Below are 127,163 nucleotides of genomic sequence, written 5' to 3' on the forward strand. Positions count from 1 at the left end.
CGTGGACATAGTAACAAAAGTCCAGTGAAAATGAGTCATCAGTACAGCCCAGGGAAGGATGAAGACCTCTTTGACCTGGGTCTCCTCCTTCAATGAAAAGTTCTGGGAGGAACCAACCAACCAGTACACTTCTTAAACTCAACCTGTCCAAAACAATACTTAGTACTTTCCCCCACAAAACATCCCCATCTCCTAATTTCCCTATTACTGTAGAGGGCAATACCATCCTCCAAATTCTTCAGGCTTGAGAGAAATGATTATTAATAAAAAACGATCTGGCAAGGTCCAGAGTTGCCCCCTTACTCTAAAGTTCTCATTTCAAAGTTCAGTCTCTTGAAGGACTTATGGATAATGAGATTGGTTTAACTTTCTTAACAATTTTGTTAAGACCCCACCCAGGTGGGGAAGCCATGGTGCTCTACTCAGGTTTGGGTGGGGATAAATTGTTTTAATAGAATGCCCAAGGCTGAAGGTAACTTTGAAGTAAAAGACATAATCACAGCTGATTAGAATAGGTCCAGTACCTTATTATAATATTCATTCTCTAATTAATTCTTAACTAATCAGAGTTGACGGCCACCCTCAGCTACAAACCACCACCATGAGGGGCCTTTGGCATTTGAGAGTGGCACTAATCTTTTTTGATTAAAATGCTAGCATTATTAATAAAATGACATTACCAAGAAATTCTCTCTTGAATTTTTAAAATTCAGGCTCAAAACTTAGGATTCATCCTGGAATCCTTACTATTTATTAGTAAATTTACTTTTACCAAAAAAGTAAACAACTTCTATTTTATAAAAAAAGTTCAGAAATTTTTTTTTTAAAAGATAACTTTTTTCAAGTTATACACATTTTATTTTCTTAAAAAAGTAATGCATCCAACATCACACTTTATTATGACTGCGAAGATATTTAATGTAGTATGGCAGTTCTGAAAACTAGACTTTTTCTTTTATGTACTTTCATGAAGGAAGCCATTAATACATGTATGAATTGTTCTCATAAATATTTGCCAGAGACAGAAAAGTAATAAGCACAGGGCTACAGTGTGTTGTACTGTTCTAGTTCAGCTTTTCTTTCCTTCCATAAAATTTCATAGTGGACAGATTTTGCAGAGTTGGCTTTGAAGGACCCATACTCTCCCTCCTTAGGGAAAACGAGTTGTCTTAAATCTTTATTGGTAAACAAGTAGAAAGATGTAGTCTGTAGCATAACGAAGTAGTGAATAAGAACGAGGTATTTCCGTATTGAGCTTGACAAAATTTTGTCCAATACATTACAGTTATGGAGCAAATGGGTTGGCATGAATGGTAATATCCTTAATGTGTACATCATTAAGAGGTCGAAAAGTCTTTTCATTTACTGGCAGCTTCTCTAGTTCATCCAAAGTCTCTAGGCCATCTATTACCCTAAAAGAAAATAGAACATTGATGAAAATTCTTTTGGGATGATAAATTCGTGGTTTTTTAATTCATTTAGCAATTATAATTCCTGGCAATTAGTCAAATCATGTCTTGCAAGAGCTCATCTACTACTGTAATAAACTGCTACTGAGTTTTTTTTTTAAAAAACTGACTTCAGTTTGTTACTAATTTATTATGTGTGTATAGCTTCTTTCCTCTGTACTTCAGGGTCCTTGAGTGTAAAGTTCACACCTTATATTTTTGTATATGACTCACCTTACATGCAAACATAGGAAAAAAAATCTGTTGGTTTAATTCTAGCCTCCAAACTTTTACATTCTTGGTCAACTATAAGCAATAGGAAAATGAAATTAATGAGAAATGATGACATGACTTGCACTTGACTTTGTTTGGAGTGAGGGAGGGCTGTGCAGGTCACCAGCCTCACTTCTCCTCCAGATCCATCTAAATCCAGTGACCAGATAGTCATCAAGATGACTGGAGATGACCCAGGATGAGGCAATTGGGGTTAAGTGACTTGCCCAAGGTCACATAACTAGTGACTGTCAAGTGTCTGAGGTGAGATTTGAACTCAGGTCCTCCTGACTCCTGCACTGGTGCTCTATCCACTGCACCACCTAGCTTCCCCCACGGATCCTTAGCAATCTAGTGAAGCCTATGGATACCTTACCAAAATATTTTTAAATGTATAAAATAAAATCCATAGGATTACAAAGGAAACTAATTATGCTGACATATAGTTATCAAAATTTTATTTTTTAAAAATATATTTATTATTTTATTTTCCCCCAGTTATATGTAAAAACAATTTTTAACATTCATTTTTAAAACTTTGAATTCCAAATTCTCTTCCTTCCTCTCCTCCTACCCCCTTACTGAGAAGTCAAGCAATTCAATATAGGCTATACATATGTGGTCATGCAAAATACTTCCATATTAGTCGTGTTTGGAAAGAAAACAGATTTAAAAAATCCTCAAGAAAAATAAATAAAGTTTAAGAAGTATGCTTCAATCTGTATTCGGATACTATCAGTACTTTCTCTGGGGATGGACTGCATTTTTCATCATAAGTCTTTCAGAGTTGTCTTGCTGAGAACAGTTATAATATTGCTGTTACTTTGTACACGGTACATTTCACTTTGCATCAGCTCATGTAAGTCTCTCCAGATTTTTCTGACAGAATCCTCTACATCATTTCTTAGAGCACAATAGTATTTATTCTATAATCACATACCACAGTTTGTTCAACCATTCCCCAATTAATGGGCATCCCCACAATTTCCAATTCTTTGCCACCAGAAAAGAGCTGCTATAAATATTTTTGTACATATAGGTCCTTTTCCTTTTTGTTTTTTATCTTGTTTGGAATACTTACCTCATAATGGTATGACAAGGTCAAAGAGTTTTTATTCTCCTTTGGGCATAGTTCCAAATTGCTCCACAGAATGGTTGAATCAGTTCACAACTCTGCCAATGGGGCATTAATGTCTCATTTTTCCCACATCCCATCACCATCTGTCAATTTTCCTTTTCTATCCTATCAGCCAATCTAATAGATATCAGGTAGTACCTCTGAATTGCTTTAATTTGCATTTTTCCAGTGCACAGCAAGTTAGAGCATTTTTCCCATATAGCTACAGATAGCTTTACTTCCTCTGAAAAGTGTTTGTGTCTTTGGATCAATTGGGGAATGGCACTTATTTTTATAAATTTGATTCAGTTCTCTATATATTTGAGAAATTAGGCCTTTATCAGAGAAATCTGCTTCAAAATTTTTTAACAGTTACTATTGCTAACTGTATTTCCCTCCATTCTATTCCTCCTCCCTCCACCCCATTACTTCTATTCTCTCTCTCCTTTCACCCTGTCCCTCCTATAAGTGTTTTGCTTCTGACAACCCTCTCCCTCAAGCTGTCCTCTCTTTTATCACCTGCCCCGCTTTCTCTTATTCCCTTCTCCTCCTACTTTCCTGTAGGGTAAGACAGATTTCTATACCCAAATGAATATGTATGTTATTCCTTCACTGAGCCAGTTTTGATGAGAGTTAAGGTTCACTCACTTCCCTTCAGATCCCCCCTCTTTCCCTCCACTATAAAAGTTTTTTCTTGCCTTTTTTTACATGAGATAATTTACTCCATTCTATCTCTCCCTTTCTCTTAGTACATTTCTCTCTCACCCCTTAATTTTATTTTTTTACGTATCATCCCTTCATATTCAATTCACACCTGTGCCCTTTGTCTATATATACTATACTCCAACTGCCCTAATAATGAGAAAGTTTTTATGAGTTACAAATATTATCTTCCCTTGTAGGAATGTAAACAATTTAACCTTATTAAGTCCCTTTATGATCTCCCTTTCCTGTTTGCTTTTTCATGCTTCTCTTGAATCCTGTATTTGAAAATCAAGTTTTCTATTCATCTCTGGTCTTTTCATCAAGAATACTTAGAAGTTCTCTATTTCATTGAATTTCCATTTTCTCCCCTGAAGGATTGATTACACTCATATTTGCTGAGCAGGTGATTCTTGGTTGTAATCCTAGTTCCTTTGCCCTCCAGAATTTCATATTTCGACCCCTCTGATTCTTTAATGTGAAAGCTACTATAACTTGTGTTATCTTGACTGTGCTTCCACAATATCTGAAGTTTCTTTCTGGCTGCTTACAATATTTTGTCCTTGACCTGTGAGCTCTGGAATTTGGTTATAATAATATTCCTGGGAGTTTTCATTTTGGGATCTCTTTCAGGAGCTGATCAGTGGATTCCTTCAATTTCTATTTTACTCTCCAGTTCTAGAATATCAGGGCAGTTTTCCCTGATAATTTCTTGAAAGATGATGTTGAGGCTCTTTTTTTTGATCATGGTTTTCAGATAATCCAGTGATTTTTGATTCATCTCTCCAGGATCTATTTTCCACGTCAGTTGTTTCACCAATGAGATATTTCACATTGTCTGCTATTTTTTCATTCTTTTGGTTTTATTGTTTCTTGCTTTCTCATAAGGTCATTAGCTTCCATTTGCTCCATTCTAATTTTTAAGGAATTATTTTCTTCAGTGAGCATTTTTAACTCTTTTTTCATTTAGCTAATTCTGCTTTTTTAAAGCACTCTTCTCTTCATTGGCTTTTTGGATCTCTTGTACCAGAAATCCCAGTCTATTTTTTTTAAGACGTTGTTTTCTTCACTATTTTTTGGTGTCTCCTTTATCGTTAACTCATTTTTCAGGATTATTTTGTATGACATTTCTCTTCCTAATTTTTCCTCAATTTCTCTTACTTGAGTTTCAAAATCCTTTTTGAGATCTTCCATGACGTGAGACCAATTCATATTTTTCTTGAAGATTTCAGATACAGGAGCTCTGATTTTGTTATCTTTGTGTATGTTTTGATCTTCCTTGTCACCAAAGTAACTTTCTATGATCAGAATTTTTTTCTGTTTGCTCATTTCCTCAGCCTATTTCTTGACTTCTAATTCTTTGTTAAAGTGGGGTTCAGCTTCCAGGGTGGAAGACATACTGTGCTAAGTTTCAGGGATTTTGTGTAGCTATTTTCAGAGATACTTCTAGGAACCTGTAAGTTTTCAGTCTTTCCAAGGTTGCATGATCAAAGGAGAGGTGTTTAGTCCTCTCCTGGTCTATGCTCTGGTCTGTGAGCAACCACAAGTATTGTTTTTTGCCTTGAAACTATGACAAGGATCCCCACTACACCACGGCTGCAAGCACTGGTGTGCGAGTACACTTCCTCACCCTGGGACTGCCATCTAGGATTGTGACCTGGATCTGCAGCAGAGTCCTGTGTTAGCGTTAGCAAAGAAACCCCTGTAATGTCCTTCTGACTAGTTATTTGACCCCCCCCCTTACTGTCTGTTGGCTGAGAGAGCTCTAGAAGCAGCTGCTGCCACTGCTGATTCAGTGGCTCCCAAGGCCTGCTCCCATTTTGATAGGGCTGGGTATGTGCTGGCATCACCTGCATTGGACTGTGCTCCACTCTCACCCAAGTGTGACAGACCTTTCCTGCTGACCTTCTAAGTTGTCTTTGACTGGAAAATTATTTTACCCTGTCCTTTTGTGGATTCTGCTGCTCCAGAAATTGTTTTACAGCATTATTTAAAGGTGTTTGGAGAGGTTTTGGAAGAGCTTAGGTGAGTCACTGCCTTTTCTCTGCCGTCTTGGCTTCTCCTATCAAAATATTTTTTTTAAAAATCCCTTCCCCCCAAGAAATTCCCTGGGGGGAGGGAGGAAGAGAAAATTTGGAACTTACAGAAATGTCTGTAGAAAACTGAAAACAAATAATTTGGGGAAAAAAAATTCCTTGGATCTCAGGTTAAGAATCCCTGAACTGAAGTTGTGTTAGCATTACAGCATTATCCAAGATTGCAGAGAGTAATATAACTTTTCTTACTTAGATAAGTTAGGAAACCCATGAAATTTTTCAAATTCCTGAGAGGTGGATATTATAATTTAAATTTTAATTCTGAAGAGACCATAAAAATCCTAAAATTTTATCTCATTTTAGAATCTGTCTCTATCACACACACACACACACACACACACACACACACACACACACACACACAAATGCACACAAACACACTCTCTTTTTCTGTCTGCTATCCCTCTCTTTCTCTCTGCACTGCTAAAAAGATCAAGGTAGAAAAAAATGTTATGAAAGAGATTGCATTAACAGCAAAATCTTTTATTAGATTGTAAACATAAAACAATTATAACTTCTCACCTTTTAAAAATTTAAGTTTAAAAACCACTTATTTCTTTCTAGAAGTAACTGGACAAAGGATAAGGTGGGTTACAGATGAAAGAGAAAGTAGAATTAAGACTAAATCATTCTACTCATTCAGAAGAGATTACTCTTTCAGGTCTAGAATACTGGGGACTATAAATAACTGGAATCTGGGGATAGAAGGTGAGGAAAGGAAGCCAGGGAAGGAAGCCACAAACAATGAGACTACTGATTCTGCTATATTTCATGCATTAACTGCTTACTAACATCCCTTAAAATGAAGACACATATACATGTATGGAAGAGGGAAAAAATATTTCACAATAAATGCCTACATATTTGGCTTTCCATTGGTTTGTAAATAACAAGAGGCTCTTTGAAAATAGTAGTACTGGTTTGTGCTGTATTTTAAGTACTCAGGTGTACCCCTACTCAAAAGAAACTCAAAAAACTGTATCCAGAATACTCACTTTCCAAACACTGTGTATTTCATGTCCAAATGAGGCTGCTTGCCATAAGTAATAAAGAACTGTGATCCATTGGTGTTTGGGCCATTATTAGCCATGGACACAACTCCTCGAACACTGTGCTAAGAGACCATAAAAAAACATCAATTTAGTCGTATTTATTAAGAAGTACTCTGAATTTAGGCCTGAGATAAACATGTTTTGCCACTAACTAGCCATAAAAACAGGGGCAACTCCCCTCACCATCTCAAGCTTCAGTTACTTTACCTTTATCTTTCCCAAAATGAGGGGACTGAACTATATGAACTCTTCTTTAGGCAGTAGGAATTGGACTAAAAAATTCTAGAATTCTATAATATGTACTCAAAGGACCACAAAAGTACAAAAGTTTCTACCCATGAGAAACTTATTTTCTCCTGGGAGGGGGTGGAATATAACATGTTCACAAAAAAGTAAATACAGGACGCATACAGAATAAATACACATTGGGTGGCCAAGGAACAAGAGTCACAGGAGTGAGGGTTACTAACAAGCAACGTAATTAAGAAAGGCCTTTTGAAGGAGGTGGCACTTCATTTGAGCTTTGGAGGTTGATGGAGATTTCAAGAGGTGAGAAAGAGCATTTCAGGCATAGAGGATAACCAGTGAAAAGGCTTAGAGGTCAGAGACAGGCCACAACTGGGACAGTTTAGCTGAAGTATAGCATGGCTAAAGGAGAATAATGGGTAATAAGCTTGGAAAAATAGATTGGAGCTAGAATGTGGTAGATTTAAATGCTTTAAATGCCAAATGGGTATTTGTATTTTATCCTTTAAATCTGGTGAACCTGCAGAAGAATCCTTTGCCTGGAATGCTTTCGCTCATCTCTGCCTTCTGGCTTCCTTCAAATCTGAACTAAAATCTCACCTTCTACAGGAAGTCCTTCCTAGTCCCTCTTATTTCTAGCACCTTCGTTCATTAATTATTTTCCTGTGTCTTCCCCCTGTAAGTTTGGTTGTTTGTACATATTTGTTTGCTTGTAGACTGTGAGTTCCCTGAGGACAGGGATTATTTTTTTGCCTTTGTATCTCTAGCACTTAGCACAACTCCAGGCACATATTATTAGGTGCTTAATGACTGCTTAGTGACTGACAGACCTTAAATGCCAAACAAGCATTTGTTTTCTAACCTATTGGCAATCTGGAGCCAATGCAGCTTCTAGAGCAGTGAAGTCCCATGGTCATGACGGAGTGCTTGGGTACCTGTGCTTGGACCTCAATTCTAAAATCACACTTCTCTCTCAAAATCACACTTCTCCCTAACCTCAAAACACTATCCCAGGCAGTTTTCCCCAGCCCAAGGACAACCTGCCCTAGCAAAACCTCTATCTCTCTTTTTGATACAATAGCCAGCTGGACCTATAGAATTTACTAGTTTGAACCCACTGTGTAATAGGTCACAACAACATTTATTACTCACTGACCAATCATATGCATCCTAGACTTAGACATACGTATACTCCCCTCCTTTATCTTGTCTAACAAGACACTGACAGGAACAGTCTGGGTATTTCTCAGTCAGTCCTGACCATTAGTTTGCCTTAGTGATGTTTCAGGCCTAGAACTACACCTCCATGTAGCCCCTCCTTGGGAGTATTTCCTGATGAACTCTGGGTAAAATACCTCCTCAGTAAATACTAAAAGTGCATATTCCTTTAAGAACTAAAAACTCCTTGACCATTCCCTAATGCTGCCCTGAATCACTTAGGTAGCATGTTTGGTACATGTCTTACTACAGAATATCCTATATAGACGGTGACTGTACCCCTCTAAGATTGTAAGTTCCCTAAGACCTCTTGCCTGCTGAAATGCGTAATAAATCTACCACCTTGACCTCAAGAATGCTTGAGACCGCAAATTTCCTTCCAGACAGCCCATGCAGGGAACTCCAGTCTTGGGGTTCCTCTATCTTTCCAGCTCTTATCAGTCAGATGTGTGTTTTGGGAATATCAATTTGGCACCTATGTGGAAGGCAGATTAGAGAGGGGAGAGACTAGGGGTAGGGTGACCAATTAGGAGCTACTATAAAAGTTCAGGTGAGATGAAGACCCCAAAGAGGATGGTTGTGATGTGAGCAGAAAGAAGGAAAGTGGATTTAGGAGGGAAGAAAATAAGCTGTTTCGGATATACTGAGTTTGAAATGCCTATGGGATACCTGGGTGGAGACGCCAAGCAGGTATTTAGAGATGTAAGCCTGGAGGTGAGTGGAGATAAGGGCTGGATATACAGATATGGGAATCATATAAATAGAGATAACAGCTGAATCCATGGGAGCTAATGAGATCTCAAAGAGAGTGAATAAAGAAAAAAAGATGAGAAGGCCCAGAGACCTGGGCTTCATATAAATAAAGGATGGAACATGAGGAACCTTAAAAGAAGACCCTTTGGTCTTCCAGGGAGAAAAAGAATCAAAACAGAGCAAAGTCACAAAGACTCAGGAAGGAGAAAGGACAGAATGAAGGAGGGGTTGGTCAGCAGTATCAAAAGCTGTAGCAAGGTCAAGAAAGTGGAGGAAAAGGCATTGGATTTAGCAATAAAGATACTGTCAGCAATTTTGGAGACCAAAATTTCAGTTGAATTGTGGGGCAGACACCAAATGAAAGGAGTCATTAAGTGAGTGGGAAGACAGAAAGTAGAGTTAATGAGCAGAAGACTCTTTTTCTTGAAATTTGGCTATGAAAGGAAAGAGAGACATGGACAACTGCTGGAGGTGATACCAGGACCAAGTGAAGGTCTTTTCTAAGAAAGGGGAAGATCTGGGCATGTTTGTAGGTAGTCTAGATAGAGTCAATAAACAAGAAAAGATCTACAATTAGGTAGAGAGGATGATCAAAAGGGCAACCTTCCAGAGGGGATGGGAGCTAAAGGAGTCAATGGCAAGTAAAGAGTATAATAAAAAGTTGTTTAATGGTATGAAACTACAGAAGAATGTTAACATGAAGTTTCAATGTATTAATAAGAGCTCACATTTATAGACTGCCTTTGTTTAAAAAAATCAGACCCGTGATTTCACAGTACAGGCAGCTCATGATAAATAACTCCCTCTACTACTAATCAGCTAATAATCTCTGCAACTAGTCTATAGGAGAAATGATTATTAATAACCAATGCTTTGGAGAGATCGTGAGTTTCCCTGTTTTCTATAGTCCTCAATTCAAAGTTCAATCTCTTGAAGGACTTAATAATGAGATTATATTTACTTAACAATCTGATAACAAGTAGGGAAGCCATTGTGCTCTACTCAAGTTTGGGGAAATAAATTCTTTGAATAGAATGCCCAAAGCTTGGGGTAACATAGGAGTAAATGACATAATCAAAGTTCATTAATGTAGGTTCAGCCCCTCAGTGTAATACTCATTCTCTCATTAACTGCTAACCAATCAGAGCTGATTGCCACCCTCAGGAACACCCATTTTCCAAGGGCACATAAACTGTGAGCCTGCAGCCATGAATGTCTTTGGCATTCCAGAGTGCCACTGACCTTTTATTAAAATTGCTATCATTATGAATAAAAATACCCAGAAATCATGTCTCTCAAACTTTTTAAACATCATATCTGAGAGTTGTCTGGGGCAGATAAGATTAATTGACTTACCCAGGGGCACAAAGACAGAAAGAAATGGAGACAAGAGGAGCTATTAGTTGCCAATAACAAGAGGATGCCTCTCAAGGAGCTGTTAACTCCCAGTAATGACTATTTCTAGCAGAACCCACTAACTATAAGAGGCTCATGAAGAACTGGTTCTGTCAGTTTAATAACTGATCCAATGCTAAGAATAGGATGTAGAATAATGCAAAAAGATTTGTTGATAAACTCTAGTATCAGACCACAGTACTTAATGTAGAGTTAAATAATTCAATATCCTGTTTATAGAACTCGCATGGCGCAGGCAATCACATGGTGGTCAGAAGAAATGATACAAGGATACTCTCAAGGTCTCTCTCAAGAACTCTGGATTTGACTGTGCAACATAGTAAACACTGGCACAGGACTGCTCAGCATGGTATGCCCACATCGGAAAGGGTGCTGTGCTCTTTGAGCAAAGCAGAACTGAGACAGCACAAAGTAAACACAGGATGCAAAAATTTGGGATATCTGCCCCAAATATTCACATGGACTATCTGTACTCAACCTGTGGTAGAATATTCCGAGTTTGTATTGGTCTGATCAGCCACAGTCAGACACACTGAAATTTTACTTTATCATGGTAATGTCATTTTGGTCCTTTTCGAAGACAAAGGATAACAACCACATCCTGTTTATACTTACTCTAGTAGGTAGAGTTTAATGATTTTTATAGTCTAATTTAAAGGTAGAAATTTTTCAAGTCATCTAGGCAAAATATTTATATTTTCTTTTAAATTTGAACTTAAAATATCAAAAAAGAGCATTTCCATACGTGCATCAGAATACATTTACTTTTTTTTTTTGTAATAAGATACCAACTAGCAGCAACTGAAACACCCTGAAACTCACCATGCCTTCAGTCTTAGCATGGAATGGTATATTAAGTATATCTGCAAAGCTTAAATGGGTGCCAATCTAATACAATTGTTGATGTATAAGCAAAAAGTAAAATAAATGTTTTTGTTGTTTTTCAATCCCATTCAACTTTTTGTGAATCCATTTGGGGTTTTCTTGGCAAAGATAGTAGGGTGGTGTGCATTTCCTTCTTTAGCTCATTTTATAGACAAGGAAACAAAGGCAAACAGAGGTTAAGTGTCTTGCCCAGGGTCAAACTGCTAGTTAGTGTCTGAGGTCAGATTTGAACTCAAGAGGATGAATATTCCTGACTACAGGCCCAACATTCTATCCACTACAACACCTAGGTGCCCAATATAATAATAAAAGATTGCAGGGTTAAATTATAGGATGAGGTCAAGTACTAATCTACGTAAGTGTAATCATAGCCATTAGGTCATGGAATATGCAAAAGCAGCTATCCAAAAATCATACTTGCAAAATCATGCTAACTTGTGTCTAATGAGTTAAATTCAGTTTCAAAGTCTCCAACTTTTAACTAGTAAGAAACCTAAGGTACCAGAATAATACTGAGGAATAGAAAGATACCTTAAGGTATTCACTGTATTCATCTTCAAATTTCCTGCCCCAGATACTGTTGCCTCCTTTCCCAGAACCTGGAGAACAACAAAATTAATTCTATTTGGCTTAAGTTTTTAAAAAAAAAAGGGGGGAGGGAAAGTTATTTTTAGAAGAAAGAAAATGAGGTACTAAGACCCAAAAGCTTTTAAAATGATCCATTTTAACAGACTGCAAACTAACATGTCCAGATAGTTTATCTCACCTTCCAGAATTGTGTTACACAGACTAATCAATGAAAATGAAACATCACTCAAATAACAAAAAGGAAATGATTCACTTTAAAGAATATAGAAAATAAAGAAGACAGTAGCTACTGGACTCAGACACTTTTTGATAACGTACTTACAGACATAACACAAAAAATCCCAGCTTCTACACTTAGGATAACTTTTCTTTTACACCTTCATCCCAGTGTCCCTGGGAGGAAAGCTATGAATGAATCACAGCACTCACCTGTTGGATCTCCTGTTTGTACCATGAAACCCTTGATATTTCTGTGAAATATACACCCATTGTAGTAATTACTAGCACAGAGAGCCAAAAAATTCTAGAGAATATGAAAATAAAAGTTAGAAAATTCTATAGTAATCACATTTTAAAAATCAAATAAAAACACGATTCTTCCAACACTATGACTGATGGATTTAAAACATACATTTCAGACATTAATCTAGATAGTAACTGCACTTTATAAATTCTTAATTCTTGTCAATAAGCAAATGAAATAATTGCAAAATAGTTTTCATCCAACATTACAATCACGATTGTCTATTTTCTACAGAATATAAATCAGAAGCCAAGATTTCAGGTTCCTGTTCTATATAAGAGGGCTGAACCAGACCTATGGTTCAGATACCACTAGGGACCCATTTGTCTTTTCAGGAGGTTCTCAATATTAAAACTACTTTTGTGATAATACTAAGACATTTTACTTTCCAATCCATTGAATATTGATAGCCATAATGCACAGAAACAGAAACCCTTTGGCAAGATGGATCCTTGATAATTTCAAAGAGTATAAAGGGGTCTCTGAAAGTTTGAGATTTGCTGAATGAGACACGAATATCCCTGCGACTCTTAAATTCTATGATGCAAGTCATTTCCACAGTTGAAGAGTTGGTCTCATCTTTGTTCTACCTTTGACATCTGAAAAGGCAAAATCCTAATTAGTTTCCTTTGACAGCAACAAGTAGGAATAATACTTCTCAGAGTGTGTCACAGTGAAAATGCCTTTTGTGTATGGGTTGTACTAGATGCCCAAGAAGGTCCCTTTCAATTCTAGAATTTCATGATTCTTATTCAAAGCCTCAGTACTAGAAGCAAGCAGTGTCCATTCATGTGCCAAATGTGCCACTCTCCTTCACTCACTGATAATTTGGAGAAGTTCAGGGGACTTCTCTTAATCCTTCCAAGTGGTAGATAAGCTACTACATACCTACTGGTTAGGATAGCAAGCAGAAATCTCTATAACATCATTTTATCATAAAAAGGCATTTATAAAGTCCTCAGTTATGCACATATGGTGTTAAATGGTAACATCAGACCTATTCTCTCAAATACAAACACACAAAGTAAGATTTTAAAGAAGCCAAAAGAACCATTGCAAAATCATTAATCTAGTGTTCTGGTCACTTGTATATTTTCTACATGAAAACTAAGCCCCTTGATTCACGACGAATTCTACACCTTCAAGTTGGTTCACAGATTTAGTGTTGTAAGGGATGCTAGACATTGTCTAGTCCAGAAGTGTCAAACTTGGAGTGCAGAATCAGATTAATATGTAACTGGGAAATTTTTAACAAAATAAATACAAATACAATAACACGTTAATTTGTGATTTTCTATATTAATATGCAGTTCAGGATCTATTTCTAATTTGACTCTGACACTACTAATCTAGGCCATCTCCATCCTTTCACAGAGGAGGAAATGGAGCCCCAAAAAAGTCAAACGACTTTTTGTCACCCAAGTAGTGAGGAGCAGTGACAGGATTTAACCCATGTTCTCCAATTCCAAATCCAGAACTCTTTCCATTACATCACTAAAGTGTTCAGAGTCAAGTTATTATTTATTTCAATACATACTTCACATGACCTGGGTGTCCGCTCACAGAAGACTTCTATTTTAATGTCACCTACATCGGTGTGTAATGTCACAGACTAAAAAAGGGAAAGAGAATGTAAGAATAAATCAGTTTTCTCCAACTGAGTTTATGCACTGTATTACTTAACTCAAAAACTCAGATAAGAATCCAAATAGGAACAGAATTACATAATAATGCTTCAGAAATGGCCAACCCCCCCAAAAAAAGGTTTAGGAAAGCTGTGTGAAGCTTTTTTTTTAAAGCTGACAAGAAAATTAATGTAAATGACAACATCATTCATATAAAAGGCCTCATTAAACTCTCTGGAAATTACATTAATGAGGACAGAAGCCCAGTATGTAACTCACAAAGGCCCCTTCATGCTCCAAAAATGTAGGATTGGTAGTATGCAAACATAGCCCTACCAAATTCTAGGCAATAACCCCCCATTTACAATATAGGTTGGAGCAATTAAATCTCCCTCTTCTCCCAAGAGAGCATGAGAGGATCATGCTCTATGAGTGAATGTAATAATTCTTTCAAAGGGTCCTGCTGGACTGTTCCTTCTCAATCTCCTCTGCTGGGTATTCACCTAGGTCACATCCACTAATTTGGAGTGTTCCCCAAAGCTCCGTCCTGTACTCTCCTCTTTGTCCCTCTGCACTATTTGGCCTGGTAATCTCATCGGCTCCCATGGATTCAATTATTATCTATGCTGATGATTCTTATATATTCTTATCAACCCCAAACTCTCTCCTAACATCTGCACTATTATCTTTAACTGCCAGTTGGACCTCTCCAACTGGCTGTCTCCTAGACACCTTAAATACATGTCCAAAACTGAACTTTTATCTTCTCCCCTCAAACCTTCTTCCCAACTTTCCTGTTACTATGGCAACACCACCATTCTCCCATTCACCCAGGCTTGCAAGTTAGGCGTCTTTCTGGACTCCTCACTCTCCCTCATTCTCTCTATACAATCTGTTGCCGGCTGATTCTACCTCCCTGACATCTTTGTATATGCCCCCTTCTCTCCTCTGACAGTGGCCCTCCTTACCTCATACCTGGACCATTGCAATAGCTACTAAATAGTCTCCCTGCCTCAGGTCCCTCCCCACTCCATTCCATCCTCCACGTCAGCTATCAAACTGATCTTCTTAAAGTACTGGTCTGACTACATTATTTCTCTATTTAATAAATTCCAGTGGCTTCCTATCACCTCCAGGATCAAATAAAATTGCTCAGTTTAAAGTTCAAACTCTTTCATAACATGGCCCTTTCTTACTTTTCCAGTTGTCTTACACTCTGCTCCTCCACCTGATGACACTGGCCTCGCCAATGCTTCTCAGAGACACGTCCTCCTCCTGGCCCTGGGCATTTTCACTAACCCTCACTCCTAGAATTCTCTCCCTCCCCATCTGTGCTTCCTGGCTTCCTTCAAGTACCAGCTAAAACCCCACTTTCTACAAAAAGCCTTTCCCAATCATCCTTAATGCTAATGCCTTCCTCCTGCTGAATATCTCTGATTTATCCTGTATATCTCTTTCCCCATCAGACTATGAGCTTCTTCAGAGCAGGACTGTTTTTAGCTTTTCACTTAACAAAGTGCCTGACATACAATAGGTGCTTAATAAATGTTTCCTGACCAATTTGTTTTACTTGGGGAATACACAGTCACCTTCCTACTTTCCCTTCTCCCCCATGATGTTTTTTGATCCTCTTTTCCCCAAAGCCTGAAGGAGCAGACAGGAGGAAGAAGGGCCCCATGTATACAGGTACCATTCTTCCGCCCCCTTCAGGGCCCACTTTGGAATTATCTGAGCCAAAACAAAAACTCCACAATTAAAATTGTTATAACTTACTATTATATTTTCTTCCCCTCCAATTCCCTCTTTCTATCCCAACCTGCTACAAATATAAATAAATATTTTGTAGCTTTTTAATTCTGGAAAGGAAAAAAATTAAGGAAAAATTGAAATAGTTATAGAAAGTTTAAATACTGCTACTGCCTAAAAGCACTCTATTCTTGCCCCATTCACATTCTTTCATTTTTCTTCTCTTTAATGATCTACTTTTCATGAAAATATATAACTAGAGTTGCCAGTTTTATCCCTATAAAAACAATCAGCAATACATAAACCATTATGCCATTCCATTGAACATGGTAGGCTGAAAATATCTGGATATTCAAAACTCTATCCACAAGAGTGGACCAGTGACCATGTTAAAGTTCTGTAGAGTCACAAAATCAAATCAAAAGGATGAAAGTGTTAAGTTTTGAGCTAGAAATGACAAAAAGGGCCCCTAGCTAAACAAAGCTTCCACAATCATTCAAGTAAGTCCTAAATAAGAGAACAGCCAAATCCTAAAAATGGCCAAAATGAATGTTGCTTAAAGAATAGGGGAAAATAGAAGGGAACTCTCATGCTCTGAAATAACCAGAGGATCAAAAACTGTGACCACTCTGTGCTAGAAGGTTAAAAATAACACACAGAATTTAACTTTGCACAAAATGCCTACATGCCTCGGAGAATGGAATTTTCTAATAAAAATATGCACATTTACAGCAAACAACATTAAAAAGTATTCCTCGTGTGTCAAGCCTAGTCAGATGCCCATTTTGTCTGTTTCTATCCTAGCTCTGTTAAAAAGCATGAAGTCTTTCTCCAAAGCCCAATTCAATTATATACCAAAGGCAGTTATCAAAAAAACAAAATAGAGTTTAAATAAACTAAGACCAGTAAGATTAAGCCAGCTGAATTAAATAACCTCTGAGGTTCCATTTAGGCTCCTTAGGCTCTAAAACGACTATAATTCTACTAGTTTCAAGGTTCTAGTTTTAGAAGAAATATTTTAATGCGTCTGAACTTTTTAAGTTAAAAGTTATAAAGAAAGAAAAACTTTCTTAAGGAATCTATGAAACTCACCATCCTGCTACTTGAGGATTTCAGGCAGTCCGAAAGAAAGCTGAAAAGGGGAAAGAGTTTACAAACTTTTCATTCCTTATTTTATTCAAATATATCTATTTAATCTAAACAGTACATTTACAACAATTCTAGTGGGTCATGGTTAGAGGGAGAGAGCAGCAGATGCAAACAAAAGACCACAGGCAAGAAAGGGAGCTTGCTTTGAAAGCTATCCTCCAAAGCCAATGCCACTACACCTTTCCTTTATTTGCTTTATTATGTGAGCCAGTTGTGTTTGTGTTTATGCATATACATGTGCATGTGTCCCCAAAGAAAGCCACTGTTAATAAAGATTCCCTTTAAAGGAAATAATTTTGCTTTATCTCTTTTCCTTTCCTTTCCTATCAATTTTCTTTTGTTCCAGGTCTGTGATCTCTTGGTGTAAGTAGCTTCCAAGTGAGGAAATTCCCTCTATTCTATCCATAATTGTTCTCCAATTTATTAATCACAAAGCATTTATTAAGCACCTACTATGTGTTAGGCACTGTGCTAGGTTCAGGGGATATAATTCTTGCCCTTAAGTTTATATTCTATTGGGTAAGATAGCATATGCACATATAAGTGTAGGAACAGGGAAAGGGACTTGCCCGGTTATTTCACTGCTCTAGGGAATTGCTGGGTGAGGAAAAGCTCTATTCACACAGGTTAGCACTTTCTCTGTTTCCAGCACAGGGAAGCGAAATCTCTAACCACCAAGTTATCTGATGTCTGGTATAAACATATATACATATGGGGATCAGGAAAGGCCTCAGGCAGGAGGTACTGTTGAATTTTTAAGGAAACCAAGAAAACCATGTATGAGAGTTTCCAGGTACACCAAGGAGCTAAATGACTTGCCCAAGGTTACACAGCCAATATGGCAGCAGCAGGATTTGAACCCAGGTCTTTCAGAGGCTGACTTTCAATACACTATACCAGAGGATTTCAAATGTGGTCCTGTGGACCCTGGGGTTCCTTATGACATTTCAAAAGATTTTGCAGTATCAAACTATTTTCATAGTAACACAAAGATGTTATTTGCCTTTTTCCCTCTCATTCACTCATGAGAATACAGTGGTATTTTCCAAAGGCCACATGACCTGTCAATTAAAGTTTAGCTGCAAATGCAAAAACTGTTAATATCTTGTCTGGAAATTTGTACTTACACCTGCCACCGTGAGCTTGACAAATTTCCAATTCTTAACTCCAGTGACATTAATGATTTAAGCTTGTTACATAGTATGATGAACTAGGTCAGCATGGAGAAGATCTGCATACCTTACTGAACCAATACTTTCCAAATGACCAATTTATGTGTTACAAAATCTTGGGTAAAAGATCCATTTAAAGTATAAGATTCAACCAATGGATTTTAACGGAGCACTGTTCCAAAAGGTCACATATGTGGTTTTAGATTCCTCATTGCCACTAACCTTTAAGAAACTACCACGTGACCACTTTTGGTACAGCATCAAAGACATCTGGAAAGGCCATTTAAAAAAACTCCCTTTTCCAACTACATATTTGCATGAGACTGGGTTTTCTTCACATACTTCAACTGAAAAAGACATATTACAAAAAATTGAATGCAGAAACAGACAGAAGGATCCAGCTGCCTTCCATTAAGCCAGAAACTAAAGGGATATGCAAAAATGTAAAACATGGTCATGCTTCTCACTAATACTTTCTTGTTCTGGAAAAGTTATTTTTTAAGGTTAATTATATTCACATCTAATAATTTTACTATTACTTTAAAAACAAGAAATATTTTAAACATTTTCTCAGTTTTAATTTCTAATGCTGTATATCAGCAATAGCTATAACCCACCTAAAGGCAGTTTGGGGTCCAGAGACCAAAACATGGGAGAACCACTGCTCCTCAGATACACCAAAACCTCTCTAAATACGAGTTTGACTTTAAAGGAGTAGAGAAAAACCAGCCCTTCATCCAGACTGGATCCCCACTACAGCTCACTCCTAAACACGTGATTGTTTACAATGAAGGAACGCCCCCGCCGGTTCTTTCCCTTTCCACTCCCAAACTGTCCTTTTGGGATAAGCCACTGTTTACTTGTTTGATGATTCCGGGATATCTGGTACTCCAGGGGGTCAGGGTTCCACCAGCGGAGGTCGGTGTAAAACACAGGCAGGAAAGGGATGCGTTTCTACTCCTTCCGGCGCCCAGGACGGAGTAAGCTTGGGACAGCGGCCTGGCTAAATCCTCGCTGCCCCGGCCCACGCCCTCAGGACTCATCTCGGTCCTCAAATGCCAGCCGAAAGGCGGGCAGTGCTGACGGCCGCGATACGGGCATGGAGGCGGGAGAATCAGAGTGACAGGACGCTGAGACTACGGCGCCACCATCAAGTGCTCCGCTACAGTAGTGGTAGTTACTACTTACTAGTAAGTGCTTCCAACCGCAGGAGGAGTCGTCGCTCTCCTAGGGCCCTCCTCCCCGAGGTGGCCCACCCATCCCCACTCAGGAAAGCCGGGCTCTCGGAACCTCCCTCCGGCCTCCTCAGGCTACGGAACAAACGCTAAGACTTCGCGCTTAAAACGCGGGAACTAGAGGCCAAGTCTCGAGCGGAAGGAAGGGGCACGAAAACGAAGTTCCTCCTCCCCTCGCTGTGCCTCTGCGCAGGCCTCTCGGCCTCCCGCTCTCTTCTCCCCGCTCCGTCCCTAACCCGCAGCCTTCCTCCCTAGGTTCACCTCACGGCTGCAGCACTTCCAAACACGAACGGCGATTCTAGACCCCAAACGAGCGGACCGGAAGAGAGTAAGGCCGACGCACAAAAGGAAACGGGCCACTTCCGCTCTGACCCCAAGGCAGCGGAAGCCCGTGAGTAGGAAGCGGAAGCGACTCCCAGGTGGGCGGGCGTAGTGAGAGCGAGGCTCAGGTCTGGTGTTCCTGTCCTGTCGCGTTCTGTCTGCGGCCTTGGCGACGGGTCCTGTAGGAGTTTGGGTGCAGCCTAGGCTTCCATTCCTAGTCTCCTGAGGCTAAACTGCAAAACTTTCAGGAGACCTTCGAGGCGAAGCTTCTCTTCGTAGAAAAGGCTAAACTGAGGCCAGGAGCTGCCCTAGGTTACGGGGGGAGGGGCAGGGGCTTCTCGGCCCGGACCTGATTAAGAAAGGACGCCGGGAAGGCAAAAGGCTGGGACGACTGCCCAGGGGACCGCGGCCGCCGCTGCCGCCCCTGACGAAGAGACCGCTTCAGAGGGTTCGAAAGTGCCTTTTGGTTTGTTAAGATATGCGTAGATGTATATATTCAATATAAGTTGTTGACGTTGCGCAGTGATGCCGGTTTGGTTCTTTTTCCCCTATTGGTTTTATGTGGGCTTTGGGATGATCCGAGTTCAAGCCTTGCCTTTAACACCTAACTTGTTTTATGAGGCAGAACTGAGTTCAGATCACGTCCTCATCCCAGGGTTGTTGTGTGGATAAAACGAGTAAGATTTGTGAAGTGAGTGCATGCTGGCTTGAGCTCGTGTGCCTCGCATAAAGTTAGGCGCTTACTGCTACGATGATTGAATTTAACAGCCGCTTTATCTCGGCGTCCCAGGCCACACAAGACTATATATATATACTATAAAAAAGTTGCAGATCAGCAGCAGTGGAGGGAGTTCCCAACATCAGTTTACCCATACTCTTGAGATCATGTTCCTAAAGGAGAAAAAGGAATAGCTGGGGGGGTTTTTAGTCCCTGGAAATCAAGCACTTAACAAATAGCTCAAGAGGGGAAAGGTTCTTTATGGCTGATTCTTAGAATCTTTACCCTCTTGTCAGGAATTGGATATGAAATTAATTAATTACAACTGAGGAAACAAGGTAATTTATCAGAGGGTATTTCACCAATATGCAGTTCTTTTATTGTGTTCAGGGACATATCGCTAAGCTTTTCTCTCAGGAGAAAAGTAACTTCCTGAAAGACACTTTTTGATGCTTTCTATATTCTTCCACTCGATGCTTTTTATATTTCACTGCTTTCACATTCTACTTTGTCTTATATTTGAACATCTAAATGTCTTATTCCCTCCTTCTCCAGTGCACATTAGATTATTGTAATTATTGTAATAATGTGATCATAATATTGTAATAATTGTGATCATCAATATCTTACTCATTTTTATATCTTGTCCTATCACTGCTCTCCTTCCTCAATTAGCATTGTCCCTTATTCATAATAAAAATTTAATAAATACTTCCTGAATGAATGAATTAAATTAAATTAACTGCCTCTCTAACTAGAGTGCTTGAATGTTGTCTCCAACTACTATTTACGTTTCCTCTTTTTTTTCAACTCTTTTCAGTCTGGCTTCTAACTTCAATATTCAGCTGAAGCTAGTTAACAATCATCTCATAATACTAAAACCTTATGCCTTTCTCAGTCCTCATCCTTCCACCCTCTGCGGCATTCTCTCCCTGTTGATCATGTTTTTCTCCTATATATTCATTCATTTGTATTTTCATGACATTGATCTTGCTAAGATGGGCTCTGTCCTGAACCCTTTTCAAGTACAGATACATTGTATCTCAATCAATCAGTAAACACTTATTAAGTACTTACTTCGTGCCAGGCATTGTACTAAACACTGAGGATACAAAAAGAAGCAAAATACAGTCCCTGTCCTCAAGGACCTCACAGTCTAAAGAGGGAAAAGCATGCAAACAAATACAAAGCTAGCTGTAGATGGAATAAATAGGAAGTGATTAACAGAGGGAAGGCATTAGAATTAAGATGAGTTCGAGGTTTCCTATAGATGGTGGGATTTTAGTTGGGATTTAAAGGAAGCCCTGGAAATCAGTAGTTAAGAGTGGAGGAGGGAAAGCATTCCATGCATGGGGGACAACCAGAGAAACTTTACAGGAAGTTTCCAGATGAAGGGTCTTATTCATGCAACAGTCAGTAGGCCAGTGTCACTGGATGGAAAAGCATATGTTAGGGAGTAAGGTGTAAGAAGACTGGAAAGGTAGGAGGGGACCAGATTATGGAGGAATTTGAATGCCAAACAGAACATTCTGTATTTGGTCCTGTAGGCAATAGGAAGCCATTAGAGTGGTCAGACCTGCACTTTAGGAAAATCACTTTAATGGCTGAAGAGGATAGACTGGAATGAGGAGAAACTTGAAGCTGGCAGACCCACCATCATGCAGTAGTCCACATCTGGGGCAATAAAAATGTACCAAATTATTAGTAATGTCAGAGGAGAGAAGGGGGTTGTATTCAACAGATGTTGCAAAGGTGAAATAGATGACCCTTAGCAAGAGAATTGATGTGTTTGTAAGGGGGGGAGGTGGTGGCAGAGGTGGCAGCGAGGAAAGATAGTGAGGAGTCTAGGATGACTCTTAGGTTTTCAACTGATCTCCATCAGCAACCAAAAGTTTAATTACCCTCTGTGCCAGTGACTCTAAGATGTACATACACAGCCATGAGTCTCTCTCCTGAGCTTCAGCACTTGGAACTAGATGTACCATAGATGCCAGCTCAGATGAAACATGTCTAAAACAAGCATTTATTAAGTCTTTATGATGTGTCAATACTGTGCTGTGATATACTGGGAATACAAAGAAAATCCAAAATAGTCCCCCTGCCTTTAACAAACTTATGTTCTAAAGGAGACATGTTAAAAGAAAAAAAGGCTATTTTCAAGATACTTAAAGAATAGATAGGTGACCTTAGAAGGGAATGTTTTAGCATTTGGGGAGACTAGAAAAAGACTCCCACAAAAAGTAGCATTTGAGTATTTTGAAGGAAACCAAGGAATTTAAGAGAGAAAAACATTCCATCTATGGGACAGAGCCAGTGCAAAGGCATGGAGATGGGAGATTGGGTATCCTTTGCAAGGGACAGCAAGTGGAATATTGCAGCTGGATTGTAGAGTTCATGGATGGGAGTCAAGTCTAAGAAGACTGTAAAAGTAAGAAGAGCTTTATATTTTATCCTGAAGGTCAGAGGGAGCTACTGGACTTCACTGAGTGAGAGGTATAGGTAGGAGGATAAAAAAGTCAGACGTAGTCTTTAGGAAAATCACTGGCAGTGGAATAGAGGATGAGTTGCAATGGGAAGCTGAAGGAGGAAAATCATCTTGAAGATTGCTGCAATAAGTCCAGGCAAGAAATGATTAAGGCCGGAACCAGGAAAGTGGCTCTATGATTCAAAACAAGGGGACATATATTGGAGAAATTGGGAAGGTAGAACTGACAAGATGTGAAGACAGATTGGGTTTGAGAATTGAGGATGACACCAAGAATGAAAGCTGAGTGGCTAAAAGATGGTAGAACACTCGATAGTAATAGAGAGGTGAGTTTTTTTGCAAAGAATTTGGATGTTAAGTTTGAGATGCCTACCTTGGGAGAGACTAGAACTGAATATGCAGCTCTGAGACTCATCTGTATGGAAATGACAAAGAACGGAGTGGAAGTTGATGAGATCACCAAGTGAAATAAGATTGAGGCAGTGGAGAAGAGAACAAAGCTTTGGGCAAAACCCTGTCTAGTGGTTTGGCATGGATCAAGATCTAAGAAGCAATAGTCAGGCAGGAGCACCAAGAGAACTCTTTCTTCTCAAACTGACTTCTCTTCCTGTATTCCTTGTTTCTTTCAAGAGCGTTATCCTACAGTCATTTAGGTTTTCAAAGTAGGTGTCATCTTTGACTCCACACTCCCTTCCCTCCACATTTCCAATCAGTTGCTAAATCCTTCCTTAATCTCTCTTTCATCTGTTCATTTTCACAGCTACATCTTAGTTAATTTCTCCTTGCCTCAGGCCTCTCTCCCACTTTGGTTCAGCCTCTTCACAGCAGCCAAAGCGTCTGACCACATCACTCCCCTATGTTGCGGCTCCCTGGCATCTGTAGGATCAAATATAAACTGGCATGTAAACCCTTAACAACTTGGCCCCATCCTACCTTTCTGGCCTCATTACATGTCACTCCCCATCATTCACACTGTGGTTCATCCAGACTGGCTTTGGCGGTAGACTGCACTCTCTCCTCACCTCTGCCTTTTAGGATTTCTAGCTTCTTTCACAGCTCAGCTCAAGTGCCACCTCTTACATGGAGTCTTTCCTGATCTTCCCAGCTGCCTGCGCTTTCACCTAAATCATCTATCCATCTTGTACAAACCTCTCTATGGACATGTTTTTTCCCCTCTCAACTGTAATCTCATGGGCTGGAACATAGTGCTTAATAGAACATAAACATTTATTAAGCATTTGCCATATGCCTGGCACAGTGCTAAGTGCTAGGGATACAAAAACATAGTTCCTGCCCTCAAGGGAAAGAAAATGTCAAAGGAAGCTGAAAAGGAGGGTAGAATAAGGAGGTACCTGAGAGAGGGGTTAAGGGGTGGATATTATAATGATAGAAATGTACCTAGGAGTGGAGAGCCAGGTAGAAAACTAATTACCTATTGATAAGCAAAAGGAACTTATAAAACCCAGAGTTTTAGTCTGGAATACTGATTATAATTTCCAGTTTGGATATGGGCCAGTAGAAGTATCCAAAGGTTAAAGCAGTGTCTATAGATACTTGTGGTCAGTACCATCCTTACAGATATTCACTGCATACTTATGTTTTCAGTCATCATTATGTCTTGGGGAGGGGCACAAAAGAGTTTATCCTCAAGAAGTTTACAGCCTAATTGGGAAGACAAACATATCCATAACAAGATAATAGTAATAATATCTGGTAAAACATACTCAATAATAGTTGACATTTCCATTGGATTTTAAAATTTACAATGTGCTTTAAGTTCATTATTTCATTTGAGCTTCAACTACCCTGTGAGATGAGTTTAACTACTAAACTAGCTTCCTTTCTGAATACTAAAGCACTAATGATAATTAGAGGTGCAGTAGTACAAAAGAGGGAGTGGTTACTGGATTAGGGTCATGGGTCAGAGCTTTAAGAAGGCAATGGGACTTGAATTGGACCTTGAAGAGATGGGGGTAGATAGATGGTCAAGCTAAATAGACATAAAATGTGGTTTGCATTTCCATTTCCTATTTTTGTGATTTCAGATCCTGAGTCTCACCTATTTTCTGCATGTTGTTATCCTGTGTGCGCTTGGTTTCCCAGAAATTCCAAGCTCCCCAGCCACTCATCAGCAGAAAGTTCCAGGCTCTCCAGTTCTTGGTCAGCAGTCCTTCACGTCCTTTCATGGATCTGAAAACTCTTGTTTCATCATTGAATGACTTTGCCTCACTCTCACTGGCTGAAAACTGGGACAATGTTGGGCTGTTGGTGGAACCAAGCCCACCCCATACTGTGAAGACACTTTTCCTGACAAATGACTTGACCGAGGAAGTGATGGAGGAGGCACTCCAAAGGAAAGCAGATCTCATTCTCTCCTATCATCCACCTATTTTCCGACCACTCAAGCGTATAACTTGTAAAACGTGGAAGGAGCGTCTGGTGATCCGGGCTTTGGAGAATAGAGTTGGTATCTACTCTCCACATACTGCCTATGATGCTTCACCCCAGGGAGTCAACAACTGGTTAGCAAAAGGGCTTGGTAAGAATTTTCTCATTTCTTGAAATTTTAAATTTCCCTTCACAAACCTGAAAATTGTAACTTTTCTAATTTGCCTTACAACCTGACTGCTTTTGACAGTTTCAGGAGAAAGACAGACATTTTGATCATTTTTTAAAAAAATGAAATATACTAGTTGAATTGCACTTAAAAATGAAAAAAAAATATCCCTAATAAAGCAAAGATGAATAAAAACAACCTACATAAATCATTTAACAAGTATTTATTGAGTGCTTTGCTAGACATTGTGGGAAAATGCAACAATTTCAACCATACCCTGAAGAGGTAAAGAAGATAGAATCTCTACTTTTAAATTGACTCCTTTATTTAATGTTTGATTTTTCCAGTAGCTGAAGGTAGTCACTCTGAGAGTATGGTCTGCATTAGGACAACCAGACTTCCCACAAATACTTAGAATGTTAAATCCTTGTATACCAGGGAATACTTGTAATGAATGACCTAACAAATAGAATATTTCACAGATTAATTCAAAGCCTTGTTTAAATTAGATTTTTAGAAAAATCTTCCTTTTTTGTTTCCACATATGATTTTCAATGAATATGATTTTCAATATCTCTCTGAATCCCAAGCTTAATGGAAACTTTGTATATTATTTCTAGTGTTATATTAAAATTTATTAATTGCCCCCATATTCTTTGCCTCTCTTGGTTCATACTCAGTACAAAGCATTTAAGGGCTTCATGATTTTACTGATATGGTTACTACTTCAATAGACTAAGACCACAACCACTCTAAACTTTGTAGGTAATTTTCAGGAGTTGCTGTGGCTGCAGAATTCATTTTCCTACAGCCAACCCGGTAATGAGATTCTCTCAACTTAGCTAGATAGATCCTTAGACATACAGGGCAATAGTCCATCCAAACCAAGAGGAGCCATTGCAGGAAGACATTAGTGGAAGGTCTTTATTTTTAATGTAATAAGAATCTCCCTATGTTCTGCACTTTTTTTAGGAGGTTGTACCTCTCTTCCAATACATCCATCAAAAGCTCCCAGCTGTCCAACAATAGGAACCCATCGAGTGGAGTTTAATATAAATGACACCTCAAGCATGGACAAATTCATGTCTGCAGTGAAAGAGATACCAGAAGTTTCAATAACTACCTTCTCTGCTAGGTATTTTGTTTATTTATTATTTGTTTTTTCAGGATATTTGTGGCACTCATTAATTTACAGTTTTAAAATAAATCATTTCCTCTTGGAAAGGATAATTATACATGTATCTAACTTTGCTGAGATCTAAGAGGAACAGGCCTATAGAAAGACTCCAAATTATAGACCTTGAAATATAAAAAGATCACCATGTTTTCTGCTTTCAGTTCCCAAGGATTTAAAACATTTAAATACTGTCACATGCTAGGGCCCCGGAATTCTTTTTGATTCTTTATTGTACACTTTCAAAATGTTTCCTTCCACAACCAGATTTCCTACTGAGTACTTCAGAATGCAAAGCCCAACTTAGTATCTTGAAATCATCATAAAAAGTAACAAGATATGCCAAGCCATGTGTCATAGATGCCTGTGTACTATGAGAAATGTTAAGACTCACATGGCTTCTTAAAAAGACTGAAGCTCATAACATGTTATCACTAAAAAGTGGCCTTTGGGATAGTAGCTTTTAAGTATTAAAGGTCCTTATTATACTCATTTGAACATTAAATCCTCAGGGAGGGAAGGAAGAGGGGATTTATTGTTGTCCAAGGATAACTTGTAACAATTTCAACTCTTTGAATGCCTGCTCTTTATGGGACTTTGGATAGGGAAGCCTAACTATCTAATCCCTACAGTCACTTCAGGGAATTTCTTCTGACACCGAAAATACTATGTGGTAAATGAAAATTTGCATGATACTCAAAGTGACAATCAGATACATTTCAGAGAAGTGGTTTTTCAATTTTTCATTAATGTAAACTCCTGGACAGCTTTTTCTCGAAGTCACTAGTTCCAGTTGGCCTATTTTTTTTCTGTCTTTCTTTTGTTATTATTATTAATTTATTTGTTTTCAGTTTTCAACAATCACTTCCGTAAGTTTTAAATTTTTTCCCTACCCAAGACAGCATGCAATCTTAAGATTCTATACATACATTCTTAAACATTTTCACATTCGTCATGTTGCACAGAAAAATTAAAACAAAAGGGAGAAATCATGAGAAAAAACAGAACGTAACACAAGAGAAAATAGTGTACTTCATTCTGCGTTCCAATTCCTTAGTTCTTTCCAGATGTGGATGGCATTTTGCATCAGGAGTCCTTTGGAAATGTTTTAAGTTCTTGGATTGCTGTGAAGGGCTGAGTCTATCAGAAACAGTCCTTGAAAACACTGTTCAAGGCTGTTACTTTGTATAATGTTCTCCTGGTTCCGCTCATTTCACTCAGCATCAGTGCATATAAATCTTTCCATGTTATTTCTGAAGTCATCATTTCTTTTGGGACAATAGTATACAGTAGGCCTATTTTAACATTTCTTTTTGCCCATGAGTAGTGCCTTCATGGACCACAACTTAAGATTTTCTGATTTCTAGAAAACAGTTAAGATTGTTTGATAGTATTTTTTTATTTTATTGATTTTTTTTTTAACCTTTCCTACATTCCCTAAATGTTCCTCCCCTCATCTGAAAGGGCTATCTCACACAGCAGAGAATTTTTTAAAAGTTCGACAAAGCTATCCAACTCACTGAAATTATACGCCTTACTACACATCCATAACCTTCTACCTCTTTAAAGGTGAGAAGTGACTGATGAAGATTATTTTTAAAAATGAAAGCCAATTTTTTATTCTTTCTCTTTTTTAATTCTTTGTTGCTGGTGGCTTGCTAGTAGGAGAGAGAGGAAGGACATATTTGGAAATGAAATTTTTGATAAAAAGTTTCTAAGTGAAAGAAACCCAGTGGGTTGAAAAGATAAAAACTATTAGCAGTCCCCCCCATGTTCTTTTTAGTTATTAATAAACCAGTAAGTAGTTATTTTGCACCTACTCTATGTGCCATGCACTGTGCAGGCACAAGAGCCTCAGAAGAGCTTATATTCTAGTGGGGAGATTCATGTTCACAGTTATATTATAGAATGATATATTAAATATCACAGGATATATTTTAGAAACTTTGAGTGGGGTATGGGGACCATTGCCACTTGAGGAATCAGGGCAAGACTTTTGAAGGAGGGGTGAATTTGAGCGAAAGTGAAGGAAGATAGGGTTTCTAAGAGGTGGAGACAAGGTGGGAAAACATTCTGGGCATGGGGATACCATGTGCAAAAGCATGGGGACAGGAAATGAAGTGATTCCTGGGAACAGCAAGAAAGCCAGTTTGGCTGAAAATTATTAAGTTTCTGGTAGAGAAGGCGTAATGCATTGTCAGCAAGGCAAGACAGGCTTGAGCCAGATTGTAAAGGGATTTTAAAGTTCCAAGATGAGAAATCTGTGTGTCAGCCTAAAGACAAGGGGGAGCCACTGAAGCAGGGAAGTGACAGATCAGAGTTGTGCTGACACTTAAGCAGTATCTGACATGCTGTGGAGGATGCACTAAAAGGGGAGAGAGTGGATGCAGAAAGACCAGACCAAATGCAGGAAGTCACACTGTTTAGCACTTTAAGGCTTATTAAACTATTTCTTCACATGAGGACCAAGTTAAATACAGACATTCTAAGGCAGGGGATAGATGACAGGGGATTAGTGAACTTGGATAGGAAAAAAAAAATCCATCTTTATTTTCACTAAGCTTTGAATCCAACGTATTGTATTGTGTTGAAAAACATTCCAATAACAGATCTCTAGGCTTCACCAGGCTGCCTAAAAGGTCTAGGACACAAAAACAGTTAAGCACTGTTCTGTGTATTTATTTGTTTTAGAAATAACTGAGACTTAAGTTGGGCTGAATGTTTGGTTGTTTGTGAACCTAAAATAATTTCCTGAGATAATTTTTTCACTAGTAATATTTTAATTCAGGAAATGCAGTGCTTTATTCTCTAAGAATCTGGTTTTGAAATCAAACTATATATTTGATGTATGATTACTTTAAACTTTGGAGGTGTTTTTCCCCCCTAGGAATGATGGAGAAGAACAAATACGAGTCAGTTTGAACTGTACCCAGAAAGCATTACTGCAAGTGGTGGCTTTTCTCTCTGAAAACAGTCATCTTTATCAGAAGACTGAGATCCTGTCACTGGAGAAAGTAATAAAAAATGTCCTTTTCTTTCATTTCAAAGTTTTGGTTGATGACTTTTAATATAAACAGAAATTGTTGTATTGACAGGTTGGTAGTTAACTATAACTTAAGTTTCTAAAAGACAAAACAGCAGTAATACAGGCTTTCCCTTTTTTCTCGTTAGGAAGTTTTCATTGTTGAGTTGAATGACAATTGAGAACTTTATCCTTATCTCTCTTAGTATACTCGCAATGGTGAATATATTTACTTTTAGCCTTCATAAGCAAAAAAACTACCTCATATATTTATAAACAAAATAAATATCGATATATTCATGTTTGTCATTAAGTAACTAATGATCGAAGACACCTGGACAAGCATAATACCATTTCTTCCTTATAGACAGCACTTCATTTCCTGATTCTACAGATATAGATACTGATATAGATATCTACAGAGTGATAGATATGAAGGCGGAAGGGAAAACAAAAGAGAAGCCTGAGTATTAGACTCTGTTGGAAAAGGGAAAATGTACACTTCACAAATATATTATGAAATGTGGGTGTACTCTTAAAGACAAAAGCACTAACAATTCCTTCTGTAAAAGTATAATTTTCTTTCTTGAAAATATGTTCAATGAGAGACATCTGAAGAATGTACCTTAATAGTGACCTGAATACCTGCAGTCTTTGAAAATTTTGTTTCTCCTCAGCCACTGCTTCTAAATACGGGGATGGGAAGATTATGCACACTGGCTGAACCTGTCTCCTTGGCTACCACGATTGAACGAATCAAAGGTCACCTAAAACTTCCCCATGTCCGCCTAGCTCTTGGAGTAGGGAAGACTTTAGGTAAACAACATGTACATTTTGTTCAAACTGGCATAACTGCTCATGTTTCTGGGGGTAATGTTAAAACTCTTGGATATATTCATCCTAGTTAAAAAAAATGAAAGACTTGCTAGCAGCTCATGAGTGATGGTTTTTTAAATAAAATGATTAGTTGAAATAAATATTAACAGTTCTGGATGTACTTTAATGAAATGATACTGGTGATCTAACCTAGTCTATGATTCTTAGTACTGACTTTTCCTCTCTCTTGGCTTCTCCCAGGACTTTTGAGAACCAAACACTTACATTGAAGTAGGCATAGGAAAATTCTGCTTTAAATGAATTGTAGGCTAAACCCATCCACAAGAAACAATTAAAGGACTTTCAGCCTGAAGCTCAGTGAGTGGATTTTTGGATTATAGATTCTTGGCAATTTAATTTAAGAGAATTCTTGATGAAAGTTAACTGTTAAAAGAAAATGTGGCCAAACCTAACCAAAACCCTTCTTCTAGGCTGCAGAGTTGTGTTATAATTAACAGTATAAAGTAAAACCTATTGGGGATAATTTTTTTAAAAGTTTTTTTCAATTTATTCTTCTCACTCCCATTTTCATTGAAAAATAGGAAAAACTCTTAACAAATATGCAATCATCCTAAACAAATTCCCACATAAATCATGTCCAAATATATATGTGTGCATGTACGAATATGTCATTCTGCACAGTATTTACATAGACTATTTTTGCCCAAACCTCTGGTAGAACATTCCATTCGTATCGGTCTGATCAGCTACAGTCAAACACACTGTAATTTGACTGACATAGTGATGTCTTTTTGGTCCTCCTAGAGAAGAAAGGACAACAACCAACCAACCAGTCAGTCATTCTGAGCCCTGACTCATCTTCCTCTCTTAGGAAGTGGGGAGCATGCTATGCTTCATCAATGGGTCTTTGGGAGTCATCGTTGGTTAGTGTGTTGTTCAGAACTTGGAAGTTTGTTTTCCCTCTGCCCCACCAATATTTATCATTCCTCCCCCTTGTCTTTTGCCAACTTTGCCAATCTGACAGGTGTGAAATGGAACTTCAGAGTTATTTTAATGTGTATTTCTCTAATTATTAGTGATTTGCAGCTTGCAGGTCAAATTAATAACCTGGATTCTAGTCCTGACACCCATATTTGATTCACTAACCTCAAAGTTATTCTCCTAATGTTCTTATCTCTAAAACCAAAGTAATGCCTTACATTCTCACCTACAATTTTGTGGTAAACTTAGGAGAAAAAATAAATTAGATGACGTATACTAGTGCTTTGAAAATTATGAATTGCTTTGCAAACATAAGGTGGTGAGGCTGTTATTAAGAGGTATACTGTTCTACATGGGAGAGATTATTTCTTCTCCAGTTCTGAAGGGATAGTCTTCTCCTTTTATGGGTTCCATTAACTCAGCTCAAGGAAAAATTACGCATATATATTGTTTCTTTTATCCAGGTTTGAATCAAACCAAAATATTATTGGGGAGACCAAGAGATAGTCTACATTGCATTTGGATTCACAGTCATTGTTAAGTTTATTATTAAGATAAAAGTGATAATTTTTTATTTGGTGTTTCTTAAAGAGTCGCAAGTCAAAGTAGTAGCCTTGTGTGCTGGTTCTGGGAGCAGTGTCCTTCAGGGTGTGGAAGCAGATCTTTATCTTACAGGTATGCATATGCTCGCTCTAGTCCCTTTCTCGTCTTTCTGTAGCCTCCTCCTTCCCCCATCTAGGCTTTAAATAGTTCAGAATAGCTTGTTTTACAAAAAGAACTGCACTCACACTGGCAGGAGAGCTAATGTTTCTTATGGAAGGAAGAAATCATCTAAACATTTATCATTAGAAAATGATCAGTCACTAGAATTGAGAGTCAGTATTTTAATATCTTTGATGTACAAGGCCCATTAAGGAATTTCTGGTCTCTCAGACAGGAGCAGCAGGCCATCTTCAGGACACAAGCCAAGTACTTCTACCCACCAGCTGCCTTCTTTTTGAGTTTAGGGGTTGTCCAAAGCTCAGTGCTTCCAGCTGCCTCCTCTGTTTTTCCATGGGGTTTGGAGAGAGTCATTTTAAAGGAGCATTGGCTAGTATGGGGTGGAACAAACCCAGTGAAAAGTCCAGCTTGGAAAGGGAGAAAAGTGTAGCAGAGAAAGGGGACTGAAGGTCAAGGAGGTGATGAAAACATAGTAATAGATGTCTTCACTGAAGCCATCTCTTCTTGGTATTTATGCCACAGAAAGGAAGAAATTATGCTCCTCAGTCTAGACAATTTTCCTTGTCCAGAAGCTCAGTAACACCCTCATAAACAAACACTCCCATCAAGTGTCACGTCACATAGGCTGACAGGATCGTCTGCAGCTGCTAGTGCCACCCCCTCTAAGGTGAACTTCTGTCCATTCTGTGTGTTTGTGCTGTTGCTATGTATGTGTCATCTCCTCCAGTAGAATGTAAGTTCTATGTAATCTCAGTTTTTCCATTTTTATTTTTCCTTTATGGTCTTAGTGCCTTGTACATAAGAGATGCTTGTTCATTCATTTCTTTTTTTAAAGAATGTGGCTTTAAAAATATTTAGCAATGATGCCATAAATGGTCACAGGGTGAGGATATTGTTCTTAAGTTAGTTTTGACCAGTTTTTGCTTTTCTTCTGTCTTCTAACTAAATTAGCAGCCATAACATTTAGAGGTAGACGGATCTTAACAATCATTTCATTCAAACCTGACTTGTCCATTGTCTTTCGCTGTTTCTCCTACTGTATTTTCTATTTAACAGGTATTTTATGGGAAAGACATAATGCGGAATCCTGTTTTGGTAGTGGTCTTTTTCCTCTCAAGCCTCTATTTTGTTTCTTCCTCCTGTATTCCTCTTCCTTAATTTCACATTTAAGGGCAGGCCTCACACCAGCACCCTGCTCAGGTTCGATTGAGAGATGAGATATGACATTCATTTGTCTTTGATAAATTTTAAAAAGGAAGTTTACTTTGCCCTAACACAAGGATATAGTGACACTTAAAATTCTGTGGATAGATCCTTTCTCCTCCCCTCCCCCCATACTATATGGAAATACATCTTGTCAGCTGGGTAGGGTATATTCCCATGGTTTTTAGGCATCCATAATTTGGAGGGGCCCTGATTCCCCTTGAAACTTTTAGTGTAGGTTAGGTGACCATGAAATTTCTGAAGGGAGACAGATTAGTCGGGACAGCTTTGGACAGTTATGGAAAACTAATCCCTGTTTGGGAGAAGTAGGTCCTAACACAACATAGTATATTTTAATTCTTTAGAGTTGAATGTTCTCAATTTTAAAAGTACATATGGGAAAAGTACATGGGGTTTCTCACTAAGTAAATATCAAACAGTTACAGTGTACAAGGCACAATGAGGAATACAAATAACATAAAATGTACCCCCACACCCCTCTTTACTTTACAGTTGAAAAGGGACACATGGAAGGAAAACTATACTGCACTCTGCACTTTAGGCGCAAACCTACCTGGCAGAAACAGTTTTGACTAGTTTATAATTATTGTAAATCTAAGCATTTCTCTCTACAAAGAGAAATGTCCAAACCAAGTTTCTTCATGCCTTCTGACATCTCTCTAAAGCAAGTCATTTTGAAGTCACATATAGCACTCTTGAACACTTGGATTACTCCTACTATTCACTGCCTTCACTCTTGCACACAGGCTACTCATTGAAGGAGAAAATCACAGAACCATTCTAACTGAGTTCTCACTACAGATTTGTGTTTACACAACCTCAACTAGGCCCTCAGTGCGGCTAGGCAATCTTACTGTATCTCCCATATCAATTTGCTCCTCACAGTGACTTCTTTCAGAACTTTTCATCCTCCTCAAATGTCCCATGGCACGTCCTTCCTCACTTGCTCAGCTGAGAACCTTCCCTAATATTTACAGAAAAAAAATGAGGCCATTTGCTGTGAGCTTCCTCTTCTCCCATCTTCCTCATCTCATATTACTCAGATGCCTTCTGCCACTCTCCTCCTTTACCCGTCTCATGTTAAAAGACAGCCATACTTCTTGCCAAAGCAAACTTTTCTACCTGCACAAGTAATCTCATTTCATCCTGTCTCCTCCAACACAAAGCCCCATCTGTTCTCTCCATTATTTCACTTTTTCTTCAATATGTCCTCCTCTATTGGCTTCTTCCATACTGCCTACAAAAATACTCACCTTCCATCCTTAAAAATCCCCTCACTTGATTTCCTCTCTCTCTGCTAACTCTTTTCCTATATCTCTTCTACCCTTTTTCACTTAATTCCTTTAAAAAGCCATCTACAGTGGGAACCTCCATTTTCTCTCCCCTCACTCTCTTCTTAACTCCTGACATCTGACTTCTAACATCATTACATCCAAACCATCTCTGAAGTTACCAGTAACCTCTTAATGGCCAGATCTAGTTGCCTTTTCTCAATCTTCATTCTTTTTGACCTCTCTGTAGCCTCTGAATCTATAGATCACCTCTTTCTCCTATACACTTTCTTCTAAGTTTTTGGGACACTGCTTTCTCCTGATTCTGTATTTGACTGGATTTTTTTTGGTCTCCTTTGCTGAACTCAAGTCAGTCCCACTGACCATGAGTGACTCACAAGGCCATGTCCTGGACCCACTGCTCCCTCTATGTACTCCTGTTTATTTCATCACTTCCTACAGATTAGAGACAAAGAGATAACATCTCTAAGATAATGACTCTTAAATCTCTGTATCAGGACCTAACCTAACTGTATCAGGATCTATGCTGATTTTTCAGTCTCTCTCATCTTCAACTACCTTTAAAATATTTTAAACTGGGTGTCCAGTAGCCATCTTAAACTCAACATGTCCAAAACTGAACTCATCATTTCCCCCCAAGCTTCCTCTTTACTAAACTTCTTACACCTTTATCATCCCAGTCATCCAGGCCCATAATCTAAGAGTCCTCCTTGACTCCTCGCTATCTCTCACCCCTGTATCCAATCTATTGCCAAGACCTGTTGATTTCACCTTTGCCAAATGTCTTGAATACACCCCCTTCTTCACTCTAACACTGCCACCACCCTGGTACTAGCCTTTTGACCTCATAGCTACAGTAGCATTCTGTTTGGCTGGCCTGCCACAAATCTTTTCTTCACTTCAGTCCACGCTCCATTTAGCCACTGAAGTGATTTTCTTAAAGTACAAGTCTAATCGTGTCATCCCGTGCCCTCAGTAAACTCCAGTGGCTTCCTATCACCTCCAGGATCAAAAAATCCTTTTTGACATTCAAGGTCTTTCATAACCTAGTTCCCTCCTACCTTTCCAGTCTTCTTACACCCCCCAGGTACTCTCTGATCCAGTGACACTGGCCTCCTGGCCATTGCATGAACAAGACATTCCATCTCTCAGCTCTGGGCCTTCTCTTTGCTATTCCCCATGCCTGGAATGCTTTCCTTAAACTCTACCTACTGGCTTCTTTTACATTCCAACTAAAATCTCTCCTTCTATAGGAAGCCTTTCCCAGCTTCTTTTCATTCTAATGCCTTCCCTTTCTTAATTATTTAATTTTTCCCTCTACATAGCTTCTTTGGACATATTTATTTACATGTTTGGCTCCCCTAATAGATTGTGAGGTCCTTGAGAGTAGGGACTGTCTTCTGCCTGTTTTTGTATCCTCAGCACTTAGCTCAGTCCCTGGCATTTAATAAGTGCTTATTACTAAGGAAAAATCTCACAGTATAACAAAACATAGTTAGAGAGGTCAGGGTAGGATAGAAGTTTCCACTTTGCTTCATCAGATAGAACAAAGGTCATTTAAACTTCCAACACCTTCAGAGCCATTCTCCTAAAATCATTAAGACTGTCTTTAACCCCCTCCCTTCAAAAGGTCTCCTTTCCATGTAGTCAAAGAGACCTCTTTCTTCATCCCTTCCAGGCATGGGAAAAGAGGGAGTGCTCCTAGGTGGATATTCAGAGCTTGTTCAGGGCTTTGGGAAAATGCTATACCATGTAGTAGTAGAAGAGGAAACAGTGTTTGCAGTTCAGAATTCAAAGATTAATTTTGGTTTCAAGCAGGGTGAGTAAAAGAGAAAAGTGAAGAAATTAGGAAGGTTTCAAAAGGGTCTACAGAGGTACAGAGTGGAAGGAATGGCCTACTCCATAGAGGAAGCAGCTTAAACAAAAATACAGACTTGGTACAAAGGTGGCGATGCAGTTAATAGTCACTGAGTACCTGGCTCAGTCATTATGGACAGTTTTTATTTCTGATGTGAAAATCAATGAATAAATTCACCTTCAAATCCCAGAAGTATGTATTAAGGAATTAAAGATAGTTAGATAATTAGATAAGCTACATATAGATAGGCACAGACACATATAATTAAATAAATATGCACATGGATGGAGGGATGGGCTTATAGTAAAACAAGTATCCTCCCTATGTGGGGCAGAAAAGCTCAGTACCACAATGATGGGCTACAACAGATGTATACTTCTGCCTGTGTGGTACTGGAGGGACACCACTCCTGTAGTTTCCAAGGTGGTGGGGGTCTGCCTTCTGTCCCGATGGTCTCTTAGTCCTCCCAGAGCAACTGAAGATGAAGTTGGGATTTAAAGCCAGGCAAGGCAAGGGCACTAATTAAATGCTTGCTGTGTAGGCTGATGAGCTTCCCCAAGCCTCTGTGGGGCTCAGTTTTTTTATCCCCTGAAGGAAGCTACAACAGCCTCTGGTGGCTCCTTCTAGGCTTTTCAATTTGCCAATTTGTGCCGTTGGAATGTTCCAAAGATTGCCTACTTGGCCCTTAAGTATTTCTTTCACCTGGGTTATCTCTCATTTTGACAGGTGAGATGTCACATCATGATGTCCTTGATGCTGCTGCCCAAGGGATAAATGTCATTCTTTGTGAACACAGCAACACTGAACGGGGCTTCCTATCAGAACTTCAAGACACATTGGCAGCCCACCTAGAGAATAAGGTCAACATTATTTTGTCTGAGACAGACAGAGACCCCCTTCAAGTGGTATGAAACAGCCCAGGACCATCTGGGATACTGCACGATGTAAATTCATTGAATCCTAAAGAGGCTGGACTCAGGTCTGCCTCAAAGTGGTGTGCCCTATAATGGTTCTTGGTTTTGTAGTCTGGTGAACTGCCTAATTGAGTCCTTAAAGTGAAGGCTAATGTAATTGCTTTATTGAAACAAAAGATGTTTGCTGTAAACTCTAATAAAGAATACGGAAATTGGTTTCTGGAAGCATTATTGGAAGGTAGTTTCAAGTAGTCTAATACTTTGTTCCAGCTGACATTTCTCTCAGTGTTAGCTTAAATTTTACTTAAAATATCCTATACTACACTACTGTAAACATAAGCTCATAGACGGTAACGACTCTCCATGCACTCCTTTTCACAAAGTAAGTCATCACTGAGGAAATTAAAATTATTCTGTATTACTTAATAATTTAGTCTTCTGTAATTAACTGTATTCCCCATTTTGTCAAACCACATTTCTCATTTCTGGAGTTAAGCTCAAGCATGTGGTGTTTCTTGGTCCAAAGTGGTTTAAAGGTGTGGCTGAAAGGGAAGGAATATTGTCACTTGTGTAGTTAGCCCTTGAGACATATGATTGTTGTCTGTAAGCTCCAACCAGCATGTGTTCATCCTTCATTGCTGAAGAAGACCATGCCATCAGAGAAATGATGACATGACTTGCACTTGACTTTGTTTTGAGTGAGGGAGGGCTGTGGAGGTCACCAGCCTCACTTCTCCAGAGCCATCTGAATTCAGATATTCCTCAGGATGACTGGAGATGACTCAGGATGAGGCAACTGGGGTTAAGTGGCTTGCCCAAGGTCACACAGTTAGTGAGTGTCAAATGTCTGAGGTGAGATCTGAACTCAGGTCCTCCTGACTCCTGCACTGGTGCTCTATCCACTGCACCACCTAGCTCCAACCAGCTGTCATTCTTTAAAAGACAAGTCATCAGTCAGTCCTTGCTTGTCCTGGTGCACTTAGGGTAGGCTTGATCTCCACCAAGGGGGAATCAAACTAGGTAGTTCTCGTCTTAAACTACAAGAGGCAGCTGGGTGCCATTAAACAATAATCCTTAATTGTCAGAGAGGGGCATGATTAGTCACACCAGAATGCCAAACCACTCCCTCTCCCCCTTTGTACTTTGTTAACATTATATGCATTACTATTAATAAATTGCCACCTTTTTGTTTTTGTTGTTCAGTAGGGTCTACATATGGGATTTTCTTGGCAGAGAAGCTGGAATGGTTTGCCATTTCCTTCTCCAGCACATTTTACAGATAAGGAAACCAAGGCAAATACGGTTAAGTGACTTGCCCAGACTCACACAACTAGTAAGCCAGTCTTCCTGACTCCAGGCCCAGCCCACCCTCTGCTGTACCACCTAGTTGCTTTTGTACAGTAAGTCTTTCTAAAGCCCCACAAGTCAGTTGAGAACCCAACAAGATTACGCTATAGGCAGACTCCTTCCCCTACTTCACTCCTGTCCATATTCCAACAGGCACTGTACATCAATATCTTGCCAAACAGTAAGCCCTGCCCTTATCCCTGCCAGAGGGAACTTAGAGCCCAGCGTCATTCAGATACACTCCCCCACAGTTGTTGGCTTCTTACACTGCCTGGATGACAAGGGAAGGGAAGTCACCAATTACAATACTGAAGATAAGATAGTTGAGGGGGGCGGGGGGAAGCCAAGATGGCGGAGTAGAAAGACATACATATGCTAAATCCGAACGCACAGCCCATAAAATACCTGTAAAGAAGAACTCCCAACAAATTCTGGAGCTACGGAAGACACAGAACAACGGAGTGGAGGAGATTTCTGTTCCAGAGAGCCCTGAAAAACCGACACCAAATATCCTTCACGCACCGGACCCGGAGCAGAGCCCAGCCCTGCCTTGGCCCTGTGGCACCGAGAGGAACAAATCCGAGCAGACTTCAGGGACAATCCAGCCGCTGCGCAGGCCCCTCCACCCACAGGTGCAAAGGTCAGCGACAGAGTCTTTTTAGCTCTCTGAGAGGGGAGTGGGGTGTCCCCATAACTCAGGCCCTCTCAGGAGGCAGCAGCAGATAGAGGCTCCCAAAGTAGGCAGGAGCTCAGATCCATTGTTGAAGATCTCCACGTAAACCCCCTGAGGGAACTGAGCCCCAGTGAGGTGGCCCTGCCCCTACCTTAGCACCTGAACTTAATCTCACACTGAATAGCAGCCCCGCCTCCACCCAAAACCCTGAGGCTGGGAAGCAGCATTTGAATCTCAGACCCCAAGCTCTGGCTGGGCGGATCTGGAGGCCAGGTGGGTGTGAAGAGGACACTCAGAAGTCAAGTCACTGGCTGGGAAAATGCCCAGAAAAGGGAAAAAAAAAATAAGACCATAGATTACTTTCTTGGTGAACAGATATCTCCTCCCATCCTTTCAGATAAGGAAGAACAAGGCTTACCATCAAGGAAAGACACAGAAGTCAAGGCTTCTGTATCCCACACATCCAGAATAAATATTCTATGGGCTCAGGCCATGGAAGAGCTCAAAAAGGATTTTGAAAATCAAGTTAGAGAGGTGGAGGAAAAACTGGGAAATGAGAGAGATGAAAGAAAAGCATGAAAAGCAGGTCAACACCTTGCTAAAGGAGACCCAAAAAAATGCTGAAGAAAATAACACCTTGAAAAATAGGCTAACTCAATTGGCAAAAAAGGTTCAAAAAGCCAATGAGGAGAAGAATGCTTTCAAAAGCAGAATTAGCCAAATGGAAAAGGAGGTTCAAAAGCTCACTGAAGAAAATAGTTCTTTCAAAATTAGAATGGAACAGATGGAGGCTAATGACTTTATGAGAAACCAAGAAATCACAAAACAAAACCAAAAGAATGACAAAATGGAAGATAATGTGAAATATCTCATTGGAAAAACAACTGACCTGGAAAATGGTCCAGGAGAGACAATTTAAAAATTATGGGACTACCTGAAAGCCATGATCAGAAAAAGAGCCTAGACATCATCTTGCATGAAATTATCAAGGAAAACTGCCCTGATATTCTAGAACCAGGGGACAAAATAAATATTGAAAGAATCCACAGATCGTCTCCTGAAAGAGATCCAAAAAGAGAAACTCCAAGGAACATTGTGGCCAAATTCCAGAGTTCCCTGGTCAAGGAGAAAATATTGCAAGCAGCTAGAAAGAAACAATTCAAGTATTGTGGAAATACAATCAGGATAACACAAGATCTAGTAGCTTCTACATTAAGGGATAGAAGGGCGTGGAATAGGATATTCCAGAAGTCAAAGGAACTAGGACTAAAACCAAGAATCACCTACCCAGCAAAACTGAGTGTAATACTTCAGGGGAAAAAATGGTCTTTCAATGAAATAGAGGACTTTCAAGCATTCTTGATGAAAAGACCAGAGCTGAAAAGAAAATTTGACTTTCAAACACAAGAATGAAGAGAAGCATGAAAAGGTAAACAGCAAAGAGAAGTCATAAGTGACTTACTAAAGTTGAATTGTTTACATTCCTACATGGAAAGACAATATTTGTAACTCTTGAAACTTTTTTCAGTGTCTGGGTAGTTGGTGGGATTACACACATACACACACATACACACATACTTGCACACAGAGACAAAGAGCACAGAGTGAATTGAATAGGATGGGATCATATCTTAAAAAAATGAAATTAAGCAGTGAGAGAGAAATATATTGGGAGGAGAAAGGGAGAAATGGAATGGGGCAAATTATCTCTCATAAAAGAGGCAAGCAAAAGACTTCTTAGTGGAGGGAAAAAGAGGGGAGGTGAGAGAAAAACATGAAGTTTACTCTCATCACATTCCACTAAAGGAAGGAATAAAATGCACACTCATTTTGGTATGAAAACCTATCTTACAATACAGGAAAGTGGGGGTGAAGGGGATAAGCAGGGTGGAAGGGAGGATGGAAGGGAGGGCAATGGGATGTGGGAGCAATTTGAAGTCAACACTCTTGGGGAGGGGCAGGATTAAAAGAGAGAATAGAAGCAATGGGGGGCAGGATAGGATGGAGGGAAATATAGCTAGTCTTACACAACACGACTATTATGGAAGTCATTTGCAAAACTACACAGATATGGCCTATATTGAATTGCTTGCCTTCCCAAAGGGAAGGGTGGGGAGGGAGGGATGAAGAGAAGTTGGATCTCAAAGTTTTAGGAACAACTGTGGAGTACTGTTCTTGCTACTAGGAAATAAGTAATACAGGTAAAGTGGTATAGAAAGTTATCTGGCCCTACAGGACAAAAGAGAAGATAGGGACAAGGGAAGGGAGGGATGATAGAAGAGAGGGCAGATTGGTGATAGGGGCAATTAGAATGCTCGGTGTTTTGGGGTGGGGGGAGGGGACCAATGGGGAGAAAATTTGGAACCCAAAATTTTGTGAAAATGAATGTTAAAAGTTAAATAAATTAATTAAAAAAAAAAAAGATAGTGGACCACTGGTATTTAACATCTACCCTGACATGGCTCCCTCAAGTCTTCCAAACCTTCTATTATGTCTTTTTTAAAGCTGAACCTCCTTTCTGTATCACCTCCACCCATTAAAGGTGAACTCCTTAGATGGGGCTTTTTTCTTTGTGACACAACAGTTAGCACAGTTTATGGCAATAAACACTTAATACTTTTCTGTTCCCTACTCCTGTTTTTTGAGTAATAGGCTGCTTACTCAATGCAGGGGAAGTCTCAATTAGGTCCATTAAAATTCATATTATTCAACTCCAACTGGGCCCTCACTGTAGTAAGGCCAACTTTTTGTTATTCCCAAACTGATTACCTATCTCAGTCCCCAGAGCTTTCCCCCTCTTCATTTCCCTCTCCCTCCTCCCTCAGCAGAGGAACCCGCCTCTTATTTGACCAAGAAAATAGAGGCCTTTTGATGGAAGCTCAGTTTCTCTATTCTCTTCACTCTAACCCCCTTACTATCATCTCCCACCCTCTCTTCCTTTTCCCCAGCCTCTGTATTTAGGTGGTCCTTGCCAAGGCCAATCCCTCTATATATGTGCTTGACCCATCTCCTACAGTTTTTTCCAGTACGACAACACAATCATTCTGCCCTCTATTTAATGTTCAGCCTCCTCTCATCTACTGATTCCTTCCCTGCTGCCTTCAGACTTGCTCAAGTTTTGTCCATCTTTCAAATATACCTACTCTTTTTTCCTACTGTCCCCCTCAATCTAATAACCTAAATCTCTCCCTTTCTCAGCCAAAGTCTCTGAAAAGGCTGTCTCCACTTATAATCTGGTCTCCATGCCTCAAGCTCCTCCCCATGCTAGTATATCCAACACATGGCTACCAAAGGAACTTTAATTAATAGCAGATCTGACCACATCACTTCTCTCCCTATACACAAACAGCTCCCTATTTCTTCTAAGATACACTATAAATTCCCATTTACCTTGAAGCATTCCACAACCTGACCCATCCTACTTTTTTCTTGTCTTTGGCCACTTTGCAATCTAGGCATTGTGAGCTCTCCCTTCTCACACACTGCATGTCTCATCTTCCTGGCTCTGTACTGGCATGTCTGGAAGACAGTCCTGTCTCACTACTTCCTCCCAGAATAACCCTCCTCCTACCAGACATCCCTCCTGCGCAGCTAGGTGGTGAAATGGATAGAGCACCAACACAAGAGTCAGGAGGCCCTGAGTTCAAGTTCAAAAGTCTCAGACACTGACTAGCTGTACCCCTGGACAACTCACTTAAGCCTCATTGTCTCCTCTCCCACCAAAAAAAGGGGGCATCCTTTCCTCACCTTCTCTGCTTTCACTGCCAACACCTATTGCTGATGCACCCCCTTTACTACCTTATATTTGTTTTCTTGCCAATTACTCTTAATATACATGTGTGTATATACACAGACACAATTCTGAATATATTATGTACTTGTCTTGCCCTTTAGAATGTAAGATCTTCATGAATAAGAATTATTTCATTCCTTTCCCTTGTATCCCCAGTGTAGCACAGTACTTGGCACATAATAGGCACTTAATTATATGGTTCTTAATTGATATTGAATCTCTTACAATAAAAATGCCACTGAAAAGAATACTTTCTACGTAAAGTTTTGAATTATATTTGTTTTGTTTTTTTAAAAAATGTTTATTTTTCAGTTCTCAACATTCACTTCCATAAGAATTTGAATTCAAAATTTTCTCCCCATCTCTCCCCACCCCAAGACAGCATGCACCTCATCCATTCCTTCCTCCAGTATGTCCTCCCTTCAATTACCCACCCTTCTTCCATCCCCCTTCCCTTCTATTTTTCCGTAGTGCAAAATAGATTTCTATACTCCACTGCCTGTATGGCTTAATTTCCAGTTGCATGCTAAAACAATTTTTAACATTAATTCTTAAAGCTTTGGGTTTCATATTCTTTCCCTCCCTCCCCATCCATCCTCATTGAGAAAACAAGCAATTCAATATAGGTCATACATGTGTAACAATGCAAAGCACTTCCATAATATTTATGTTGTAAAAAACTAATCACATTTTCCTCTGTCATATCCTGCCCTTCATTTATTCCATTCTCTCCCTTGACCTGTCCTCTCACAATAGTGTTTGCTTCTGATTATCCCTTTCCCCAATTTGCTCTCTCTTCTATTATCTTCCCTCTCCTATCCCCTCCCCCCTTGCCTTCCTGAAGGGTGAAATAGACTTCATATCCAACTGAGTGTGTTATTCCCTCCTTAAGCCAAATCCCATGAGAGTAAGGCTCAAATGATATTCTTTCATCTCCCCCCTCTTCACCTCCACTGTAAAAAACCTCTTTCTTCCCTCTTTTATGTAAGATTTGCTACATACTACCTCTCCCTTTATCTAACTCCTAGTACATTCCATTCAACAGTAAATTTTACTTTAGGTTTTCTCCCTTCATATTCAGCTCACCCTGTGCCCTCTATGTACATATATACATACATATACATATATATACACACATGTATATATACATACCGACAAATATATAATATACATTCATACCCATACATGCCTACATATGTATTTCTTCTAACTACCCTAATACTGAAAAAGGTCTCATGAGTTACAAATACCATCTTTCCATGTAGGAATGTAAACAGTTCAATTTTAATGAGTTCCTTAAGGTTTCTCTTTCCTGTTTACCTTTTCATGTTTCTCTTGATTCTTGTATTTGAAAGTCAAATTTTCTATTCAGCTCTAGTCTTTTCATAAAGAATGCTTGAAAGTCCTCTATTTCACTGAAATTCCATTTTTTCCCCTTTACTATTATACTCAGTTTTGCTGGGTAGGTGATTCTTGGTTTTAATTCTATCACCTTTGAAATATCATATTCCAAGCACTTCCATCCCTTAGTGTAGGAGAAGCTAAATTCTGTGTTGTCCTGATTGTATTTCCACAGTGTTTGAATTGTTTCTTTCTGGCTGCTTGTAATATTTTCTCCTTGACCTGAGAACTCTGGAATTTGGCTGCAATATTCTTAGGAGTTTTCCTTTGGGGATCTCTTTCAGGAGGTTATCAGTGAGTTCTTTCCATTTCTATTTTACCCTCTGGTTCTAGAATATCAGGGCAATTTTCCTTGAAAATTTCTTGGAGGATGATGTCTAGGCTATTTTTTCGATCATGGTTTTCAGGTAGACCAATAATTTTTAAATTATCTCTCCTGGATCTATTTTCCAGGTTAATTGTTTTTCCAATGAGATATTTCACATTGTCTTCTATTTTTTCATTCTTTTGGTTTTATTTTATAATTTCTTGGTTTCTCATAGAGTCATTAGCTTCCATCTGCTCCATTCTAATTTTTAAAGAAGTATTTTCTTCAGTGTGTTTTTGAACCTCCTTTTCCATTTGGCCAATTCTGCTTTTGAAAACATTCTTCTCCTCATTGACTTTTTGTACCTCTTTTGCCATTTGGGTTAGTCTATTTTTAAAGGTGTTATTGTCTTCAGCATTTCTTTGGGTCTTGTTTAGCAAGCTGTTGACTCACTTTTCATGATTTTCTTGCATGGCTTTCATTTCTGTTCCCAATTTTTCCTCCAGCTCTCTTACTAGATTTTCAAAATCCTTTTTGAGCTCTTCCATGGTCTGAGATCATTGCATATTTTTTTTGGAGGTTTTGGATGTAGAAGCCTTGACTCTGATGTCTTCCTCTTTGTTTTGTTTGCTTTGTTCTTCCTCATCCAAAAGGATGGAAGAAATACCTTTTCACCAAGAAAGTAACCTTCTATAGTGTTATTTTTTTCCCTTTTTGGGGGGAGCATTTTCCCAGTCAGGTACTTGACTTTTGAGTCCTTTGTCAAGAGGAGGGTATACTACCTTAGGCTTCAGAGGTTTTGTGCAGGTGTTCTCTGAGTTATCTCTGAGGACCTGTTAAGTTCTCAGTTCCTCCAAGGTGGCACAATCAAGGGAGAGAAGTTTACTTTTCTCCTGGCCTACGCTCTGATCTGTGGGCAACCACAAGCACTCTTTTCTGTCGTGGAACTGTGAGTAGAATTCCCTCTCCACAGCCAACACGAGCTCCACCTCACCAGCACTAGTGGTCCTCCTCACCCCAGGACAGTCCCTCAGGGCTGAGATCCCCATCAGGTGCTTGATTCCTCCAGGGTCTTTAGGCCAAGGGCTCCAAAAGTGGATGCTGCTGCCATAGTCACAGTGACAGCAGCTACCGTGGAGCTGGAGCCACATCATGCTCCCCCCTCATCCAGGTGAAAAAGTTTTCTTACTGACCTTTGAAGCTGTCTTTGGCGTTTGTGGGTTGAGAAATCTGGGAACCACAGCTGCTGCCCATGTGTCCATGCCCTGAAGCCTGTTCCAGTCTTGTGCTTGATGCATGGCCCAGGCTTCACTGTGCCCCACTCTAAGCCTTGTATGATATACCCTTCCTGTCCACCTTCCAGGCTGTTTTGGGCTGGAAATCTGTTTTACTCTGTCATTTTGTGGCTTCTGCTGCTCATATCTGCTTTTTCCATAAAGTTTCATAGATGGCTAAATAATTATAAACATTATACCGCTCACTGAATTCTAAGTAAAACCTAGGAAAAGTCTGGCAGAAACCTAGCCATTTTGCTTTCCAAATATCCATAACTTGCATTAAGAACATGGTAAGTTCAGCTAAGCCAACTTCAAATTACTGCAGAAACATATATACACACACACACACACACACACACATATATATATATATAAAACGAGTTTTGCACTTTTCAAATGGAACAAGTAGAGAAACAAGTTTGTCCCCTCTTTTCTAAATTATTTAACTGCTCTGTGAAAAAAAAAGCTAATATGCACATAGCACTGCTAATGATCAAAAAAGGAAAAGGTACTAAAAATGAAATCCTTCCAAATAAATCCATATACACACGTTTATTCATTCCTCAAGAATTAGTACCAAAGCTGCCCATCATCCGTTACCTGATGGGTAGTTGTTCATGTTGGACCTTCAAGCATCATTCCATCTCCTAGAACGTGGAGGATATATGCTGAAGTATAACTAGCAAGTCAGATAAAAGTATTTCAAGGTTCTATTTTTTAAAAAAAGATATGTCCATCAAAATCAATATCTAAAACACAGGTTCTTAACCTAGAGTCTGTGAACTTAAAAAAAAATCACAACTACATTAGATTTTCTTCATATTTCTATATATTTTCTGCATTTAAAACCATTATTCTGAAAAGGGGGTCTATAAGCTTCATCAGCCTACCAAAAGGGTCCATGACCAAAAATGGTTAAGAACTTATGATTTAGAGTAAAACTTAAAGAATACTGGCCTTGCAAAACATTTTCTTAAAAGTTTTCTAATAACTTTTTATAAATGTCCTCATGAATCTTTCTTGTAACATAACAAATCCTACTGGCTCAGCAACTGAGTTTAACTATATACCAATTCTATATCTTAAAGAAGAAATGAAGGGGAAATTTCAACAAATTTCTAAAGATTCTCTTCTTTCATGCACATTTAAGTTGTGTTCTTCCTATTATCCATCATATACTGCTGAAATGTTGCTTTCTGGTGTTCCTGTTTATGATCATTACTATTGTTATTACTACATTTTATTAATGTGTAAGGTCAGTACTTCAAGATTCTATGTTCATCAGTGTGAGCTTTTCCTTCACCAGTACAGGGCTTTGACACCTCTAAATTTAACTCAGTCTTCTAGATGTTTTGTGGATTAAAAACTCAAGTCCCCTGAAACAGCCTAGTAAAATCAGACTAGTTCTCAGGCAACTGAGGGTTGTTATCCTTGAGTCTTATGGTGAAGCCTTTTTAGTTTCACTGGACCTGCCCGAGTTAACATTCTACTGACTCAGCAACTGGGAATTCTGGGTCACTCTCATGTCTCAATAAGGCATGAGAATTTCTGGAGTTTCCCCTTTTCAGGGTCATGATCTATTTCAAAGACCCAGGAGTTTGAGGAAGTAATATCAAACAATAGCAAGCCTAAGAGACAGAGGCAGGTATTCATCTATGAGGCTGACTGCCTGGCCTTCCAATCCCACTATATACACATTCTACAGGCTTCAAGTTACTTTTTATATCTTTCTCTCCCCCTTTTCCTCCATCAAGTCATACTGAAGCCACATTTAATCAATATAAAAATGGTCACTGAAGGTGTCCTTCACAATGATATTTGGAATTTTCACTCCCTCTTGGAAAGCCCAAATAAAAAACCGTGGCAAAGCTCTTAATAATCATCTATTCACAGACTAGCCAATCTAACTACTTTAAAGTATCTGAGAGTAAGGCAATTAAGTGTCTTGTACACTAAAAAAATGAATTATGACATTTAAGGGCTACTTGAATACACTGGTAAACGATATGATACTGTAAACTGATTGACAAAATAGATCTTGAAATTCTACAAGAGGTGAAACAAGACCCAAAGCTCTAGTTTTCCACAAAGCAAATATCTGAGCAAATATTTTATTCTGCTTTTTTTCATACCTAAGAACAAAAGCTCCACTAAAGATCCATAAGGTATTTATTTCATATTTTATTTTATTTACTGTAAAGAAAAAAAAGATATCCACTTTCATCAATGGAAATAAAGTTTCAAACAGTATTGTCAAATCACTTACCTGTATGTTATGAAAGTGATGAACTACAGTTAAGAAAAAGCCAAAATTCAGGAATACTGAAATTTTTTATTCACCAGCAAAATTAATTATTAAAATTTAATTGAAGAGTTTACTTCCTGTTCTAGTCTGGCCTCCCACTTGTGTCAAATAGACACTCACTGTTCTGAGTTACTGTCATCTGTTGTATGTATGCCCCTTGATAAGGAGGACACCCTATATATTCCTTCCACCCATCTTTCATATTTGTCCCCCACTACAAATAAATAATGTCTCCCCCACCCCTCTCCCAAAAGGGTGGAAAAGAACCATTTTCTATTCCTTCCAAAATCTACACTGAGCGTTTGCTGCTTTAAAACAACAACAGCAAAAATAGCAATACAAACTACTTTTAAAATTCCACCATTGCACACAGCAGTTCAGATACAGACCTGCTGATGAAACAAATGTAGTGGATGCTCACACCTCAGTAGTTCACACTCCGGAACCAGCATGCTTGCAAACAGTCAGCTCTGGGACTGTTTAAGGGCCCTTGGAAAATTAAGGATATCATCTTCCCTACAATAAAATGAAATCCAAAACCTTCAGTTTCAAATACTCCCTGAGCAAACTGCTCTATTCAGCCAAGAGTCTCCAGAGAGGTAATAAATGAAAGGCACATTTTCTCCAGTTTAAGCGTTTAAGTATTGTACTTGAGATGGCATCACTTAAGTAGACCATACCAGTCAAAAGAATTAAATTTTATGACATATTGTCCAGAGTTTTAAATCTTGCATGCTGGAAAAATAATCTACTGCTGGTAAGTAAACATAGCGCTTTTGGTTATAGAGGCAGCAAGTGGAGCACAGGTCCCTCTACAGCAGCCCTTTATAATAGTTGCCACAAGAGATTCGTGTTCAAAGGAAATTTTCAAGCCTCTTTGTCCTCTTTCTCCAAGAAATCAGTTAAGGTCCCAGTGTCAATAGGAATTAACAGATACTCTACTCCGTCCGTTCCCTAAAGTATAGAAAAACAAAATCAGGCTTAGGGAGGAGCAAATGAGAGAGACAGTTCATCTGAACAGCAAACTACATTTTTAAGGTTGCATTTTAATATAAAAGTATGGGGCAGCTAGGTGGTATAGCAGATAGAGAGCCCTAGGCCTGGAGTCAGAAAGACTTGAGTTCATATCCAGCTTCGGACAATTATTAGCTATGTAACTCTAGGCAAGTCACTTAACCGTTTGCCTCAGTTTTCCCATCAGTAAAATGAGCTGGGGAAGGAAACGGAAAAACTATTTCAGTGTCTTTGCCAGAAAAACTCTAGGGTCATGAAGAGTTGGACACAACTGAAAGTGATTGAACAACAACAAAATGGAAATAAGCTCTTGTTGTGTCAGAGAACACATAGGGCCACATACAATGAGCTAACATCTTCCTTCTACAATGAAACACATCCTTTGCAGGTCTATTGAGGGGAAAGCAGTGTTGTAAGAATGGGAGACTGTGGTTTTTATGTTCATTTAACACCAAACTGATGATACATTTGTTCTACTGTATGCTGTCAAGGCCACCACACTGCACTGCCCATTAATCAACCATATCTGCATGGTGCTCAGTACATCCTTGACAACAACAGTTTAGGGATTCTTTGTGGTCCAGCCTAGCTACATGATGCCTAATTAGGCTTAATTCACATGCAATCTTGATCTGAATAACTAGAAGCCCTCTCCCAGCACACTAACCTACAACACCAAGACTCACCTTCTTTGTTCTTAGAAGCTTATGATCCCTGAATTCAGTTAGTTGTGCCCTAAGTGTCAGGTCACTGTTAACAAGAAATGCTTCCCGACACTGCTGGTAGAAATCTTGGAAAGAAAGCCCTAGGGAATTAGACAGTAGAGATCCAAAGTAAGCAGGAAGAAAGGATTCCGTTGACATCCAAGTTAAAAAACAAGAGTGAAGATATACATTCTCATAAAGTCCTTGCTAGAGTCAAGTTAAGCTTCCAACAAAAGTTCATTAAGCAAGTATCAGTTGAACAATTCTTTGTTCTAAGTACAGTGCTAGGTGCTCTTTGGGTTATAAGATAATTACGATAAATTTTTGCCTTCAAAGAATTTACAATCTAGTATCAAGTTTATTCAATCAAATAAATATATAAAGTACAGTGTTTTAAGTACATCAGAGATATGAACAAAGTGATATGAGAGTTCAGAAGATGGTGAGATTACTATTGTTAATAATAAATGTGTAATTCTTAAGATGAGGCAAAGCTGGAGAATATTTTACCAGCTTTTGCAATGTCATATATCCTTTGAAAAAGAACATATTTGAATACTCTCAGCTGAATTAAATTAAACAGGAAGTATTTCAATTAATAGAATTGTTGTGAGACAGATAAGAACTGAAAAACTGTCCCTTAGAAATTTTGGCCTAAATAACATATTGTCTTTTCTACTGATATAGAGGCAAATCTCTCAAGTCTATCAAATATATCATAAAGGATTCACTAAATTTTCCTTTAATAATGAAAATTCTTTATGAAAAATATTAAGATTGGTTTACATTAACATTGGTTTACAATAACAAAATGAGAGCACATCTTCCTTGTCATATACTTAATGTTAGCAAAAAGCCTAAAACCACGAAATGTACACTATACTAATTTTTGAGTGTCTTCAAAATGTCCAATGCTTTTAAATGATATAATGCTAGGATTAGTTAAAAGAAAACTGAATTAATGGCATGACATATTAGAAAGAAGCCATAAAGCATAAATACTATATACCTACCTACATAAGAAGGGTTATCTTCATTCTCTAGTTGATACTTTATTAGGAGCCTAAAAATTCCCCTAAGGAAAAAGAAATGCAATGAAACAATATTAGAATTCCTCAGGAATGTTAATATTATTAAGAGATTCATTCAGCAAACATTTTTAATCACTTAATATGTGCAAAGCATTTTGTTAAGGACTAGAAGAGATACAAAGATAAACGAGGCATGATCCTGATTTATTCGTTCTTCATTTTATGTTATTATGTTATTAATTTATTATTCTTAAGAAGCTAAAATCTAATAAGGAAAATAAGACAAGTACATAAAATATTATAAGTAGACAATAAAAAGTGCATATATACAAGAGGCAGAAACAAGCCACTAACAAGATTCTAAGAAGGAAAAAAATAATTTCTAACTGGGGTAATGAGGGTAGCAGTGGCATCTCAGTTGAGACTAACAAGACTGGCAGGCTTTCAACAGGTGGCAATGAGGACCGGGAAGAAGGAGGAGCATACTCCAACCACGGAATACAAAATAAGCAATGGAAGAGATGAGGAAATACGTGAGTTCAGAGAATGGTGAAATGTCAAGCATATCATAAGGTGTAGTGATATATGGTCTCAGAAGTCAACTAGAGCCAGGCTAAGGAGTCTGGATTCTACTCTGTCAGGGACAAAAGAAAGATCACTGAAGGGACAGAACCACTATCCAAAAACAAATGAACAAAAAATGTGGCAGGCAGGGCCTGTGGGAGCCCTGAATTGCCCTCAGCCTGGAATGTCCTACCTGTTGTCACCTTCAAGTCTTTGGCCACCCTCCTGCCTCCCCAGCCTAGTTTCCAGTCTCTTTCCATCTTGTCCACCCCCCCAATCTCAGCCCCAGTGTGTGTCCCACCAGTTTTCTCCAGTCACCTGCCCTCTGTCATTGGAAAAAAAAATGGATCCCATCTACCTGGAGTGAATGGGATAATGACAATGGGCAAGAGGAACAAGCCCTAAACTATCCAGTTGATTTCTATTTTGATTCGATTTTCTCATCCAATAAGAATGACCTTCAGACTAGGAAGTTTGATAGAAAATAATAAAAATAGTGTCAAACTTCAAGATAAATGGGGTGATACTGAGAGAATCCTTTGACTTCAAGTAACCAGAAAGAGATAAACCATATATATTAAAAGATTCAAAAAGAACTGGCAGAGAAGTCTGTTTAGTCACTGTCAGTAACTCCTGTAAAATCTGGAAGGCAGGAAAGGTGCCCTATGATTGGAGGTAGATAACTACTGTTCCAGTTTTCAGAACAAAGGGAAAAAGTGAGTCATTAAACTACAGGCCTGTAAGGGAGACTTCAATTCCTGGGAAATGTCGGTTTTGAACAGCTAGAAGGAAAAGCAGTGCTCACTGAGATGTAGACTGGCTATATCCCAGGAAGATGTCCGTCAGACTTAACCCATTTCCTTTTTAGACAGTGTGACTAAGCTGGCAGATTATCGAAATGTAAAGATAACATATATTTGGATTTTAGCCAATCAGCTGACAAAGTTTCTTATGCTCTCCTTGGCATAAGAAGAGGAGGTATAGGCTGGACAAGTAACAGAACTGAAACTGGCTAAATGACAAATCCAAACAGTAGTCAGTGAAAAGCTGATGCCAACTTTGGGAGTATTTCTCTAGTGGAGTGTCCAAGGAATCAGCACTTAACTGTTCAACATTAACTTGATGACTCAGATAAAGGAATAGATGGAATACTTATCAGTTTGGCAGATCACATATGAAAAAATCAGTATCTAAAAAGACTTGACAAGCTGTACCAATGCTCTGATTTTAAGACACAATTTAATAAGGATAAATATAAAGTCATGTATTTGTGTCCAACTAAATAATCCACAAGTTAAGGATGAGAGAAGTCATGACTAGACAACAGTTTCTATGAAAAGGACCTAGTAACTTTTACATATTGCAAGCTCAATATTAAGTTAATAGCATGACATAATAGCATGACAATATTAAGTTAATAGCAGACTAAAGAAAGAGCTAATGCAATCACTAAGACAAGAACAATATCCAGAACAAGAGGTCTCCTCTGGTCAGACTACACCTAGAATACTAGGTTCCACTCCGGACACTGCATTTTAGGAAGCTCAGTGACAAGCTGAAGCATGTCCAGAGGACTATGACTACAACAGTGGTGGAATTAAAGCCTCCAGCACGTGAGCATTAGCATTTGAAGAGGCCTGAGATTTTCTACAAGGAAAAAAGATGAGTTGGGTATATAAGAATAATGTGATAGTTATTCTTGAATACTTTAAGGGATTAGATTTGTTCTGCTTTTCCTCAGAGGGACAGATCTATAAGCATTTGTTGAACATTCCAAAGGTAAAGATTTAGGCTTGATGAAGGAAAAATTGGAGCCATTCCAAAAATGGAATGGACTGCAGTAGAAGGCAATGGGTCCCGTTTTCAAGGAAAGGCTTGGTGACTATTTACTGGGGAAATGCCCGATTTAGATAAAGGTGAGATAATGATTTTTGAGGTCCTTTTCATATCCGATTCTGTAATACTAGGGAAGTGGCAGGATGAATTAGGAAGGAGAGAGACTGAAGGCAGAAAGAAATATTAGAGGATTAACTAATAATTCTAGTTTTAGCTTGTATTTCTTACCTTGCATTTGGAGTAAGACTGCGGAAAACATGTGTAAGGGAGCTAAGAGCTAACGTTCCACACTGCTGGACAAGCAGAGAGTTCTCATAGGAGGTTTCTTCAGTATAAGGTCTATATGTAGTAGTTTCATACCAAAGCCAATTATAAAGGCTCTGTTTTGAATGATCCCACACTACAGCATATTAAAAATAAATAAAAAATTAAAAAGTTATCTTAATACAGTGGCCCCAATTAAAAAAAAAACACTCCTAACTGGTTATTCAAGACCTTATCTTGCCCCAGAGGATCCCCAAACCCAGCAAACAGAGAGTCTTTAAGTGGGGGAAGAGTGCCCACTTGTTGGGTAGAAGGATGCTACCAAGATCTTTCCCAATTCTAAATATTCTGTGATTTGGGGGGGAGGGGGGGTAGGAGGGGGTGAGAACAACTCTGAAGCCTACACATTTTTCTTCCTATTAAAGTCCAAATCAGTAGTACCCCTTGTGGTAGCAGAACAATTAAATATTTGTATTTGAAACATAAGATTAAGCTTTAGTGTGCTACAAATGTTCTTATTAAATGATATGAATAAGAGACATAACCCCAAAGTTTTATTGTCATGACACAAACCTCTGAAATCAAACCACAAAACAAAATGTTTAAGATTAAAATATGGAAAAAGAAACCATGACTAGGATTTTTTTCCCCAAATACATAATGTTAATGGCAGTCCTTATGTTCCAAATCAGATATTGACAAAACCCAAGACATCCTCTGGAAGACTGTGTCCTTCAATTTATGCTGTAGAGCTGTACAAGTTTTATGACTATGTTGTAAAAAGTAATTTTTTACAAGCTGATATCTTTAGTAAGAACAGCAAAGATGTTAAACTTACTGAGGGGAGCATTGATGTGATCAATAGAGGCTATGAGGTAAATCTTAGGCAAAGATGATAACTGTCCAAGAATTTGCTGGCTTTTGTCTCCTCTCAACATCTGGCTGTCCAAATTATGGATAAGGAGGAAGAGTTCCAAAGAAGAATCTAAAAGGAAAGGAAATTCAACAAATATTTTAAGAGGGAGAGGAAAGCCCAGGTTCATTGAGGAAGATGCTTTAGAAGAATAGCTGTAATGGTCTAAACACAGGGGAAAATACATATGTACATAATACTGATATTTACTACTGGTATCATTTGTCCCTGATGTCAAGGTTCCTAAAGTACCAGAGGGAGGAACATGAACCCAGATTTCCTGACTCCAAATGCAGCACTACATCTCCTCTTTCATATGGTCTCTAATAATTACATGATGAAGCTCTTTATCAGGATGGAAACAATGGAAACAAAAGGGTAGATTCTAAAAAGTTTCTTTTTGGAATGGACCTGTGATTTTATCAGTGTTGGGAGCTCCTAGGGAAGATCCAGATCTACAGTGAAGATCAGCACCTTCTCAGAACCTTATACTCTGTGGAAGAAGTTAATGACTTGCCCAAGATCAGAAAGCCAGTACATGCCAGAAGAAAGAACTGAACTTAGATCTCCCTGACTCCAAGGCTAGGTCTCCGTCTCTGTCTCCCTCTCTCTATACAATGCAGCCTCTTCTCATTCACAGAGGCAGAAGACAGTAATCAATATATATATATATGTATACATATATATGGCAGATATAAATATATCTCAATATATATATATATCATGTATATTTATATAATATATATCTCTATAACATATATCTCAATATATAATATATCACATGTATATGGCAGAATGTGCTAGGTGTTTGTATATAAAGAATAAAGGACAATATGCTAAAAAAAATTATTTTGATGTTTTAAGTATCAATGACTAGGCCAATGATGGTGCCACTGACCTGCTTTGGGGGCAATGTGTGGCTTTGGACACTGATATTTAAAGGTGACAGTAGAACATCTAAGTGGAGATATTTTGCTGACGCATGATTGTAGCTTGGATAAGAGGTAGGGATGGAAATATAGTCCCAAGAGTTGAGAGGTGAACAGCAGATGTCAGAGAAGCGCACTACAACACAGGAAACTGAACATGCAGAAAGAACAACAGGTGAGTCATGATTCTCAGTACTGCAATTTGGGAAATTTCCAATTAGGGGATAAGAGGGAAGGAAAGTACTAACAAACACACAGCAGAAGTAGAAGAGGTGAGAGGAAAATCAAGAAAGCAGTGTCACAAACATTGAAAATAGGGAGTTTAAGAAAAGAACCACAAGCAGCAAATGCAGAGAGGCCAAAGTAAACGGACTTTGGCTTACAATCAAAACATTCAATGAGACCAAAGAAGAGCACTTCTATCACCAATCCAAGTAAGAATTAAACAAAATTAATGATAGCTGATAAAATGCAAATAACTTCATTTTGGGTTTCACATTTGAGCTCATACATACGGACAATATCAAAGGAGTAGCAAGAAAATATGCTCCCTTTTATCGTTCTGCATGGAGATTGCTAAAAGATACACAACACCCTAAGTGCTAATAAAATGATCCCTCTTCATCAGTTATTGTAGAATTTCAAAATGCAAGTCTACTACAGACACCAAAATGAATAAGAGTATTCTACACAAGTTAACATTATAATACAAATTCCATTTTATTAACCCAAATATATAAACATATGTACACATGCACCCAAGTTTCTGTCCTGAGCTGTCTTTTCTCTCTACACTTTCTTTGTAATTTCATCAGTTCTCATACGTTTAATTACCAATGCAGATGATTCTTAGATCCATATCATTACTCAACTGCTTACTAGAAATTTCAAACTGGATATCCCATAGACATCTCAAACACAATGTGACTAAAAATGAACTCATTATCTTTCCCTTTCTCAAACTTACACTTCCTTCTAACTTCTCTGTTACTGTACAGGGCACCTTCAAAGGATGGGAACAGACAGTTTTCAAAGAAAGAAATCCAAGTTACAAAAAAGCATATGGAAAAAAATGCTCCAAAAATCACTATTATTTAGAGAAAAGCAAATTAAAGCAATTCTTAGGTTACATCTCATAGCTATAAGATTGGCAAAGTTGACAAAAACAAAGTGAGAAATGTTGGAAGGGCTAAGGGCAAATAGGCATGAATGCATTCATTATTGGTAGGGCTGTGAACTACAAAACAATTTGAAACTCTCCTTCAAAAGTCGCTAAACTGTGAATACCCTATCAACCACAGATACCAATACTAGGCCCATACCCCAAAGAGATCAAAGAAAGCAGTTATTTTATGTAAAAAATATTGCTAACAGCAATTTTTGAAGGAGGCAAATAAGGTGCAGGTGTCCATAAACTAGGGAATGGCCAAATTAATTATAGTATATAAATATTAATGGAATACTACTTATAAGAAATTACAAAAAGAATGTTTTCAGAGAAATTTGGGAAGACTTTTATGAACTGAAGCAGAGGGGAGTGAGCAAAATTAGAAGAATAGTTTATACAATAACAGCAGCACTTTAAAGAAAACTTTTCAGACTTAAGAACCCTGATCAATGAAATAATCAACCATGATTCTAGAGGACCTAGATGTAGCATGATACCCCACTTCCTGACACAGTAGTGATGAACCCAAGACATAGAATGAGGTGTACATTTTTGTTAATGGCCAACGTGAGAATTTTCTTTTAACTTGATTACATACATTTGTTGTCAGGGTTTTGTTTTCCTTTTTTCCAACCTGGGGAGAAGGCAGATGGAAAATAGGAGAAAAGAGATAGATTCCACCCACCCACCCCAGAGAAAAGAGGATAAGAAGCATCTCAGGCAAGTAAGAACAGGTTTGAGAATTATGTAAAATAAATGTTATATGCCATAAAAGGAAAGCAAGCTCTACACAAGAGAAGCTTGCAATTTTATGTGAAATCCTCTCTTGTTCTCCACTGAGAATGAAAGGTTTGTTTTATATGAAATTTTTTTTAATGAGAAAAAGGAGAATGATATTGATAACTTTTGAAAAGTGGAAGACATCTACTGAAAATATTGGAAGTGGAGACAGGGTTTACTTAACAAATTAATGATAACCACATATAAGAAGGAAAAAGTAGGTGTTCTGGACCAGGCATAATATGCCAAAACAAAACAGTGTTTGTCTTAAGGGCTGGACTTCTAGGAATGGGGAGGGATATTGGAGGAAATGGCGGTGAAAGAAAAACAAAAGATATCATTATCCTTCCAGTCACCAAAAATTATAACCTTATCACCTTCAACCACTCATTCTCCCTCAACCACAAGTCCAATCAATTTTGTCTTATCAATTATATGTCCACAACATTTTTCTTTTTACATGTGGCCCCATCTCTCCCTTCACAGGGCCACTGCTTTTCACCTGGACTGTAACAGAAAACTCCCAAATCTCTCCTCCCCTCTCAATCAACCAATCATTCCCACAGCATTTACTAACCTCCTGCTATATGCCACATATTGTGCAGAAGGGACACAAATAAAAAGAATGAAAACAATCTCTATTCGCAGTGAGCTGATATTCTAATGAAGGAGAAAAGTACATATAAAAATACATAGAGCATAAATATAAATTATAAATACATATGTACACACACACAACATAAACACATATAAAATATATATACACACAGTAAACTTTAGTGGTTCCACATTTCCTCAGGGATTAAATAAAAAGTCTTCACTGAACATTAAAGTCCTTCACAACCTATCCCCAAACAGTACTGCAAACCTTATTAAACCTTATTAAACATTTCTCTCATTTATAGTTCAGCCAAACTGGCTTTCTTACTGTTCCTCATACATGACATTCCACCTTCTATTTTCAATGTCTTTACATAGGTTTGAAACTCATGGCTTGAATGCATTCCTCCTCTCACCTTTACCTCTTAAAAGCCCTAGTTTCCTTCAAAGCTCAGATCAAGAACCACCTTCTACATGAAACCTTACCTGATCCCTCCCCATGCTCCAACTATTAATGTTTCTACTACAAAAATTATCTTGTATGTATTTTGGACATATTTATATATGTGTATGCTGTCTTCTTTAACAAAGCATGAGCTCCCTGAGGGCAGAGAGCCTAAAACAGTGCTTGCTACATAAGAGATGTAACACATTCTTTTTAGCTCACAGCAAGAAATAAAAATATCTTTAAATTTCTTTAAAAGGTGAGGGGGGAGGGGCGGAGCCAAGATGGCAGAGTAGAAAGACACACATACTCAAGCTCTTCCCCCACAGCCTATAAAATACCTGTAAAAAACGACTCTCAACAAATTCTAGAGCAGCAGAAGCCACAGAACAACAGAGTGAAAGAGATTTCCAGCTAAAGGTAATCTGGAAGCCCGACAGGAAAGGTCTTTTGCATCAGACGCAGAGCAGAACAGAGCTCAGGTCTGGCCATGCAGCACTAGGAGGAACGGGACTGGAACAGGACTCCGGGGCAGAATCCCCAGCAGCAGCAGAAGGTCTCAGACCCCTCAACCCACAAGCACCAAAGAAAGCTTCAAAGGTCAGAGAGAGGGCTTTTCCAAGTGGGCAAGAGGGGAATAAGGTCTTCCCCTAGCACTGGCCCCAAGTGGGGCAGCAGCTGCAGCATCCATTTGTAAAGCACTCTGCCTAAAACCCCTGGGGGAACTGAGCAGCTGATCTAAATCTCATCCCTAAGCAAGGTCCTGGGATGAAGAGGAGCACAAGGACTCTCCTCTTGACAAAGGATTCAGAAGTCAAGTAACTGGTTGGGAAAATGCCCAAAAAAGGGGAAAAAAATAAGACCATAGAAGGTTACTTTCTTGGTGAAGAGGTAATTCCTTCCATCCTTTCGGACAAGGAAGAACAATGCATACTGTCAGAGGAAGTCAAGGCTTCTGCATCCAGTACCTCCAAAATAAATAAGCAATGGGCTCAGGCCATAGGAAACCTTGAAATCAAGAGCTTGCTAAAGGAGACCCAAAAAAATGCTGAAGCAAATAACACCTTGAAAAATAGGCTAACTCAATTGGCAAAAGAGGTACAAAAAGCCAATGAGGAGAAGAAGGCTTTAAAAAGCAGAATTAGCCAAATGGAAAAGGAGGTTCAAAAGCTCACTGAAGAAAATAGTTCTTTAAACATGAGAGTGAAGCATATGGAAGCTAATGACTTTATGAGAAACCAAGAAATTACAAAACCAAACCAAAAGAATGAAAAAATACATGACAATGTTAAATATGTCATTGGAAAAACAACCGACTTGGAAAACAGATCTAGAAGAGAAAATTTAAAAATTATGGGACTACCTGAAAGCCATGGTAAAAAAAGAAAAAAAAAAGAGCCTAGACATCATCTTGCATGAAATTATCAAGGAAAACTGCCCTGATATTCTAGAACCAGAGGGCAAAATAAATATTGAAAGAATTCACAGATCATCTCCTGAAAGAGATCCAAAAAGAGAAACTCCTAGGAATATTGTAGCCAAATTCCAGAGTTCCCAGTTCAAGGGGAAAATATTGCAAGCAGCTAGAAAGAAACAATTACAGTATTGTGGAAATACAATCAGGATAACACAGGATAAGGCAGTTTCTACATTAAGGGATCAAAGGGCTTGGAACAGGACATTCCAGAAGTCAAAGGAATTGGGATTAAAACCAAGAATCACCTACCCAGCAAAACTGAGTATAATACTTCAGGGGAAAAAAACATCATTCAATGATATAGAGGACTTTCAAGCATTCTTGATGAAAAGACCAGAACTCAAGAGAAGCATGAAAAGGTAAACAGGAAAGAGAAATCATAAAGGACTTTCTAAAGTTGAACTGTTGATATTCCCACATGGAAAGATAATATTTGGAACTCTTGAGACTTGTCTCAGTATTTGGATAGGTGGAAGGATTATACAAACACACACACACATATCAACAGAGAGCACAAGTTGAGTTGAATCAGAAGAGATGATATCTATAAAAAATAAAATTAAGGGGGGAGAGAGGAACATATTGGGAGGAGAAAGAGAGAAAAGGAATGGGGCAAATTATTACTCATAAAAGAGATAAGAAAAATCTTTTCAATGGAGGAGAAAAAGAAGGAGGTGAAAGGGGAAAAGTGAAGCTTATTCTCTTTACATGTGGCTGAAGGAGGAAATAACATGCTCACTCAATTTGGTATGAATATCAAGCTTACACTACAGGAAAGTAGGGGAGAAGGGGACAAGTGGGGTGGGGGGGATGATAGAAGGGAGTAAGTAGAAGTAAACACTTTTGGGAAGTGACAAGGTCAAATGAGAGAATAGAATAAATGGAGGACAGGATAGGATGGAGGGAAATATGGTTAGTCTTACACAACATGACTATTATGGAAGTCTTTTGCAAAAGGACCCATATATAGCCTGTATTGAATTGCTTGCCTTCTCAGTGGGAATGGGTGAAGAGGGAGGAAAGGAGAGAAGTTGGAATTCAAAGTATTAGAAAGGAATGTTCAGAATTGTTATTGCATATTAACTGGGAAATAAGAAATACAGGTAATGGAGTATAGAAATCTATCTTGCCTTACAAGAAAAAAAAGATGGGGATAAGGGAAGGGTGGGGTGTGATAGAAGGGAGGGCACACTGAGGGAAGGGGTAATCAGAATGCAAGGTATTATGGAGTAGGGAGAGGGGAGAGATAGGGAGAAAAATTGGAACTCAAAATTTTGTGGAAATGAATGTCATAATCTAAAAATAAATAAATAAACATTAAAATAAAAAGTTAAGTAAGAGTCCTGAGCATACAGCTTGTTCAAGGACCAGAGGAGAAATTCAAATAATATGCATAAAGAACAGGGAGTGGTGAGAGGAGAAGCTTTCATTTTTAAAACAAAGTAAGCAATTATTTTATGTCACATAAAAATTACATTTAACTCCAGGAGAATAAGTGAAAATGCCTATTCAATTCCACCTGAAGTTACAGAGATTCTATGTTACCATCTTTAAATTTGCTGATTATCCAGTCCAGCTGATCTAGCACACTTCGGAAAGTTCCTATATGATCAAGAATTTCTTCTGTTATAGAATTCAGAATCTGTAATAGAAAGTAGAACATTGCTATTTGTATTAGATCTTACTGAGTAACAAGAATAGGCAATAAAATAATAGGCTTAGATTTCCCCCTCCCAAATATGTTTAGCATACTCACAACTCTGTACCTGAAAACTGTGTTGGGCTTTAAAATTACCTTACAATAAAATTTTCTGAATAAAATACTGCTAAAGAGACAGGACAGGATGATGATGATGATGATGCTTTAAGTTTTCAAAGTGTCTGACATACATTATCTCATCTGACCCTCACAACAACCCTGTGAGGTAGGTGATATTTATTATTAGTATCTCCATTTTGCAGATGAGTAAACTGAGGCTGAGAGAGGTTAAATGACTTGCCGAGGCTCACACAGCTATTTAGTGTCTACAGCCAGATTTGAAATCAAATACTAACTTAAGTTCAACACTCTACCCACTGCACTACCTGTATAATGAAGAAAAGAACACTAGGGAACTAAAGGATAAGAACACTGAGATAGTAACCAGAACTTTTGCTAAAGAGACAAAAGGAAGAAAATGTATTCTGCAAACACTAGAAAAACTTGCAAATACAGAAATTAGCATTTATTTCCTCTATAACATCTAGCAAACACTACAATATGAGGGGCAAAGATATGAGGTGCTGTGGCCTCACAGCAGGACTGATTATCAGCTTTTGTCACAGACCCTTCAAGTATTTCTAGTGCTTTCTTGCAGTTCCTCTACATCTCAGTTTCTCTCTATCTACATCTTGTATCATCTCTACATTTCTCTACATCATGGCTTGCAGTTATTAGGAAAGGAGGAATAACAGGAATCAAAAAGTCAAATGAAAACAGGTGCAAAGATATGCTCCTTAATCTCAGAAAGACTAAACAAAAGATGTTGTCAGAGGAATGTGGCCAAAAGCCTAAGAAAAGAAAGAAGTAAATGAGGAGGAGCATGGCTGGGAGGCTCAGTCAGAAAAGTCAGGCCTCAAGGGTTCTTTTGTGTATGGCTAAATGGGGCTGTGGGTCTTACTAATAAATGAGCTAGAAAAGTGTCATCAAGTGCAGTCATATTGGCCCTGACTATCTCTCCATAAGAGGAAGGGAGAGGGAAGTGATGGAGGCTTCCATGAAGCAGCAAAAGCAGCAGTGAAGCATCAAAGAATTCTGGAGTCAAACTGGCAGCTGAAGCAACAAGAACCATCAGTAACAGCACAAGACAGGCTGCTGGACCAAGCCAAGAGTTAAAGGAGCCAGAAGGGATAAGCAACTGGGCACACGGAGCCATGACGTAGAGAAGCAACTGGGACCTTGCCCCTATCCTATGCTGTGAATCAGGTGAACTATGCAGGTCCAAAGCAGAAGAATCAATTCTCTAATGAAACAGAAGTTCTTTCTTCCCACTGAAGGGAGGGGCCTTCAACCCTAAGGTAAGATTACATGTCTGGAGCATCTACCTCTCCAAGAAGCTGAAGGCCTACTACAAGTCCTTTCCACATTCCTCATGTTGAGGAATTAATTTGTTCCACATCTTTAGCCAATTACAAAGGAACTGAAGACATGTTAACAAGAATTATAAACAAGTCACTTCCAGATGACCCCAGGGAAAACCTCGGCAAACCTGGAAGATGTGAGGGTATTCATCATTGAGAGGGCTCCAAATATAGATCTTTAGATCAGGTCTTCAGGTATAAATTCAGGGCTGGTTGCATTCCTGAAGTAGTAGGGCCACAGATCATTAAGAGATATGACAAACTTTTTAAAAAATACTAACGTCTTTGCGTTCCTGGTTTTTAATACAAGTAAAAAATATGTAGTCGTCAGAATATAATCCTTAGGGGAAGGGACCAAAATTTAGCATCCTGGAATAAATAAGTGAATAGTCCCAAGAATACAGAAAGATAGTACCAATTGGCTACAGAGTGTGAGGAGTAAGGGAAAAGACATAAGGGAGCATAGGCTGATTATTAGAGACTATTAGCCTGGGAGCAGAAACTACTCTTGCAGTAGCTGTGGTATGCACATCCCAGGAATCCAAGTTGAGAGGGGTCTGGTGTGGGACCAATCTACAACTCATGAGGTTACAACTGCTTCAAGTAAAAGATAATTCAAATAGCAATAAAGATCTAGCTAGTACAATGTCTCAGACAGACTGAGGGTAAGAAATAAAACAAATTCTCCCCTACCCAGTCCCAAGGAAGGATCACTGACACCAGTACAAAACTTAAGTGAGGAAAGTCTTTCTGGTACAGTAAGCGTGGGCAGTGATTTTACCAAGGCTATAGTTGGTAGGTCTTAGGTGAAGTATTCCAAGAATGACTGGAACTGAAACCTATACTTCCATATCTATAATCTAGGGCTAGACAGAGATTTTTAAGGGACTGAGGTATAGCTGCCAGATCTACCAAATTTATTAAAAAGGAACTAGACATAAATTAATATTAAGGTCAAGACCAGTTCAGAGATTAAGAAAAGAGAAAATAAGGAAAGTATATCCTGGTTGCTTAGAACCAGGATGAAATTATTTCCTCTACAATTTGTGAGAGCCTCTCTTCCCCTTTTATGTTATCTTCAGTGTCATGTCTTTCCTGTAGTTCTTTGTACTAAATCCTCTTTTAAAACACCTAAGAAGTTTCTATACTGTTTTTAGGAATCGAGTAAAAGTGAAATTCTATAGAATTCTCACCACAGAAGTCCTAGGAAAGGAAACCCAAGAAATCTAGGGAAAGTGGTGGCAATAGAAACCTAGCAGATGGCACTTGCAGGTTGCAGGGGCTGGCAAGTGTGAAAATGAAGCAACATTATGAGCTGGCAATGCTGGATCCCCAATTCCAGGCCTAGGAATGTGATACCACACAGATGTGAAATTAGTAACAGAAATGTATTTGAGGAACAGTCTTTAAGCATTGTTTTGAAAAGACAAATTCACAGAATACACAGATAACTATAACATTTCAGAAACATTATAAAGTCCAAAGAAACCTCTCTAAATTAGTTATATTAAAATATGAAACTAAATCCATATCAGTGATAAAGAATTAACAAATTATTTTCTCTTAATGCTTTCAATATATTTGATACACTTACTGATTTTACAGTAATACCAGGAAAAAACCCATTGATGACAACATGAACTGAATCTTGCAGCATGGAGGCACGAAATTTCTCTAGTAATTCTTTCTTAGAGCCCAGTCCATAAAGCACAATGTTGAACCCTAGGCTATAGGAAAAAACATTTGTGAAATTACAGTTCAGCACCTCCTAGTTCCAATTTCTCAATCAACTAATTTCTCTTGGGGTCTGATAATTCAATACAGTACCACCTTCAATTTCAGTTTAGAATTACAACCAAAACAGATTTCTATGATCACAACAGTAAGAAATGTCAACGGAGCTTCCAGTGGAACCCTGCTTTTGTCATTTGTGATACTTCAAAGACAATCCCTCTCCTTTGAAGCTATGCATCCAGGCATCCTTTCTCCAACCTCCCCACAAAAGGCATCTACATCCTCTTTCACTCAGGATACCGCTCTGGGGCACAGACCTTTCAAGGTAGGCACAGCCAGGGATATATAAATTTTAGACATGTAAACATCAGAAAAGCAGACAGAAGCTGAATCATTCAATGAACCACACAAACAGTTATGAAAAGAGTTGGTTTGTTTATTTTTTTAAGTCAATCCAGATTATGTAAATGCTTCTATGCCAGTGCTATAGGTCTGAATAAGAGAATTTGTGAACTGAAATCTGTGGCAGCAAAGAGTGCTAAGAGAGCTGGTAAATGGGAAAATAATCAAAAGGCTAGTGATTCAAGCTACAAACTTTACAGCAACTACTACATAAAAATTCCTGTGCTAGGGGGTTGCATAAAGAGGTAACTATCCCTGCTCTCAAAGGAATTATAATACAGGGAAGGAAACAAGATATACAAAAACATAATGCAAAATAGAATATAAACATACAGAAGAGGTACAAAGGGTTATGCTCTCCCCCCACAAAGGGAGAGTCAAAAAGATCAGCAAAGATAAAAGCGACCTTTCTTTAAAAAATGGGAAGTAACCAAACTGAGAACAATCTCCAGAGTATTTTTTAAGGTTTACAAAGTATTTTTTAAGGTTTACATAAACATTTCCTTATATATCCACAAAGTAACAAAAATTTTGTTCAATTCAACTGAACGTATATTTTTAAAGCAAGGTGTGATCACAGAAGACTGAAAGATAGACATTAAATAACTTATCAAATAGCAAAAGACTGTAAGAATACACTAGAGAGCAAGCCAGATAGAAAATCAATGGGAACCCTTAATTAGGTCTTAACAAATCTGCTTTTAATATGGGAACCAATGACAAAAAAAGCACCTGAAAAGCTCAAGTCTATGCAGGTTCCTACTACTGTATATACTCTAGGGCGCCAAACAGGGTTTCTGATTTTTTAAGCTACTGTGATGGTAAAACCCAAATATGAATGAATAAAAAAGATGATGCATATGTCTACACCAGTAGGTACTTAGATGAAATTGGTCATGACAGACCATTAAATCCTACTCATAATGACTGAAGGAAAGGTGTAGTACACAAAGAAGAAATGACTAAGATATGAATGAAAATTTGTTTCAGTCTTTATCAAGGAGATTTCTACTCTCAAACTGTCTTCTAAAAGTAGGCTACAATGGGAAATTGTTTAAAAGTAAACAATATTAAATATATTTTGAGATGAAAGATGTATAATGAAAGAAAGACTGCAATGAAAATCTATGAAGTTATGAATACCACAGATAAGTGGACATGAACTTTCTTCAATTTATCTTAAAATACTAGGACAAAGAGAAAACCATTAAAATTTGATCACATTAAGTTGAGAGCAAAATAAAAGTTAATATAATAAGCAAATGAAGAAATAAAGTTAATTCAATAAACGGTACTAAAAGTATTATAAAACAGATTCAAAGGAGACCGAACATTTATGAATGAGAGTCACAAATGGCCACTGAGAAAAGGAGAGTTAAAGCTAATAACAAAAAAGCTAACTCCACAGGCAGAATACAATTCCTATTTCTTATTAGTCCAATGCTTATCTTTATTTACGCCATTATTTGCATATATGGTCCTATATGTGTACATCACATAGCTGAGTGAACACCCTTAATACAAGAAAGGAAAAGAGGGTTTTATGAGGAGGAGAAGGGGGAAAAGGAGAGATAGTGTGGTCATATGGGAAAAGGTGCTAGACCTGGAGTCAGGATTAGGGTTTGGATCAAGACTAAGTTCTAATACCAAAAACTTCTGGGATCTTGAGCAAGTTAATACCAACTACTTCTGGGACCTCTCCGGGCTTCAGGTTCCCCATCTGTAAAATGCAGGAGGTGAGAGAATAGGTAGAAGAGGGTTGACCCTATGGCCTCTTTGAGCTCTAAATCTATGATCTTATGATCCTGTGGCATGTAGTCCAGATTCAATCCAACAAACACTTATTGAGTGCCTACTCTGTCCAAGGCACCATACCAAGTATTAAAATACAAAGCCAAAGAAACGCAACCCTCACAACCTGACATCCTACTGAAGAAGAGACATATGATATGTACAATCAGGAATGATGTCTTCTAGAAAAGGACAGTCAGGATATGAGGGAAAGCCCCTGAAGACTTGTCAAACATAAGAACTGCTACCCACTAGGGAAAATTCAAGTGAAAACAAAAAATATTTAGATCCATAACTCATTCTCATCCAGTCATTTATGCCAGGCACCTTGAGACCTACCTTGCTACATTCTCCTTGCCTGCAACGGCACTTTGCGTAGAGACCAATAGCTTTTGCCATAAGGAAAAAGTTCACTCAGCTTTGGAATTTCCTACCTGGGGGTCAAACTGTCCTGACTAGTGAATGAACAAAATGCAAACTCCCCTAATCCACAACAGACCATGCTTCACATCCCATTCATCCATACACCCTAGGTATCTTGCCATGTGCCCCAGGCACACACCCACAGATTTCTTTCTCCACTCCCACACATAATTTTCTGACTTTTGCTCAGAAAGGGGTAATCATTTTGAATACCTTATAACTCCACTCACCATCCCTGTGAATCCTCAGACTACAGCTCCCTTACCTGGACACTAATCACCTTTATGTGCTGCCACCTCCCCCCCTCCATTAGACTACTAGAATTCAAAAGCTCTTGGAGGGCAAAGACTGTCTCACTTTTGTATTTTTATCCCTGGAGTTTAGCATAGTGCCTGGCTTATGGTGGGTATTTATAAACATTTTTTAAGTTACACATTCATAACTATTATTAGATGAATGAAATTGTTATAGGGATTTCTGGAATGCAAGAGGACGGGGAAAGGGGTTCATTTCTTTCCTGGCTGTGGCTAATCCTCAGCACCACTTCCTCTAATGGTCCAGCTTCATGTGTTGTGCCCTGCTACAGGTGCAAGAATTCCATGTTATACCCTATCTAACTCTAAAAGTTTATTAAGTCACAGGTAGAAGACTAAAGGACTTAAGAGCACAGGAGGATTTTCTTCTCTTAAGTTGAAAATATTAGAAAATAAAGTAAAATACTGAATGTAAACCAACTGGCTAAGAAATTGTCAGAGATTGGGATTTAGTTTTCTGAACCATAGAAACAGACAAAAGGGTTCTTGGCCAAGAACATATAAGTAAGGTAAGGAACTATGCATCTGTCTGCAGATTGGCTAATCTAATTAGGTAGGCTTAAACTCTATAGGAAGGACAAATTCGAAAGAAGCCCAGAAGCAGCTTCTAAAAACTAGATTATTAGTTAAAGAGTGCAAAAGATATAACTACGGTGTGAAAAGCAACAAAATTTTATCTACTAAGCTGAATATAAAATGAAAAGGCCAACAAGTATAATATAAAAATAGCACTAGAGGTGCTCAATAAACACAAGAGAAAAGTAAGTAAAAACAGACTGAAATGATATTCACTGCTTCATATGTCTATACATAATTGTTAGGGCTATAAATAATAACCAAAGGAAAAAGTGAGTAAATATAAGCAAATAGGTATCAGGTGGCAGGGTGTGATTCATGACTATAATTAGTGAGTATACCCTGTTCAGAACAAAAAAGAATAGACTGGCTAGAAGAGGAGGCAGGGAAGCACTGTACAATAAAAATTACTCAACTGTGTGCAAATCCACACACCTCAAGTGGGATATATGGTGGAGAATGTTTGGGTGAGGAACAAAGGGAAATAAAACATGGCAACACAGTGATGACATACTACAACTAGCAGGTCAGCTGAAGGAATTAAATGATAAGCTCTGGCTACAGAATATGAAGCAACCCAAGAGGTATGCTGTGATAGGGAGCCCCCATCTACCTGTCTCTTTCTATTAAAAGCAAAATCAAGGATAAATCCTTGATTTACTTTGTTGATCTTATTCGTCAGACAATGCACACCACTCCACAGGGAATGCTGAACACAGTATAATTTGAACCTTAGGCTTCCAACTTCTTATTCTCACTTTTTTCTGTTGTTTGATAATTTAAAGAGTTTCTGGCACATTTCTACTTTCTGGTGCTTTTCCATTTTCTGAACCCAAAGGCACTAAGCCCTCTCCAGTAAAGAGTGATAAAGTTGCCCCATTAGTTGTCTCCACTCATGCAGGGCCCAGCCTAACAAAAGAAGCTCCTCTTAAGAGGGCTTCTGATCAGGGCTCCAACCTTCTAAGAAGCTGATGAATTTCTGAACTACTAACTAATCTTTCCTGTGCTCTTAAGTCCTTTCTTTATCAGTACTGACAATCCTTGGACTTGCTAATGCCCATAAAGCTAGTTCAAAGGCTAAGATCAAAGTTGAAACTGATTCTGACAATAAAGAAGTCAGTGAAGAGTCTTATGAGACTGGTATAGCTGGACAAAAAGCTCATCAACAAACTCTCAGATTTAAAAGGTATGAAAAGCAATAGATACAAAGGCATATAAGTTGTGGCTGAATCTAAAACAATGGCATGTCTGACAAGAAGAGCATTAAGAACACTAAATTATATGTACTTCTGAGAACCGTATGTTAGGAGGGGGCACTATCGGGAAATAGTCCTAATCAATTAATGGAAAGTGAACACATACTGACATAGTAAAATAGGCAACAATTTTAATTAGTGATTATAATAACAACATACAGACTTGGCGAAATTGCTTCTCAGGAGATGGGGTAAAGGAACAAAGAGAGGAGGAAAAGCAAAGAAAAGCAGGCTAAGAATGGTTTATGACAGCAAAATGATTGGATTTCTAGTACAGAACTACAGGTGTCCAGATTTTACTGACCCTAATATTTGTTGAACATTTTAGTTAAGCCAAAAGTAAGGAGTTGGGGTAGGCCCATTAAAGCAGGGTGAAACTTGTCCAGTGGTGGAACATAACCATGGAAGCCCAGACTCAAGAGGCTCTGGACAGATCTTGTGGTCTGCAGCAACAGGTACTAAAAAAAAAAAAAAATGACCATTCTAGGACTAAACCAGTCAAAAGATCCATAGTAGAACCTGCTTCTGGAGCTTACAGAATAGAGGCAGAAGGGTGAAAAGCTTTCAAAAGGGCCAAAGACTATAGCCATTCAGAGTGAGGTGAGTTGGCATAAGACAAAAATTCCCAAGTGAATAGCCCAGAAAGAAAATACTCACTATTTTCTAGGAAAAGGATAGACTTCCATAGGCCCTAAACAGTAGTTTAGAGGAACAAATCCTGGAAGGACTGGGCCAGTGGAGTAGACAGGTCAGATTGTGATCGGTCATACTGAAAGTCGGAGAACTAGGTTTCCTAGGTTTCAGAGAGCTTCAAAGGATGCTCAATTCCACAGTCAAAGAATCAGAATTAGGTTAATACCAAGGCCCAGACCAAGAAAAATTTCAGGAGAGTGGGGAAAGAAGGTAGGAAAGCTATCTTATACCTAGTGGAGACCTAAGATCTAACCATAATACCATTTGCACCCTATGTCATTACACACATTCCCATGTGACACTAGGCAATTGGTATCACTTTACCAGATCACAGATACAAACATGTCAGGATATGAAAAATTACCTAGTCCAACACTCTCACTGTACAGATGAGGAAACTGAAGCCTGGGAAATAAAGTGATTTGTCCACAGTAAAAAGTGGCAGAAGTAGGATTTGAGCTGGGTCCTCTGACTCCAGAGCCAATGCTTTTTCCACTGCACTCCTCTGCCCCTCAGGTGCTTCAGTCTTTCCACTTATTAAACAGGAACAAGAGCTGTTTTGCATATTTTATATTTACAATACATATGGTTTATGCATAAAACAAAATAACGCATAAAACTGCTCTAAAGTAAAAAACACTGTACACAAGCATAAATACAATTACTGCCGTAAGCATTTTAAGGCATCATACTTACTGTAATTGTAACATCCACTTGTGAAATAGCTGTTCATGCTGTTCATTTAATTGTTTTAACTCAGCAGAAAAAGAAGGAGAAAACTTGCTCAACAGGCTGTGCAAAGTTTGCTAAAAGGGAATAAAAGAAAATTGACCCTGGGTTTACATACAGCAAATGAAACAAAGCTAAGACTTAAACATTCTCAGGTGACTTGGTTTCATAAAAGGACTGTTTTGCAATTAGTATGTCAATGATAAGGAACATCTTGCTTTTGAATTGCTTGAGGATCCCTTAAAATAATTTCTTTTCTTAAATATTTTAAATACTTCACAGTTGTTGATATGTGAATTTGCCATGAAGAGACAATATTGAAAGGACTCTCTGAATTACAGTAAAAACTCATTATCATAAACAAGTGATAAAAATGCTTGCCCCAGGGCCACAAACAGTAACTTTGAAAAATACCATTAAAAAAACAGAAGATTAGAAAAAATATATATAAACTTATATCAACAGTCTAATAAGTAATTCAAAGAAATTCCTTAGTCCTATCATTTCTAAACAAACCACTTATTTTTGCAGGATGTGGAGAAAAATTATTGAAATGGGAGGTCTAGACCTGTATTTCATTAGAATAAGGAAAGCCATCCTACCTCCCCTTCCTTGACGAAACTCAGCTGCTCTGGTAGTTGTAGTAAATTGGAAAAAGCCCTGACTAAAAAGGGAAACCAAATTGTGCCTGACAGCCATGACCTATGTGACTTTGGGTAAGTCACTTACCCTCTTTGGACCTCAATTTTCTCACATGTAAAATGAAGGAGTTGTACTAGATAGTGTCTAAGGTCCCTTCCAGCTATAGTTCTATGATCAAAAGCAGGTAAAGCCAGCCATTACACAGCCAAATCTTGCCCATGAGAATCTTGGCAAAAAGTTATGAAACCACCATTATTCTGCCCCAATCTCTTTGCTAACCACCAATCTCAAATCTCCAACTACCTTTCAGATATCTTGAACTGGATGTCCAGTAGATATTCTAAACCAGAGGTGGGGAACCTGCAGACTCAAGGCTACATCTGGCCTTCTGGGTCCTCAAGTGTAGCCTTTTGACTGGGTCCCAAGTTTTACATTACAAATTCTTTTATTACAGGAATTTGTTCTGTGAAGTTTGGATTCAGTCAAAGGGATGCACTTGAGAACCCAGGTCACATGTAGTCTTAAGGCTACAGGTTCCCCACCCCTGTCCTAAATTCATTATGTTCACAACAGAACTCATTTTCTTTCTTCCTAAATGCTTTCTCCCTCCTACCTTCTCTATTACTGTAGAGAGAAACACCATGCTCCCAGTCCTTCAGACTCACAACCTAGGAGTCATCTTGGGTTCCTCACTCTCTCCCGTCACATCCAATCTGTTGCCAAGGCATGTCAGTTTTACCTTTGCAACATCCCTCCAATATTCCCCCTTCTCTCTTCCAATATTGCCAACATAATGGTATAGGCTCTCACCACCTCACACTTGGATTATTGCAATATCTTGCTGTTGGATCTGCCTGCCTCAAGTTTCTTCTCACTGCAACCCATTCAGTCTACAAAGTGATCTATCTAAATAAAGCAGGGCTTCTTAAACTTTTTCCACTCATGACCCCTTCAGCAGCTCTTAAACTGTGGGTTGCAACCCTATATGGGGACACTGAACAGATCCAACCATGTCACCCTCTACTCAATAAATTCCAGTGGTTTCCTCTTGCCCTCAGGATCAAAACCTTTCCAGTCTTCTTATGCCTTCCTCCCTAAAACATAGTAGCTTTCTGACTGTTCCATAAACAAGACATCTCTCAGTTCTAGATATTTTCTCTGGCTGTTTCCTATACCTGGAATGCTTTCCTACCTCAACTCTACCTACTGGCCTCCCTTGCTTCAAGTCCTAACCAAAATCTCTATCTTTCACAGGAAGCCTTCCCCAAGTCCTGTTAATTCTAGTGCCTTCCCACTGTTAACTGTTTCCTAGTTAATTCCGTACATAGCTTGCTTTTTATATATTTGTTAGTGTGCTGTCTCACCCCTCACACTATAAGGTCCTTGAGAGAAGGGCCTATCTTCTACCTCTTTTTATACTACTTAGTATATAGGAAGAGCTTAACAAATGATTACTGATGAATGCCACTACCATCTCTTCAAGTACACTCTAATGCCTCTAAAAGGTCTTCTTTACTTGTTAAGAATTTTTTTTAATCTGAGATTATCACTAAGCTACATCTGTGAGGCCATTTCCAATAAAAATACCTTCTTGTACACTAGTTGTTTGTTCGTCCTTCATTGCCGAAGAAGACCATGCCATCAGAGAAATGATGACATGAGTTGCACTTGACTTTGTTTTGAGTGAGGGAGGGCTGTGCAGGTCACCAGAGTGAGGTGGTGGCTCCTCCAGAGCCATGTAAATTCAGTGACCAGATATTCATCAGGATGACTGGAGATGACCCAGGATGAGGCAACTGGGGTTAAGTGACTTGCCCAAGGTCACACAACTAGTGAGTGTCAAGTGTCTGAGGTAAGATTTGAACTCAGGTCCTCCTGACTCCTGCACTGGTGCTCTATTCACTGCACTACCTAGCTGTCCCATGAGAATAATACACTTTGATCAAATAGGATTTATACCAGGAATGCAAGGCTAGTTCAATATTAGGAAAACTATCACCATAACTGATCATATCAACAACAAAACTAAGAGAACCATATGATTATCTCAATAGATGCAGAAAAAGTTTTTGACAAAACATACATTCCTATCGAAAACACTGGAGAGCATAGGAATAAATGGAGTCTTCCTTAAAATAATAAGTAGTATCTACCTAAAACCATCAGCAAGCATTATATGTAATGGGGATAAGCTAGATGCATTTCCAATAAGATTGGGAGTGAAACAAGGATGTCCATTATCATCACTGTTACTCAGTATGGTACTAGGAATGCTAGCTTTAGCAATAAGAGAAGAAAAAGAAATTGAAGGAATTAGAACAGGCAAATGAGAAGCTAAGTTTTCACTCTTTGCAGATGATATGATGATATACTTAGAGAATCCTAGAGAATCAAGTAAAAACCTACTTAAAAAAATAAACAACTTTAGCAAAGTTGCAGGATACAAAACAAACTCACACAAATCACCTGCATGTCTATATATTACTAACAAAGTCCACCAGCAAGAGATAGAAGGAGAAATCTCAATTAAAGATACAGTAGACACTGTAAAATACCTGGGAGTCTCCCTGCCAAAACAAACCCAGGGTCTATATGAACACAATTACAAGACACTTCTCACACAAATAAAGTCAGACCTAAGTAAGTGGAAAAACATCAGTTGTTCATAGGTAGGCAGAGCTAAAATAACAAAAATGACAATTCTACCTAAATTAATTTACTTATTCAGTGCCATACCAATCAAACTACCAAAAATTATTTTATAGAGCTAGAAAAAATAATATCAAAATTCATCTGGAAGAACAAAAGGTCCAGAATATCAAGGGAATAAATGAAAAGAAATGCTAGGGAAGGTGGTCTAGCCATTTCAGTTCTTAAATTGTATTATAAAGCAACAATCATCAAACCACTTGGTAATGGCTAAGAGGGAATAGGTTAGGTACACAAGACATAGTAGTCAATGACTATAGCAGTCTGCTGTCTGATAAACTCAAGGATCCCAGCTTCTGGGATAAGAACTCACTGTTGGACAAAAACTGCTGGGAAACCTGGAAAATAATGAGGCGGAAACTAGGCATAGACCAATGCCTGACACCAAAATAAAGTCCAAATGGGTACACAGCAACTAGGGGAGCAAGGAATAGTTTATCTATGGAGAACTGAGGAATTTAAAACCAAACGAGATAGAGAACATTAGGAAATGCAAAATGGCTAACTCTGATTACATTAAATTGAAAAGTTTTTGTACAAAGCCAATGCAACCAAGATTAGGAGGGAAGCAGAAAACTGGGAAAGAATTTTTACAACTAGTGTCTGTGATAAAGACCTCATTTCTAAAATATGTAGAGAACTGAGGCAAATGTACAAAAATACAAGTCATTCTCCAATTGATAAATGGTCAAATGATATGAACAGAAAGTTTTCAGAGGAAGAAATTAAAGCTGTCTATAGTCATACGACAAAATGCTCCAAATCACTATTGATTAGGGAGATGCAAATCAAAACAACTCTGAGGCACCACATTATACCTATCAGATTGGCTAACATGACAAAACGGCACAGATACCACATAACTGAAGGCTAACAAGATCAATCCTAAGTAAAACTATATAGTAAATAAAAATGTTTTCTTTCCCAGCCTTTGTTTTCTTTGTTTCTCCTCTTATTTTCTGAGCTGAGAAGAATCTTAGATAACATTTAGTCCAACCCACTCATGTTCAGGTGAATAGGAAACTAAAGCTACAAAAGATTAAGTGATACTTCTTGTGTGTTCCTGATGCTTTGGCATACCAAGAATGCTACCTACTACAAAGCCTTTCTGCTGTGAAAGTTTCCCTTAATGTGAAAGCCTCTAACAAAGGTTACTTGCAGTTCATTTCCTGATTATGTTTTCATATGAGTGAATTCCATTCAATAAGTGTATTCAGTCTCTAAGGCATTTGCATTATAAGTCTCTTCTTTCTAAACAAGGAATAAAAAGCTTTAAATGGAATAAATCAATCCAACAGAAATTTCAGCCATTTCAAAAGAAATGGAAACAAAATTCTGTAATGATGAGAAGCCCCTCTTTGTTCCTAAAATCATATTATATATTCCTAAGTAAAACCCTGAAGCTTTACCTGATTTGGACCATTCGTGGAAGGTAGTTTGATGACAGGTTGTCATTAAAAAAGGGAGGGCACAGACCAGGTCATTTTTATCTTTGTCTCCCCAGCAGGGAGATAAATGGTTATCAAGTGACTGATCTTCAGTCTCTCTCCTTCCCACATCCAAGACAATCAGGGAATAGCTGAATGCAAAACTCAAGAACCAACAAAACCCATCTTGTAGGAGAGGTGGGACGGTGGAAGAAAAGAGAGGGAATACACAGAGAACTTCAGAAACTATGTATGTGGTAGGAAGACGTAAGTATGGATGCCTAGGGTTCCTCAGATACAGTATAAAAACTAGGAAAAAATTTTTAAATGTTATGAAAAATCAACGGTTATGGCTGAATAATAGGGACTAACATGTACAAGACATAAATAAGGGAAAACATAAGACACCAATGCTGAATACAGATACTGCAGAAATAAAGGCAGGAAGAAACTCCTAAAATTTGTTCTATCTAAAAATAATAAAACTAATTATGGTCATTTTTGCAAATTTCTTACTACTTATGCCTAATTACCATGTAATACAATAAAAAATATGAACATCAGTAAATGTTAATTTTGTCTACATGTATTCACCCTCCATGACTTGCTGTTCCCATATAAAGATCCATTTTTAAAATGTTACACTGAATGGCTCTGGCAACACACCTGGTCCAGTTTAGTTCTTTTTAATTTCTGCAATGTTCTGTCTGAGGTTAAAACTTTTGAACTGCTGTGAGCTTCAAAATACTCTTCTACTAAGTCAGTCTGAAAAAAACAAAGAGAAAGGTCAGTTTATAGTGGGCTCAGGCTAATCTACATCATTCAAAATATTAATAGGAAATTGAAAACATGAAATTATTTTTCTTATCCAAGAAAGAATTTTTTAAAGGCTATAAATTAAAGATATCCATGTTCTCCGCTAAACCACAACTTCCTGCCTAAATCTTGGGAACATAAAAAACTTAATCATTGTGTCTCTATCAGTAGTAGATGATTACCAACACATTTACAATCTCCATTTCAAGTTAAAGATCATTTTCATTACTGTCACAAAGACTTTACCAGAATATTATTGTTATCAAAAAAATGACCAATGGGAAGAAATAAGGGAAGGTTTATATGAAGTGATTCAGAGCAAAGAGAACAGAATCAAAAGAACAATATATACAATGACTACGATAAATGAAATCAAACTCCCATGGATTGTTTTATGCTCAAAGCCAGTTCTTTCTCCACCAATACAGATGGCAACTAGACCTTCCTATATAGCTCTCATTCATGTACAGAGAAGCTCCATCCACCCAACGTGCTGAGGTCTTTTTCTCATGCTCTTTTCATGCTGCATGGATGCCAATGGAGCACCAGATGATCTATCCTTCATTCTCATTATGTGACTGGCATCTTTTTTAATGGTCATATATTTCTGTGATGACAACTCCTACAGTCTTTTCATTATTCTTTGTATGATTCTTCAGAGATATACTATTTTGTGATCTGTGGCCATAAAATATTACTGGAAAAATAACAATTTTTAGAAAGAATAGCCACAGAAAGATCAAAGAAGTTAAAGACCTCTAAGAACAAAAACATTTATAGTGACCTTTTCATGGTAGCAAGGAACTGGAAATTAAGAGGGTGCTCATCAATTGGGGAATAGCTGAACAAATTATGGCAAATGAACAATAAGATTATTTCATCGTAAGAATAATTACAAAAGGGAAAGTGTTTCAGAGAAACCTGGGAAGACTTTCAAGAAATGATGCAAAGTGAGAACCAGAAAAAATTTATACATCATAAAGAAAAACAACTCTGAAAGATTTCGTCACTGTGATCATGACTCCAAAGGACTAACTATGAACCATACTACCCATTACTTAACAGAGGTGAGAGACTCTGGGTACACAATAAGACATATACATTCGTAAACCAATGCAAGAAAAAATTGCTTTGTTGCATAATGCATATTTGTTACAACGATTTTCTTTTTTTTCTGTGGGGGATGTCGGTGGCTAACAAAGGGAAGAGGAAGAGGAGAGTAGTAATGTGGTTGGCAAAAAAGAAGTGAAAAAAAAAAAGAGGGTCATTAAAGCATTTTTAAAATGCATAGGAGAAAACAGAAGGAAGTCCAGAAGGAAACATATACAGGCAAGATAACTTTGAAAATTATGTGTTGAATTTATCACACACTTAAAAAGAAAAGCAAACTATGTAAGAGATTTGCAATTAATATAGAATCCTCTTTTCTTGTTTTACTTTACAAATAGATATGCTTATTTTAGTTGGAAAATTCAGAATTTTTAAAAAGTCTTTTACAAAAAAAACAAAACAAAACACAGGGCTCTGTTTTAGGGATAATGCTGGAGTAGTATTTGCCAGCAAGACAACAGAATGAAAGGTTACAGTGAAGGGGTACAGTGATATATTCAATAATGTGACAAAAATAAAAAGGCATCAAGTAAAGAAACAAAAACGTTCTAAACAAATCCAGCAGTTATACACACACTTGAAAAAAGTTAAGAAATGTTCAGACTGAGCAAAAGACTAGTAATCAATAGAAAATAAATGAAAAATTGTGGCAAGGCAACTCCCACAGAAAATCAAAAGTTAAAAAAAAATACTTCAAAAAAGCTAAGGTTTTGTGTTACTATGGTGACTTTTTTGGGGGGAGGCTTAGTCATTATCATCTTATTAATTCTTTTCTTTCTTGAATCAAGCCAGGATGGAGTTCAGATGAGCTGAGCATGAAGGAATTTTTCATTAAAACCCAAATATAAATTTAAAAAAATCTAATCAAATACACTTCAAAAAAATTAAGAAACGCATCAAATTATGGAAAAGAGTAATAATCAGCACAGAAAAACAAAAAAATTGCGGCAAAGCAGCTTCCATAGAAAAATAAAAGTTAAAGTAAAAAGATTATTTCCAAACAGCAAAAGCTGCACCATCTGCCTAAGCCAGGCCTCTTGCCAAGGTTTCTTTAAACTCATTTTGTACTCTTTACTCATTATTTTCCACTGTTTTATGAAGTAATACTACTTATAATCTTCCATTATCCTTTTCCTATCCTTGCATTTATCCTACCCTTTAAGATTTTATAAATCAATTTATATTCTAAGCTAGTGTGACCTTTGACTGACATAACTCTCCTTTGCAAATCCAGTATTTCTAGGATTTAAATCAGTTCTCAATTTAACTGCATTACTGAAATAATGTAAATAAGGGCTGACTCAATGTTTAATGGGTTAAAGGAACCCATTAAAGAAAGGCAGCTGGATGGCACACTGGATAGAGTACAAGATTTGAGCTGAAAAAGACTTCACATACTTAGTTGTATACTTGGGCATGTCACTTAACCTTAATCTGCCCTCAGTTTCCTCATCTGTAAAATGGGGTTAATAACAGTACCCATCACCCAAGGTTATTATGAGGATGAAATGAGATAATATTTATAAAGTATTCTGCAAACCTTAAAGTGTTATATAAATTCCAGCTACATGATGCTGTTTTGTTTTTTTTAATTCAATTTTATTTTATTTTCTGGTCCAGATTTCTCTCCCTGCACTTCTCCCCCTCCCCCATCCATTGAAAATGCAAGAAATACAAAATCCATTACAAATGTGAAATCAAGCAAAACAAATCTCTGCATTCAGCCACATTCCCCCACCCAATCCAAAGAGAGAGGTTTTTTTTTCCCTTGGGGGTAAGGAGGAAGGAGGTGAGAACAAGAGAGAGAAAGAATGTGCTTCATTCTGCATTCTGAGTCCTTCAGCTCTCTATCCAAAAGTGGCCAGCCGATTTTATCAGAAGTCCTTTGGAACTGCGGTGGATTAGTTTGATCAGTCACTAAATCCTTCACAGTTGATTATCTTTACAATGTTGCAGTTCTGGTTCTGCTCACTTCACTTGGCATCAGTTCATGTCTTCCTAAGTTTCTCTAAAATCACTTCCTTCATCATTTCTTATAGCAAAATAGTATTCTATCACATTTATATGCCACCACTTGTTAAGCCATTCTGTAATTGTGGGGTATTCCCTCAGTTTCCAATTTTTTGCCACCACAAAAAGAGCGGCTATAAATGTTTGTATATATAGGTCCTTTTCCTTTTTCTTTCATTTCTTGGGGTTACAGACCTAACAGTAATATTGTGTCAAAATTGTGTACAGTTTTATAGCTTTCTGAGCAATTTTGAGGTTATTGCTAGGATCAGTGCAGTGGATAGGATGCCAGGCCTTAAGTTGGGAAGACTCATCTTTCTTAGTTCATATCTGGCCTCAGATCTTTACTAGCTGTGTGACCCTGGGCAAGTCACTTGACCCTGTTTGCCTCAGTTTCCTCATCTATAAAATGAGTTAAGAGAAAGAAATGGCAAACCACTCCAGTATCTTTGCTGAGAAAACACCAAATGGAGTCACAAAGAACTGGATAAAAGTGAACAGCAACAAAATTCCAAAAAACCTGAAGCTAATTAAAGATACCTATGTGTATTTTTATGTACACTTCCAATTATAAAACTGCTAAAATAAAAAGCATTTAACTGTTAAAGTGGAGTATAGAAGAAACCACCCAGAAAAAGTCCTCTTCTTAAAATCTATATTGTTCTTTGGACTTAGTCTTTGAGAATATAAAAATATTAACAGAAAAATCTCTATTTAAAGCAGAATAGTTTCCCCACTTACTGTTGTGTCTTTTTTCATTTTTTTCGCTGATACTTTTTTGCAAGAAGATGATGAAACTGATCTGTGCTTAGCAATTCTCTTTTGATCCATTAAGACTTCACTTATCTTCTCTCCCTCTTCCCGTTTCATTCCTTTCTCATCTTCTGAGTTTGAATCAGAATATTCACTTTCAGTGTCAGAGGGTATGGTAGAAACTAGGACCAAAAAAAAGAATTGTATGATTTGTGACAACACCAGTAGAAAAGAGTTCTTTCATGTCTGTCCTGGTACCCCAGCACCGAACACAGTGCCTGACATATAGCAGACCCTTCATCAATGCCACTCCCCCAGCTCACTAAACGCCCATGGCTCCCCATTACTCTAATAAACATCAGCTACAAACCCCTCATTTTGGCATTTAAAGCCCTTTACGACCTGTTAAACTTTTCAGGTTTATTATATGTTAATTCTCTTCACACTCTCTGGTCAAAGCAAACTAACCTTACTGCTCCTCACATGACACTCCTATTTTCCTAGACCTGCAATGCACTCCATCACCTCAATCTCTCAGAATTCCTAATTTCCTTGAAAGCTCAGCTCAGATACCATATTCTACAGAAAGCCTTCTTTGACTCTTCCAGGCCCTCCCAATTGTTAATGTCTTCCCCTGCACTCCCCACATTATCTCCTGTTTATTTGTATATATGTATATACACACACTCCTCAGATGGAGTGTTACGACTGCGAGGACAGGATTATTTCATTTTTTTTCTTTTGTATGTCCAAAGCCTAGCAAAATGTGTGGTTCATAGCAGGTACTTAATAAACGCATGCTGACTGAATACATCAATTATGGAGAGGGGTAAACAACAGACAGATATACAAAACAGCCTGTTAAGTATATATTTATGTCGAAACGAATTTTAAGTAGCAATAACCAAAAATCAAGGACCAGTTATTTCACTGGTGTGATAAAATTTGAGTGTAGATAGTTGCAAATGTATCTTTTGCTTGCTTTTGTTGCTTAAAGTCAAGTACTCAATAAACTTTTTTAAAAATAAATTTGTGTTGATTCCTTAGAAATGGATATAGTAGAAGGCAGGAGACAAGCTTTCATTTTTAAAACAAGTATTATCCCTCAATTCATATGTTGTGTTCAATGGATATCCTTCAAAATATTGTCCATCTTTACTATATGAAAGGGAGAAAGAGCAAGACATACTTCAAGGTGAAGAGGATGGAAGTCCCTTTCCCTGAGTTTAAGACATAGCTGAATAAGGAAGAAAAAGATGTAGAATATTTTGGCCATAAATAAAAGTAATGCATCTACATTTTTTTATGGGATAAAAATACAGAATCATTCAGGACTATCTTTGTATGATATTTAAAAGGATAATTTTGATAATCCTACTAAATTCCATAGCTCAAAACAAGACTGTTATGGCACAAAACCTTGAAATCTAAGATCTAGCAGGAGATAAATGCTCTAAACGTTCATTCCACTATTTATAATTTTTAGTCATACAGTGTAGTTTCAGAAAAAACATTTCAGATATAAAATGCATCTTAAATTCATTATTGTCTGAAACAGTTTTCATTATCTTTCCCTCTAAAATCTCTGTAACTTCTACCTTATCAATTATAATGGGCAACACCACCCTTCCAGTCTCTTCTGGACTTGTCCCTCTCACATGTAAACTATTGCCAAGGCCTATCGATTTCATCTCTGCAACATCTCTCAAGTATGCTGCCTTGTCTCCTGACACTGCCACTCCACCAGTACAATCCCTCACAGCCACTGGTAGCACTGCCTGCCTCAAGTCTCTCCCCAATCCAATCCCCAAACCATTCAGCCACTAAAGTGATTTTCTGAAAGTGCAGGTCAGACCATGTCACCACTCTACTTAATAAACTCTGGTGATTCCCTATTATCTCCAGGAACAAACGTAAAATGTTCCGTTTGGAATTCAAAGCCCTTCATAACAAGGCCCCATCCTACCCTTCCAGTCTTCTTACACCTTATTCTCAGACATGTACTTTTCAATCCAGTGACAATGGCCTCCTGCATCTCAGCCCTGAGCTGTCCCTCATGCCTGGAACACTTTCCCTCCTTCATTCCAACTAATGATCTCCTTGGCTTCCATTAAGTGCCAGTTGAAATCCCATCTTCTCCAGCAAGCCTTCCTCATGCCCCTTATTTCCAATGCCTTCTAACTCTGTTAATTATTTCCTACTTATCTGTATAATACTGCTTACTTTGTATATATTTGTTTGCCCGTTGTCTCTTCCATTAGACTGGAAGCTCCTTGAGGGCAGGTACTGTTCTTTTGCCTCTTTTTGTATTCCAGAGCACAGCACATGTAATAGGCACTTCAGAAATGTGCACTCATTGGCTGACTGACAAAATGCTCTCCAGAGGACAGAAAAGATGTCTATTCACTTGGTTTCACTTCCCACCTGGCTGCACTCCTCTGGACTTTAGCATACCCCAGGAACCTCAAGGATCTTCAGTAGCTCCTTCGCCTAGAGTCCCTGTGACTTGGGACAAGGGAGGAAAGTAGCAAGCTCTTCCCACGCCTCCAGCTATCTCTTCCTTTCCTACCTGGCTACACAGGGGGCTCTTCTTGCCCTCCTCCTTCTTCTCTTCTTGTTACCTGCTTTTCATGGGTTGTGTCCCCTATATGGGGTCCTCAAAGAACCATCTTGTGCCTTTCTTTGTGTCCCCAGCACTTAACACTGTGCCTAATACATAAGAAGCACTCAATAAATGTTTACTGACATAAGCAACTTAGTGATACATCACCTATGTAAAACAATGGCACTGCTGTCAAGATGAACAGACTAAAAAGCCCCCATAATTTACTGGATCATCATCAACAAACTCACTGATGCTTATGTGCAAGGAGCTAGGTTATACTGAGGTCACCAGGCTATAGTCTGGGAATACTAAAATTGTATAAGATGATTTCTGTTCTCAAGAAGCTTGTCTTCTATTCGGGGAGATAGGAAACATAGAAACAAAAAGATCAATGATAATACAAGGTCGTGTATGAAAAGGACAAAAATAAGGAATACAGTCACTCAATAAACACTGATTAAGTAGCAACTGTGTGCCAGGCACAGTGCTAAGAACTGAGGATTACATTAGAAAAAGAAAAGAAAGACAGGCCCTATTCTCAAAGAGCTTATAATCTGATGGGGGAAGAAAACACACACAAAAAAAACTGAAAAGTGGGGTGGGGGAAGAGGAGAAAAGAAGAAACAATGCACAACAGGAATAAGAGGAAAGAAGGTAGCTGACACAATTATTTCTAGAGGAAATGGTACTTGAGCCAACATATCAATGCTAACTATTCTTTTTAGTGGGAACTTACACAAAGTACATACCTGTCAGTCTTTTCCTTAGTCTGTAAGGTGTTGATAGAAATTCATTTTTCTCATCACTCTGTAATATTAGGTTAAAAAAAAAAGTTATTTGTCACATAGCTCAAAAACAAGCAAAATATTAATAGTGAAACTATAAGAGAGAATGTTATTTTCTCCCTGAATAAAAAGGCAAAAAGAATAGTAAAACAACTCATGTTTATGTAGCCTTTTGTAGTAAGTAAATAGTCCACGTCACTCCAGAAAGGAAAAGAATGATAACTTCTTTAAGAATAAGATAAGACATCCAACCATTCTGGAGAGCAGTTTGGAACTATGCCCAAAGGGCTACAAAAATGTGCATACCCTTTGACCCAGCAATATCGCTACTAGGCCTCTATCCCCAAGAGATCATAAAAATGGGAAAGTGTCCCACATATACAAAAATATTTATAGCAGCACTCTTTGTGGTGGCCAAAAACTGGAAATCAAGAGGATGCCCATCAATTGGGGAATGGCTGAATAAATTATGGAATATGAATGTAATGGAATACTATTGTGCTATAAGAAATGATGAACAAGAAGACTTCAGAGGCCTGGAAGGACTTATATGACCTGATGCTGAGTGAAAGGAGCAGAACCAGGAGAACTTTGTGCACAGCAACGTCCACAGTGTGCGAGTTTTTTCTGGTAGTCTTGGAACTTTGTAACAACACAAGAACTAAAAAAAAAAAATTCCTAATGGTCTTCTAAAGCAAAATGCCTTCCACACTCAGAGAAAGAACTATGGAATTCATTCACAGAACGTAGCAGATCATTTCTGAGTGTGTGTATTATGTTTTGACTTCTTATACGTTTTCTTCCATTTATTTTAGTTCATCTACACAGCATGACTATAGTGAAAATGTATTCAATAAAAAAGTATGTGTAGATCCTATATGGAGTTGTATGCCTTCTTGGGGAGGGAGGGGGGAAAAAATCTAAGTTTTCTGGTAGCGATTGTAGAACATTAAAAAAAAAGAGTAAGATACAGAATCCAAGAAAATTGGATGAGACACACTGAAGGTGGCATTAAATAATTAAATAAAACAAGAAAGAAAGAAAGAAAAGGAAGAGAGAAAATAAATGCAAAAGAAAAACAAAATACCCTTAAGGTTCCAATTGGGATAAACTACAGTAATGCTTAGACACTAGAGTAAAAAGCATTAGACAAGTATGTTTTAAAAAGATGAAATGCAAGTTAATTGGCACTTTAGGGCTGGAAAAAAGGCGAGCCACAAAGGAAGCTCACTAACTCTGTCCAAAAATTTTCCACAGCGGCACAGGACTCTGGTATAAACCTCTGGACAAACCTTTAAAAGTTGTCCTTCTTAAAGACCCAACCACTCTCCAAGAAAGCAAAGATTCAAATCAGTTTTACTAGTACTCAATGACATTGGCAGTTTGCATTAACCTTTGCAGTTCTCCAAATTGATCCGGGGCTTCTGGCTGACTCTACACTAACTAATTAATAACTAATTCAAATCTTATTCTTGATTTAAAATTCTTAGTGATCATCAGCAAAACTAAAACATAAACAGTAGTTCATGATTCTTTTCTAGAACTTTAAAGTTTGAGACTGCATGGTAGAGAAAGCACTACCACGAAGACCTGTATTCAAATCTTTGCTCTATACTTGTTACTTTTATTTCAGATTACTAAGACTTATCTACAAAGTTATAGAAAGCCATGATCTAGGAATTTTCCACACTTACAAAAATCAGAGACCCTTAAAATAATGATTTTAAAGCATTTAATCACGTTAATTCTATTGATAACTTTAATATCTTTTATTCTGAATTATTTTATGGCATTAGAATTTTGTTACTCCATGTTCTGCCTTTTAGTTATCTTAGCCATACAGCTTTTTCAGTCTTAATGCTTTTATATTTCTAATGATTTTTTGCCTAATGAAAACTTTTATTTGAAATTTTTTTTAAAGTTTGTCCACATTCAGCTACATTTTCCTTTGCCAAAATTTCAGCCACAATTTCTTCAATTGCTCCATTGATAAGCTATGGCCAGGTAAAGCCAAGATGGCAGAGTGAGAAGTACTGCTATGTGCTCGTCTCCATAAGCTCCTCCACACAGATCATTTGCCCAGCTTGGCATAGAGAGACAGACCAGAATTTCAGTGGATACTAGGCTGACTCAGGAGAATGCTACATATCCAGGGACAGTTCCCAGGCCTACACTGGGGAATAACCAGACCCACACCAGAGCTCTACACCAGGGAGAGGTGCCAACTGGACCAAAGGGAATCCCACAATGCTACCACTCTGAACCAACAGACTGACAGTCCACATGACTGACAGAGGCGGAGCTCACCAAGAGTCTGTTCTTGCTCAGACTCATCTTAAGAAAGCAGCCGAAGGATCATGTGAGGACCACCCCCTCCAGAAGTGCACAAAGCCCAGCCCCAAATCAAGACCAAAATAACCTGGACAAATGGGCAAACAAAAAAAGAACACCACCATGAGTTATTACGGTAACAGGGACTCTAAAGATACAAATGCAGAAGAGAATGGCTCTAGAATTGTCTATGAGCAATGCCTCAGAAAAGCACAGCAGATGCACAAACACTAGACTAGAATTCCTAGAAGAGATGACACAAGAGTTAATTTTTTTAAAAAATATTCCAAAATGAAATGAGGGTTCTTGGGGGAAAATTTGGAAAAGAATTTGGAAAAGAAATGAGAACTATGAAAGGCAGAATTGGAAAGGGAACTAACTAACAACTTGGCAGAAGAGGTACAAAAACTTGCCCAAGCAACAAACTCCCTGAAAATTCAAATAGAAGCTAATAATTTCATGAGGCAACAGGAAATATTAAAAGAAAGTCAAAAAAAAGACTGAAAAAAATGCAAGAAAACATAAGCTACCTGAGAGCATAAATCAACTGATCTGGAAAACAGATGAAGGAGAAAAAAATTTAAGAAACATTAGACTGTCTAAACACCATGACCAAAAAGAGAGCCTAGGAATCTTATTTCAAAAAGTTCTTCAAAGAAAACTGCACAGGTTTCTTAAAACCAAAGGACAAAGGGAAAACAAATAATCCACTGGTCATCTCTTTAACTCCCAGGAACATCATAGCCAAAATCCAGAGCTTCCCAGATAAAGGAAAAATACTGGAAGCAGTTAGAAAGACAGAATTCAAATACCAAGGAGCCAGTATCAATCACATGATTTAGCAGCCACCACTATATAGGAATGGAGAACTTGGAATATGACAGTCCAGAACACAAAAGATATGAGGGCTTTACAGCCAATAACTCTCCCAGCAAAACAGAATATAATCCTAGAAGATGAAAAATTGACCTTTAATGAAATAGAGGACTTCCAAGAATTCCTGATGAAAAAAAAAGGTGGGAAACAGACAAACTTTAAAGTATAAATGCCGGAGTAAAAAGAAACAAAAAAAAAATATGAATGAGGTATTGGCATAGAAAGGTGGAAAGGGAAGATCTTGGCTGATTAAAACAAAACTTGAAAAAAAAATTGAGAAAGAAAGAAAATTGCGATCTCTGATCAACACAGTGACCAACCACAATTCCTAAGGACTCCAGGATGAAACATCCTGGACACCTCCAGACAGAGAGGTAATGGACGCAGAGAATAGTTTGAGACATATTTTTTCCTTAGGAAAGCCAAAGAGAAATTTTGTTTTGCTTGACTATGTGTGTTTGTAACAGAGGTTTTGTTTTTCTTGCTGAAAAAAATCTGGGCAACAGCAGGGGGAAGGAGAGACACATTAAACAGAAGAAAACAAAACAAAATTTAATTTTAAAAAATAAGCTATGGCCAATGACAGAGATGGTTTTGCAACTTGGGAAACTCTTACTGAACACCTTAAACTAACACTATTTTTCTATGATCATATGAACTATATTACCTCTTAAAAGATGTTCTGATGAAAAATATGACCAAGTTAGAAAAAAATTGAGTAATTTTACCCAACACCTCAAAATGAGGGATGAAAGGGGGAAAAAAATAGATACATACACACACAGTTACTCCATTGCAAAACCTCTATTGTCTCTGTAGTCCTCTTATAATGGCATTGGGGGGGCGGGGATACAAAAAAATTTGCCAAACACCAATGAAGACAACTGGAATTAGCTTACCCTTAAAAGAAATCCTGGGATTGAATATCTGAACCATGCAAAACTAGATCTTTAGTATAATACCACTAAACAGATAGCAGCTAGTTTAAACAATGCTTTAAGGTTTGCAAATATATTTTATCCTCACAATACTGGAAGATAGGTGTTATCCTCTACATTTTACAGATGAGGAAAATGATGTAGGCAGAAGTTAAATATCTTAACCAGCAATAGACACCTAGCAAACGTCTGGGGCCATTCTTAAATTCAGGTCTTTCTGATTCCAGGTTCAGCAGTGGAACAATTCACCTACCAGTTTTCTGAATTGGCAAACATACTAAAACAAAACTTCCTCTTGAGTATGTAGCTAAATATTTTATGTAACCAACTCACCACAAAGGCCTCCAGCTGTTTCATGGAGAGATGCAGTTTACATCTTCTTCCACAGCCAAGAAAGTCAGCAAGGGAAGAGAGAGAGAGCCCTCAAGACTATTTAAAGGATTCTCTGACTTGTAAGCTCCAGCCCTGACTAAACTATTCACAACCCTGGGGCAACACCTATTATACAAAAACAGAATTCTGTCTTCTCAACATTTAAGAAGGGCAATTAACAAGATCCGAGTAATTACTACTGAATCCTGCTTGTACTTTGTTGGCGAGGAAGACCATGCCATCAGAGAAATGATGACATGACTTGCACTTGACTTTGTTTTGAGTGAGGGAGGGCTGTGCAGGTAGCCAGCCTCACTTCTCCTCCAGAGCCATCTGAATCCAATAACCTGATATTCCTCAAGATCACTGGGGACGACCCAGGATGCACTGGGAGACAGGTCTTTGCAGATACTTAGGGTGAGGCAATGAGCATTCACTGAATAAGCCTGTTTAAGAAGGAGCCAGGGCATGGCCCCTTTAATGAGATCAAGAAAAACTAAGACATCATCAGGCTGGGGGGGAAACAGCAACAGTTGCTGTTGTTAATCACTCTAAAGCTATGGGTGTCCAGGAGCCCTTGGCAGGGGCCCCTTGGGGTCCCAGTTTCAGAGTGTAGTAGGTTTAAGGTTTTGGGAGAGGACAGGGGAAAGGAAAGGGGAGGGGAGAGAAGGGGAGGAGAGGAATTACTACTGAATACGTTTTTTTGGAAGTATTCTCTAACTTTTATGTGCCAAACATTCACAGAATAAGTCAGAAAATTGGGGAAAATCCAAAATCACCATCTACTTTAAAATGTTATTTTTTAGAAGGCAAACAAACAACATCATGTAATGAGTGGACAGAATGCTAGACTTGGAATCAGGAAGACCTTGGTTCAACTCCTCCCTCTGACCTTCTAAGTTGGAGGTATGGAATAGTGGAAAGAGAACTGAATCTATCTAGAATAAAGAGAACTAAGCTTGAACCAAGGCCTACCAATTACCAGCTAGGTAATAATGTCCACATAGTAGACCATTTCCTATCTCTTCCTGTTTCCCTAAGTACAAAGTAAATGACTCAAAGTAGATAATCTGAAGTTCCTTTTAACTTCAAATCTAAGTTACTTACTCTCTGTGCCTCAGTCCCAGATGGATTCAATCACATTCCCTCTTCAGTCTTTCCCTTCACTACTGGTTATGACCTAGTTCTCCTACTACCAATCTCCATGTGTGTTGGCAGGAGTCATGGCAGTGGCCATGATTTACTCAGCAGATGCAACACTGCAAAATCACTGGTGCCAACAATAAAAGACACCTTGTTTCTGCTTTGGCAGCTTCAATGCAGAAAAATTAGGTGAGATTTACAGTTCTTTGACAGAGGTGATACCTATGGACCACAAAGGTGAAGCAATCATGATCTTAATAACCACAACAAAAAGGTTATATGGCAGCTAGGTGGCCCAATGGATAGAGCACCAGACCTGAAGTCTGGAAGACTCATCCTGCTGAGTTCAAATGTGACCCGAAGCAAGTCATCTAATTCTTCGTGCCTCCATTCCTCATTTGTAAAACGAGCTGGAGAAGGAAATGGCAAACTACTCCAGCATCCTTGCCAAGAAAACTCCAAACATGGTCACCAAGAGTTAGGTATGACAGAAACACCCGAACAACAAAAAGTCATATGGCATATTTTTATTTTACTTCAATTAATTCTTGCAAAATTTCTCTTCTTTGTAGTGATAATATAGTTATTTGTTCACAGCAACCTCAAGAAGCACCTCAACTTTATTAAATATTGTAAAAAGAAATATCTTTAAATACCAATATAAAAAAAAATTTCAAGGAAAAAATTAAGCTATTTCCAACAGGTTAAACTAGTTTTTAATATTCAATTTTTTTTTCAGTTCTGAATTCTCTCCTTCCCACTCACTGAGGAAGAAAAACAAAATCCATTATAAATATGTATAATCAAAGCAAAACAACTTTATTAACAAAGTAAAAAAAAGTATTCTCTATCACTTCTATTGATCTATCACCTCATTTTTCAACATGAACCCTGTGGAACTGTTGTTGGTTTCATTCTAATAAGTTTAATATTCACAAAATTAACAATACAAGGACCAGTCTTACTGGATGAAAATAGATCATTTTCCAAATTAAGAAGACTCATGTAGCTACCATCTAATACTCCTCCTAAATTATTTTTTATGTACTCACAGGTAATTTTCTAAGTAAGCATTAATCTTCAGGACTGCATGTTATTTTTAAAATCAAAACACTGATAGGCTATTATAAACACATGTTTCCAGGGGGTATAAAAAAATCTAAATAAAAATTTTCACTTTCCTAGCGTTTGGACAAATCATGCATCTACTTCTAAGCCACACTCACTAGCCTCACTGAAAGCTAATATTGCTGGTCTCCTATATCAGCAGCTTTCCTGAGCTAGAGAACCTTCTGAATTACCTTTTAAGCTCCTAATATTATACACCTGGATCAATGCAGAAATTCCTTGGTGGGAAGGAAGATTAGCTTCAAAAATTATATTCCTAAAACACAGGTTTCCTCTGCTAAAAAGTTTCAGGAGATCCTTAAGACCTCTAGGATAAAACACGACCTCTGGCAAATTGAGACCTTTTTACAAGCCTTCCATTGTGTTTAGAATACTCTTCCTCCTCATAGCTACCTCAGAGAATCCCTAGTTTCCTTCAACGCATTGTTCAATTGCTTCTTTTTACAAGACACTCTTTTTCAGATCTCCCCAATTGTTTTCCCCAACTTCTCAAAAGTGCTTCATAAGTTTTGCTATGTAGGAACCAAGAAGTAGAATGAATGCAGGAACTTGCCTGAACCAAATTCTCCTCCAAACAATTTTAAAACAGTGTCTCAAAACAAATTCTGGAGAAGCAGAACCAACAAAAGAACAGGGTAAAACAATTTTCTAGTCCAAGACAACTCAGAAATTTAGCAGAAAGAGTCTGTCTCACTGGGGTAAGAGCTCAGCCCAACAAGCTAGCAATAGGCTTTGGGGATGACTGATTTGTAGAAGTAGGGCAGCTTCCAGAGTTTTCAGACTACAGATGATAAAAAGGGTTGGACAACTGGTCAGAAGGAAATTAAAGGGAACCCTTTGCAGGCACTGAGGACAGAACTCTGCTACCTCATCCATACACAGTTCAAGGTCACAGTCCCACGGCAAGGAAGAGTAATAGTAGTAGATGGGACCCTGGTAACATCTGCAGAAAGAGTGCTTATGGCTGCTCACAGATTAGAGCACAGGTCAGGAGAACACCTCTCCTTAGATCATACTATCTTGGAAGAACTGAAAACTTCAAAGATCCCCAGAACTAGCTCTGAAAACTACAGTATCAAAAACCTGAGAACAGGAGAAATGGCCCCTCCACCCAGAAGCAAGGTCTACCTTTAATATAAAGTTAAAATCAGTCCTCAGAACTAGATGTTATTTATAAAATCCCAACACTGATAGACTGGCTATAATGAAGAGTTAATAGTCAAGAAATAAGTTGAAAAATGGGGGGGTGGTAAGAGGCACAAAAAATACTGATGAAAATAACACCTTAAAAAACAGAAATGGCCAAATGGTAAAAGAGACACAAAAATCCACCGAGGAGAAGAACTCCTTAGAAAGTGGAATTGGCCAAATGCAAAAGGATGTACAAAAGTTCACCGAAAAAAATCATTCCATAAAAATTAGAATTGGGCAAGTGGAAGCTAGTGACTCTACAAGGCATGCAGAAACAGTCAAACAAAACCAAAAGAATGAAAAAATAGAAGAAAATGTGAACTTTCTCGATGGAAAAACAACTGACCCAGAAAATAGATCCAGAAAATATCATTTAAGAATTACTGGACTATCTGAAAGTCATGATCAAAAAAAGAGTCAAGACATCATCTTTCAAGTAATGATCAAGGAAAACTGGCTAGATATGCTAGAAATGGAGGGTAGAACAGAAACTGAAAGAATCTTCTAAAAGAGATCCCCAAGTGAAAACTCACAGGAATGTTATAATCAAATTTGAGTTCCCAGGTCAAGAAGAGAATAATGCAAGCAGTCAGAAAGAAACAATTCAAATATCATGAAGCCATAGTCAGGATAACATAAGGTTTAGCAGCTTCTACATTAAAGGATCAGACAGCTTGGAACATGATATGCTGGAAGGCAAAGGAGTTAGGATTACAACCCAAAATTACCTTCCCAGAAAAACTGCGTACAATACTTCAAGGGAAAGTGTGGACACTTAATAAAAGAGAGGATTTCCAAGCATTCCTGATGAAAAGAACAGAGCTGAAGAGAAAAATCTGACTTTCAAAATAAGACTCGAGAAAAGCATAAAAAGGTAAATAGGTAAGAGAAATTGTAATGCATTTAATAAGGTTAAACTGTTTACATTCCTACATGAGAAAATGATACCTATAATTCCTAAGAACTTTATCATTACTAGAGCATTTAGAAGGAGCATGTATAGGCAGAGGGCATGAAATAACTTTTACAATAGAGGGAAAAATGAGGGGTGGGGGGAGTATAGCAGGTAACACTTGAAGCTTACTCTATCAGAATTAGCTCAAAGAGGGAATAATATACACAATCTGTCTTATCTTACTGGGAAGCAGGAGGGGAAGGAAATAAGAGAAGAGGGAGGGCAGGTAAAAGGGACTGTGGACTAGGGGAAGTGGAGATCAGAAGCAAAACACTTTTGAGGAAGGAACAAGATAAAAGGAGAAAGAGAAGGATAAATGGGAAAAAAGCAGGATGGAGGAAAATATACACTAATCATAACTGTAAATGGGATGAATTCACCCATAAAACAGACGATGGCATCAAAGTGGATTATAATGTTATATGTATATTTGATATATCCTTATTTGTTTTCCTTATATATTCATATATTTTCATATTGTTTTCCTCCAGTAGAATGTAAACTCCTTTGAGTTAAGGAACTGTTTTGTATTAATTTATTTCCACTTTAGAATAATAACATTAAAACTAAATTATTTCCTGCTCAATCACACAATTACACATAGATGACTCAACACTTTACTGGTCAATAGCTATACTATAAGCTACTTGAAGACAAAAATGTCTCATTAATCTTTCAATCTCTGCTAATAGCTGATATCATAGTCCTCTTTGAAAACGAAGGACAACACAACACCACCACCCAGTGTGGTATAGTGCACATAGCAGACATTTAATGAATGATAGATCTAATTTTTTAAATTACTCAAAATATTAACTACACTTTTACCCAAATCTCACTTAATAACAAAAGTAATAGCTAATGTTCACACACTTACTTTATATATGCCAGGAATTTTGCAATGTTTATAATTATTATCTAATTTGATCCTTTGAACAACCTAGGGAGGTAAGTGCTATATTCATCACCATTTTACAGATGGGCAAAATAAATTTACCTAATTGAAATTGACCTAATTTATAATTTAAAATCACCTATTCCTTGGCTCCTTACGTCCTCTGTCTGGCCAAAAGCAATAAAAGTTGGACCCTTTACAGAACTATTTCAAACTTCAGATTGAACTGAGATTAAAAGCCTCTGCCCAACTAACTCCATCCGCTGCCACAACATCCAAGGCTCTATTTGTGCTAAGGAAAATCTAGATTATTCTCTTGTTCCCATTTCTCATGACATTTGATTCTACAGTTAAAATTTCATTTAGGACTCAACATTTTTTTCCAGTGACTTCTTTTCTAGTTGAAGGCTGATGATTATCTACAATTATCTTCTGTCTTAGAGCACCTTCTCTGCATTTCCCTCAGTATTCAAATTATTAAGAGTTAATGCATCTTTTTTTATCCAGGAAAAATTGGAGAGACCTTATAGTATGTTCCCTTGCCAACAACAAAAACTCCAATCCACAATTGCCTTTCTCTTTCTTTTTTCAGAATATCAAATACACAGCTCTTTCTATTGGGCATTTGGCTGACATCTTTATAGAACTTTATCAACTACCTCTAAGTCAAATGATCAGATTAAAAACTGCTTTTATTAAAGAACTAGAAGAGGATTAAAAAAAACCCATCCAATCACCACTAACTAAAACATCATTTTTAAGAAGCCTTTAAACACAGCATAAGTTTTTAAACACAGATATACAGTAGTCTTCATAATTATGGTGGTAAATACACAAAGGTTAGGCAAATTTGAAGAAACTATTAAATTCTATAAGATATTAAGGAAAAATCTATTAAGTATCAGGTTAAGTTTTAACAACAATTATAATAAGCATAAACTGCTACAGGATGGCAGGCATAATGACAACAAGGATCTCAGACAACAAGTATCCAAGAAGCTACACTCCATTTTTTAAAGGAAGATTGCAAAGAGATTTTATACATGTAATAATATGCTATGTAGGGTTTCTACCATATGTGAGGAACAGGATTAAAGAAAAGACAACAATAAAATTAATTCCTAAACAATGATCACCACTGCTTTCCTCCAGCAAAATGTAAATTCTCAAGTACAGAGATGGTTTTTTTAATTTTATCTGCCTCTCCAGAGATTTGCATAGGGACTTATAAATAGCTGAGTATATATTTACATCTATACAATGAAGCTAATAAACAAGAATTATTGGAAACAAGTATGAAGTTTAGTGACAAGAGTATTAGATCTAGACTTACTACTTTTGTAACTCTGGACAAGTCATTTAATCTCTCTGGGCCTCTTTCCATATCTGTAAAATTAGGGGGTTAAATCGGGACTTCAGAAGACAGACGATGAAGTGATTCACCTCTTGACAGAGATAATGGACTAGAGATACAGGAAGGAACACCTTTTTAAACTTGGACAAGGTGTGGATTTCTTTCTTGAATAAACTTAATATATTACAAGGGAGAGCTTTTATTTATGGGTTGCAGAGAGTTGGGAAGTTGTAGTATATTAATGAAATATTAAAAAATACACAAAAAAGAGAAATTTAGAAGGGAACATGGACAGACAAGTTCAGTAGTATTGGTACACATATGCCAAATTTCAATATATATATACTATATATAAACATATATGTTTGTATGTGTATATAATACACATACATACTTTTTTTAAAAAAACAAGTTCTACATGAGATTTAGTTTCATATACAATTTTCTATTTCTATACTTACTTATATATTAAAATGTTCATGATTGCTGGTTTTTAAGTTCATAGTCAAAAAAGAAAATTTGAAACAAATGAGGATATTCAACCTCAAACTCAAACAACCTTCAAACTCAATTATGCTATGAGGAAACAGATAAAATAAATGTCTACTTGTTAGGCAGGCCTGGAAAGCTGTTTTCTTCTTTTAATTCTCAGTTCTTTAAACTTAAATCTTAAAAAGCCAGATTAGTAACCTTAAGAAATAAGCTGCAACATACAAGAAACAAACCAAAAATTTACATGAAAACTAGAAACTGGTCAGGCAAACATCAAGATATATATGTTGAGAAAACATAAATCAGTAAGAGAAATGGATTTTTATGTTTACTCAACTTAGTATGAAATACTATTTCAATATGACTCAGTTCATAATGCTCTACTTCACTGCTTACCTTTAACTGGTTTTTGTCTGAAGTGGATTGCTCTATAAAATAAACAAAAAATTAAATTTAACTGAATATTATATTACTTCACATTTTAGCATACGTTTCCAGTTTCATTAAATTTCATTAAGTACTCAAGTGCCAAGTTGTCTAAGTCATTCTTCCTATGAAAGTATATGGCTCTAACTAAATATTAAATTCTCTAACTGCTTCTCAAATTTTTCACTATTAGTTCCACAATTATTCCGATTATATTAATTCACTTATTTCCAATTTTTCTATGACAGAATAAAGAACTACAGCATTTCCTTACTGATAACCGCAAATTATGTTTAGGCTAACTTTAATGCATGATTTAAATACAGTATAAAAAACTCCACAAACAAGTCCCCATCCGTTAAATCAGTATATGAGAAATGAAAATGCCAGTTCTTTAAAACAATTTGTAAAGTATTCTAGAATTTGTTGTTTTTTACCTGAGTTTTACCACTGGTAGGGTTTGACAGGCCTCAAGAAAAGTTGAGTAATTCAGAATGTGACAAGAGGAAATGAAATTTGTTTCATGATTGGTCATACCATAAAGATTTAGTTAATTTAGTTACTATCTACATTTTGCTTCTACTGCTGAATTTTGACTCTGTGTGCATACCCATGCAAAGAGATGGATTTTCATTTCAGAATGGGAAGAAAGAAAAAAAGTGAAAATTTTACTTAGGTCAAAAGGAAAAATGAAAAAAAAAATCCTACATCATAATAAAAGAACATCCAAATAAATGAGAAAAAAATTGCTTCAAAGGTGGTGAAACATATTACCTATATTTTCATTCTAAGGTTCAACTACTTACTTTTGCTACTTTGCGAGGTGCTTGCCATCTTTTCAGCATTCTCCTTAGAAATCAGTGAAACACTTTTCCCTGGTGTTTTTGCTAGTTCATAAGCTGAAAAGAAAAAAACAATATCTATATCCAAAAGAAATATACAAAAACAAGTCAATGAACTACAATAAATTAAACCAGAAAAATGAGCTATATTACACTTACATACAGGGAAGATCTACATATTAGATCTAAACAACTCAAAGAGCTCAAATAAATAGAATCACAGGCACTGTGGCTTACTGGAAAGAGGGTTGGCTTCAAATTCAGGAAGACATGGATTCAAGTTTTACCTCTAACATATACTGGGGCTATATGACCATGGGCAAGTCATTTAACCTCCAAGTACCCCTAGGGGAAAAGAGATAAGTTTTAAAGAAGATGGCAACTTGAGTTGTTAGAGGTAGTTTCCTTACCTGGAAATTCCCTATACGTATGGAATCAATAATCCAATCCCTACCTTCATTATTAAGGACTTCTAAACTTATCCCCATCCCTATGAGAAGATGCATAAGCTCCTTCAAGATCCCTTCTATCATAAACTTCATGTAGCTGAAGGAGGCAATGTGGTCACAATCTTACATCTCTTCTTTCACAAAGAAACTTTGTGAACAAATGCTCTTCACATACTCATTTCCTTTTTATTTCCTAATTATGCTTTTATTTCAACATTCACCTATAACTGCCCCAGACTGTCTTCACAAATACAATAAACAGTTTTTGCCCTTAAAAAAAAATAAACACAAGACACAAAAAAGCTGCCATGATTATAGATGTAGGGCTGGAACAGATCTCAGAGGTGAGAAAACCAAATTCTTAAGTTATGGTATATGATTGTAATGGAATACTATTGTGCTACAAGAAATGATACGTACAATGATTTCAGAAAAACCTAGAAGAGTTACATGAAGTGATGCAAAGTGAAGTGAGCAGAGTCAGAACATTGTACACAGTAACAGCAATACTGTATGATGAGTAATGATGAGTAAATGTGAATGACAAGTATTCTCAACAATACAAAGATCCAACATGACTCCAAAGGACTCACGATAAAAAATGCTGTCTACCTCCAGAGAAATAACTGACAGAGGCCAAATGCAGATCAAAGCATACTATTTTTCAATTTATCTTTTTCATGGGTTTGGGGATTTTTTTGGTCTGTTTTTTCCTTCACAGCATAATATGGAAATACGTTTTGTATGACTGCACTTTTAAAACCTATATCAAATTGCTCTTTGTCTCAGAGAGGGGAAAGGGAAGTGAGGGAAAGAGGAAGAGAATTTGGACTTCAATATTTTTTTAAATGAATGTTAAAAATTGTTTTTACACGCAAATGGGAAATTGGATTGATAGTGCTTGCTCCTAATGATATTAATTCATGGACTTGATTGCTCATTCTATATATGTTTACTTTTTTGAAATTCATAGTCTATATTCAGGCCTATATACAGCACTCTAAAGCATCCATACCTAGTACAGGTTGAGCTAAAACATTTTTTACATTTTTAAGTAATGTTTAAGTATTTAAAAATGTAAAAAATATCCTTAGCTCATGAACCATACAAAAATAGGTGTGAGCCAGATTTAGCCATCTTCTATAGTTTGCTGACCTGTCCTCTAAAGTAGCAAAGAATAGACTATGAGAAAAAATATATTTATAGAACCTATGATGATGAAAAGCATACTCTGCATCTCTACGGCTGATCAGAAGACTTGTGAATAAGTAAGTCCAAAATATTTTTGAATCTGTACAGTTTCTCTACCAGCCCATCCTTTTCCAAGGAGAACAGCAGTGGACTAATATTCTGGATTAGTCCATAAGTAAGACTGAACTACTAAAGAGATTCATACAGACATGAATTATCAATGCTGTGAATATAATGCCTCAGTTTAAGTTAACTTTATTTTATTGTCTATAAAGTTCCATAATCTTTGATCTAAGTTACAATTATGGTACAGTTGATTCACAGCGGTAATGAACATTTTATCCTTAATTTTCCCCTCACTTGAAGCTTATTCAAATATTTTAATATCACTTTTGTTAGGATTTTTTCCCTCAGTTTAAAATTTATTTATTTTTACTTAGTTTAATGACTGATAAAAGTTGTTTGCTCAGATGCCCTAGAAATGGCCCCAAGTAATTCTTAACAAAACCTGAATATAGGCTATGAATTTCAAAAAACTTCTTCTATGGAACTTTCATAGCAGTCCAACTGTGATGCTGCTCAGCACTGTGTGGAGATGACCTGGTTCTCAAAGGCTTTGACACTGCAGAACAAGCTCTGAGAGAGTCTACTAGTTTACCTTAATGGAAAGGAAAATACTGTTTTGGTGAAAAACTCTGCTCCTTTGGGACTCCTGATACTCTTGTTCACTTGTGCCATGGTGAATCAAATTTTATTAGGATAGTGGGGGAGGTAAGAGGAGACAGCCAGAGGGTGAGGAAAGGGGAAAAGGGGCAAAGGAAGATAGAGAGAGAGAAAAAGAAGAGGGAAAGGGGGAGAAAGGATAAAGAGGGGCAGGAGGAGAGGGAAAAGAGGAAGAAGAAAAGGAATGGAGCAGAGGGAGGAGGCAAGAAAGAAGGAAAAGGAGAGGAAAAGGGAGGGTGAGAGAAGAGAGTAAGAGGGAAAGAGATGAGGGGAGGGGAAAGAGTAGCTAAGAACCATAGTTTTTCAACTGCTAACCACTGCTACTCAAGATGATCAAGATGAAATTCTTATCCAATGATCAATGAGCTGATGTACTGTTAAAATCTGTGTCATAGCAATGTTGACATTCTATAAGTGAAATCAGGAGGCACAGTATAAGGAGGCTGAAGCTAAATGGAAAGATGACTTCCAGACTATCTTTGGTAAGGCAAATGAAGGAGCTGATGAAATTGGTTTTGTCACTCATACAAAGGCATTAAGAAGTACCTTTTCATGGGACACTTGATCATCCTCTGCCTAGCATACAGTAGGTTCTTAGTAAATGCTTGTTGGAATTGAACTGAATCCAGAGGAAAAAACAAATGGATGAAGAAAGTCTGTTGTCAATCTAGACTAAAATATGTATTTGGATGGTTCAGTACAACTGTATTTTTAAAACACTGGCACTTTTCTGGGGATGGTATGTATATGTGAATCATGGAAAACCACAGCATCTAAAGAATCAAAACTTTGGGTCACTCAAAAGACAATGAGAACATGAACCAACTGCCATCCATAAGGGATGAAAGCCAGTTTAGGTGAAGCCACCAGAAGTTCTGAGGGAAAAGTCAGGTGCGTCAAAGACCGTCATTATCACCACCTCTTCCCTGTGGCCCTGCTACAAACAGCTCTTGATCCACAACCTAGAAAGCTGGGAATAACAGGGCCATGGGATCACAAGTGCTACTTTCAGCCCAGTCCCACAGCTGTCATCAAGGAGACCAATCCCTGTGAAAGAGCCTGTCATATACACCACAATCAATACCAAACACTGACCAATTGTCATAGTCAAGTAGGTAAGCCCAAAAGTCTCAGGAATAGCAGAGCCCTCCAGAACACCAGTCTTGTTTCCAGCTTAGTCCCTCTATCCATCATTCAGGGAAGTGTTTCCTGTAGAACTGTGACCTGGCAAAAAATGCTGCAGCCCCACTGGTTCTAACTGATAAGAAACTAGTACATCTTCCCACTGCCCTCCGGTGATCCACTGTGGTAGGAACAACATCCTGCCCACCTCATTCCCATGCTAGTTTTCTCTTAAAATGGTATTCAACTTTATTCAAGGCTTGCCTGGCTCCGGGGAGTCAAGACTCAGGCTGCTGATGCCTCTTTCTGGTCTCCTGAATCTGTGTAATAGCCATAAGGAACTCCAAAGATTCTCTGATACTCAACTGTAAGATCACTATAGTCAACTCAGAGGAAGAGGAGTCTCACTCAGCTGGATCAGCTTGTGGTGTACTTGATGCATAAGGTTCTCTTCGCAGGGATGAATAAAGCTTTGTCCTAACTGCTGAATGACGCATGAGTCTCATTTCATTCCAATATTGGCCATATGTTACCAGGGGGCTGATCTGAGTCAGGCCCAAACCAAAACACCTTTAATTTTGATTCTTTGGATGTTGCAGCATTACGTGATTCATAAAGAATATCAGTGTTTTTAAAAATGGCTTTTTGTTGCAGGGAAAAGTTTGGCTTCTTTAAAAATATGGCACAGTCTCCCACCTCTTTGTTCTATAAAATTCTGGACCCCATTCACTTTCCATCATGGGAAGCAGCACCAGCACCCACCAGAAGCACCTTGTGAAAACTGGCCAGACCCAGACCTACTAGAGACAACCCATCTTCCCACCAAACTTCTTGTTGCTGCAAACTGTTTTGACAGTAGAAACAATAACACAGAAGATAGACTGCCTTACTATCTATTTTGCTAATGTACCCTAAGGACCCCAGCGACCTTCCCATCTGACTTGTGACCAGAATCACCTATATGTGTTGTCTCCTCCAGTTAGAGTGCAAGCTCCTTGAGGGCAGGGACTCTCTGGCTTTCCTGTTTTCATCCCTAGCATTTAGCACACGTACTTGGCACAGAGTGAGTGCTTAATACTTAATGTCTTTTTCATTTATTCTACCTAATCAATAAACAATAAGAACAATGCCATCTTATATTCTCTACATATTTCAGTTAATGGTGAGATGATAAAGATGTGGTCTTATTGGTCAATATATCTCTAGAGAGCCTGACTGTTCCCTGCTGATGTCCTCATTGAGAAAAATAACCTCTATACTTAGGTATATCAAAAGATTTTGTATAGAGGGGAAAACTGCTATTTCAGTTAGCACCTACTAATGCTCTGTCACATTTTTTTAAGTATTAATAAAGTAAGGACATTTTTTTCCAGTACTTTGGGATCTTCCCCTCCTTTGGATAACTTGTCTACTGTTCCCTCCAACTGCATTAACGTCAAGATAGATCTCCCCTAGACAACTGGTTCCTCTTTCTATTTTCTTTTGTGCCATGAGGAGTAATACATGGGAAAGTAATGTTAAGAAGAAATAAAAGGGGTTAGACATCATACAAGATACAAAAGGAATAAATGTTAGTCCCTGGCCTTGAAGATTTCTAATACACCTAGGAATATAAAACCAACATTCATGAATTTAAACTATTAAAGGGTATAAACAAGTGAGATAAAGTAAGCAAACTGAAAAATCTCACCAGTCACAAAATACACAAAGAGAAGAGTCAGCATGGGGAGAGGATAGTGAAGGAAGGTTTCCTGAATTTGCTGTTGGACAAGAAAAAAAAAATCAAGAATTAACAACATACCCAGCTCTGCCATTTTCTCAGGATTTTTTCTGGTCTGAAAAGAATAAACTTTGTTGCTACCACCTGCAACACGGCCATTTTTCAAGGATTCTGAGAAAGAGATATGCAATAGTTAGTAACAGAAACAAAATTAAACCAACTGAAATTTAAGGTAGGAAGTATTAGTTATTAATCTTTATTAAAAAAAAAAAAACAGTACGTAGCATGTTGGGTTTTGGTTTTTTTTTTTTAATAAGAGTCAACTAGGATCGTTGGGTTCCTAACTAGATGTGGTCCCACAGGGATCATTTCTCATTCTGCTGTCATTCACTCAACAGATTAGAATATTGTTTTTAAAAAACTAACTGAGATCATCAATTCAACACCAATTTGTACCTTTTTTTTTTCTGTTTAACTATCAAGAGAACTCAATGTTGAGTTTTCAACCAAAGGTCACATGAGGGACCAGGTCAAAGTACCATTGGAGCTACAAATCCATCTTCATTCATGGAAAAACAATAAACAATACAGGCTTTATTGACAGCGACAGGACTTGTACCTATGATTTCTTTGGGTATAGGGAAATCCTCAGTAAGCAAGATCCCTCTACAAATGCAGGACAGCATTTCTCTGCAAGAGAAAGTCTCAGAGTTGCCTGGAGTACCAAGAGGTAAATTGATTTGTTTGTTTATAAGGTAAGCCTTAAAGAAATATGATCAATATTTTTGAGGCAAGACTTGAACCCAGTTCTTTTTGACTTCAATGCTGGCTCTCTCTATCCAGTCTCAGTAGACACTACATGCTGTCTACTAACAGGAAGTCAGAAACACAATGTTCATTTATAAGCAACATTTTGCTACTTATCCTACAGCGTGGTAGTATTTTTACATATTGACAATTAGCAGAGATTTGAAGTTTTTTTTTTTTCAACAAATACCTTGAGGGTCTGTTCCTAGAATATCCACATAGTTCTCATCTTTTAAATCCTCCTGGTCATCTTCATTTAGGTCACTTTCCTGCTTCTTCATTAGTTTCTTTACATTCACTGAGAGTTGACCTCGATCCTTTCGAAATTTAGCCCCTGCAGTTATAACCAAAGAGCAAAAAATAACCTAAACTGAAAATCCTCTGAATGTTAAATTAGAAAAATGGTTTTCTTTTGGCATTATTTTTGCATTTCCTAAATTTTTTAAAGATGGAAAGGAAGAATAAAACTTTATCTGTTTAAAGAGTGTATATACTTTTCTAGAACTGAGTTAACGTCAACCTTCACAAATACTTCAAATTAGATATTTAAATTTCAAACATAAGCCTCAACCTCAACTGATAAAATTCACATAATTCTGTAACCAGAATTAACTGTTGCTACTAAGCAATCTCACAAGTTTCATAGAGTTTTGCTAATTTGGTTTCTTAGTTAACAGCATTTAAAAAAGGAAAACTCAGAAATAAAGATTTTTATACACAATCTTAGTATGTTAGATCAAATATCTCTGATATTTAAAGAAACAAAATATTTTCATCTATCAAAAGGTGAAACAAGAGTCAAACATTAAACAAGCATTTTTCCAAATACAATTAGACATTCTGTACCTTCTTCTTTATCAAGAATGTGATTAAGAACATCATCATCCCCTACAAATTGAACTTCCAGCATCCTGACTTCTTGAAGTAGCTTCAAATGGTTCACCACTATCAACCTTAACAGAAATAATAAAGCAATCATTCATAAGGGCCAAAAAGATTTATGCCAAGTACATTTAGGCAAATTTAAAATTTATGGTACATCGAGATAACCTCTAAAATACAATCTTTATCAGAAGTCTGGTAACTGGTTACCAGCAGTTACTAGCCTGAATCAGGCTAGTAAAGTTACATATTTTAATAATTTTTATAATTATAATTTAATAATTTTTAATTCATTTGTACAATTTACATTAAAAAGATTTTTCCCTTTTGAAAAAGGACTTTACTTAAAAGCAGGGAAAGAAAAGGGAAAGAGGGGAATAAGCATTTACATAGCACCTACTGTGGACCAGGAGCTGTGCCACACAGCTTTTTACAAATAGTAACTCCTCTGATGCTCACAACAAGCAACCTTGTGAGGCAAGTATCATCTCCATTTTACAGCTGTGCCAACTGAACCAAACAGATGCTAACTGACTTGCCATGGGTCACAGAGCTAGTGCCAGGGTGAGGCCCCAGGACTCCAGCCCCAGCGTTCTGCCCACTCTTCCTTATCTGTTCGTTAGCTGCAATGAACACTACCAGATAACGTCACACCCTAATTCTACGTGATAAATCAATCAAGTATCCGTCGGATAGAAGCATCCTAACAGCTCCATGCCCCGTGTACTATTGTCCCAGGTGTGAGCAAAAGAATTCCCACTGACCTCTGCCCCAATCCACCCGCGCAGGCAAAAGGATCTTTTCAGTCTTCACAATTCTGGATTGTCAGTAGCGCTGCCAATGAAGGCGTCTGAGGGTCAGGGCGGAGGATGGAATTTTAACGACACTCGCTTACCACCTTCTATGCGATAAGCATGCAAGGGTGAAAAAAGAGAAGATCCCGCCCTTAAAAAGAAGGCTCGGACGAGTCAGGAGACATCAATAACCAAAGTCAAAAGGAGGGGGATTATCCCTCGGGAATAACGAGTAACCTGGAAAGGAGCTGTCCGGACTCCAACCACGCGAATTCACCAAACGCTTTACCTGAAACAATGTTAGCCCCATTTTACAGGAAGGAGAAACTGAGGCACAAGAAGAAGGAAGACTTGCGGCCAAGCCAAACCCCTCCACCACAAGCCTCTCCAGCTCCCAGCATCTCCGGGGCGGGGCCCCCGCCTCCCGCGGCGGGAGCCCGGAGCCCCACGCGTGCGGCCGGAGCCCAGGGAGGCTCCCAAGGGGAGGAGGAAGCGCGTACTCGGAAACCCGCCCATCCTGGCCCGAACCTCCGGCCTCGGCACGGGCCCCGCAGGCCGGCTGGGCCGGGCCCGGCCCGCCCGGCCTCCCAGGCCCGCCACCGCTCCCACGCTCACCCGACCGACAGCCCGAGACTAAAGAGGGTGAAGAAACGATGCTAACTCAACCTCGACGGCCCGGCAACGGAAGGCAGACGCAGACGGGCAACTAACGCCACAGGCCCGGACAGATGGCTGAGGGGACAAGGAAGGGGATCCTCCCGACACACACCGAATCTCCCGCCCTGCTCAAAGGGGCAGCCCCTGAAGCTGCCAATGGGAAGCTGAAGCGGCGGAGAGCGATGGGCCAGCGAGCCAATCAGCGTCCCCTTGCCGTGCCCCGCCTAGAAACAGCCGGAGAAATGGAGACTCTCCAGGAAACAACAATTACCCCTCCCTTCTTGGGCAATTTCCGGTTCCGGGATGGCGTTGGTGTACCCGCAGGGCAAACCGCTTCGTGATTGGCTAAGGAGGAGAAGAGAGGGGCGGAACAGAGAGAGCGGAAGGTGTAAAGCGATTCCCCCCCCCCCGCCCCCCCCCTCCCCTGCCCCACACCAAACCACGTGGTAGATCTCGATGTTTGGACTCGTGCAAAGCAGCCTAATTTTTATGCTGGCCTCGAAGCAGGCTTTCCCGTTGTACCTAAAAGGGGCTTAATAAACTTTTGTGGAGTTGTGGAGCATCAAGGGCAGCACAAGTGGATCCAGCTGAGTGAGACTCCTCTTCCTCTGAGTTGACTGTGGTGGTCTTCCAGCCGAGCGGGATGTTGTGAAGTTCTGTTCATCTGGTTTGTGTGTGTCTTTGTGGGTAGACTCCCAAGTATTTTGTACCTGCCAAGAGTTATTTTAAATTGAATTTCTCTTTCTTCTGAGTTTTATTGGTAATATACAGAAATGCTGATTATTTATGGGGGTTCAACTTATAATCTGCAAATTTTTCTGAAGTTCCTAATTGTTTCAATTAATTTTTAGTGGATACTGTGGTTTTCTAAGTAAACCAACATATCATTTGAAAAAACTATAACTTTTCTGAAGTAGCATGACTTGCACTTTATCAAATAGGAGTGGTGATAAATGGACATTCTTGCTTTAGCTCTGATCTTATTGGCAAGGCTTCTCATTTATCCCCATTATGAGTAACTCTGTATCTTTGTCTTGGAAATATAATACTTAATTATAATAAGAAAAAATTATTCTTGCTTTTTAGTCATTTTTAAAAAATATAAGAAACGTCATTTTCTCAGAAGCTTTTTATGTATCTTGATAAAATCATGATTTTAAAATTGTTAATATAGTATCTTGTTTCGGTACTTTTATTGATATAGAACCAACCTGGCATTATTGGTATATAGACTTGGTCAAAGTGTAAAACCTTTTTGATATGTTGCTATGGTCTCTTTGCCAATATTTGAATTAAAATTTTTGTGTCATTCATTAAAGATACTGATCTTTAGTTTCTTTTTTCCATATTAACTTTTTCTAGTTAGGTATTATGACATATTTGTGTCATAAGAGGAATTTAGTAAATCCCATCTGTTCCTGTTTTTGTAAGCAGTTTATGCAATATTGGAACTAATCTTCTTTGAAAATTTGATAGGATTCATTTACAAATCCATTTGTTTCTGGACCTTTTTTATTCTTTGGGAGTTTATTTATGGCTCATTCAGTCTCATTTTCTGAGATTAGATTAAATTCTCTGTTTCTTGTTCTGTTAACATGAGAATTTATATTTTTGTCTACATTCATTTAAGTGGTTTTGTTGGCATGTTGTTGTCATTTTCAATCATGTCTGACTCTTCATGACTCCGTTTGGGGTTTTCTTGGTAGAGATACTGGAATGGTTTGCCATTTTCTTCTCCAGTTCATTTTACATGTGAGGAAACTAAGGGAAATAGAGTTAAGTGACTTGCCCAGGGTCACACAGCTTATGTCTGAGGCCAGATTTGAATTCAGGAAGATGAGTCTGTCATTCTATCCAATGCACCACATAGCTAGCATATCACTGGGCAAAATGGTTTCTAACAATTTTTTTTTTTAATTTCTACTCTTCTTTCATGGTAAATTTGTCTTTTTCATTTTGGATGTTAATAACTTAGTCTTCCTTTTTTTGAAAAATCAAATTAGATAATGGTTTACCTACATTATTTTAATAGTCTATTAATTCAATGATTTTTTGCTTTCAATTTGATTAATATCTTTGTTTTGTGTTTAATTTAGGTATTTTAATTTGTTGTGTTTCTGGTTGTTAGGTTACATGCCAGATTCATGGATCTGTTCTTTCTTTTGTTGATGAAAGAATTTAGAGTTATAAATTTTTCAAATTCATGTGTGTGTGTGTGTGTGTGTGTGTGTGTGTGTGTGTGTGTGTGGTTTCTATACTCTTTGACTTGTTCACATGAAACTGAGGTTCAGGTAATATCTGTTTCCCCCAACTTGTTTACCTCCTTATTTGCATATTCTTCTATTTGAGCACCCAGAATATGTAAAACAGAAATTTTTTCTCCCATTTCTTCTCTAGTGTATTTCTTTTCCCCTACATTTTCTTTTTTCTCTTACGATAATCAAAACATAACAAAACAACTCCCTAAACCTTTATCTTATTTAACTCCTGCTATAACCCTTGATGATTTAGGTTCTGAGATGACATGTTTCCTCACCCTATATAATCTGTTCCAATTGCTCAAGCGAATTTACCTTTTTATATTCCTCTTGACCTATACTGTTTTATATTCCTCTTCACTTGCACTTCAAACACAGTACACAGCACTTCTATGGTCTTTTCATTAAATGTTTAGAAGTTTTCTATTTCTTTAAAGATCCATTTTCTCCCTTGTAGGATTATTTCAGTTTTTCTGGGTAAGTGTAATGCTAATGAGATTGAAGATCTTTCCCACTCATTAATGGGCCTACCTCTTAAGGGGAATTTGATTAGGGGAGATTTGTATGAAGGCTTATACTTTTTGTTAAGGAGCACTGGTTCTCAAGGGTTGTGATGCACTCCAGCTCCAAAAAAGTGTACATATACTATGAGGAGAGGTTTTGTTTTGGGGCTTATTCATTGAAAGTGTTTGCTTGGCCAGACCAGACTCAGGGCAGACACTAAAGAGCGCCCCCCAGCTTTGAAAATCTAGATGTTGGTGCTTCTGTCTCTGGTAACTATGTATGTATGGTCAGACAGTTATCTGTCTAGTGACCTGTGATGTATGTATTACTTATGGTCAGACAGTTGGAAGCCCTGTCTGTTGGTTGATCTTTGTTTCTCTGTATTTTCTCCAAAATTCAGGGTGCTGACTTTTTCCCCTGAACTAAGTAAATGATGTATGTGCTTGATTAAAGTGATTGTTGACCCCTCAAAAGTTGCTTTCCTTTTAGAAATGCAGATCTAAGAACCTGTACAAGCCCTTCTGTATGTCAGGGTCCTTGATAATATTATAAGTTATTCTTGGTTTTAAGTCTATGGTGGATTTTTTTGGTCTTTTTTTCCTTTTGAGAGTATCATTCCAAACTCTCCTATCTTTTAACTGATAGGAACCAAATCTTGTGTTGTCCCAACTGTGGATCCTCTGTACTTGAATTCTGTCTTTCTGGCTGCTTTCAGCAATTTTTCCTTCACCTGGAAGCTTTGGATTCTGGCTATGATATTCCTAACAGTTTTCATCTGGGAGTTCCTTTCAAGAATTCTTTGATAGATACTTTCCATTTTTATAAGACTGGAGCATTTAACCCGCTGATTTCTCAAAATGTGGTATCCAGGCCCCTAACACACATAGCGATGAGATTTTTCCTTTACTAAAAAAGAAATGGAAGCCACCTTCATACCATCACATTAGTATCATTTTTATCATTTCCATTGACAAATTATTGTCTCTACTTTTTCTTTGACCCAGTCATTCTTCAAGATTATATTAGTCTCTACTTAAATTTAAATCCTTTCTTCAAATTTTCCTTATTGATTAACACTTTCATTTCATTGTAGTCTGTATTAGATGTGCTTAATATTTCATTCAGCTTTTTTCCATTTGTTTATTTTTTAGAGGCAGCTAAGTTGTACAGTGGATGGAGTGCTATACTTGGAATCAAAAAGACCTCTTTCTAATCCATTATGCTTCCTACATTTTATGAGTTTGTTTTTCTTTGATCCTGTTTTGACCCTTGAAGCAAGTTACATTCTGAAGGGACAGCAGTTCCGTTTCTCCAATTAAGATATAAGCACTTGATTATCATTTAGTTTTTTTAAATTGCTTGAACCTATTTTGCCTTTCTAGGGTTCTCTCATCTCCTGCATTTACATTTCAAAAATTCTATCTAGCTTTGTTTTTTTTTTCCCACCAGGAATGCTTTGCTGTCATCTACTCTATTGAAGATCCATTTTCCTCCCTGTAGGATTATGTTCCTCTTTGTAAGATGTTATTCTTCATCCCAAGTCTTTTTCTCTTGCCTTGTGTTTTACTCTATTCCAAGATTTCCTTTCTTTTATAGTAATGGTTGCATAATCCTATGTGATCCTGACAGTTTTTCTTTGGTGTCTGGGATCTTCCTGACTTCTTACAGTATTTTTTTTTATCTGAAAATTCTGGAGTTTGACAGTTAAAATCCTGAGAGTTAAATTTAAGATTTACCTTAAGCATGGACCTATGGATTCACTTTGTGTTCAAGTTCCAATAGTTTAAGGTGGTTAAAAAATTATAATACAAAATTTTATCGATGTCTTTTGTTTTCATACCATTTAACTATATCTCTCTTCTTACCTCTTCCAGAAATCCACATCTCATAATAAAGAATAAAAAATGGAATAAAGAAAAACACATCCTACAAAAATGAAACAACATATGAAGAAAGTCAGATGTAATTTGTAATGGTCCACACCCAGGGTTGCTCACCTCTGCAGAAAAGAAAGTATCCTATCTCTTCTTTGGGGCTAAGCTGGTCATCGTCCTTTCATAGCACTCCATTCCAGTCATTTTGTTATTGTCGTTACTGCTGTTATTCTATCCATTTACATCATTGTAAATACTTCCCTCTGCAGGTGTTCATAGAAGTAAATCTTCCCATGCTTCTTTATGTTAACCATACTCATTCTTTTATGCTTTCTTGAAATATGATGTCCAGGTTTTTTCACTTAGTATTAAGGGAGTCCAGTCTTTACTCATACTGTTGTCTAGGACATTTGTTTCTTACAGGAGATGCTTCATATGTTTTCCAAATTTCTAGTCTTTTGATTTAATTCTAATGTTTCTTCTTGTATCATTGAATTTTGAATTTCTGTTTATTCCGTTCTGTTTTTCTTCCATATGCACTATTTGGGTAAGATTTACCATCTTCTATTCTAAGATGTTTATTCTCCTTCCAGATCTCTTTTTATTCTTTATCTTCTGTTTGAAATCATTCTTCATTTCTTCCTACCACTCTTGGAGTCCTTGTGGCCAATCCATTCTTTTTTTCTGGGGTTCCATTATTGATTATTGCAAAATTATTTTCTTATGTTAGGATTTTATGTTGGGATTCTCTTAAATGAGGCCTGCACAACCTGTGACCCACCAAAGATTTTGGGAAGCCCATGAAAAATATAGAAGATGTTTCCCCTATATTTTTCATGGGCTGCCCAAAATCCTTTGGTGTGCCTGGGGTATGTAAGTGACCTGCGGTTGTGCAGGCCTGTCTTAAACCATAGTATATCTTAACTTTATTAATTTTCTTCTGTTTGCTCATATGTTCAAACTATACATTAGGTATTTTTGTAAAAGTCTCCAGCAATCTCTTAGCCTATCAGTTGAGGAAGTTGTAATCATTCCAGGGACTTTGATTATGAGTGGACAGCAGAAAGAAAATTCACTTTTCTCTCAGTCCTTTGCCTGGAGTAGACCAGCTGGCAAGGCTGGCTGTTATCTTCTTTGCCCAATTCCCTCTAGTAGTCATGGTCTGGGACATCACAGTATAGACTGTGGTCCTGGCTAGGGTGGCTGACTGTGGGATTACAATTTCTACGCTCTATTCCCCCCTGTTGGTTGGTTATTGTCCTTCCTTCTCAAAGAGGACCTAAATGACATCACCATGATAAAGTGAAATTTCAGTGTGTTCGACTGTGGCTGATCAGACCAATTCGAACTCGGAATGTTCTACCACAGGTTGGGCACATATAGTCCTTGTGAATATTTGGGCTGGATATCCCAAATTTGCACATCCTGCATTTACTTTGTGCTGTCTCAATTCTGCTTTGCTCAAAGAGCACAGCACCTTTTCTGAGCGGTCCTGTGCCAGTGTCTCCCATGTTGCATAGTCAAATCCAAAGTTCTTGAGAGAGACCTTGAGAGTGTCCTTGTATCATTTCTTCTGGCCACCATGTGATCGCCTGCCCCATGCAGGTTCTCCATAAAATAGTCTTTTTGGCAAGCATACATTTGGCATTCGAACAACGTGGCCAGCCCGTTGAAGTTGTGCTCTCTGAAGCATAGTTTGAATACTTGCAGTTCAGCTCAAGCAAGGACTTCAGTGTCTGGTACCTTATCCTGCCAGGTGATCCTCAGAATCTTCCTAAGACAGTTCAGATGGAAGAGATTCAGTTTCTTGGCATGGCACTGGTAGACTGTCCATGTTTCACAAGCTTATAACAATGAGGTCAACACAACAGCTCTGTAGACCTTCAGTTTGGTAGTCAGTCTAATACCTCTTCTCTCCCAGACTTTTCTTTGGAGTCAATTCAATATAATAGGCTGTATAAGTGTAGTTTTGCAAAAGACTTCCATAATAGTCATGTTTTGTAAGACTAACTATATTTCCCTCCATCCTACCCTGTCCTCCATTTATTCTATTCTCTCTTTTGACCTTGTCCCTCCCCAAAAGTGTTTACTTCTGATTACTCCCTTCTCCCATTTGCCCTCCCTTCTATCATCCCCCTCACCCCACTTGTCCCCTCTCCTCTACCCTTCTGTAGTGCAAGATATACTTTCATACCAAACTGAGTGAGCATGTCATTCTCTCAAGTCAGATGTGAAGAGAGTAAGCTTCCCTTTTCCCCTCTCACCTCCTCCCTTTTCTCCTCCACTGAAGCAGCTTTTTCTTGCCTCCTTGATGTGTGATAATTTAACCCATTCCATTTCTCCCTTTCTCCTCCCAATATTTTCTTCTCTCACCCCTCAATTTTATTTTTCTAGGTATCATCCCTTCTTATTCAACTCACCCTGTGTCCCTGTGTGTGTATGTGTGTGTGTGTATGTGTGTCTGTCTGTCTGTCCAACTACCCAAGTACTGAAAAAAGTCTTAAGACTTATAAATATTATCTTTCCATGTAGGAATGTAAACAGTTCAACTTTAGAAAGTCCTTTATGATTTTCCTTTCCTGTTTACCTTTTCATGCTTCTCTTGATTCTTGTATTTGAAAGTCAAATGTTCTATTCAGTTCTGGTCTTTTCATCAAGAATGCTTGAAAGTCCTCTATAATATTGAATGACCATTTTTTCCCCTTAAGTATTATGCTCAGTTTTGCTGGGCAAGTGATTCTTGGTTTTAATCACAATTCCTTTGACTTCTGGAATATCCTATTCCAAGCCCTTTGAAACCTTAATGTAGAAGCTGCCAGATCCTGTGCTATCCTGATTGTATTTCCACAATACTCAGACTGTTTCATTCTGGCTGCTTGCAATATTTTCTCCTTGACTTGGGAACTCTGGAATTTGGCTACAATATTCCTAGGAGTTTCTCTTTTTGGATGTCTTTCAAGAGGTGATCTGTGATTCTTTCAATATTTACTTTGCCCTCTGGTTCTAGAACATCAGGGCAGTTTTCCTTGATAATTTCATGAAAGATGATGTCTAGGCTCTTTTTTTGATCATGGCTTTCAGGCAGTCCTCTAATTTTTAAATTGTCTCTCCTGGACTTATTTTCTAGGTCAGTTGTTTTTCCAATGAGGTATTTAACACTGTCTTCTATTTTTTCATTCTTTTGGTTTTGTTTTGTGATTTCTTGGTTTCTCATAAAGTCATTAGTTTCCATCTGTTCCAGTCCAATTTTTAAAGAACTATTTTCTTCAGTGAGCTTTTGAACCTCCTTTTCCATTTGACTACTTCTGGTTTTTCAAGCATTCTTCTCCTCATTGGCTTTTTGGACCTCTTTTTTTCCAGTTGAGTTAGTCTATTTTTAAAGATGTTATTTTCTTCAGCATTTTTTTGGGTCTCCATTAGCAAGCTGTTGACTCGCTTTTCATGATTTTCTTGCATTGCTCTCATTTTTCTTCCCAATTTTTCCTCCACCTCTCTTACCTGATTTTTCAAAATCCTTTTTGAGCTCTTCCATGGCCTGGGACCATTGCATTTTGGAGGTTTTGGATGCAGAAGCCTTGACTTCCTCTGATGTTATGCTTTGTTCTCCCTCATCCAAAAGGATGGAAGAACATACCTGTTCACCAAGAAAGTCACCTTCTATAGTCTTATTTTTTTCTCCTCTTTTTGGGCATTTTCCCAGCCAGTTACTTTTGAGACCTTTGTCGAGAGGAGGGTATATTCTGGGTACCTGTAAGTTCTCAGCTCCTCCAAGGTGGCACAATCAAGGGAGAGGTGTTTACTCCCCTCCTCACCTGTGCACTGGTCTGGGAGCAACCAAAAACTTTTCTGTCCAGAATCTGCAATTGAATTCCCTCTCTAGAGCCTCCACCAGCTCCACTGCCAGTGCTCTTTCTCACCCCTCTGTACTTGTTCTTTAGGTCTCTGAGTGTGACTGCAGTGCAGTGTGCTTTCCTATACTTCTACCTTCTCTGCAAAGGGAAGGGGGGATGGTTAGCATAGGTGAGTCTTGTTGCTTGTCACAGAATCAGGGAATAAGGACGGGGGGGGTGGGGTGGGGTGTGCTACAGAGACTGCAGCAGTAGCAAGGAAATTGTTGGGTGGGTCTCAGAGCACAAGCCCGTGGATCTCATCATGCCACCCTGCCAAAGCATGAAGAATAGTTGAGAAGTGACACTTAATGAGTAGATCAGAGGCTAATCTTATCTGCTGTTAATTCATTACGTTGTTCACCTCATTATATTTTTGGTGGCAATTATTTTGCTTCTTGTATAAAATTCTTAATTTGGGTCATTTTGAGAATTCATAAAGATAGGAGAAAACATCTACTTCTGCATCTTGTTCACGATTCTTGATCTGTGTGAAATTCCTAATCATAATTTCTTGTCTATTTGTTGCTCAGGTCACACCTTCTAAATGTATTCTCCTCACTGTGATCTCTGCTTCTTTTATGTCTATTCTGGCGACAAATTCTTCCCTTCACAATTGGTCTTGTTTCTATAACAAGTTCAAGCATGCACTGTTCTTTTTACTCTTCTGCCTGGCCTCCAACTTTATCCTTACACCAAAATGTCTTCTCCAAAGTTACTAATTATCTCTTAGTTGCCAAATTCAATGGCTTTTCTCTATCCTCATTCTCCTTGACATCTCTATGACCTTTGACACTATTAGTCACTTTCTTGCTCTTCTCCTTGATAGCCTCTTTTCTCTAGGTTTTTGGGACATGACTTTTTTTTTAACTCTATGCTGATGATTCCCAAATCTGCCTGTCCTGCTGCAGTCTGTCTTCTAACCTCCAACCTCAAATGCCCAACTGCCTTTTAGAAATCTCAAACTGGATATGCAGTGGACATCTTAAACTCCTTATGTCCAAAACAAAATTCATTATCTTTACCTCTAAACCTTCCTCACCTCTTACTTTCCCTGTTACTGTCAAGGGCAACACTATCCTCCTGCTCCTTCAGGCTTATGACCTAGGAGTCATCCTGGACTCCTCACTATTTCGCTCCCTCTATTCAATCTCTTCCCAAGAATTGTTGATTTCACCTCTGCAACATCTCTCTAATATGACCCTTTCTCTCCTCTGATGCTGCCACAACTGTAGTGCAGGCCTTCATCACCTCACACCTATATTACTGTAATAGCTGCTGGTGGGTCTGCCTGCCTCAAGTCTCTCCCCACTAAAATTCATCCTCCATTGAGCCACCAAAGTGATTTTCACCCCCACACCCACCTGACTCAATAAATTCTAATGGCTTATCACCTCTAGGAGCAAATACAAAATGCTGTTTTGGGCATTCAAAATCTTTCACAACCTACTCCCTCCTAAATTTAGAGTATTCTTACACATTACTCCTTAGCATGTACTCTTAGACTCAGTGATACTGACCTGGCTGTTATCACTGGCACTTTCTCTCTCTGTTCTAGATATTGTCTCATCTGTCCCCTATTCCTGGAACTCTGTTCCTCTTATACTGTAACTACTTCCTGACTTCCTTTAGTCTGAGGGTAAAATCCTACCTTCTACAGGAAGCCTTCCCCAATCCCTGTTAATTTCAGTGCCTTCCCTCTGTCAACTATTTCCTATTTATCCTGTATATAGTTTGTTTGCTTGTTGTCTCCCCCATTAGATTGAGGGCAATCTGATGCTCCTTAAGGGCAGGGACTGTCATTTGCCTCTTTTTGTATCCCCAGTGCCTATCATAGTGTCTTGAACATAACAGGCACTTAATAAGTGTTTATTGTGTTTTACTCCCCATATCCAACTAGTTATCAAATTGTGTTCTTTCTTCCTCTACATTTTTCACAGCCATTACCTACCCTTCATTCTCATAGCTACAAGCCTAGTTCAGGACTTCATCAGCTCTCACCTGGATTATAATAGTCTCCTAATTTGCCTCCCTGCTTTCAATCTCTGTCCTTCCTCAACCCATCCTTCACACATTGCAAAAATAGTCTTCCTAAAGACCAAGTCTGACCTGCTTAAAAACCTTAAAAATCGCTACTGTCTCTAGAATAAAACCCCTTAGCCTGTCTTCTGCTTGGAGAAGTTGATTTCTACTGTCTGGGTCCATTCTCAGAATTCAGCCTATTTCACTTTTCTCCCCCTCCATGCAATCTATGTTCCAGACAAACCAGATTATCTTCTGTTATCTACTTCTCTGTCACTGCATGCTGTCCCTCAGGTCTGTAACTGACTCTGTTTTAACTTTTGTCAAAGCTTGACTCAGGTGTCACCACCTTTGGGAAGTTGTCTTAATGTGTAGCTTCAGTAAATGTTAAGATTCCAGGGTGCATTGTAAGGAAAAGGGCAGCAATTTATCTTATTGCCTTGTATGCTGTCAAGATGAAGAGCTCAAGGTGCACATGGACAAGGGCAGGCCCCAAGTCACAGTCCTGGTGTTAGGGAGAAAGGGGAATGGGTGCTACTGTTTGGTCATAGAATTTCTGTTGCCAGTCCTGGCATTCTCCATTCCCTAAATCATAGCTTGGGAAGAAGGGACAGCTGCCAAGATCATTAATCCCAGTGCTAGTCATCAACTAATGCTTCTGTAGAAAATTGGTATGGCTGGTAAGTAGAGCTCCAGAAAGTTATACATAGTACAAAAGGAGCTAGCAGATAAACAGTAAACAAACTTTATTGAGGAGAAATAGTCAAAATATAAGGGTCAGGAAGTACTGAAACATGTTGGGTCTCCTGGAAGGGGTACCAAACTAGTAAAGTCTGATGGGTTTTTATATAACTTTAACATTGTGGGGAGGGAGTACAGAACCTGGTCATGGTTCAGGTGCAGTTGCTGATTCATACTCGAGAACTGGTGGGTGGGTTGATATTCAAACTTGTCAGCAGGAAAAGGAGTTTTTGATTGTTACCACATAACTTACTTTGGCTGAGCTAACTCAAGGGATCTGGGTTTCCCCAGCTTCTTTGTTTAGCGGTATGGTGAGACTACTGTGATCCTTATATAAGTTTTCCCTGATTTCTGCTTCTCCAGCAAGTTAATACTCATTCCCTCACAAATGATTTTTAAAATTTTATATACATACAATTTGTAATCCAACTAGATTGTAAACTCCTTGGGAAGGATTGTTTTTTTCTTTGTATTTAGCAAAGTGCCTTTCATAGAGTATACTTAATAGATATTGAATCCAGAAATGCTCTGTCTTTTCATGTCTACATTTGTTATTCTTTTTCCATCCTTCTCTACCTCTTCCTCAATTTAAAACTATATAGACTATATACACACTATACAAAGTGTATCTTAATAATATAGTTATTGAATGTAATTTTATATTCTTAATTTAAGTGAGATATGTGATCAAAGAATATGGGCAGTTTTCAAGAAATATAGGCCATCAACAACCACATAAAAAGAATGTTCTAAATCACTGGTAAGTTAAATGTAGTATTGAGGTATTCCTTCACTCATCAAATAACAAAGAAATTTAAAATGTTGCAGAATCTGAGAAAATTGGCACACCAATATCCTGCTATTGCACATTAGATAAAGCACAGGCCCTGGAATCGGAAAGGCATGAATTCAAATCTGGCAGACACAAGTTGTATGACCTTGGGCAAGTCACTTAACCCCGATTACAAAGGTCTTTTGTGTACTATAATGTTCATAGAACTTTTGGTAGTGGTAACCCTTCTCCCTTCCCACCCCTTCTCCCCCCAAAAAAACCAATCCAAACTTGAAAACAAATTTTGCATTTGTTAACTGGTGAACTGCTGAGCAAGCTACAGTATAGAAATACAGTGGAATATTATTGTGCCACAAGAAGTGAATATGAAGCATTCAGAGAAATATAGTAAGTTCTTACTTGAACTGCTGCAAAGGGAAGCAGAGAGCAACAAATCATATGATGACTACCATGAAGATATCCTTAAAACACATTAAAATTCAAGTTGAATTCAAGGGACAATGTTGGTTCCAAAGGACCAAAGGAAGACGTATAGGAAGAAGTGATGTAGAGGAAAACAAAGCAAAGCAAAGGGAACATGCCATACACCGTAACTTCAGTAATGTACATTAAAGTAGTACTAAGGGGCAGCTGAACTCAGATTGACTATTAGCAATATGGAATAAAGCAGAGTGTTTAGACTGGCTGCTTTGTCATCTGGTTTAGTGGGGTGTGTGTGACATGGTAGAAAATGAAAATGCATCAATTTTAAAAATGGGGGAGGGGGAAAGGGAGGGACTGATGTTAGCGCCTACTTCTCCATCCTTTTTATAGTGGACTAGAAGAGAAGAATGTTAGGTATACTTAGTTGCAATTTGCATGCTAGAGTGATTTTGTGTAACTTTTTAAAAAATACTGTAAGGAAATTAAAATAAAATTTAATAAAATACTTTATTGGAAAATCATGTAAAAATAAAATGTATAAATAACAGTAAAATACCATCTAGTGTAAGAAATAGTGGGTGCTGACAATGTTCTATACATTTCTCTATGGGAGGAAAAAATCAGTCATTTTTACTCTGTATCTAAGCAAAAGGTTTCCTACCATTGATACAAAATTATGCAGACGATATTGTAATGAAATAGATATGGATGAAATTTAATCCCTTTCCCTCTTCTCTCAAATAGCCTTGACAGAATCCCCCATCTTCTCCTTTGTTCAAGTGTCTGATAATGAAGTGGCTCTTCTAATGAAGGGCAATCCCTCTACTTTGATCCCATTCTTTTCCTACTTATTTCCATCAAAAGTACCACCATCTTTCCAGTAACTTTGACATCATCCTGGAATCCTCTGGGCAATTAACTGCCAAACCTTGCTGTTTCTTCTTCCACATTTCTTGACATCTGACCCTTTCTCTCCACTAATGACTGTCACTTTAGTTCAGGCCCTCATTAACTTTTGCCTAAATTTGGTCTCACCAATTCTAGTCCATCCTATACACCGCTGCCAAAGTAATTTTTATTAAGTACAGTTCTGTGAATCCCCTACTTAATCGATTCTGATGGCTTTCCACTGCTTCCAGCACAGAATGTAATAAACTTGTTTCTTTTTTTAAGGACTTCACGACCTGACTCCAACTCCCTATCTTTCCATTTTCACTGATTACTCCTTCCGCATTCTGAAATACAGCCAAACTAGTCTTTTCTCACACATTTCATAAGAAATGTTCTGCTTCTGAACTGGTCCCATCAGGAACCATTCCTCTCAACTCCTCCATCAGGACCCACGGAAACCCCGGTAACTCTCGGTGCCAGAGGTCTCTCCATTTGAATGGAAAGTGAAGGGCTCCTTCTTGAATTTCCATTTAAAGAGGGTGCTCAGATAAAGTACCTACTATCTCCTCTCCTCTTTCCAATTAGAATGTAAGCCCCTAGAAGGGAGAGAGTGTCTTATTTCAAGCACTCAGCACAATGCCCGGGCCATAATGAGCACTTAATGCTAGTGGGCCGTCTCATTGCCTAAACTCTCTGGGAACCAATTCGTCCTATCTTAAAAGACTTATTTTTTGAAAGTGTAGGTTTAATCCTCTCATGCCCTTACTAAGTGGGTTCCAGTAGCTTTTAACTTGGTTCCTTGAGGGTAAGAAATTTTTGCTTTTCTCTGTGTACCAGGTTCTTGGCACAGCACCTGACACATCAGAAGGGCTTTAATGCTTATTAACCCAGTGTCATACACTCCCTCTAGGCCTGTCATTGCTAAGACACAGCTGAAGCATATATTCTATGTGGTATTTCTTGATTACCACAATCACTAGGGTCCTCCCTCCACAAACTTCCTTGTATTTATAAACCTATATTTATGCTATACATACTTTAAGATGTTGCCTCCTTTTCTATTTTCAAACGTGCCAAGCCTTCAAAAAACCTTAGATACTCTACCATCCCCTCAAGCTATTGTCCTATTATTTCATTTTCCTTTCTCAGCCAAACTTCTAGAAAGAGGTCCACAGGCATGGCTCAACTTCTCCCCTTTCACACTTATTTCAACCCTTTGTCATATTGCTTCTGACCCTCATCTCTTAAAAACTTTTCTAAAAAGTTGTTATAGTGATTTTCTTTAAGTGAAGGTCTGAGTACTCATGCCCCGCCTACTCAGTGAACTCCAGAACTTCCTATTGCCCCTAGGATTAAATATAAACTACTAACTGGCTTTTAAAATTTAATAATCTGGCTCCAATTTACCTTTCCATTATTATACCTCATTCCCCTTTTGGATACTACATGGTTTAGCCAAACTGGTCTTTTTCCTGTTTCTCATATGCACTTCATTTTTTCTTATTGCCTTTGCATTGACCTGCATTTCCCCAGTTCTGGAATGCTCTTTTCCCACCTTTACTTCATAGAATACCTTACTTTTTCAGCATTATGTTATGAGTTATCTGTGGAAGGTGTTTATTAATAGGGCATGAAGCCATTGATAAATGGATCTCTGGCCTGCTTCCATTTGTGTCAAAAGACTATGACTACGAGTGAGGGTAGGCAGGGTTTTTTAAACCTAGGTGTGTCTTTCCTTCTGATTGGCCTGACAGTACATCCTTTGGACCTCTCCTGGCAAGTGTAAGGCAATCCCAACTCATGGACATTTTAATAAGGAGGTAGATTAATAGTTCTCAACTCCTCCACAGCTAGAGAGCTTTGTGGCTTATTTCAGTCCTCTCTAATGCTTAACGAATACTAGTTGCTTTGAGACTCAGCTGCTTCTAGCAGTCTTGGATAGAAAACCATGGAAATCAGGATCTCCCTCTAAAAGACCAGGTTGCCCTCAACTTTGATGAAGGAAAAGCAAGAACAAAGGACAAGTCTCCTGGGGAGAGCTGAGCTCTCTTTACAAGGAAAACAGGACCAAGTGTCCCACTTGGGAGATGCCAGGTCCAGGAAGGTTAATGAGCAGATGCCTTGAGGCCTTGAGCTTATCATATTGCTTGTTCATACTCTTTAGAAACTGCCTGTCCTTCAAAGGTGGCATCTGATAAAAATGAGGATAGATCACAGAATAATATTATTAAATAGTATAGCACAATATTAATTTTCCTCAGTTGCAAGCTCTACTTTCTACACAAAGCCTTTCTTGATCTGCCCAACAGCTATAGTCCTACATTCCCTAAACTTACCTGTATTTATTCCATATATACTCATATGTGTATGTCTCCCCAGTAAAACAGAAGCTTCTTTGAGAACAGGGGCTGCTTCACTTTTCTCTTTATGTCACCCATCTGGTACACAGCAGACATGTATTGACTGAAATAAAGAAGCTATATAGTACAGGGATTAGGACAAAGTTCTGGAATATATACATAAATAACAGAACTAAGAAAACCTTAAGAAGACACAATGAAGGCTCAAAATATTGCAATCAGAAGTCAACACCACTGAAATCTATATGATATCTGAAGGAAAGCATATTTGGAGTCCCTTTATATTTTGGAAGAGAAAACCAACATACATAAATAAGGTTTATTTAGAAAAAAAGGTACACAGCTATCCAGAAACACAACATTTATTTAACATTTTAGATTTCTTTTCTGCTTGGCAGATTGATAATGAATTTTTTTACATCTTTATTTACAATGACTTAAAATATTTTTTTTATCTCTGGCAGATATTTACAAGGTCAACAGTAAATGTATTTCACATTTCAACAACAGTCAATAGCATTAACCAGTTTCAGTAAGACAGTTATTAAAATAATGGCTTACATGCACAGGATCTTCAATGTGTGTGTCACCCTCAGCTCTAATAGAATGAAGATTTTTACTGGTCCTAGATTAAGGGATATCACACAGTAGAGATCTCTTTTTATATACTTATCTTGTCTAAACTTTCACCAGCAATAAATCTTTTAATACTTGGGCAGCCTAATGCATCCATCAATTTAATGCTGGTGAAAAGTAAGGGTTGTTTTACATGGTCCACATCTTTTCATCTAATAAACTTAGCAAGGGTCTATTTACTGCTTCTTTTTCTTATGTTAAGACAGAGAAGACTATACAATGCCAAAGTCACAAAAGTCCTTCAGAAACCTTAGCTCAGAAGAGCCAAACTAGCATGAGAAACAAGTATGAAAATAATCTTTTAACCATTAAAGATTGTATCTCTTAGCTAGTCAAACTGAATGTAAATCCAGTATAATTTCAAGGATAAGAATCAAAAAGATTCATTGTAAAGTATATGAATTTATTACAAATGTTAAAAAGACCACATGGGGGGCATACCTTTCAGTACAGTTTTCTTAATAAAACTTAAAAAAAAAACACCCTCCTAATGTCTAGAAAATAAATCTATTTATAGTTTTCAAAATGGTCTGGTTAAACTAACCAAAACATTAATTATTTTTCTAATCTCTTAAGGGAAAAGAGTATGCAGAAGTGACTTGAGTAGAGCATCTTATTTTCTTCATCACATTTTCTTATTTTTAAAAAAATAACAAGTTAAAATAGCATATTTAGGAGTAATAGTCCCAATGAACTTATATTATATACTTTTAATAGTTCTTAGCCCAAGTTAACTGCAAAGAAAAAAAAATCCTGAGTAATTACTCATATAGATTATAGGTGAAGAAATTACCCCATTTTACCAGTTATGTTTCCCAGATGCCACAAACAAATCTAGCAGAAATGTCTGAGAGTGCTAATTTAAAGAGGTCCATTTCTGTGACTTGTCACGTTATAAGGTGTTTTTTGGTCCAGATCTGATTTCATCAGTGTAGTGATAGGTATGAAAACCTCCTTGGAGGATGATGATGAATTATCATTCCTAAATTATAGTGAGCTACCTGGGGCATTGAGAAGCTAAGGATATGCCTAGGGTTACACTGTTCCCCAGCCTTCAGATCCATCCACTTTACTTCTCAGTCTGAGGATGACTTACTGATTTTTAAACTGTTCTATTCAATACTGGCATATTGTAGGATCTTTAGTCTCCTACATAATAAACTGGTAAAAAGACACAGATACATGTCACACTACAAGTGCCGTGAGAAAAAGTTTTCATTAAGCAATAACATAAAAACTTATATGTATTTAGTGTCTTTTGTTGAAAATGGCTTTTCCTTCTATATTTTCTTATGAAAAATATTTCTAATTCTTTATGTGTTTAATGTATACAATTAGACATTCTCTTTTACATATTTTATCTTAAAATTAATAGAAATTACCATTAGAATAATGACAAAATTCAACTTATTTCAAGTAAAGAAAAAGAATGTTAACTTCTAAAGAATTCTACCCAGGCTCCCAAGTGTAGTTTATCTACAAATAAATCTACATTTCAAACAATCTATCCTGTTTAATTTTTTTCCAGATTAAAAAAAAAGGGAATGGGAAATTGTACAAATCCCAGATAATTTAAAAATAATATTTGGTCTGTAAATTTCTTTGGTAAAATAATGAAATCAGGGAAGACAAAGAATTTATTATTCTAGATATTACAGGCAACACTGTACTAAAAACCTACAAACACTGCAACTCAGACTGAAATCAATTTTTAACTATAGAATGAAGTAGCCAATTATGTTTCTTTTGGAAAAATGATTGAAGAGGGTTTCCTAAAGTGAAACTCTTGATTAAAAAAATAAACTAAATTTTAGGCAATCTTACTGCTATCTCTCAAGATACACTAATTTTTATATCCTGTTCTTTTATAAAAGTCATAGTTAACATTATAACAGTGTATCTTCAAGAATTCATTTGTAAACAGTACCAATATATTTTTTCAAATTTACAAGTAAAAAAAAATTACTCACATTTTAAGGTTTACACTACCAATTATTTCATACAGAATCAGCTTTTCAAGCTGCCACAATGTTAGTTTTGTTGTTTGTTTCCAAGTTAACTGAACTAAGAAATAGTACTGTGGAAGCTAGGATATTAATGCTGAATATATCAAATATCATGTGGTCTGGTTTAAAATGAATACTCCCAAATATGGAGAACAGTGGAAAGGTGACCTCTTTAATTCTAGTGGGTTGGGAATGATCATTTATCTGTTATTCATTTCCTTGAACTATATGTAAATCTATCATCAATATGACAATTTTGGCAAAGGCTACTTAAGATTTCATTAGTATCATTAACCCAATTTTACTGTTCTGTAATCTGACAAATTCTAGGGATAGTTTAAGAGTACTTTCTATTTGTTTTCCAAAATAATTCTAAGGAATATGTATCTTTAAAGCAAACCATAAATTAATCATTATAAATGCATGTCAAATGAATTTTTTTAATACTCTGAAAGAGTAAAACAATCTTGAAAGATTTTTTAAAAATCTGTATATAGACTGTTTAAACAAGGCCTTAAAATAAAAAGGCTCTAAAACCTTTATGAAATTTCCTGATTCATTCAATAGCTCTGACTTACAAAATATACTTCTTTCCCTCCAACAAAATTCAGAAACAAAATACTGATTTTCAAATACACAAACCAACACATAACATCACAATATTTGGGGAACTGAAATGGGATGATCCTACTTGCCACTATTCAGCAGTGGGCTACTACCCTTTAATCTTAAATTTTTTTCTATTTACAAATTAACATGTAGAGAATTAGCTGAGAGAACTGGACTGTTAAACATACTCAAAAGTACACATAAAAACTTCAAGTGGTGGGGAAAGGAAAATACTACCTCATTCTAAACTTCATAAAAATAGTGCAAATTAAACATATTAGAAAAATTTTCATTCTCATTTTTCTAATGTCATCAAGCAGATGATTAATTTTAAAGCTAACAAGTAGAATTTGATTCAGATTGAAAATGTTAAGCTTATGCACCTGAAACTATTACAGCTACAAGACATTTAATAAGTTATTTACTTTTTATGATATGATATAGTTTACTATTATAATAAGGAAGCAGAAGCTTTACAATAAACATAACTTTTCATTCACACCAGGAAATTTAACTTGTATTAATAGTGTAATATTAAATGTAATCTCTTAAACATAAAAAAAGGACTGGAACAGAAAGTTCAGTACTTTAATTCTTATTTGCTATATTCAATTGGACATATAATTAATTTGCCATGTTGGTACTTCTGTAAAATTTGAATGACAAAAATACTGATTAAGTCATTTCAGTGGGAGTTACTTTACCTTTAAATAAAGCCTCATAAAAATTATCTAAAATGGAAGAATTTCAGTAAAATGTCGTAGAAATTATGACATGATGGATTAAAACTACCTTATGTGTACAAAGATACCTACATTTCCAGCACTCATGTGTACATAGTATTAGACCACATATGGAAAAATGATTTGATCTACATTTTGCTTGCATATGTCTTTTTCTTTAAATGTTGTACCATACAATAGGATAAAGGAGCTGAAGGGATCAGGATACTTGAAGCTATATGCCACTGTAAAAGAATGGGAAGGGTCTAGTATAGTAGAAAGAAGTAGCCTAAGAAACAGGAGATCTAGGTTTAGGTCGAGCTTTCATCAGCTGTGTGACATTGGGCATTTTATGTCTTTGAGTTTCAGCTTCCCCATGTATAAAGAGAGGGAGAGGTTGCACTTGACTAGATGATCTTCAAGGTCCTTCTAACTCTAAAATCCCATGATTTTACAATATATGTACAGTGGAGTAAGCTAAGGAAAAACAAAAGCTTCAAGTTAAAATCTCCCCATCACCATCAAAGAGCAGCTTATCTTAAAAAACATTTTTAGAATTTACTCCCAAAAGGCAACTTTTCATTGTATATTTTATTTTGCTATTCATCAAGTTCCTTTTTAGTGTCATAAAGCTGTTTTAATATGGCATTAAAATAAATTGTCCTAACCCTATACATATTTCATATCCCTTCAGGCACTTTGCCAAATCTTGATCTAACATGGACAACATCAATTAAAATCTACTTATTATAGAAAACTGGCATCCATTCCTTAATAGCTTTACCATAGATTGGCTCAATTCAGATTATGATGACACATTTAAGGGTAGGTTTCTTGTAGTGATCTGTAAGACACTTTATGGAAATTATGAATAATTGTCTGGAATGAATTAACTTATTATATGATAATAATGCATGAACAGAGATTTCCAAATGCTTATAGATCAACAATTGTATGTACAAAAAGGCACTACTTCCAAGAAAAAAGTGCCAACAAATAATCCAAACGATCATCCAAAAACCTGTACTGGAAGCTGTAAAGCCTTTTTCTAAACAGACAATAAAGCCATATTATAAAAAAAATGCTATTAACAACTAGAATATCTAGTTTCAGTTCAATGAAATGTGTAAGTAGGGTCAAACTAGTAAATAAAAGGACATAATGAAAACACAACTGTTCACTACAATTATGACATTCCAATGGGTATAATAAATATGCATGAGTACACTGGGTGTACATAGACAGATGTAGATCCCCAACGTATGCTTAATTTTTTTTAAAACCAAATACACATATATATATGTATGTATGTATGTATGTATGTATGTATGTATGTATCTTGGATTTTGAGCAAGAAAAAAGGGACTTCCAAGTTTTGTACTATTTATCATTTCACGCTCCTTCTTATACTTGGTAATTTTGTGCTTGAAAGTAATAAATGCTTGAGGAATTACTGAATTTTACAAAAGACAAACCTTTTGCTCTCTTAAAAGAAGCTAGATGTCTCTGCAAAAATCATTTGTCACTTTCAATAATTTACAAGTGCTCCCCTCTTTTTATTCATGAAATTTTAATATGATCAAAATTCTGCCTTCTCATTTATTTCAGATGTTTTTCACTTCTCTATATTTCTCTGGTATTTTTATGGACCATTTTCTTAAAAATTACTATCTAAAATATGAGATATATTTATCTGTATCTGTACATATACATCTATGTATGTACAGATACAGATGTGTAGATACCAAATCTCTGTACTACCGCTGGGCTTTGGCAATGGTATAGGTGTTTTTGGTTCTATTTCCCAACCGAAAACATTACAGAATCATTAGCTTGAAATAAGAATCCAATTGTTTTAGTAACAGTTTAAAAGGAAATCCTTTCCCATCAAAATTAAAGGATTGTTTCTGCAAAAAATGGAAGAACTAGGGGTCCTTCCTGGTGCTCATATTTATCACATTCCAATATAATTTCAACTTCTAGAATTGTTCCAGTTTTTTAAAATTTTAAGAGAAAATCTATTTCAACCAATTCCCCAAAACACTTTTTCCACATTATCAATGAAAAGTATCTAAAAAA

At 37.7% G+C, this 127,163-nt stretch overlaps 3 protein-coding genes across 18 annotated transcripts; 1 reads left to right on the top strand and 2 right to left on the bottom strand.

Annotated features, from left to right (window-relative positions):
- Positions 1 to 1,074: 1,074 nt before the first annotated feature.
- On the bottom strand, positions 1,075 to 19,596 carry PPIL3 (peptidylprolyl isomerase like 3). 6 transcript variants are annotated; one of them, XM_072617233.1, is made up of 7 exons: positions 19,506 to 19,596; positions 16,781 to 16,820; positions 13,855 to 13,929; positions 12,224 to 12,317; positions 11,738 to 11,805; positions 6,632 to 6,750; positions 1,075 to 1,412 (listed from the first exon to the last, which is right to left on the bottom strand). In XM_072617233.1, the coding sequence occupies exons 2-7, from the start codon at positions 16,781 to 16,783 to the stop codon at positions 1,286 to 1,288; spliced, it is 486 nt and encodes a 161-aa protein (XP_072473334.1). In that variant the 5' UTR covers positions 16,784 to 16,820; positions 19,506 to 19,596; the 3' UTR covers positions 1,075 to 1,285. The 6 variants fall into 6 exon arrangements, with proteins under 6 accessions (XP_072473334.1, XP_072473333.1, XP_072473336.1 ...); XM_072617232.1 differs by having other exon boundaries at positions 19,198 to 19,506; XM_072617235.1 differs by lacking the exon at positions 19,506 to 19,596 and adding an exon at positions 18,870 to 19,003.
- Positions 19,501 to 37,563, top strand: NIF3L1 (NGG1 interacting factor 3 like 1). Of its 5 annotated transcripts, none has more exons than XM_072617229.1 (7): positions 19,501 to 19,635; positions 24,814 to 25,307; positions 26,298 to 26,460; positions 29,387 to 29,513; positions 30,199 to 30,337; positions 31,931 to 32,014; positions 37,160 to 37,563. In XM_072617229.1, exons 2-7 carry the CDS (start codon positions 24,839 to 24,841, stop codon positions 37,342 to 37,344), a joined length of 1,167 nt encoding a protein of 388 aa, XP_072473330.1. In that variant the 5' UTR covers positions 19,501 to 19,635; positions 24,814 to 24,838; the 3' UTR covers positions 37,345 to 37,563. The 5 variants fall into 5 exon arrangements, with proteins under 5 accessions (XP_072473330.1, XP_072473331.1, XP_072473328.1 ...); XM_072617230.1 differs by having other exon boundaries at positions 19,619 to 19,693; XM_072617227.1 differs by lacking the exon at positions 19,501 to 19,635 and adding an exon at positions 19,638 to 20,031.
- Positions 37,564 to 48,311: 10,748 nt separating this feature from the next.
- On the bottom strand, positions 48,312 to 105,619 carry ORC2 (origin recognition complex subunit 2). 7 transcript variants are annotated; one of them, XM_072617242.1, is made up of 18 exons: positions 105,317 to 105,619; positions 104,672 to 104,808; positions 103,872 to 103,978; positions 103,216 to 103,359; positions 102,300 to 102,389; positions 96,978 to 97,070; positions 96,142 to 96,173; positions 84,035 to 84,092; positions 80,669 to 80,862; positions 76,658 to 76,756; positions 71,181 to 71,290; positions 64,890 to 65,022; positions 61,721 to 61,817; positions 54,702 to 54,848; positions 53,828 to 53,999; positions 51,182 to 51,243; positions 50,151 to 50,269; positions 48,312 to 49,404 (listed from the first exon to the last, which is right to left on the bottom strand). In XM_072617242.1, exons 3-18 carry the CDS (start codon positions 103,933 to 103,935, stop codon positions 49,318 to 49,320), a joined length of 1,701 nt encoding a protein of 566 aa, XP_072473343.1. In that variant the 5' UTR covers positions 103,936 to 103,978; positions 104,672 to 104,808; positions 105,317 to 105,619; the 3' UTR covers positions 48,312 to 49,317. The 7 variants fall into 7 exon arrangements, with proteins under 7 accessions (XP_072473343.1, XP_072473345.1, XP_072473346.1 ...); XM_072617244.1 differs by having other exon boundaries at positions 105,368 to 105,567; XM_072617245.1 differs by having other exon boundaries at positions 105,363 to 105,445.
- Between the last annotated feature and the right edge of the window lie 21,544 nt (positions 105,620 to 127,163).

This window comes from Notamacropus eugenii, chromosome 6, assembly GCF_028372415.1.
Source record: "Notamacropus eugenii isolate mMacEug1 chromosome 6, mMacEug1.pri_v2, whole genome shotgun sequence".
NCBI lineage: Eukaryota > Metazoa > Chordata > Mammalia > Diprotodontia > Macropodidae > Notamacropus > Notamacropus eugenii.

What these genes read in the sequence shown, in the direction of transcription:
- ORC2 (XM_072617242.1), bottom strand. Translation starts at nt 103,935, where the DNA reads ATGCTGGAAGTTCAATTTGTAGGGGATGATGATGTTCTTAATCACATT. An exon ending in ACTAAGGAAAAGACTGACAG is followed by an intron (nt 80,863 to 84,034) that starts GTATGTACTTTG and finishes TTTTGGTCCTAG; the next exon opens with TTTCTACCATACCCTCTGAC. An exon ending in AGCTTCTAAGAACAAAGAAG is followed by an intron (nt 49,405 to 50,150) that starts GTGAGTCTTGGT and finishes TCTATACTTTAG; the next exon opens with GGAACGGACGGAGTAGAGTA.
- NIF3L1 (XM_072617229.1), top strand. Translation starts at nt 24,839, where the DNA reads ATGTTGTTATCCTGTGTGCGCTTGGTTTCCCAGAAATTCCAAGCTCCC. An exon ending in CTGGTTAGCAAAAGGGCTTG is followed by an intron (nt 25,308 to 26,297) that starts GTAAGAATTTTC and finishes CACTTTTTTTAG; the next exon opens with GAGGTTGTACCTCTCTTCCA. An exon ending in AGCAGATCTTTATCTTACAG is followed by an intron (nt 32,015 to 37,159) that starts GTATGCATATGC and finishes TCATTTTGACAG; the next exon opens with GTGAGATGTCACATCATGAT.
- PPIL3 (XM_072617233.1), bottom strand. An exon ending in GGACACCCAGGTCATGTGAA is followed by an intron (nt 12,318 to 13,854) that starts GTATGTATTGAA and finishes CATATTCTCTAG; the next exon opens with AATTTTTTGGCTCTCTGTGC. An exon ending in AAATACACAGTGTTTGGAAA is followed by an intron (nt 1,413 to 6,631) that starts GTGAGTATTCTG and finishes ATTTTCTTTTAG; the next exon opens with GGTAATAGATGGCCTAGAGA.